The sequence below is a fragment of the Marmota flaviventris genome, chromosome 12 (assembly GCF_047511675.1).
Source record: "Marmota flaviventris isolate mMarFla1 chromosome 12, mMarFla1.hap1, whole genome shotgun sequence".
Taxonomy (NCBI): domain Eukaryota; kingdom Metazoa; phylum Chordata; class Mammalia; order Rodentia; family Sciuridae; genus Marmota; species Marmota flaviventris.
In genome coordinates this window covers 37,917,083-38,042,068 of record NC_092509.1, presented here as the reverse complement: position 1 = coordinate 38,042,068, position 124,986 = coordinate 37,917,083, and the positions used below count along the sequence as shown (strand labels likewise).

General features: G+C 34.6%; 1 protein-coding gene across 5 annotated transcripts; it reads right to left on the bottom strand.

Moving 5' to 3' along the window:
- Nucleotides 1–26,482: 26,482 nt before the first annotated feature.
- On the bottom strand, nt 26,483–105,029 carry Mindy3 (MINDY lysine 48 deubiquitinase 3). Of its 5 annotated transcripts, none has more exons than XM_027928626.2 (15): nt 104,728–105,029; nt 93,847–93,926; nt 89,988–90,048; nt 88,186–88,359; nt 84,954–85,005; nt 83,955–84,069; nt 80,612–80,685; nt 79,445–79,524; nt 60,526–60,596; nt 59,879–59,959; nt 39,037–39,109; nt 34,370–34,442; nt 31,765–31,852; nt 30,229–30,300; nt 26,483–27,380 (listed from the first exon to the last, which is right to left on the bottom strand). In XM_027928626.2, the coding sequence occupies exons 1-15, from the start codon at nt 104,819–104,821 to the stop codon at nt 27,231–27,233; spliced, it is 1,338 nt and encodes a 445-aa protein (XP_027784427.1). In that variant the 5' UTR covers nt 104,822–105,029; the 3' UTR covers nt 26,483–27,230. The 5 variants fall into 5 exon arrangements, with proteins under 5 accessions (XP_027784427.1, XP_071455968.1, XP_071455969.1 ...); XM_071599865.1 differs by lacking the exon at nt 26,483–27,380 and adding an exon at nt 29,017–29,141; XM_071599867.1 differs by lacking the exons at nt 84,954–85,005; nt 88,186–88,359; nt 89,988–90,048; nt 93,847–93,926 and having other exon boundaries at nt 104,728–104,797.
- Nucleotides 105,030–124,986: the final 19,957 nt, after the last annotated feature.

The following is a 124,986-nucleotide window of genomic DNA, read 5'->3' as shown; positions in this document are numbered from 1 at the left end:
ATGGGGGGGGGCATGACAAAGGCAACAGAAGGGTTTACTGAGAATGGCTGAGCTCATATTCTAAAATGAGAACTACATGCAATTTACCATAGATCTTTCCAGATTCTTCCCTCAGAGCTAAAGAAGCATATGGTGGAATGTGATAACTATCTTCAGTCTTCTTCATTTGTGAACTATGATAGTTTTAATCAGAGTGGGCACAAGACTCTTGTCTGGAATCTTCTTTTTCCAGGCTCTGGTCATTGTTCTGTGCTGTGACATCCTTTCTCTCTTTTTCTTTTCTTTTCTTCAAAGTCCAAATAACTAAGCGCAGAAAGTTACTAGCCTTTGCTTATGTAACTGCTCTCAGCATGCTCTTTCAGTGATGATGAAATCTTTATCAGTTTTTTGTTTTGTTTTAGGTTTTGTTTCTCTAGATGTGTCCTGTGAAATGTTGGCTAGAGGCTTCGAAAGTCAATGCTGCATCTCTGACTTCCTCTCGACCTAGATGACTTGTGCTTGAGTGCTCTGCAGGCTTATTCTCTGCAGGCATGGGGCATTTTGTTTTTCCAATTTACTAATTCCATGCAGTTTTAAACAGTACTGGTGGGTGCAGCCACTTCCTGTCTCCGTCTGGGTTGAACATGGATTTTCCTCTGTGCCGCCTTGACACTCCCTGTGGCTCAGAATGAAAGAGCTCAGGGTGTTGTCACTGTCCACTCATTTCAGGCTCAATGGCAGGCCTGGCAGGGCTATGGTAAGGGGGTTGGGGGGATGAGCAGGAGAGCTGCTGCTGCTGTTTGTAATTGAAGTTGAAGGTTGTGGATGCTGGGGGAAAGATTCCAGTAAAGATCTCTGTGACCCATAATTGGTTTGATTTGATGGAAACAACAAATACAATTTAATCACTGTGATAGCCAGTGAGGAACTCTGAGGGTCGCAGGTGTGAGATGACGTAGGAGGAGGCTGATGCAGGAAGATTGGTGAGGGGCTCATTTAGGTCTTGTGGGTGCATAATTCAGGAGAAGGGAAATGCCTAGCTCTGTGTAATGGACTGGAGAGTGAGGAAAGAAAGACTATACCCCTGGAAGCCCCAAAGAATATTGGGCTGCCAACCCCTGGGCAATCTGAGAGAGTGAAATTTAGCTGTAGTTAGTTGGTTAATGAGCTGCATTTATGAAAGTCTTTTAACTCATTGGCTCCTATGTTCCCTGGTCTTGGGTCCCTGGGTTAGCATGAGACACGGCACTTCACAGTGCACAGGTCTTACCGTCTCATTGGTTAGTTCCCTTAGGACTTTCTACCACCAATTTGTAGAGTTCTGCTTGTCACCAATCTGTGCATAGCTTCAAGGTCTTGCATGACTTTCTTACTGCTGAGGTGCTATTAGCATAAGGCGGTATCTTCTTTGGGGTGATAGTCCATATATGCTTCATATAGCTTAGAGAAAAATTCCTATAGAAGACACAAAATTAGTTTTTTTAAAAAAAAAAAATCTTTAAAAAATCAATCAACGTGGTGAAATTCTTTTTCAGTTTGTCTATGCAGAGGACTGGAGGTTGGGTGAGGGAGTGAGTGACAAAGGAGGGACAACTTGAGAGAATATTCTGTGGTGTGCTGCTTGGCTTTTGTTTTGTTTCTTGAAAGCCATAAAGCCCAATGCTCAATTTGTTTTTGATTAGCTGCAATTGCTGAAAAGAGACCCCTTTGTCTCTGGCAAAGCCAGACAGGAGTTTATATAGCAGTAATGCAATACTAGATATTTGATTTGGGCTCCATAATGAAGGCCAATAGTGATAAGCACAGATAATTCTCTAGAGGGGCCCTGGGGTGACAGAGTGTAGAAGGCTGAAGGTTCAAAAAGCGCTAGGCTCCCATGCTGGGGAACTATGGCTAAGTGTGATGGACATGAGTTGTTTAAATGAGAAGGTCTGGATTTCTGAATGGTACCAATAATTATCTCAGTTTTCATGGGGTCCTAGCCAGCCGGCACGCGTGTGTGTGTGTGTGTGTGTGTGTGTGTGTATTTTGATCTTCAACTAAGAAGCAGTTAGGATATGAGAGACTCTCTTGTGTTCTTTCAGTGTCCAAAAATATATGGTTTTACTCTTCACAGCTCAGACGTTCTAAATCTCATGTGGAAGCATTCAAAAGTACAGGGACTGGGAAGAGTGTAGTAAAGCCATTAACAGCTTGCCAGCACACAATAAGAAAAGGCAAGACGATCCCACTGGTATGGGTGAAGCTTTGTGTGGACTGTGAAGTTTTTCTTGTCACAAGACAAGGCAGCCTGCCCCGCCGTCTGTCCTCCGCCACATCTGTCATCCATACAGTGAGCGCTCCCGTGAGAGCTGGGTACTGAAAGAATAATGATCCATCCTGTTTGTTCTCACCAAAGTTCTTATTAGAACCCCTTCCATACCCCACTCCCCCACATCAAAGTATAAATTTAAATTAGGAACACTTCAAACTTTAAGGAAATTAAATAATTAGTTAAAATTCAATTTAAGTATAAACTCACAATCTATCCTTATGCAGCAAGTACCGTCACATAATCCTTGCCATCAATGGACAAATTTGAATACGTAAGTCACAATCTTGGAGATAATGACATCACAAAAGGCATTTTATTAAATGGGTCAGATACTGGAAGAATCTCCAGTTTGTACGGATGCATTACAACTCTTGCATTCTATTATAACAGTAGAACTTACTTTTTATTAAACCACTTTGCATTTCCCATGCTAACAGTCAAGATAGGAAAATAGATAATTCTATAGTGCTGGCAAATTCATACCATCATGTTTTAGGGCCAGATTTTCTCGTACTATATGAATAGCTAAGATTGGACTCAGCCTTTATTTTGGAAAAAAAAAAATCTTACGCAGATATTAGTATTCTAGAGCTGTATGCGGTTTTAAAAAATGCCAAATTAGAATAGATATGTTGGGGCCGGGGATGTGGCTCAAGCGGTAGCGCGCTCGCCTGGCATGCGTGCAGCAAGGGTTCGATCCTCAGCACCACATACAAACAAAGATGTTGTGTCCGCCGAAAACTAAAAAATAAATATTCTCTCTCTCTCTCTGTCTCTCTCTCTTAAAAAAAAGAATAGATATGTTATTTCTCTTAAAATTGAACACACACATTTATTTAAAAAATAGGATATACAACTAAGCATAAAAAAAGAAAATAAAATGACTCTGTAACTCTTCCTTCTTAGAATTAAATAGTATTCAAGTGTTGGGGCACATTTTCCCAAGGCCTTTATTATGTATGTAAATAGCAGAGAGACCACTTGCCCAAGCTTGCCCGGGACAGATGTGTGTTCTGGGGAAGTGAACTTTTGGATCCCAAGCAGGACAGTTCTGTGTAAACCATGAAAGTTGGTTTGCATAAAAGTACTCATGTAAATGTGCACATGCGTGCGCACATGCACGCGCGCACACACACACACAACCACATTAATAAATGAAATTATTCCTATTGAGATTTTTAAGTGCAGGGCCAAGACTAAATCTTTTATTGCATTATTATTATTCCCATTAGGGAAATGTTTTTTCATTAATGAATGTACTGCTAGTCCACAAGTCAATTTTCCTATTGGAGTATAGTGGTGATATAAAATTTTTTGTCATATATATATTTTTTCCTTAGTTTGTCATTTCTTTTTTTACTTATGATTTTCTACATATAGAAATTATAAAGTTTCATCATTTTTCCATGATATTTAATGTTTAGAAAGTCTTTTTCCCTCCTAAGGCCACACAAAGAGTAGCTTACAACCTCACCGGTACTCTTATGTGACACAAAATTAAATAATTTACGCTTTTCCTTTTGATTTGAAATCCAGATATTAAACACACTCTATACGCATGTGTACACAGGCATGAGCTCATTTCTATACCTTCTGTTCTGTTCCCTTGTTCTCTTTGTTTCTGGGACTAGATGTCACTATGCTAATTATTGCAGCTCTAGGATGAAGACAGAATGGACAGAGAAATGTTAATTACTTCTCACCCAATTTTAGGAAATATGAGAGCAAAGATAGTCCTACAAACAATAATGTAGCCATGAAAGGCTTCCTCCAAGTCAACCAAGGTTGTGAGTGGTAAACATGACAGGGGCAGGTGGTGTATAAAGTCATAAGTTCATGTTTTGCAGTTTCCATAGAGATAGGCCAAGGGGACCCATGATGAGATGGAACCTTGTAAATGTCTTAATTGCCATAGCAGACAACTCTGAGCCTCGGCCCCTCGTCTATATTGTTGCTACACAGCACAACACAGAGCTTCTACTGTTCTTTCACATTGAAGATTTCAAGCTCATCACCCTTTTCTTGGAGGAGTGGTTCTTTCTGGAAAAACACAGAAATTTGAAGGGATGCTGAGGGGGTTGATAACAAAACTACAGAAAGCAAATAGCTGCAATTGAAGTGATATCAAAAAATCTGGAATTCTGATTTCATTCTCAAGTGGCTCAATTGAGGATTCCAAGTTTCCTTTTCATCCTTAACTACGATATTAACAAAAATAAAATATAAAAATGAAAATATCATTCGCACTGCTTAATTGTAGTGAAGAATGTGTTTTCCCCTGTTTAATGGTGCTGCTCTAAACTGTAAGCTGGTTTGTTTCCTTAGTCAGTATTATTTAAGCTATTTCACTTTTTTTTTTGAAGGCTTGAGAAAAGCAACAAGTGATTTCCCTTTTTGCTTAGAATGTCTTGGCTGTAGCAAACTGGTATCATACCAAAAAACATGCTTGGCCTGTTTGTAATTTGCTTTGGCTGTAAACTAGTGATAAAAAGTAGTTTGAAAAGTTTATCAAGTTTTGATAAACATGGCAATTATTTTGTAGTAAAGTCCTTGAGAGTGTGTACAGTTTTATATCTTTCCTTTCAGATGTGGTGTCGTAGTGAATGAGCAAAGACATCCAAAAATAGCCAACTGAATGACAAAGACCTTCTACAATTCAGGCTCTGTTGCAGTTTATAATCAATTCCATGTGTGCTAAAATCTTGTTTTAGTTCTTGAAAATTTTATGCATCAAATGAGCTTTAAAAGTCCATCTAAATCAAAAAACATACATCAGGTTGGTCAATCAGTGCCCAATAATCAAAAAAGACAAGGACTTCGTTGATGCATGAAATGATGGAGTATTCCATTTGTTCTAAAAGTTTGTGGCAAAATTGGACCAGGACACAGACAGCAGCCTCAGTCTCTAGTTTTCAATTTCTTTTTCGTGTCCATCTTTAAAAATTTGGAAATTTCTCCTATGAGTGCATTGATCCATCCATTCTGTAACTTTCAAGTGTTTGGGAGTGTGAGAAACACCAGGTGCTGAGGATGTAGCAATGAGCAGGTAACAGTTCCTATCTATTTGAGCCATATTCTAGAGAAGAAAGAGAGGAAAGAAGAAATAAACCAATGTAGACACAGAGTGCTAAATAGCACAGGTAAGGGAGCTAGCAAATGCTTGTCTGGAAGTTGGTGGTAGAGCTCTTGCCATCTTACTTGGGAGAGACTAGGAAGGCCTTGCCAATAAGACATCATTGTGTAACAATCTGGAGAAAAGGAGGAGTGGGCCTGTGGGTATCTTGGAGAAAACCACTACAGGCAGAAAGAGCCAGCAGCCCAAAAGCCATGGCCAGGGAACTGCCGGTGGAGCAGGAGGTTGTGCAGGTAATAGTCAGGTCCAGGAGGTGAGAGAAACTGACAGGGAGAGCTAGTGTGGGGGAGACACATGTGGGGTCTTCTGGCCATGTGAGATGTGGGTTTTATTCTGAGTGAGATGAGAAGGTTGGTGGGGGGCATTGAGAGGAAACATGACATTCAGCAGGACTTGGCTTAGGTTTTAATGGGATCATTCATCTCCTGTATTGAGAAGAGACCCTAGGGACTCAAAGAGTGTTGGAAGTGTCTCAGGAAGCTTCTTTGATTAACTGGGAAAATGAGGGAGTTGAATCATCAAGAAGAGAGCAGTAGTTTCTGATGTATTTTGAAAATATAACCAACAATATTTGCTAATGGATTGGATGAGGGACATGAGAAAGGCAGGAAGACCAAACGCAGAGTCAAGGTTTTGGCCTGGAAAACAGGAAGGATGAGTTTAGGTAATAAATAGCCACAAATATTTTCACTAGCTGATTTCACTAGCTGTAGTCCTCTCTCCTTTGACCTCAGCCCACCGCTCTACTCAACCCGCTGGTTTAAGTTAATAACATCTACCTTTTAGAGCAGTTTTAAGTGCATTGCAAAATTGAGTGGCAAGCACAGAGTTCACATATAATCCCATGCCCCCATCCACTCACAGCCTTCCCCACCATGACATCCTCACCCAGAGTGGTGTGCTTATTATAATTGATGAAGCTACATGGACACGTGGTCATCACCCAGAGTCCTCAGTTAATGTTAATGTTAACTTTCAGTGTTTTATATAAGCTATGGTTTTGGACAAATGTATCATGGCATGTATCTACCACTGGTACCATCTGGAATCGTTTCATTGCTCATGAAGATCTTCCATGTGCCTTTTCATCTGTCTCTCTGACACCACTGATCTTTTTTCCTGCATTGTTTTGCCTTTTCCAGAATGTTATAGAGTTGGCATCATATCATATGTAGCCTTTTCACACACATTTCTTTCACTTAATAATGTGCATTTCGGTTTTCTCCTTGTGTTTTCATGGCTTGTTTCTTTTTAGTGCTCAGTAATTCCACTGTCTGGATGTATCAGAGTTTATTTATCCATTCACCTATGGAAGGACATCTTGATTGAGTTCAAGTTTTGGCAATTGGTGAATAAAGCTGTTATAAACACCAGCGTGCAGTTTTTTGTGTAGATATGAAGCTTCAAATTTATTTGGGTAAACACTAAGAACTATGATGGCTGGATTGTATGATAGGAAGATGTTTAGTTTTGTAAGAAACTATCCAATTATCTCCCCAAAGGGGCTGTGCCACTTTTCATTTCCACCAGCAGTGAGTAGGTAGGTGTTCCTGTTGCTCCATGTCCCAGCCAGCCATTGGTGGTGTCAGTGTTCTGGATGTCTTGTCTGTTCTAATGCTGTGTAGTGGTATCTCATAGTTAATCGATTCCATTTTCAATAGCTTTCAAGACTTCTTTTTTTAAAATTGGCCTCTTCCAAGCCTTCATCCTCCTGCATCACTAAGATCTTTGGAACTTCCTCCCAGTTTTCAGGAATTCTTTGGGGTCTCAGATTAAGCAAAACAACAAATAAGGCCCTACAGTGGGCATTGCTAGTAGATAAAGTCCTCCAAGATCCAAAGTCTGTCTTTACCCATGTTCAGGCCATTTGAATCTCTCCCTCCACCGACCATTAATCTCTGTGAGTGGCCTTCTGGTTTTCATGCATCCTGTCCATGGCTAAAGAGCATTCATTCTCCTTTGCATGACTTACTGTTCCTATTCAATGCTTATCCCTTGTGAAAATTTCAACCACCATATTTAGGCTGATAATTCTCCATATTACAACACCCATCTTAACCTTTCACTTAATTCTAGCTCTACATTTGTAGGTACCTGGAGAATCCTCCCACCTTGAATATCTTGCTATCTTTTCTTTTGCTATCTCTCCAATTCTGTGTCTCTCATTTTTGCTTTCTGGGTTCTGCAAAATAGCTTGCACAATACTCTCCTTTCCTCACATTCTTCCTTGAATCTGGCAGCAGGTGCAGTTGGCTCGTTCATCCAAGTATATTCACTGAATTATTGTTGACTGTTCTGCTGTTAGCACCTAATCCAGCCAACATCTCTTCCCTAGAGTCCTGCAGGAGCCTCTCAGTGGTCTCTGGCCTCCTCTTGTGCTCCTTTGTGATAATCTCACAGAGCAGCCAGAGTGGTAGAGTAGTCTTTCCAATCAAATCCTTACACTTTAAAAAAAAAAAAAAAAACCCAGGGGAGCGGCCCACCGGCGTGGTAGACACATCGCCCCAATTGGAGGAAGGTCCCAGCTGCTGGCCACAAGGTAGGCAGACCACGCGTTCCGGAGAAGGGGCCCGGCGGCATGCCGGCCTAGTTAAAAGATCACCCCAATTAGAGCAGGGGCACAGCCGCTGCCTGCGCCTGCAAGGTAGGCAGACCTGCAACCTGGAGAACAGGCCCAGCGGCCTGCCAGCGTGGTAGACAGATCAACCCTATTGGAGGAGGGGCCCAGCCATTGCCCCCAAGGTAGGCAGACCACACAACCTGGAGAAGGGGCCCAGAGGCCTGCCGGCGAGATAGACAGATCACCCCAATTGGAGGAGGAGCACAGCCGCCACCTGCCCCTGCAAGGGACACTTTGCAACTATACAAGAGCAATATAAATATATAGGGGGAAAATTCAATAACACAACAGTTTCACCAAGCAGAAAGAAACGCAAGCAGTATGAAAAGACAAGGAAAGAAAGGACCACAAGCAATGCAGGTCAACTCAACTTTAGAAGACGTAATAGCTGCAGCAGATGGAATGTCAGATAAAGAATTCAGGATTTACATGCTTCAGATGATCTGGAGTCTCAAGGAAGACATTAGACAGCAAAATCAGACAATGAAAGATCACTTCGACAATGAGTTACATAAACAAATCCAAGAAGCAAAAGATCAACTATACAGGGAGATAGAGGTTATAAAAAACAAACAAACAGAAATCCTAGAAATGCAGGAAGCAATAAACCAACTTAAAAACTCAAATGAGAATACTACCAGCAGAGTAGAACACTTAGAAGATAGAACATCAGGCAATGAAGATAAAGTATTTCAACTTGAAAAGAACATAGACAGCTCAGCAAGACTGTTAAGAAACCATGAGCAGAACATCCAAGAAATTTGGGATAACATAAAGAGACCAAACTTAAGAGTCATTGGGATACAGGAAGGTATAGAGGTCCAAACCAAAGGAATGAGCAATCTGTTCAATGAAATAATATGAGAAAATTTCCCAGACTTGAAGAATGAGACAGAATCCCAAATCCTAGAAGCCTACAGGATGCCGAATGTGCAAAATCATAAGAGATCCACACCTAGACACATTATAATGAAGATGCCCAACATACAGAATAAGGAGAGAATTCTAAAAGGTTCAAGAGAAAGGAAGCAGATTACATTTAGGGGTAAACCAATCAGGATAACAGCAAGAAATAATTAAAATCAGAGCTGAAATTAATGAAATCGAAACAAAAGAAACAATTGAAAAAATTGACAAAACTAAAAGTTGGTTCTTTGAAAAAATAAACAAAATCGACAGACCCTTAGCCATGCTAGCGAAGAGAAGAAGAGAGAGAACTCAAATTACTAGCATACGGAATAAAAAAGGCAATATCACAACAGACACTTCAGATATACAGAAGATAATCAAAAATTATTTTGAATCCTTATACTCCAATAAATTAGAAGATAGTGAAGGCATCGATAAATTTCTTAAGTCATATGATCTGCCCAGATTGAGTCAGGAGGATATAGACAACCTAAACAGACCAATATCAATCGAGGAAATAGAAGAAACCATCAAAAGACTACTAACTAAGAAAAGCCCAGGACCGGATGGGTATACAGCAGAATTTTACAAAACCTTTAAAGAGGAACTAATACCAATACTTTTCAAGCTACTTCAGGAAATAGAAAAAGAGGGAGAACTTCCAAATTCATTCTACGAGGCCAACATCACCCTGATACATAAACCAGACAAAGACACTTCAAAGAAAGAAAACTTCAGACCAATATCTCTAATGAACCTAGATGCAAAAATCCTCAATAAAATTCTGGCGAATCGGATACAAAAACATATCAAAAAAATTGTGCACCATGATCAAGTAGGATTCATCCCTGGGATGCAAGGCTGGTTCAATATACGGAAATCAATAAATGTTATTCACCACATCAATAGACTTAAAAATAAGAACCATATGATCATCTCGATAGATGCGGAAAAAGCATTCGACAAAGTACAGCATCCCGTTATGTTCAAAACTCTAGAAAAACTAGGGATAACAGGAACATACCTCAATATTGTAAAAGCTATCTATGCTAAGCCTCAGGCTAGCATCATTCTGAATGGAGAAAAATCGAAGGCATTCCCTCTAAAATCTGGAACAAGACAGGGATGCCCTCTCTCACCACTTCTGTTCAACATAGTTCTCGAAACACTGGCCAGAGCAATTAGGCAGATGAAAGAAATTAAAGGCATTAAAACAGGAAAAGAAGAACTTAAATTATCACTATTTGCAGGTGACATGATTCTATACCTAGCAGACCCAAAAGGGTCTACAAAGAAACTATTAGAGCTAATAAATGAATTCAGCAAAGTGGCAGGATATAAAATCAACACGCATAAATCAAAGGCATTCCTGTATATCAGTGACAAATCCTCTGAAATGGAAATGAGAAAAACCACTCCATTCACAATATCCTCAAAAAAAAAAAAAATACTTGGGAATCAACCTAACAAAAGAGGTGAAAGACTTATACAATGAAAACTACAGAACCCTAAAGAGAGAAATAGAAGAAGATCTTAGAAGATGGAAAAATATACCCTGTTCATGGATAGGCAGAACTAACATCATCAAAATGGCGATATTACCAAAAGTTCTCTATAGGTTTAATGCAATGCCAATCAAAATCCCAACGGCATTTCTTGTAGAAATAGATAAAGCAATCATGAAATTCATATGGAAAAATAAAAGACCCAGAATAGCAAAAACAACTATAAGCAGGAAGTGTGAATCAGGCGGTATAGTGATACCAGACTGCTAAGAGCCAAGTATATGATGCATGGCATTTTTGGTTAAAAGGTGACTCCAGCTAGCCATTGAGATGATATGATTATGTTAAGATTTGCATTCATATGGATATTGGACTCCTGCTGTTCACCTTGGCCTGCTACAGGACTCCTGGAGAGTTCCCATTGGTTGGGGAAGTACAGTAGGAGGGAGTTCCCGGGGAGGAACTCTCTCTGGCGGTTCCGGGAGGAGGCCGCAGGGGTGGATCGGAAATCTTCCCGGGCGCGTACTGGACATTGGCGGCAGTTTCAAAAAATAAAGTTTGTTCCTGCTTGAGTGGCTCATGATTTTGTGACCAGCCAGACTGTGGCACCAGACTTCAAACTATATTACAAAGCAATAGTAACAAAAACAGCAAGGTATTGGTACCAAAACAGGCGGGTGGACCAATGGTACAGAATAGAGGACACAGAAACCAATCCACAAAATTACAACTATCTTATATTTGATAAAGGGGCTAAAAGCATGCAATGGAGGAAGGATAGCATCTTCAACAAATGGTGCTGGGAAAACTGGAAATCCATATGCAACAAAATGAAACTGAATCCCTTTCTCTTGCCATGCACCAAAGTTAACTCAAAATGGATCAAGGAGCTTGATATCAAATCAGAGACTCTACATCTGATAGAAGAAAAAGTTGGCTACGATCTACATACTGTGGGGTCAGGCTCCAATTTCCTCAATAGGACACCCATAGCACAAGAGTTAATAACTAGAATCAACAAATGGGACTTACTCAAACTAAAAAGTTTTTTCTCAGCAAAAGAAACAATAAGAGAGGTAAATAGGGAGCCTACATCCTGGGAACATATCTTTACTCCTCACACTTCAGATAGAGCCCTAATATCCAGAGTATACAAAGAACTCAAAAAATTAAACAATAGGATAACAAATAACCCAATTAACAAATCGGCCAAGGACCTGAACAGACACTTCTCAGAGGAGGATATACAATCAATCAACAAGTACATGAAAAAATGCTCACCATCTCTAGCAGTCAGAGAAATGCAAATCAAAACCACTCTAAGATACCATCACACTCCAGTAAGATTGGCAGCCATTATGAAGTCAAACAACAACAAGTGCTGGCAAGGATGTGGGGAAAAGGGTACACTTGTACATTGCTGGTGGGACTGTAAATTGGTGCAGCCAATTTGGAAAGCAGTATGGAGATTTCTTGTAAAGCTGAGTATGGAACCACCATTTGACCCAGCTATCCCCCTTCTCGGTCTATTCCCTAAAGACCTAAAAAGAGCATACTACAGGGACACTGCTACATTGATGTTCATAGCAGCACAATTCACAATAGCAAGACTGTGGAACCAACCTAGATGCCCTTCAATAGATGAATGGATAAAAAAAATGTGGCATTTATACACAATGGAGTATTACTCTGCATTAAAAAATGACAAAATCATAGAATTTGCAGGGAAATGGATGGCATTAGAGCAGATTATGCTAAGTGAAGCTAGCCAATCCCTAAAAAACAAATGCTAAATGTCTTCTTTGATATAAGGAGAGTAACTAAGAACAGAGTAGGGAGGAAGAGCATGAGAAGAAGATTAACATTAAACAGGGATAAGAGGTGGGAGGGAAAGGGAGAGAAAAGGGAAATTGCATGGAAATGGAAGGAGACCCTCAGGGTTATACAAAATTACATACAAGAGGAAGTGAGGGGAAAGGGGAAAAAAAACAAGGGGGACAAATAAATTACAGTAGATGGGGTAGAGAGAGAAGAGGGGAGGGGAGGGGAGGGAAGGGGGGATATTAGAGGATAGGAAAGGCAGCAGAACACAACAGACACTAGTATGGCAATATGTAAATCAATGGATGTGTAACCGATGTGATTCTGCAATCTGTATACGGGGTAAAAATGGGAGTTCATAACCCACTTGAATCAAAGGGTGAAATATGATATGTCAAGAACTATGTAATGTTTTGAACAACCAACAATAAAAATTAAAAAAAAAAACAGGGATAGAACCCAGAGCCACTTAACCACTGAACCACACCCCCAGCCTCTTTTTTTTTTTTTTTTTTTATTCTGAGACAGGGTCTCTCTAATTTGCTGAAGTTGGCTTTAAACTTGTGATCCTCCTGCCTCAGCCTCCAGAGCCACTGGGATTACAGTCATGTGCCACTGCACCCTGATTCCTTGCACTTTCTTCTTTCTTTTCTTTTTTTTAAATTAAATTATTTATTTATTCTAATTTGTTACATATGATGGCAGTATGTAATTCATTTCATAGTATACATATAGAGCACAATTTTTCAAATCACTGGTTGTACACAAAGTATTTCACACCGTTCGTGTGTTCATATACCTACTTAGGGTAATGATGTCTAACTCATTCCAACATCATTCCTCCCCCTTTGCCCCCTCCCTCCATCTCCCTCCCCTTTTCCTTACCTAAAGTCCCTCCATTCCTCCCATGCTTCCTCCCATTGCCATTATTAGTCAGCATCCTCATATCAAAGAAAACATTCAGCCTTTGTTTTTTTTGGGGATTGGCTAACTTCACTTAGCATTATATTCTTCAACACCATCCATTTACCTGCAAATGCCATAATTTTATTCTCTTTTAATGCTGAGTAATATTCCATTGTGTATATATTTCCCTATCCATTCATCTACTGAAGGGCATCTAGGTGGGTTCCACAATTCAGCTATTGTGAATTGTGCTACTATAAACATCGATGTGGCTGTGTCCCTGTAGTATGCTGTTTTTAAGTCCTTTGGGTATAGACCAAGGAGTGGGATAGCTGGGTCAAATGTTGGTTCCATTTAATGTTTTCCAAGGAATCTCCATATTGATTTCCAGATTGGCTGCACCAATTTGCAGTCCCCTCAGCAATGTGTGAGTGTGCCTTTCCCCCCACATACTTGCCAACACTTATTGTTGTTTATATTCTTGATAGCTGCCATTCTGACTGAAGTGCGATGAAATCTTAGTTTTGATTTGCTTTTCTCTAATTGCTAGAGATGTTGAAAAATTTTTCATATATTTGTTGATTGATTGTATATCACCTTCTGAGAGATGTCAGTTCAATTTCTTGGCCCATTTATTGATTGGGTTATTTGTTATTTTGGTGTTAAAGTTTTTGAGTGCTTTATATATCCTAGAGATCAGTGCTCTATCTGATATGTGTGTGGTAAACATTTGCTCCAATTCTGTAGGCTCTCTATTAACCTCTCTGATTGTTTCTTTCACTGAGAAGAAGCTTTTTAATTTGAATTCATCCCATTTATTGATTCTTGGTCTTAGTTCTTGCACTAGAGGAGTCTTCTTAAGGAAGTTGGGGCCTGATCTGACATGATGAAGATTTGGGCCTACTTTCTCTTCCAGTAGGCACAAGGTCTCTGGTTTAATTCCTAGGTCCTTGATCCACTTTGAGTTGCATTTTGTGCATGGTGAGAGATAGAGGTTTAATTTCATTTTATTACATGTGGATTTCCAGTTTTCCTAGCACCATTTGTTGAAGAGGCTATCTTTTCTCCAATATATGTTTTTTGTGTCTTTGTCTAATATGAGATAACTGTGATTATGTGGGTTTGTCTCTGTGTCCTCTATTCTGTACCATTGGTCTACCGGTCTATTTTTGTGCCAATACCATGCTGTTTTCATTACTATTGCTCTGTAATATAGTTTAAGTTCTGGTATAGTGATTCCACCAGCTTCACTCTTCTTGCTAAGGATTGCTTTAGCTATTCTGGGTCTCTTATTTTTCCAGATGAATTTCATGATTGCTTTTCCTATTTCTATGAGGAATGTAATTGGGATTTTGATTGGGGTTGCATTGAATCTGTATAGTGCTTTGGGAAGTATGGTCATTTTGACAATATTAATTCTGCTTATCCAAGAGCAAGGGAGATCTTTCCATCTTCTAAGGTCTTCTTTAATTTCTTTCTTTAACATTCTTTTGTTTTCATTGTAGAGGTCCTTCACCTCTTTTGGTAAGGTGATTCCCAAGTATTTTATTTTTCCTGGGGCTATTATAAATGTGGTGGTTTTCCTAGTTTCTCTTTCTTTTTTGGATTTGTCACTGATGTACAGAAATGCCTTTGATTTATGGGTGTTGATTTTATATCCTGCTACTTTGCTGAATTCATTTATTAGTTCTGGATGGGTACACAGCTGAGTTCTACAAGACATTTAAAGAAGAACTAACACCAACACTCCTTAAACTATTTCATGAAATAGAAAAAGAGGAAACACTTCCAAATACATTCTTTGAGGCCAATATCACCCTGATTCCAAAACCAGACAAAGACACATCATCAAAGAAAGAAAACTTCAGACCAATATCTCTAATGAATATAGATGCAAAAATTCTCAGTAAAATTCTGAAAAATTGAATACAAAAACATCAAAAAGATAGTGCACCACAATCAAGTGGGGTTTACCCCTGGGATGCAAAGTTGGTTTAATATATGGAAATCAATAATTTAATTCATCACATCAATAGACTCAAAAATAAAAATCATATGATCATCTCAATAGATGCAGAGAAAGCATTGACAAAATACATTACCCCTTCATGTTCAAAACACTGGAAAAACTAGGGATAACAGGAACATATCTCAACATTGTAAAAGCTATCTATGCTAAGCCCCAGGCCAACATCATTCTAAATAGAGAAAAATTGAAGGCATTCCCTCTAAAAACTGGAGCAAGACAGGGATGCCCTCTTTCACCACTTCTATTTAACATAGTTCTTGAAACACTGGCCAGAGCAATTGGACAGATGAAGGAAATTAAAGGAATACAGATAGGAAAATAAGAATTCAAATTATTATTATAGATATGATTGTATACCTAGAAGATCAAAAAAAAAAAAATTCCACCAGAAATCTCCTTACACTTTCTTGTTTGATGTTTTTCAATGGTGTCCCATCACTATTAGAATAAAATCCAAACTTCCCACCACAGGCTAAAGTTCCTGTATCACCTGGCCTCAGCCTGTCTTCTCCAAACTAACCTCTGTCCCACGTCATTTCCAGGTTTCAAACATGCAAACCTGGTTCTTGCCTCAGTTCTTTCCATTTTCTGTACCTATTGGGGAGCCTGCCCTCAGGATACTCACTGATGTGGCTCATTCTCATGTTAAGGTCTCAGGCTTTCCCTGAGGTCCCCAGGGAACAAAGTTGTGTCACCCACCCCTGTAATTTCCCTTCATTCTATATCCCATTTCTTATTTTTATTCTCTTCATAGCATTTATTTATTATCATTGGAAATTATCTTATTTGCTACCATGATTGCTGTCTGCTTCTCTCCAGTCAAATGTAAGATCCCCCAGGGAAGTAAGAGCCTAAAACATAACCTGTCAGAGGAATAAATATTTTAAAACTTGATACATCCCCCAAATAACTCACCATTCTGTTCCTTCCATTTTATTCCAAATAATTGTCTTTCTTGCATTCCATTTTCTCACCCACCCCCTTAATAAAATTATTTGAATCATCTTTATTTCTTCTCTTTGTATATCGTATCCAACATGTGGCCCTCAAACAAGCCCTCATGCTGCTTTGGATTCCTTCTTCCTTCCAGGGCCCTCATCATTGATTTATTTTTCCATCTTGGTCGTGCATTGTGAAGAGTGATACCAGACGGATGTTTCTAAACATTTGTTTGACAAGGTCATGCTCATAAAGGGTACACTCTTTTTATGTGCAAAAATATTGCTCTCTACAACTGATGCTGGAAAGAAGCCTCCAGAAGTGAGCTGGATTATCTATAAGGGTCCCTAATCAACTATGAGGTATTCTGTATAGATTTAAACCAGAATCCTTGAATTTCATCCGGAATCTACTAATTTAAGTTTAAACTAGCAGAAGATAAGTCTTTGGTACCTCAGTAGCATTTAATTCTGAATTAATGATTGCACAAGTCTATAGTAAGTCTTTAAAGAAGACTTAGAGGGTGGAGCTGGATGCTCTGTCTAGATTTGTACCGAGGTGGGGGTGGGGGGAGTTCTCATGATATGGACTAGAATGGACAGTTCCTGTGATTGAGGTGGAAACCCTCTGTGACTTGGAGAAGGATAATCTATGAGCTGTCATTAGTTTGCTGTAAATGTCCTTTTGAGGATGCAGAGTTTTCTTTTTCTTTTTTTTTTTCCTGATTCTTTGCTGAACAAGTGACTTGCAATTTGGTCTCCTATTGACCCTCCCCACCTCAACAATACACACACACACACACACACACACACACACACACATTGACTTCTCACTGTGTGTTAAACACTGGTGATATAGCAGTAAACAATACAAGTGAAAAATCTTGTGTTAATTGAACCTACATATGACAAATATTTGTGTTTTTTTGCATTTCAATACTTATCGCACATATACAGCACAATTTTTTATATCTCTGATTGTATAAAAGTATGCTCACACCAATTCGTGTATTCACACATGTACTTTAGAATATCTATCTATCTATCTATAAAACATTGAGTTTTGATATAGGTGTATTTCCCAAGAAAATTAAAAGATTTGCATTTTTATTTATACATGGGACTTTTGTGAAGTTGGTTGGTGTGAAATGACCTCTCAGATGAATTCCCCCTTAGATAAGTGATGAGTCTGAGATTTTGGATGCTGGATTCGTATTTGCTGCAGGTGCTTCCTGAGGTGTCTGTAGTGGACTGCGACTTCGCCCACCTCTAACAACCTGACTTCCTGGTGCTAGTGTCCTGGTGTAGCCACCTCTCTTGTTGATCCTGAGCTTGGCAAGGTGTCTGGCCTGGCCAGAGGAACCCAGCAAACATGATCCAAATGGAAACTACTTGGCTATTATACTCTGGGCCATGTTCTCTTGGAACAGCCCTTTCTAGAATTTAGCTCTTGGGCTGGGGCAGGGGTGGAGGGAGTCCACACACTTATGGGAAAGTTCTCGTAGCACAGAGCTGAGGATGGAATGGAACTTCAGCTGAACTCCCAGCCAGCAGCAGAGATCCAGCATCAGCTGCATATCAAGGGTATTTGGAACTTTCTGCCATCCCCAGTGACCAACAGCTTCCATGTTTATGGCACAATTACAATTACAGATATTCTTTATCATACAAATAGTGATGATAAGCATAATAGCAAAATTTGTTTACAGTTGTGTGATCACAAATCTGTGGTGGTATAAATGTGATGTTATGTGTTTTTTTCTCAGTCACTGATTTAAATCACACTCATTACAGTTTCCCATTATTGTTCTTTGACAAGTTCTTGGCTGGAGGGATTCATTCAACAAATACTAAGTTCCCACTGTGTTAAACATGGGTGATACAGAAGTGAACAAGTGAAAAACACAAATGGAAAATCTTGTTTTAATTGGGCCTATGTCATAGGAAAAAAATATAGATAATAAACAAAATAAATAAATGCATCAATTAGCTTAGAATGGATTATATAATGATAGCAACCCAAGAAAGAAATGGCGAAGATGGTAGCATGACCTTTGTAGGTTGTCTGATGTCCTCTGTATCTTCTTCAGAATCAAGGAACAAATCCTTTCCAGGTCATGCTGGTCTCATGGAAGAGGGTAGGAGAATCATGTTATGGTTTTTGCAACTTCTGCCCAGAAATAGCCCACATCACATTCTCTTATACTTTATTGACCAAAGTAAGCCATATGAACTAATCCTTAATGAGTAGAAAGCACGTAATTGGAAATATTAATATGCTCTATCACAGCATCATTAGATGTTGATAAGAGCTGAATCGAAAAATAAAGAAAATGGAGAGAGGGAATACTGGGGATGTGGAGCAGAAATTAAGATTTAAATGTCAAGGTGGTCTTACTTGGAAGATGACATTTGAGAAGGATTTAAAAGAATGGGGTGTATTCTTCCATTTTTCATTGCTATAATAAGATACTTGAGGCTGGAAAATGTGTAAATTAAAGAGGTTCATCTAGCTCATAGTTCTGGAGATTCAAGAGCATGTTACTGACCCTGGCATTGGGTTGGCTCTGATGAGGATCTCATGGTGGATGACATCACAGTGTCAAGACAGTATGCCAGAGAGTGGGGAGGGGCCAGCCTTGCTCTTTATAACAGCTCCCATGAGAACTAACTAAGGTCTTGGGAGCACTACTTTAATTTCTTCTGAGGATGATGCTCCAATGTCTTAATTACCTTGTACAAGGGCCCAGTACCTCGCAACATCACCACACTGAGGATCAGGCTTTCAACACACATCTCAATCAGCAGAGGGTGAGTCTTGATATGTTGGGTAGAATTTCAAGAAGAGGGAAAGCAAGTGCAAAGGCCCTGAGGCAGGAACATGCCTGAAGATCAGAAGAACAACAACAAAGAGGTCAGTTGCATCTAGGAAACCTAGTGCTTTTATGGGTAAGTTACCAAAAGTAAGATCAGAGATGAACAGGATTTGGTAAGTGCAGAACCTTGGGAGTAGTTTGGACACAAGAGTACCTCCATTTGACTTGAATTTTAATAGGATCATTCTACCTGCTTTTCTAAACAGACCAAAGTCGGGGAAGGCTAAAAGCCAGGATACAGGTGGAGAGACATTTTGCAATAATCCAGGAACGTGATAATGCTGGGTTGTACAGAAATGGAAGTAGCATCGTGGTGACAGGGGGTTGGGTTGTGTATATATTTTGAAGGGAGAACTGACAGGCTTTGGGGATGATTTGATTGTGGGATGAAGGGAGGGAGAGGGATTAAGTATGACTTTAAGGTTCCTAAACTTTCAGCGCAATTGTAGTTATTAGAAGCAATTTAGTCTGAAGCTTTGGTTTCGGACTCAATGTCAGAGTTACCTGCCTGCATTCCTCGCTCTTCCTGAGCTTGTGTAGGGACCTCACTTGGATTGGTGGTGTTGGAAGTGCTTGGAATGTGTCTGAGATACCTCCTCCCATGCCCTGCCTCAGATCCTCCCATGTGCTGGGGCAAGGAGGGAGGAGAGGGACAGCAATGCGCCCTTCTTTCTGCAGTCTTGTCTGGGCTGTTACTCCTTTCCTGGATGACATGAGACTACCATTGATGTTCTCTGTTCAGTGGGCTCCTAAATGCCGCTCTCTCAAGTGGGTACCCATCCAAGTGAGCTCTTTGCAATGTGTCAAGGTCCTCTCTTTTTTGCACCATCCCCTCATGCATGAACTTCTGTTGGGTGGCCATCCTCGCTGGGCCACCTGCAGATAACTCAGATATGGCTACTTCCCCAGGGACAACCCTAGGCTGCTGCTGCTGCTTGCCACCTGCTCCAGTTCTCTTCTCGTGCAGCAGGCCATATCTATATGTCATTGTCCCTGCTGCCTGAGGAGGTCTCTCATACTGGCAACAGCTACCACCTCAAAAAGTGTTTCTTTTAGTCTTTTTCTTACCTGGTGGAAGGGGAGACCCTCTACCTACTTCCAAGCCCAGGATGAGGAAGGTGTGGTCTCTCAGCATGAATATTTCACTTGTACAAAGATGACCACCACAGGACTCTGCCCTCCTCTATACCTTCATTTTCTTCTACAAGGCAAGAGGGACAGGAAGTGGGAGACAATGGTTGCTGAACCATAGCAGCAGAGCTGAACTAGATCAGCCAACTGGAATATTTTAGACCTAGGGAACAAGGATCTGATGGCAGAAGGAAGGGTGATAGCCGTTTTTCTTTTTAATATATTTTTAGTTGTAGCTGGACACAATACCTTTCTTTTATTTATTTTTATGTGGAGCTGAGGATCGAACCCAGCACCTCGCTCATGCCTGGCGAGAGCTCTACCGCTGAGCCACAACTCCAGCCCAAGGGTGATAATCTTATTGGCTCCAGTCCCTGAAGACCATGGACTCACTTCCTGTCAGTCTAGCCTCGCCCTAGGGTCAGGGACAAGTAGGTGTTACTTGTGTTGAAGTCCCCATTGTGCAAGACAATGGATCTTAATTTGGTCCAAATTGCACCAGTGAAGATTTCTTTGGGCCACTCAGTATCAACATTTCTTGGTGCACAGGGGTTCTGGTCAGTGGAAGCTTAGTCTGATACCCCATATTCATCTACCTAGGCAGGCATTAGAGCACATATTGAATTTACTGAGACAATAGAGGACAATTCTTAAAACCCCTCAGCTTAAGAGAAAAATTAACTCATGAAATTTCCCTTAATGGTTGAAAATTATAGTAGATGACAAATGAGTACTATGTTCAGTAACAATTCAACACACCACTGCTGGGTCCCAATTTTGTTCCATAATTTCTGCAGGCAGAAGTAAGGTCTGGTTGCTCACTGAAAAGCTTACAAAGGTTATAGTAGTGCTTATTAATACCATCAGGAAGGACACAAATCCCTGTTGAAAGCTTGCTCCATTGATCCTGTTCCCTAAAAGGGTGGATTATTTGGGGGCTTGAGTCTTTTAAACAGTTATTACTATTTGTCTGGTACACAATATATTTGTGTACCATCTCCTTTGGTGAGGTGATATTTTTTTCTCCCATCTATCATAGTTGAGTTAGTAGAATTTTTTGATTGTCCAGAATATTGAGTCATTTGTTGGTGAGTAAATTGATAATGATGATTATAATCCCCACAATTTTTTGAATATTTACCTTGAGTAAGATAATTCACACATAATATTTAGAAAGCTCAGTTACTCATTTCGCAGAATAGAAATAGAGAACAGAATAGAAACCAAGCAAGTTGTTCAAGGTCATGTAACTGGTGATGTTTAGAATCAGAGATGTCCACATGCTAGCTTCTGGGTCCTAATCCTGACTAAGAAATGCTGTGTAATCCAGTCAGAATTTGGGGACTCTGCCAGGTGAGGAAATAATGTATTTGACTTTCTTGGAACTGTAAAAATGAGTAAAATGTGACAGTAAGTAAATAAGACAATATAGGAAATGTAGTAAATAAAATGAAAGATAATTTTGTTTTATTTTCTCAGATTAGCATGATTTTTGACTTGACATATTTCCCCCATTAAAATTTTAACAAGATTATATATGTATTTATAGACAAAATGTTTTAATTTAATTCCCCAAGACAGCAGGAAATTGCTCACATTTGCTTTTTCACTTAGAATACTTGTTTAGAATTAGTGAATTGATTTAATATGCAACATCAGTTAGTGTGAACAAGGAAAGAAGGGTAATTGACAGGGAAGAAAATATTATTGCATAATGTAACCACTGTGTTGATAGAATGAGTTAGTGTTCTCCAGTAGAGATGTTTAGTATTAACTCTGATTCAGAACACAGTGAAAAAAATATTTTCACTGTCAGTCTTACATCAAAATACCTTCATGGAAGAAACTCTTATGCTTAGAAAATTGTTGTAAGACACATAACCTGATATGGTAAATTCTATATTATATGGCAGTGGGCCATTTGTGTATTTTTCTTAATTAAATAGGTACTTACTATAAATTATAATTATAAAATATTATCTTAATTAGATTCAGTCTAGGGTATACTTAAGTGCCAGGAAGAGGACAGCAGAGAGAATAAACATTTGCTGATCATCGTATATGTGCTAGGATGCTTTATGCTGAATAGCTTGCTTAATGCATATAACAGTGTTCAAAAACTTCCTGTGAATGAAGATGAATATTATTTTCAACCCAGATTATATATAAAAGGGACTGGGTACATTGATACATTGGTACGTTGGTACATTGCTCAATACATACTGGGGCAGTTAGTCTGGGGGTAGGTGGGGGGGAGACTAGTCCTTGTCTTTATTGTGCTGTGTGCCAAGTCTCTGGATCTTTGAAGGTGTGGGTGACATTGACTGTTCTTGATGTTTGGCACGACTGTTCATGCGAGTTCAGAGGTCAAATTCAGGTCTCTGGCCCACTTTGAAATATGGCTATCTTTCTCTTTTTGATTGATAGCAGTTCTTTGTAAGTCCTGGATACAGTCCTTTGTGTCATATGTATGTAATGCAGGTATCTTTTTCTGATGTTTGTATTACCTTTGCCTTTCTTAATGCCCGATGAACAGAAGCCCCCAAACAAGGTCCAATTTATCAATCTAAATGAATCTTATATGTTTTCTTTTAAAGATATCTTTGACTCCTGCAAAATCATAAAAAATATTACCCTGTGTTCATCCCTAGAAGTTTAGTTTTATAAATTCACTGTAGGTCCATTTTCCATTTCAAATTAATTTTTGTGTATGAACTGAGGTAGGGATTAAGTATAATTTTCAAATAAACACTAACCAATAAACACTACTTATTAACTAGAACATTTTCTACTTAGCTGTAGAACCATTTTTTTTTAAAGAGAATCCAGCTGTATTGAGTCTGTTTTGAAAGAGATCCAAAATGCTCAAAAGTCTTAAACTTTTTGAGCACCAAATTCCACACCACAAAATTATTAAAAATATTATTTAAAATTACCTTTAGCTATAAGGTATATATGAAATGCAATGAATTTTATTTAGGCTAGGGTTCCATTCCCAAAATATATCATTATGTATATAGAAATATTAAAATATCTGAAAAAATCCCAAATCTGAAACACTTCTTATTCTAAGAATTTCATATAAGGAATACTTAACCTGAATTTTGTTCCAGTGATTTGTTTCACTACCACATCTAATTATTGTAGTTTTATAAAGCATTTTGAAATTTGATAATTAAATCCTCTAAATTAGTTTTTCTACTTTCAGATTATGTTGGCTACTTTCAATCTCCCTTGTTTGCCATATAAAGTAATCAGTTTATAAAATTCTATAAATTAAAAAAAAAACTTGTGAGAGATTTTGATTAGAATTTCACTGAATTTAATCTTAATCTGGGAAGATTTGGCTAATTGTCTTTGAATTTATGAGCATGGTCTGTCTCTCCATTTCTTTATTGCTTCATCTCTTAGCAATGTTTACTAGTTTTCAGCATAGAAATATGCATCTCTTTGACTGGATTTCTTCTTAGGTATGTGGTATTTTTTGATGCTATTGGAAATGATTTTCCAAGCAAAATTTTCTAATTGCCTATGTTATGTCTATAAAAATGCGCTTTTATCTTGTATCCAGCAACTGGCTAAGTTAACTTAAGAATTCTAAATGTTTCTACAGAGTATTTTGTGTATTATCTATGAACCACATTTTATCTTTTTAATTGCTTTTTACTTATTTTATTGCTTTATTACAATGGCTAGGACCTGTATGGGACAATACTATACAGAAGAGGTGAAAGATCATAGTGTCTCTTGAACTTGGGGAGAAAGTGTTTACTATTTCACCATTAAGAATAATTTTTTTGTAAATGTTCTTTATATAAGAAATTCCCCTCTGAGCTTATTATTTTAGTTTTTAATCAAATGCTTTCTATGCTCTATTGAAATAATTTTTCTCCTTTATTCTGTTAATGTGAAAACCACACGTTTTAATTTATTCATGTGTTTCAAATATGTACAGGATTTTTTCCCCCATGATCCTGGGAAATATTTATCTATAATATTTCCTTCTTGTTCATTGGGTTTTAGTATTGAATCAAGGTCATTCTGGAGTCATAAATTGAATGGTGTTGTATTTTTTTCTATTTCTTGGGAGAATTTTTTTTTAAAAATTGATACTTTTTCCTTAAGTGTTGGGAAGCATTTGCCAGTGAAGCCATCTAGGCCAAGAATTTTGTGGGAAGATTCTTACTAAATTTAATGAATATGGGATTTTATTCATGTGTCAATTCTGCTATGTTGTTTTAAAAATAAATAGTCCATTTGATCTAAGTTTTTAAATCCATTGGCATAATACAGCTCATAATTTCCTTCCATAATTTATTAATATCCAGAGAATTTATGTTCCCCCTTTTCCAAATTGTTTTGTTTTTTATCTTGATCTGTCTTCTCAGGTTTAACACTTTTATTTTTTCAGGGAACTATTGGATTTGCTGAGCGCTTTCCCCCTATAGATCTGTTTTCTATTTCACTGGTTTTTCTTTTAGCCTCACAGTTCAGTTGGTTTACAACCATCACCATGGTTTAATATTAGGTTATTTCATTACTCCCAAATAAACTCTGTACACACTAGCAGTCATTCCCCAATCCTGTTATCCCACTCCATCCCCATCCCAGCTCCTGCTAATGCATTTAAGTCTCGGTCTTGCCTAATCTGGAGATTTCACAAAAATGGAATCATAAATGTAGCCCTTTATGACTGACTCCTTTTACTTAGCACGTTTTGAGGTTCACCTACGTTTCGACATGTGTCAAAGATTCATTCCTATTTTCTATTCATTTTAGAGTCTTAGTTCTTAAAATTCAATATGTAATCATTGGAAACTAATTTTTGCATAAGGTGAGGTAGGGGTCCAAATTATTTAAAAACATTTTTTTAAGTTGTAGATGGACACAATATCTTTACTTTTATTTATTTTTATGTAATGCTGAGGATAGAACCCAGGGCCTCACATGTGCTAGGTGAGCACTCTACCACTGAGCTACCCCAGCTCCAAATTCATTCTTCTACTTGTGGATACTTCTTTTACCTTATTTATACCCTTTTATTTTCTTCGTGTATATTGTTGAGATACAAGCTTAGATTTCCAACTTGCAAACTTTCTACTTTTCTAATATATTCATTTTAAAACTATTTTTTTGCGTATGCATTGCTTTAACTAATTTTATTAGGTCATTTTCATTATCATTCAGGGAAAGGGATATTGTAATTCCCATTGCAATTTTTCTTTGGCCTCTGGACTGTTCGGAAGTGTGTTACTTAATTTCTACACAGCATTTTCTAGACTTGCTTAATCTATTTTGGTAAGTGGCCCTCATGTGTTAAAAAAAAAAAATACCTGTAGTTGTTTGACAGTGTGTCTACATCTATCAATAATATCAAGCAAAGGTCCCAGTCATGCCTGTCATATGTGTAAAGACATTGCCACATGATTCTAGCCCCTGGCCACTGAGTGTTTCAGCTGAGCTTCCAGACAGAGAAGCAGGCAAGCCATCCCCCCACTGTGCCATTTGAACTTCTAAATGACAAAATCCGTGAAACTAATACAAAGATTGTCTTATGCCATGAAGTTTTGGAATGATTTGTTGCATAGTACAGTGAGAGCATCCTACTACTTTGTAGGGTAGATGATTATGAGAGAATCTATGTTTTCATAATCCTTACGGAATTTAAAGCTGGAGTTAGAGAAATTAATTCAAACAATGTGTGTGTGAAGTGCACACGCGTGTGTGCGCGCGCATGTGCATATATTACATCTGAGGCAGCCAAGATTCAGCCAAAAATACTTTACAAATATTTTTAGCTGGAATTCTAGTAGCGAGTATTGTGTCATAATTCTGAAACAAAATGTCACCAACTTATACATAGAAATCTCATGCCGCTTTTTTTTTTGTGCTAAAATTTACTTACTATATTGTAACTATTTGTACAAAAACAAAATAAAACCCCAGATTCACACAGGAAGTATGCTGTTGAAGGTAAAGTTCAGCTCCAAAATATATAAGAAAATACTAAATGGTTGACTGCTTCACAAGTGAAGGCAGAACCAGCTCTGGCTGTTCAGGTTTCAAACTTCTGTGGAGCAAACTATTAGAATAAAGCAAGTCTGTCTCAAGTAAACAGGATGAGGCTTCTGCATCTTTGCTCACTGGTTTAGATGGCTGCCACCCAGGCTCTGTGCTTCTAGCTGTGAGAGTTAGCGGAGCTCTTAGGTAAAGTTTGGATCATTAAAAAAGTTTTGGATGTTGTGTTTTTCAGGTTGTCTAGCCAGTAACATTTAAAAGTATTTGTTTATTTGTCACTAATGTAAGAATGCAAGGATAGAGTTAAAGAAAAAAGTTTTTATTTAGGCTATCAACTAGGATCATAATAAATAATGGAATATACTAATGTAGTAACAGATGTTCTCATGCATTTATCACATTTATAAATATACAAGAAAGCTGGCTTACAGGGCTGTTGGAACAAATTTGGAAAAGCATTTGGGAACACAGTGAAAGTTAACAGTGTTAAGACTATCAAACATTCTCTTTTCTATCAGTTTAAAAAATACATCCCCTAGACACCTGTGAATAAGTGGGAAGTTTTCAGATAGTTTCTACATTTTTAAACATGCCAGAGTTAAGCCAATTATCAAAGGATCTGGACTGATAAATTGTTATTTATCAGAATTTCTCATGGAAAAGATTTTTGAAAAGAAAAAATTAACTTCTGCATTTCAGTGTGAAAGCTGATATATTTATTATAAGCCAGAATCAATCAAACAATAAAATGTGCCTGAATGAAATAAACCCAAAAGTTTATACATAGTGATTTTGATACTTATCTGATTGCAAAAGTGATGAACTTTGATTAAAGCTTAATTTTGCTAGTAAATTTCAACACAAAGGGTTAAAATAGGATAAGCTTTAAGGTAAACCTTTAAAACAAATAATAAAACATCTTAAACACAAAAATGTGTTTTTAATTGTTATTTACAGTTAATCAATGATACCAGTGTTTAGCCAATTGCCAGTCATAAATCCCTCTCTCAACATCTGTTATTACAATCTTCCTTACAAATACTTAGGCAAATCAGTTTAGTGAAGGAGAGCGATCTGTGGTCCAGAGTAACTCAATGTATGGCCATTTGGTCTGGAGACAGCGTTTAATAGGCGTGTCATCTGTTTGTAGCATGGGATCTTCAAAACCCATAATGACTGCAGTTCCTTCTACATACATTACCTATTGAAAAAAGAAAACCACCAAGCTCAATCAATATTCTTAGTAAATTCTTCTGTGAGAACGTTTTTATAGGCTAGCAAGTTATTATATAGGGTTTTATGTGGAACTTCTCATCTATTTTGATAGAAATTATGAGTAAGAATATTTGCTTAATTAATGTGAAAATAAATTTGCAAAGAAATAGTGATATAGATTTTAATTGCTAGCTGACCTGATGATGTTTAGAATAAAAGTATATGTGAATCACAAGACACATATAGACTGTTTTTAATAAGAAGAAAATCATCCTTCAAATAATTATTTAAAGAAAATTTCAATTATTATACTCATTTACATCACTTCTATTATTGTAATATTGAGGCACTCAGACACTCATGCCAATCTCATGAAATGGAAAGCCATAACAGAAATATAGCTATCCATTCTAAGGAGGATTCCATTTGCTCCTTTCAATTTAAAGATTGAATTTCCAGAGCTGAAGACAATTTGCATGTTTGGAAATTAAATTTGTTATTAAGTATTGCCAAAATTCAGCTTATGAATGTACTTTGTTCTGACATCTTTTTAAATTTTTTTCTCCATGATTTTTCATGTAGTACAATCAAATAGTAGGAAGAGGCTGATAGATCAAACTAGCCAGCACTTATGTTTTATGTGATCATTGTCACTGCACATAAAAATGGTCACTAAATACTAGAAAATTTTTATTCTTATTTCTTCCATTTCAAATAAAATACATAAAATGTTTTATGCCATATTGCACCAGTGAAAACCCTAACTCTTTACAAAGGGTTCTCTGTGTACATGAAAGAAATGGTCATTAATTTATTTTCTGTACCAACAGAAATTCTAACTATATAATTTAATAAGAATATATAAATTGCCTTCTTCTAAAGTATATACAATGACTCTTACATATTCATTGGTGGATACACACGATTATAGTAATGTTCTTTCAATATAAAAGCCACAACTTATTTGACTAAGGAGTCAAATATCAGCCTTAAATGATAGTTCCCTAAAAGACACATTATTTCTACATCTAAAGTATTGCTAGGCCAGATAAATTTGGTTTCATATATCTAATTTTTTTAGAAAGTTCTAAAGACATTTTCTAGTATGAGAAATTCTTTTAAATACTTTATTTTGGTTAATATATAAGTTTGTTTCTAGTGTTGATGAAATAAACTTACTATTAAAACTACAACTCTCACTTTTCAATTCCCCAAAGCAAAAGAGTCTTTTCCTGAGGAGTTCTCTACAAGGAATATAACTCTCAAGTTATAATACTTGACAAGTAAGACTTATTTTCACAAAGAACTTCACTTGCTCATAACACGGAGAAGAAGGGCCTGGACACAGTACTGTGGCCCACTTCTGGAGACCTCAACTAGTTTTTGTTGCTTGGAGGATCAGGCATAGTAGTCCCCTTCCCTGTTTCCTCCAGGTGTTTTTAATAGCACCTCACTAGCTCCCAAGTAACTGCATAATATTATAGTTCTGTAACTTAATGACATTCATGCTTTGCTTTATAGTTGCTATATACTACTGTCATGTTAATATCCCCTCTGTTTTGATTTCTGATCTTTGTTAGTATGCCAGATACTTCGCACAAGCATAATTTGAAAACTTACTATACACAGGTAGCGTGGCCAAGCAGACCAAGGACAGGATTGGGAATCAGGAACTCAGTTCCAATCCCTGCTCTGTCAATGACTTGCTGTGTGACCCTGGGTGAGTCACTTAATCTCCCTGTCTTATCTGTAAAATATGGATAATATTTGACTACCTTGCAGGAACTGGGTAGGTGAATAACTAGTGACTATAAAGCACCTCTATTTCAAAGCTATGCAAAACTTCAAAGTCCAGATGAAGCACTCATTAACACACATTAAGAAATGACATCCAAGTTTTCTTATTGACAATTTATATTTTGGACCTAATGGAACTTTACTTTTATATTATGAAAATAAAAGTAAATTTTAGTATTTTAGATTTAACCAAAATTATGTATTCACATTATAATCTATTTTCTGTTGCCATTTCCAATTTAAATAGTTATAAAACCAGCATGCATAGATCAAATTAAAAAGGCATGTTAGGGATTATTCTTTCTAATATTAGCTTTATTTACCACAACTGTTTCTTGAATAAATACAAACATAATAGACATTACATGTGTACACAAAGTGGTATTTCATCAAAACAATGAAGTGGTGAGACAAAACTTTTGCTTAGAACACATGAGTCACCTTCATGCCTTTGAGTTACAAAGAAAAACAGAAAACATAATGGGGAAGAGGGCATGTTCTGGGCTAGACTCCTTAAGTTTCAATCCCAGCTCTGCCACTTTCTGGCTGTTTGTCCTCCGACAAGGTTGCTTACCTGTGCTTCAATTCCCTCTTCTATAAAATGGGTATAAACAGAATACTTCATATAATACCTGATAAATGCTCAATAAATGCTAGACATTGTGGTTATTTTAACCCTTTAAAATATTTTTCTTAAATTCTATTGTCACCTCCTTCTGCATTTAAATGCATCTGTAACGTCATTCACTATACTAACCATAATGCCAATTTAGAAATATGTACAAAGCCAAGGGTAAAACTATGCATGTAGATGCAGTTATTTTGTCACAGTGAAACTATTGCTCCAATGTAGATCTTCAATGTACCGTATCATGTTGAACAAATCGATATGACCAATTCTAAAATATGTTTTGATAGTAAAGAGACTCCTGGAATAACCTTAGGTAACCACTTTATGGGAATCTGACGTTGCTATATACATATGTACTTATTTCATCAACCCAGTTGAAGACAAATTGCTATGTGAATTATCTTACCTTTTCATTATAATTTGATTGCTTCAATCCATTGTAGTGGTAGACAGTAAAAGATTCTGGACCACTGGAGCCCTATATAAATAAAGTACTATTAAAACTTTATATCGTTTTATCAAGCAATCTGTAATTAGCAATGAACATAAAATCAAAGTTTCTTAAATGCTGATCCTTTCATTGGGGAATCATTTGACAAAGCAAAGAACTTAAATGGAGTAATTCCCAGAAAACCAAAAAGCTGCAACAGGTGCTTCTGGGGAAGAGATTGGGAAGAAGGAAGTATAAATTTTCACTATAAGTTCTTCTTCACTTATGCTTAGCTATGTGCATGTGATATTTTATAACACAAAAATACTTAACTAAAATATTTCCCTACTTTTACTCTTTTTAATAAGTTTTTCCTTTCAATCAACATGGAAGAACATTGGTATCACTCTTGCATAGACAACAATTATATAATGCACTGATATGCTTCCAACTTAGTCTACAATACTGGGTTATGGGTTTCATTCCAAAAAATATCATTTGAAAGCTTAACTTTTAATTCATAAAAAACACTATGAAAATAACAACTATCTTAAAATTTAATAATTATATCTTACAAATTTCCTTCAACCATTTTTTCATTTTTATAGTTTTTCTACCTGTAGAAAAGGTCTTATTTTTTTCTTTTATGATTAAATTACTGGTACTAATACATTTCTTTTATGATAGAGGTAGAAAAGAAATTGGAATTTCAACTGAAACAATGAATTTCAATTTACAACATGTTGTCTGATAAAATGACCACCATGTAACTATCTAAGTAGTTCAGTTCAGTAGTAAAATTCTTAGATAAGAAGACAACATAGGATATAGAATTAGCTTGCCAGTGACCCAGACAAAACTCAAGGGTTTTGTAACAGGCATATATTCTAAATAACTGAGCTACTATCAACATCCTACAGAAGACATGTCCCAGTATGAAAAAGCACAGCTCCACTGAAACAAAACACCACCTTTTCTTTGATACAACTGAGATTCTCCTGGAATTTAGGTTAACTAGTAGTGGCTCCTATTACCTATAGGCACCTTTACCCTCATTTCTCCATATTTAAAAAATTCTTAGAAGATAAATACTAATCTATTAACAATAGTTACACATGAGAATGAACATGGGGATGAGAGGGAATGGAGGATCTTTTTTTATTCCATATACTTCTGAATTTTATCCTTGTAGAAAAAAACAATATGGTTATGTATAAATATTAGTGTCTGCAGTATCCTTTGCCACCTTCCCTGCTCCAAGCAGCCATCACTACTGGCACGTGTGTATACCCCAGGCACACCAGAACTGCACTGCCAAGCTCTGCATTAATGTATTAGTACACAGGGCTCTGACCTCTCTGCATGGAGAAGTTCTTTACATAACAGAGTATTCTTAGTCTCTCATATACACCTTAGGACATTTTAAAGAAGTAGGAAAAAATACCCAAACCATGACAGATGATGCCCCGCCAACAGAACAAAACAATAAATGTATTTCTTCAACCATGTTACCTGATCAGGAAAAAATTCTTGAAGAAATGGACCCAACAATATGATTCCTAATCCTTCTGGATCTAATTTATTCTTCATGAGATTTATACTATAGGAGAAAAAAGGAAAACAGTGAATACCAAAGGGGGAAGGTCTTATTTTTTTTCTTTTATGATTAAATTACTGGTACTATAACGCATTTGACTGCCAAAAATTCTAAAAGCTGTTCTTTTTAGAATCTTAATGACAAATACACAGGAATGACATTTAATTTGCCAAAACTTGGTTATTTTTAAACCAGAGTAATCTGTTACTATTTAAAATTTAAATTATGATGATGACTTTGGAATATTTTTGTTCCTTATTAGGTAGTTTAAAAACCAAGGCTTAAAAACTCAGTCTTGTTACCTCCCAAAGGCAAATTTTCTTGCTTCACAGGTAAGCCTGAATTTAACAACGAAATGAAGCATTTAACTTAAAAAAAAAAAAAAAAAAGTTCATGTTCAGCCTAAGAAGAAAAACATGTCAAAAGGCAGTGGTACATCAGATAATCAAAAATGTTTTTTAAAAAGGTTATTTTTAAGATCTAAGTGAGACAGTCTTAAAATGCTTACTTGAAGGTTAAAGAGGAAAGACAATCACCAAAGAGCTGAAGTACAGTGAATTAGAGTAAGTGGTAAGTACTTTATTGGTCTAGCAGTAGTCTAAAGAAAATAGAACTCTATATAACCTTTGCCATTTAGGTGAAGTCAAGGTTAGTAAAAAGTGTTATGTATGACTAGAAAGACGATATGTTAAAATGGACTGAAATCTGGAGGGTTTTAAGAAACAAAAATGGTCTTTTCAGAAAAGTTTTATTCTCTCAGCTATCTCAAACTATAATTCCAAGTTAAATTTAGCTCATTATATAACAAGTAAAACACTGTGTTTGGGGTTTCACTGGGCACTTCTCCTCTAAGGTTCAATTCAAGTCAAAATGAATCTGGACATCTTCTGTGGCTCAAACTCTCAAGAGATGGGCAGCAGATGCAGCCCATGACATAGGCCAGATATAGTCAGGGGGTTTGAGGACTTCCTGACTGGGAGTGTGGGTATTTTGTCTGGGTCAATGACTAGGAGTTTATTTCTTAAAGAGAGTTTAAGCTATCCTTGTAAGGGTAAGTTTTGCTTTAAGGTTTAAGAAAGCCATATGTGCACTGCAGTAGCCATGTCTCCTGTAAACTCCAGGGCAGGCTGTATCTTATGTGTGGTATGGTGAGTGGGCTATTTGCATCCTACAGCCATGTATCTCTTCTAGGACACTACACAAAGGACATGATATTTTAGCAGGACTGAGCAAGGCCAGGTTATGGCATGAAACAATGGGCACATTTGTTTATATTTACAATATTTAACTTTTTAATGTATTCTAGATTATGGGCTATCACATTTTATGTGAATAGGCCAAACTACAGAATGAACTTAGTCTAGTCTTTCAGCTACTTCTAAGAAAACAAGCTGATTGAATCATCTATACTAACTATAATTCAAGGCATACTATGTATTCTGATGAAAAAAGGGCAATTACATATGCATGTATCCATGCAAGAATTTGAAAATAACAAAAAAGACCCTTTCTCCTTCATCTTCCCATCTTAAGAACTATCAGTAACCAAAATTGAGTTCAGTTCTCTTTTGTAAATTAGAGCAGGGCAAACAAGATGGTCTCTGTGGAAATCAGTCTGGAAGAAAAACAGTAATTACTCTTTTATCATTTATCAGACCAGTTCAACTCTGAATTTCTTCTAAGCTGAAATAATTTTGTCTAATTATTGAGAATGGGTAAAACAAAGTTTTAAGATGACTGAAACATTAATTCAGATGTGATTAGTTTATAAGTATTCCACATTTCCAAAAAAGCAGACCTGAACTTATTTAAAAATAGGACCAAATTCTAAAAACTGTGTATACTAATGTTTCATGTTGCTTTTGTTTTTACTGTTCTGTAAGCGAAAGTTTATTCACTGTCAGAAAAAACGTGAAGAAAAAATTGTGCAGAAAAAAAGGGAAAAATTGGGAGAGATCTAATACACATAACCACTTTATTACCAATGAGAAAATATTTCTTGTTAAAGATCTTACATCTATAAAGAAAGTTATGTTTTATAGATTGTTAATTTTAGAGGAATAACAAGATAAGACAAAGGTAATACTAAAATTCTGTACCCTAAAATATACTGAAGTCATTCACAAAGGGTTAAGATCAGTTAATCATTTAGAAAAGTGCAATGTATTTAGTCATCTTTATTTAAGATTGAAAATTAGAGGCCTGCTGGTTCTTTTATTATTTCACAGAAACCACAAAAGAAATAAAATCTTTAAATGGAATACCTGTACTTAAAACTTAAAGACATTTTCAGCACTTCAGAAAAAGCAGCAGTACATGGTGGGAAAGGAAGCTCATTTTAAATATGTTAAGTCTCTACTATCATAATGGATTAGTTTGATTTCTTTCTAAATCTTTATTTTATATAAATTGCTAGTTTTTATAATGCAGGCTTAAATTTTTTTAAAAAGATAAATATAATGTTTAAAATATAATGGAATCTTTTTGAGTTTACAAAATGACACTCCCTATTTAGCTTACTATTCAGGATCTGAAACAAGGTCCAATGCTTTCATTACGTCTTCTAGAAGTGAATCAGCTATGAATCCATTATCTGAAAAAAACAAGTATCAGAAAAAACTTCAAATAACAGTTTACCTCAAGAAATACTAGTACTGTTAATCAGATTTCATGGGGGGAAAATCACATAAAAGGAATACAAAAAATTAAGGAATAGCATATTAAGTTTACTTTTTTTTTTTTTATAACAATGCCTATTATTTCCAGATTCTTTTATTTTAGATTTATAAGGCACACGGACAAAAGATTTTTTGGGAGGAGATTTCAAATAAAAAAGTTAACCACATAATTTCTACCTGAAAACTCCAATGAAACCTTAAAGTCAAATTACTTCTTCTTTAAGCAGTCTTACAAATCTGTAAAATGGGTAAACGTTTTTTTCTACTTAAAATTATAACAACTTATTAGGTGTATCTTTCAATAAACAAAGTATTTCCCATTAAGAAAATAATTCCCTTTGTTACAATGTTATAGAACATTTTGAAAGGATGTAGTGACTACTAGGTAATAGACAACTTAGGAAGAGATATCCTATAAGAGGCTTGATGACTGAAATAAGAGCTATAGATTTAATGGAAAAAAAAATTAAAGTTGAAATGTAGAGTAGAATCAAATGTTGATGATGGCTATTCTATGGAAAAAAAATGTTTTTTTGGCTTGATGAGGAAATAGCATTGCCAAATGGCTCAAACTCTGATGATGTAATAGTACATGACACAGAAAAAACCTTGTAGGGTAGTTAGAAATGATGGTAGTTTTAAACAAGCAAACTGTTTATTGCCTTAAATGTACAGTGCTCAAGTTCTCTTAATCATTTACTCATTCCTAAAGACTGTCTCAGCTTTAAATAAGCATCCCACACAATGTCTTTTTTCAGGCTTTAGTTGATTTTTTAAAAATCTTGCCAAGGAGACAAGATGTCCAAAAGCCTTGCTCCTATAATCATACTACAGAATAAAGTGTGTGGTTGCTCATTCAGACAGTGTGCACTGTCTATCAAAAAGGAAATGAAGTTATAACAGCACAAAGGTCTTTTTCTGTTCTTTAACATCATTAAGCACTTGTTTCCCCATCTGAAGACAGATTAGTCTCAACTTGAAAGCTACAAATCATATAGGAAAAAAAGTACAATTTTTAAGGCAAGAGTTTAGAATAATTCTAATTTGTCAAGTTACTGATAATTTGAAGCAGAGAGAATAAATTATTTGTTTGAGGGCACCTGTGAAAACTTGCAAGTTTTGTGGGCATAGCTTTGATGAATTTGAAAGGTAGAGAAAAATTATGTTGCTTAGTTAAGCCACAGTTAAAATCTACAATCTCCAAATGCAAAATTATTTTTTTTTTCAGGAGACAGGAAAAATTATTTGGATAAGTTTATAAGCTATCATGTAGATCTACTTGATATTACAAGGTTCTTTAGGAGGCACTACAAAGTTCCTCTGTCCAATATCTGATCACATTGATCAATCTACCTCCATCACTATTTTTTTATTTTATAAAAACTCCTATAAAACAGACATTTGAGTACAAAGCCACATACAACCCCCCACAAAAGGTGCAATAAATAAATGCAATGTGAACATTCTTAAAAATGCACGCATGATGCTCTGCATTGGCCTGATGACGATTCACTTTACTTTTGATACCCTGAGCACATATACTAGTGTTTATTTTCGTTCCTTGACTTGGGATTGATCAATAAACTGAGCCAAGTAATTAGATGTGAGATATCAAGGTCCTGCTAAAATAAAAATTTCTCATTTGGAATGCTACCAAAATTAACAGTACAAAAATATGATTTTGATCTTCTAAGTTAGCTTCTAAGAAATGGAAGTTACTCAAGTAGAATCCTTATTCCACTAAATTAATAACAACAGTTCAAAGAAAACTTGAGTTAAAAAGTACTACTTGAAGATTTTAGCCTTTAAAAAAAGACATTGGGAATAGTGAGGGGGAGAAAGTATTTGATCTTGTAGAACACTTAGACTGCAGTCTTAGTTCTTACTCCCTGGTATGTAGTTCTGGAGAAGTGTCACAAAGTTGTTTATTTTTGAAGAACAACGATGAGGATAGAATCCCTGCCTATCTCCTGAGTTTATGGCAAAGTTTGATGGGATCATGGATGCAAAAATGTAATATGAACTGTAATGCTCCATGTAAATGCCAGTCACTGTTATTTTTAGACAGGTCCCCACTTATAAGCCAGATTAATGTCCCAGAATCACTTGCTTAAAATATGCAAGATGCCTGCACTAGTCCATTAATTTAACTCCCAATATGCCTATGGCACAGTGTGTGAACAGTGTTCTTACAGGTTAACTCAATTGTCAGATACCTGAGTAGCATCCAACAGTGGGAGACAAAGTGGTATGGCGAGTGAGATAAAGATACAAAAATACTCATGGGTACCAGAACTCCAGTTCCTTTTCATTAGCTCCTCTCTAGATCAATTATTCTTCAAGTATCTAAGGAGAGTGACAAAGGACAATTGTCCCCAAACCAGTCTCTGCTAAATGGAAATTGAAAACTACTTAGAAGCTTGTAAGACAGTATGCTTAATGTTCTGAGCAGGCTTGATTTGCTTATATCGTGAAAGCAAGGTATACTATGTTTAGGAGGAAAAAACATCAAAATTAGTAGAAGAGCAGATTAGTTTGTAAATGACTGTTTGTAAACACTGAAAGTGAAAAATTTCAGTTTTTAAGAAAAGTTTATCTTTATATACATGATTTATCATAAAGATGATCTCTATTCTGAGGTACCTGAAAAAGTTTTCCTTGCTTTTTAATCATTGTTTATAGTCCTGTTAAGCTGACACAAACGAAACTTTGTAGATGAAAGAAATTTTATTTAATCAACAATTGTCTTTAGTAGGAAGAGCAACTTTATTTTCATATTGCATCTCTCATGATTCAATTTGAAAAAAAATTGCCACTGATTATAAATTGTGATTATTGGCAATAAAATACATTTTGATTTTTTTTTGGTAAAAGTGCAAAAAAATGAATAGTTCAAGTACCTCATCTATGATTTTAAAAATTGCAAAAAGTAAACACAAAAATCTATTGCTTATGACAAGGTCTCCTACTTTAAAAACCTTAGTATTAGTGTATGCATTATTGAGTTTCTTTCACTTAGCCTTCTAATGAGCTTTTTTGAATGTTCAGTCTCCTCTGTTTGTGAACACCCCTTGCTGTGAAGGTATTTCTTGTGCCCTTTTTCATTAATGGTTCTTATCTTCAAGATCCTCTAATTTTCTCACTGCATGATCATTTTTTTAAGAAGCTCATTCACCCATAGGTTCAATTCTGATTCAAAAATTTTCACTTGTGAAACAAACATAGCAGTATCCAACACAGCAGACTACGAAGTCATATGTTTGGTTTTAGAATGTGCTGGATAGTTACCTGGTGTAAGAATATGATTCATATTTTGTAAAATCACTTAAAAAATTCTGTACCATAAAGACCTGACTAGAAACTCTGGGAAGATGCCCACTTAATCTGTCATGCCATCCTGCATACCTCAGGCTATAATGTATTCCATGCTACAAGGAATTCTCTTATACTGTAATTAACATCAGTATGGATAGAAACATGCCCCCACAGAAGTCCTGAAACAAAGGCATATATGTGTATGTGCATGACTGTGAAGTGACACTTTCCATTGAGATGTAAGGTATCTAAAAGGAGGTTACAGATGATAGGAAACAAAGTATTTAAATCTACAAGAGGGTATACTCCAGGAAAATGCTCAACTTCTCTGATATATATTTCTTTTTTTTTTTTTTTTTTTTTATGGTGCTGGGAATTGAACCCAGGGCCTTGTGCATGCAAGGCAAGCACTTACCAAATGAGCCATATCTTCAGCCCTGAAATATATTTCTTTAAAATATAAATTCAACACTTAATATAATTAATTTTCTCAGTTATTACACTAACCTTGGGCCTCTAGGAACACTTTGCAATAGTAAACTCTACCTAATTATTTTTCTTACAGCTTTTCTTTCTACTCCGGCCACACAATAGTTACTATCTCAGACCCATCACTTTCTTTTCTGTTAGCCTCCATTTGCCAAAAGTGCTCTTTCCCTCCAAAGTCTTCATGACAGCTCTCTAATTTCAGTTCAATTAATCACAACATTTCTTTGAATCTTATACTATACTTTTTATGTCGATTTTATTTCCATATGAAATTGTTACTATTTTTCAATCCATCTTAAGTTTGATGATTAGCTCAAAATATATTTTAAAACTTTATTAATAGAATTTATTTATTCTTTAACATGATTCAGTAGTAGGAAAAATTTGAGGATATAAATTCCATTCACTTCCTTATCTAAAGAAGTAGAATGAAACATTATCAAAAGATTAAAAGATTATGAATTCTAAGGGAAACTTAGATGTTTCTTAAGTTAGAGAAAAGGTATAATGAAAGAAAGAAAGAAAAGTTAACATTAAAGTTAACATATTGGTAACATATGTTATTTTTTTGGTTTCTCTTTTCATCATTTTCCTTTAAAACTTTTCATAAATTTAATCAATATTTCTTTTCAATAAAACTCAGGTAAATCTCAATATACTTCAAATACATAAAGACATAAAACAGTTCATAATCAGATCTTTTACCTTCTGGATCATAGGTTTGAAAAACTCTCCTGGCTTGTTCTGAAGGAGCTTCAGGAGCAACTAAAGCCATATCCTGAAAAGATAAAACACATGCTATCAACCTGCTATATCATCATCACAATAAAAATTAAACACTAGATCAGGGAGAAGAAATGATAAAAAGTCAGGAGATTTTGATCTACTTATGTATCACAGGTGTGTGACTAGATAAGTTACAAACTCCCTAGGCCTTGATTGTACATGTGAAAATGGCAATAATACTTCAAACACAGAAAAGCATTGAGAAAATACATGTGAAGGTTTATATGAACATTTGAAGAGTAACATTATACAGGTAGTTACTATAAAAATGCAATCTAAAAAAATCAATTCATGAATTTCTTTACATGATTAGATAGGTATTAAGAAGTATAACACCTGTAATCCCAGCTGCTTGGGAGGCTGAAGCAGGAGGATTCCAACTCAAAACCAGCCTCAGCAAAAGCAAGGTGCTAAACAACTCAGTGAGACCCTGTCTCTAAATAAAATACAAAATAGGGCTGGGGATGTGACTCAGTAGTCGGAATGCTCCTGAGTTCAATCCCCGGTAACCCCCCTCCCTCCCAAAAAAGAACTATAACAAATACATTCTAGTTTTCAACACTCAAAACTAAGATTTTTGCAGCAAAGATTTATAGAATTACATATAGTAATGCATTTGAAATTCATCACTTTGGTAAAATCATGACTCAGCAATACCTAACCAAAGAATAATCAATGAAATTCTGCATAAACAAATTTTTAATTTTTCTAACTCATAGGGAACATCTTAAGGCAGAATTATTCCTTTTCCCCATAAAACAAATGATCTATCATAACTAATTTATCACAGTGAGCATTACTATTACAATTCTATAGCACAAAATTTCAGTGTTATCTTTGACTGATTCATAAAAGTTTTCTTCCAAATACCCAAGTCACTGTAAAATTTTACTACTTGGTTGGCATAAATGTAGAATCTAGGCTCCTACTGTCTTCTGGTCATAGCTTTTGGTTAAGCCTTTACCTATAAATATGCTGAGATAAAACTCAAAGAACAAGTTTCCCTTCCCACCATCTCAAATCCTTTTAAAGAAGTTGTGGAACATAATGTTAAATAAAATTTAAAATGCTGTTCTCCTATGGAAACAATTTTTCTAAGAAATGTAATAATTTTTGTTGTAATTCTACATATGTTTTAGTATCAACTTTAGCTTCCTTAACTTTTTGTACCCCTACTTCTTTTTTCAATTTCTCTTCTGGGATGACTAGCGTAACTGAACTCCTGATTGAGGAGAAGCTCAACAGCAGATCAAATTTTATTCTGTTCACAGACAAATGAACAAACTAAGAATTACAGTAATTCTTACCTGACCATGAGGACTAGGTTCCTGAGAATCTTAGTAGCACATTTGGTTTTTATGAAAAATTAGAAATAGAAATCAAAACAAGGCAAATTATGCAAGCTTTGCATATTCTTATGTATTCCAGTAAAAGATTTTTTGGCATTTATAAAATTTGGTAATGTATATTGTTTCCCATTTACCAGCTCTTGATAGAAACTTGTTGCTATCCCCTTTCCTGCATTTTCAATGTTATTTTACTGATAATACACACGTTGAGGGACAAGTTTACTTTTGGTATAACTTTCAATGCCTTTCAGATTTCCTTTATTGCTGGATGCTTCAATTGTGTTTAATCTTCAGCTATTATAAACAATGCACCAAATAAATAAGAACATGTAATTTCATATATTTTGTAGTTGCACTAAAAGGTATCAATAAAGTGAGATTGCTGGGTCAAAGGAAGAATGCTTTTATAATTCTGGTATGTGTCACCATACTCTTGAATTAATGTTTGATTATTAACCTATTTCCAAACAATATTTCTTAAAATCTTCTTTTTTTCTAATGCATCACAAATATAGCCTTTGCTCAGTAACTTTGGGCCACAGCTAGTAGTTTCAACTCTCAGATTTAGGAAGCAATCCTTCTTCAGTTCCCTTATTAATTTCAAACCTTAGTTGTAAAAATTTCTACATCTACTCTAGAATAATTTTTAAGTTACTTGTTATACCCCTATTACTTTCTTTTTCAATATTCCCTTTAGAGAAAACTGTTGAAATTTGAAGATGAACACTACAACTGAACTTCTGGCTCAAAAGCAGACCAAATTTTATGCAAAGGGGAAATTTATAGGGCAGGGGATAAAGATATAGTCATTCTTTCTATTCACAATTGTTCCACTTCAACCTTTTTTTTTTTTCAAATAAATGATGAGAAAAGATCTCAAATGAATTTTAAAATATTATTTAGAATTTATAAGTATTACTTAAAACTACAATGTAAATAGAAGAAAAAAATGTTTTTTCCCCTTAGTTAAAAACAAAACAGTATTAATTCTTCTAATCCATGAATATAGGATATTTTTCCATTTATTTGAATCTTCAATTTCTTTTATCGATGTTTTATAATTTCCAGTGTACAGGTCTTTTTATTATTTCTAAATGTTTTTTTGGGGTAATTATTGTGAATGGAAGCACTCTTGATTTTTTTTTTTTTCAGTTTGTTGTTAGTGTATAGAAATACTGATTTTTGTGTATAGGTTTTTGTATCCTGCAAATTAACTGTATGTATTCACTAATTTTAGCAGTTTTTAATAGAATCTGTAGGGTATTATATATTTTTAAAATTTTTTATTTGTTCTACTTAGTTGTACATGACAGCAGAATGCATTTCCATTCATCATACACAAATGGAGTGCAACATTTCAATTTTCTGGTTGTACATGGGATAGAGACGCAAAATTCGTGCAATCATACGTGTACCTAGAGTAATGATGTCCATCTCATTCCACCATCTTTCCTATTCTTATAACGCCTCCCTACCCAAAGTTCCTCCATTCTTTCCATACACTACCCCCCCGCCCATTGTAGATCAGCATCCACTAATCAGAGAAAACATTCAGACTTTAGTTTTATATATAAAATCACGCTATCAGCACACTGACAATTATAATTTTTCCTTCAGCTGAATGCCTTTTAATTCTTTTCTAGCCAATCTGCTGTGGCAAGGACTCTCAATACCTTGTTGAATAAAACTGAGCATGGATGTCCTTGTCTTCTTCCAAACCTTACAGGAAAGACTTTTTAGTTTTCCCTGTTGAGAAGTCATGGGCTTCTTATATGCAATCTTTACTGAGGTAAATTCCTTCTATGCCTAATTTGGTGAGTTCTATCATGAATTGATGCTGAATAATGTAAAATGCTTTTTTTTTTTCTTCTGCATCTACTGAGATGATTATATAGCTTCTGTCCTTCATTCTGTTAATGTGACATATTTATTAATTTATATATGTTGAACCATCCTTGTGTCTCATGGATAAATCCTACTTGGTCTCAGTGATTTATCCTTCCCATGTGTTTGCTAAATTTTGCTGAAAATTTTTACATGTATATTTATAAGGATAGTGGCCTATAATTTTCATTTCTTGTAATATCCTTGTTTGGTTTTGTATTAGGGTAATGCTGTTCTCATAAAAGAGCTTGGAAGATTTCCTCCTTTTCGATTTTCTGAAAGAATATGAGAAGGAATGGTATTAGTTGTTCTTTAAATGCTTAGTATAATTCAGCTGTGATGCCAACAGGTGTCAAGTTTTCATTTGATGCAAGATTTTTTTACTGATTCAATCTCCTCATGTGTTATTGGTCTGATTTTCTATTTTTTCATGATTCAGTCTTGACAGTTGTATTTATCTAGGAAATCCATTTTTTCTAGATTATTCAATTTGTTGGTGTATAATTGTTCATAATAGTCTCTTAGGACCATGAATTGGAAGAATTAGCACTGTTAAAATGTTCATATCACCCAAAGTGATATACAGATTCAGTGCAATCCTGATTAAAATTGTAACCCCATTTTCATAGAAATAGAAAAATCTTATTCCTAAAATTCATATAGAACATGAGATCCCACATAGCCAATGCAACCATGAACAAAAAGAACAAAGCCAGACACTATCTGTTTTTAAAATGTATTACAAAGCTATTGCAATTAAAGCACCATCTTATTGGCAAAGAAACAAACAACAAAAACAAAACCCATTGACCAATGGAACAGAATGGAGAGCCCAGAAATTAACCCTCCCATGTCAAAAGGGAGGTCTTAATGAATGGGTATTTAGAAAACTGGATTTCCTCATGTAGAAGGACAAAATTAGAAGCTTACCTCATCCCATATACAAAATGAAAGAAAACTTAAATGTAAGACCAAAGACTGTAAAACTACTAGAGGAAAACTAGCAATGACATTGGTCTGGGCAATGATTATTTTGGATTTGATCCTAAAAGCACATGCAACAAAACCAGAAAAATAGAATTACATCAAATTGAAAACCTTCTAAACAGCAAAGGAAACTGTATAAAGACAACCTACAAATCAGGAGAAAATATTTACAAACTATACATCTGCTAAAGGATTACTATCCAAATGTAAGTATATAAGGAGCTCAAAAAACTCAGAAGAAAACGAAAACTCAATTAAAAATGGTAAAGGTATCTGAATAAATATTTCTTAAAAGAAGTCAGACAAATGGACAGCATACATATGAAAAAAAATACTCAATATCACTATTCATTAGGGGAATGCAAATTGTAACCACATGAGATAATATTTCACATCTGTCACAATGGCTTTTGTTTAAAAATATTTGTTTTTTAGTTGTAGTTGTATACAATACCTTTATTTTATTTACTTATTTTTATGTGGTCTGAGGATCGAACCCAGGGCCTTGCACGTGCTAGGCGAGTGCTCTACTGCTGAGCCACAAGCCTAGCCCCACAATGGCTTTTATAAAAAGATGAAAGATAACAAGGGTTGATGAGTAAACAAAGAAAAGGAAACCCCTTTATATTATTGGGAATAAATGTAAATTAGCATAACCATTCTGGAAAACTACACGTAGGTTCCTTGAAAAATTAAAATAGAACAACAGGCTGGGAATATAGCTCAGGTTGACAGAGTGCTTGCCTTGCATGCACAAGAAGGCCCTGGGTTCTATCCCCAGCACCAAAAAAAAAAAAAAAAAAGAGAGAGAATTAACATAAGATCCAGCAATATCACTTCTGGGTACTTACCCAAAAGATCTGAAATCAAAGAGATGTGTGCATTCCCATGTTCTTTGATTCACTATTCATAATAGCCAAGTTATAGAATTAAGATAAATGTTCCTCAACAGATGAATGCATAAATGTATTATATAGAGACAATGGAATACTACTTAGTTTTAAAGAAAATTATTATTTATAACAACATGGAAAGAACTGGAGAACATTATGCTAAGTGAAATAAGTCAGACATAGAAAGAAATATTTTTTGTCCTCACATATACGAACTCTAAAAACTGAATTCACAGAAGCAGAGAGTAGAGTGGTGGTTATAGAAGTGGAAGAAATGGGGGCATAATGTCAAAGGGGATAAACATTACAGGCCTGAGTAATTTTTTTAAAAAAACTTCTATTACATAGCATGGTGAATACAGATAATAAATACTGTTCATTTCACAATTGCTAAGAAGGTTAATTTCAAATGTTTTCACTAAAAAAGTTAAGTATTTGAGGTGACAGATCATTAATTAATGTGATTTAATGATTCCACATTGTAGTCCACATTGCATTACTTTGTATCCCAGGAATTCATATAAGATGTCAACTTATAATAAACAATAAAACACTCTCAGAATATAAGTAAAACAAAACACCTTTTAGGGGGATGAGATGGTGGACAGTATTATCAAAGCATTTCTTCAATATTCCTACAAAGTGATGTTTTGGGAAAAGTTGAGAGAAGCCAGGAAGATTCCACATTTTTAGCCACACATAAAAGTTTATATCAAATACTTTGGCATTAAAGGCTTCAGAAAATGCAGGAGTGGAAGATGGACTTAAGAGAACTGCCTGATACTTTGTGTCTAAGTTCCAAAGGTTACAAATTTAAAAAAATATATATGTTTTGCTAATCTAGAATGGAATTAATTAAAATGAATTCTAATGAAAAGTGCACTATATATCTATTGCCTCTAGTTGTGACTATGTAAAAAAGAAAAAAAAAAACTCAGCAGCAAAAAAAATGACTGTGGCTGTGTTCCAATAAAACATCATTTTACAAAAATAGGTAGTGGATTGATTTGATCTTAGAGCCAAAGTTTGCTGAATTATAACATTTGTTAAGTGTTAAACATGCTTCCTTTTATTCTACAGATATTGGGGTGTAAATATGTCTTAATCATCCTCAAGAGACAAAATATCTTCTTTGTAAAGATGATACTGGCTATTGTCAGAAAGAAGAAACAACGTAGGGAATTCTAGGTAGAAAGAACAGAACTGTGAAAGGTAGGAAGGTGGGGAAACTGGAAGAGAAGAGGACTGATAGGAACTGAAAAGAAAAGGAGCAGCAGCTAGAAAGGGAAATCAGTTCTGATGGAAGAATGAATCAGAGTTTCGAGGTAATGGTTAAACATCCATGTACAACAAATGCAGTTATCTTCGTGCATGGCACACTGTGATATGTGAAACAAGTATCTCAAAATTCCATAAGTGGGTAACAACTATGAAACCATATGTTACCAACCTAACAGAAACTCCCCTTTTCCTTCCAAAACATCCCAATTGTACTGGCCAAATCCCATAAAATAAAAACACCAAATGTAAGTGTTTCAAATAAAGCAAATTTTGTCTTGAAGAATTGAAAAATCATGTTTTGTTCTGTTGACCTCAGTGATAGGCCAATTTGTTAAATTCCTTAGGAATTAACAGGCAATTTGATAAACTCCTTGGGAATTAACTCTCCTTTTTAAAAAAAAAAAAATTATTGGTTGTTCAAAACATTACATAGCTCTTGACATATCATATTTCATACTTTAGATTCAAGTGGGTTATGAACTCTCATTTTTACCCTGTATACAGATTGCAGAATCACATCGGTTATACATCCACATTTTTACATAATGCCATATTAGTAACTGTTGTATTCTGCTACCTTTAAAAAAAAAAAAAAAAAACAAGGGAGAGAATTAACTCTTCTTAATCGTACCACTTATTTTAAGATGTGGTTAATATCCGAAGGGAGAAGAAGGGAGGGTGGAAGGGATAACAGTAAATGCTAACGAAAATATTCCAAAAGTTCTCACCCACAAGTCTTCCAAAGTGAGCCTGGCTTGCTTATTTTGAGTGTTTACAATGCCTTCTAGATTACTATAGAAAATGGTCTCAGTAATAAGTTTGTTTATATAATTAAATGTTTACTGATGAAATCAGAATTTATAAGACCACCCTCTATTCCACTAAAGTGTTTCATACTGAAATTTTAAGTTTTTATTTAATATAAATTGCAGCACTAATTTTTACCAATTTATTTGTAAAAAATTTTTACCAATTAATTTAAACATCTGTGAACAAGCTTCCTAATACAAAGATTTGTAGAATGATCCATGTTGCAAATTTTGTAATACACTAATAATAAATGTAGTGATTTATTGTGCAAGTGTGAACAGAAATACAGAATTTCATTTAATCCAGTGTGTTTTACAATGCTAAAGCAAAATATTTTGGAGAGGTATTTTAGCTCCCATATTTTTCTTATGGTACATAAAAGAATTAATTACAAAGGACAAAGTGAAATAAAACTTTCATGTAATACCTATGTAAATGTGAAGAATATGAAGAATATTCTACTCCTCAGATTTTCCATTTCTAAAACTTAATATAGTAACAGCTTTAGATTTCCTAATCTACCCATGCAGCCTTAAATTTTATTTTTAACAGTCAAGCTTATTAAATGGTAGACTCAGTTGATGCACTTAAGATCACAGTTTAACACATGAAAAAAAAAAAAAAACATGCCGCTATGTTTTCATGAATATTTTTAAAATTATCTTTAAAAAATTTTTAAATTAGATAATTTTCTTATTACCTAATATGAAGTTCAAAAAAATGCACACTAATCCTTTATTCTGCTTAAATTAGCCACTGATTATAATTAAGATTCCAAAACTGTAATTCTAAATTACTAAAGTCAGTAGTAACTTTCATCCCTGGTTCCATTTAGAAGAAAATTTTAATAAGTAAAGCATCTAAACTTTTATTTACAATCAATAGAAAAACATCCAAAACTTAAGAGATAAATATTTAAATACTGCCTGCTCTTAGCTATATAAGCTGACTCACAATCAAAATTATTTTTATCCTAAAAGCAATTCTCTATATTAGTCTGATAAAAATTAGATGCTTTGGTCAGAGGAATGTTAGGGTAAACACTTTCTATATGGCCAGTTTATTGTTCAAAAGGGATTGCTAAAAATTAAGGCTTTACACATTATCTAACCTCACCCACCTTTAATTGGTAAAGTGCCAGAGAAGGAGGGCTAAATCCAAGGCATAATGGGACTATCTTATATCCTACAATTGTGAATGAAGTATCCTTTTTTCATGTAGTTCTCTGTACTATCAAGATAATTATTCACTGATCACCATAAACCTTTGAAAATGTGTAACACTAGCTATCCTTTTGAACATGTAGTGAAACATAAGGACTATGTTAGCTAGATATAAGTAGATTATTAATGAAAAGATCTTTAAAGTTTATTCATTATACTTTTCACTATTATCAAGAACAATTTGCTGTCATGAGTAATTAAAGAACCTCCAAAAGCCTAACCTAACTTCAGGCATATAAAACATATAAATAAATGACATTTTAGCTTGCAGACTTTTTATAGTGCTAAAAGCCTCTTCAAAAAACAAGCGAATTGGTGTATAATTTACCTTTAAGTAAACTTTTACTTTATAATCACTTCTGCTTAATACCAACTTTTTGCCCACCAACTATACTTAGAATTTATTCCCATCATTTTTATAAGCCACTTATCAAATATTCTCAAAATATCATTTGAACGTAGAGGACAGAATTACTTTTTCCATTATTTTCCAAAATGTACAAAAGCCCCAGGCCATCTCCATAGCAGACTACAATTTATGTTGTATCAGTAAAGTCATCAGGGCAGGCGACAATGAAAAACACTTTGAAGATCTTTATCCAGAAAAACACTCTAAATATACAGTGGAAATAAGGCAGTAGAAGGAATGTCTGATGGATATGAGCTACTCTTATATTATACTCATTACAGTTATTAATGAGAGGGCCTTTTCTCCCACTATCGTGACTACACAGCTTACTTTGAAAATCCTTAATCTCTTCTCAACTGATTTCTGCCACAGGACAACTAATGCCTCAAGTGTCTACTTTGTGACTACTCTCCTATGCATCTAGGATGCTATTATGAACATCTCTGGGAAAATAGTCTTTCAAATCACTGTTTACTATCATTTATATAAACACCATTTAAGAGATGTCACCTGTTTTCTTAATGAAATACAGTAGTGAAAAGGCTAATTTGAGCATATGAATATCCAACATAATTAAAGAAAAATGACTTTTACAGATGGCAGAAGTTAGTGTTATACAAACAAAAAGGTAAAAGGCATACTAAATCTGAAAAAGTTTCTCTTTATTTCTAAGTAAAGACTCTTTGGATCATCAGAATTAAACCCTCTTAAGTCACCAGGACACAAAATAATCTACTGTGGTAGATGACATTATTGTTTCCAATTAATTGCTCCTCCCCTTCCTTAAATATCACTGCTTCACTGTTTATTGCTGAGATCCTGAAGTCCCTTTCTATGGGAAGGGTGAACTCTCTTGCTGCAGTGATATCATCTTTGGCCAGGTGACTTGTTTGGGCCAGAGACATGCACCTAGAAGTGCCATTATGTTAGCTCCAACAGAAGCTATAAGAGTTCTGTCAAGTTTTGTGGAAGTCCCATTCTCACCCTTCTGTCAGGAGTGCTGCATGTTCCTTCAAGCCACATCTTACAGTAAAGGAAGCACACAGAGCACACCTCAGTCAATGTGTAGATGAGAGAAATAAACTTCGGGGTATGTGTTTGGGGTGATGTGCAGAGGGAGTTGTAGTTCCAGTTCAGGCAAAAAAAAAAAAAAAAAAAAAAAAAGTGGGGGGGGGGTTATGATGTAGAGAATTTAAATATAAATAAGAGACTTAGTTAAATTCCTTTTATCACCCCCAGTAGGCATTTCTAAACACTGTCCTGTCAGTAGTCAAATATTCCTCCTTCCTGGAGGATAGACAGCTCTTGTTGACCTCTTCTTTAATGCCACTGTGGAAACCACTGAAATTTTAGAGTTGTCTGCTAACTAAAGCAAAAGAATTAAAACCTGATGTTCTGGATGGGCTTTGATACTGCTTGTATCACATAAATGTTTGCTCTTCCTATGCACACCTGATCTGCTTCTTCCTCTTTCTCCTACCTCATGCTATTCAATGACCAATTTTAACAAAAGCTACAAATAAGGGAACCTCAACATATGCAGACTTCATGTGTTACAATATGGAAATGAATGCCTACGGAGATTAATGAAACTGAATCTACTCAATACCAATAATATATCCTAGCTAGGCCTGGATTAGTATGAATGAAAAGAAAGAGATGTTCTCCATCCCTCCCCCAAGCAATTCTTTCCCCCTAATATTTTAAACAAGGTTTCAATGACTGAAAAACAATCACAGTAATCAACATTTCATCATAGTTTGAGAGAAATTTATTGCTTATTAAGAGATCTGCTCTACTTTAATGAATTTGCACTGCATTCATGCTTTGGATATTCATGTTTTTTGTCTTTTATCTCAAGATAAACATTAATATAATGTGAAGATGATTTGGGAATAAATTTGATTATGTAAGCTAGTCTGATATCTGAATCCCCAGTCTCTGACTCCATCCTAATATCTTCTAGCAATAGGATGGCTTAACTATAAAATCAATTGCTACTCTCCAAAAATAGTATGATGTTTCACACACATCTCTTTTTCCAAACCTAGAATACAGCTGACCTTTCATATAATTCTAAAACTTACCATGTCTTTCATTCAAGTGTCAATTCATCTGCATCCACCTCTCTATAGCAAAATGATTTGATTTCGTTTTCCTATAATTTGTTCATGACTTGGAGATGACATTTTTTAATTGGCCACAGATTATAAAATATAGATGAAAATGGTACTTTAGAGCTTGTTTAGATCAAATAGTGAAACACAAATGCAAGTAAGATACTTAGCATAATTCCCAACAGACAACACTCAGTAAATGATTAAAAGATATTATTAATCCTTACATTTCAATAGTATTTAATACAATGCCAAATGTTTGCTATATTAGGTAATGTGGAAAAACAAATCAGGTGCTCTCTGTCACAAGAAGGTACGTCATGGGAAAAATAGGAACAAAGAAGTAGAAGAAATGACAACCATAATGCAAAAGTATTTCCAAGTTAGACCATGAGTGCCAAGCAGGAATTTATAATCACATTCTAGGCAGAGGGTAACAAACAACAACAACAACAACAACAAATCAAACTTATTAAGATTTAGTGATGGTCATACAATGAAATACCTAAGATTTTGCCCTAATCTGCTATCAATTCTATTGGCTACAATTCCACACACCCCCACCCCCCAATTATGGACACAGCTAGAGGTGTTGACTTATGAACACTGATCCATAGTATTGATGAAATCTCATAGAATTTATACATTTTACACAGTTAGGCCCTTCTATTAATAATAGTTTATCTTCTTTAGACAATTACTTGTATTATATTGTAACAAAAATAAACAAATTCTCAGGAGAAGAGCTCTCTTCCAATATCACTGACATGATCAAGAAGTAACTAAAAGGAAATGATGTAGAAAATACCCCAATACCAAATATACAAATGTAGCAGCATGAGGACATTCAGAGTGGAGCAAAGAAATATTACATACAATTAATGTTGACTTTGTTTAAGGAGGCAAGAACATTTATATTTGGAGAGATTTCTGTTCAAAATAATTAAAAATAAAAAATTTTAGTACTAGGATGGTACAGCACATTAACATAACCCCAAATTGCTGATGCCCCAAAGTATGCAAAGCAGGTAGGAAAAAGTTTGATTAAAAATTCATGTTTTTAACAATGAAACAATTAGTCTGTGTAGAGTTCTACCCAAACTTTTCAAGTATTTCAGGGAGAAAATTAACTTTGGTGTCTTTGTTATTTTGACTTTAGACAATAGGTACTAAAAATCACAGGAGTTATTACAAAAAATACTTTAGTCTCTTAAATCCATTTCCTTTCTGTAGTAGTAAGACAGAATCTAAACATATATACAAACTTTAAAATTTACTTACGACAAATGGATGGGATGATGAAATGCATTAAAATATGGAGAAAACTGTTAGAAATGTCTGTGAATTAAGTATTTCAATTCTCATGAATTTTAACCAATATTTTTTTAATGGTGGTAAGCAGTAAAAGCTATAAAAAGCATCATTTTGCTTCTTTTCCTTAGAACTGCTTATTTAGAGAAAACTGTTTAAGTAGAGAAATGCAGAAATGTTAAAGCAGAACTATGCGGTTTTTAAACATCTAGCAAAAAGGGCCCAATATTTAATTGTAATAATCTTCCTAATATACATCAAAGAGTAAAACACAAAGCAGCTTGTTTGGTAGAGAATTCTATTTAGACTCCCATAACAGATACCACTGTGAGAACACTGTCAGCTCCAAGAGAAAGAGGTAAATGTTTTGTTTCTCCTTCACATTAAATTGCTTCTCTATACATTTTGTGTTTAAATGTTAATATGAAAAAAAAGAAAAAAATGTTAATATGTTTTCACATTAATACGTAAATGTTCTCACCTGAAAACTGCTTTATTATAGGAAAAGTCAAAGGTAATGTTATGTATACACAGAGTCCATAAAAGAGAACAAAAAAGGGATGTCAAACTCATCTCCCAACTTCAAAAGAAAGTCTGAAATGGATCATCAAGGGAATTAATCACTGAACTTCTAAAGATAAAACTAGGTGTTATAGGTATGTGTCAACTATTTTTTATATTGGATCAGCAGCTGTCATCCCAGATTGAGATTCAAATGGATAAAAAGACATTTCGTCTACCCCTTTACTCATATCATTCTAATATTAATGTACCTCATCTTGAATTTCATAATTCCAATTTCATAATTATGCCTCACAAATTTCATAATTAGTTCTTGAAGAAAAAACTAAGAAAATGGCCCAAATAATTTATTCTTAAAGCCCAAATACCAAGAAACTCAAAGAATCAAAAGGGAAAATGATGGAAGAAAAAGAAGGCAAATATTCAACAATCCTTTAAAGTATATAAATATGTATTCAAGACCAGACTTGATTCCTAAAAACAGAAATAAAATGTATCAGAAGATGTACATTACACAATCTTCTTATATAAGAACTGGTTTTATCATTTGAAATTTAGGAAAAACAATTCACAAAGAAAAATAAGTACAAGAATAGGTTCTAAATTAAGCACCTCCTTTACAAAATACATTTTTTACCCTTGCAATAGGTTTGCAAGTTCTCAACTAATCTCAGTAAAAATATGATTTCTTAAGACCCATGCCCGGAGTATACATTCCCACTCCATATTATAGATCTAAAGATTTTGTTTTTCCATAGCTCAGATGATCTGCCTGGAAAGTTTTCTATCCTACCTAATAGGAATTAAATTTCCTTCTTTGAAGAGGTCCATTTACTTAACTGCCTTTCACCTTTCCACATCCTCTTATTAGAAGGTTCTGTGGGAACTTTCCAGCTTGATGACTTTACACTCCCTATAAGGTTCCTATAGTTAGATTTCTGTGATATTTCCCCCTCAGTGCTAGCTATAAAACTCCCATTTACAAAGGATAGCTTGTATGCATTACTCATAAGCCAACTCCTTAAGATACTGTGTTGAGGAGTACAGTATCAGTCTTGTTGTTTCACAGAGGCTAATGTTTAGATGATCAAAAGATCTCTTTGTTTATATCACCAAGTAGAAAAGATGATTTATAAATATGGAAGACAATTTAAAAATTTTAGGGAAAAAATTTTCATAAAGATAGAACTAGGTAATAAATGATCAACCAGAAGTTTTATAACCTTTTCATAAAATTTAATTGTTAACTTTTCAAAAAACTGACGTGTGAAAATCTTTTCCAATCTGATAAATGTGTTTAATGATTTTTGATAGGTCAGGAAATGGTTCTAATAAAATTGAAAGCTAAGTTCTGGGCCACTGGACCTCTAACACAGGAAGTGATAACTGTCAAGTAAAGAGTTCAGCACTCAAATTTGAAATCATGAATTAGTGCTTTTTAAATAATTAAAATTCCTAATAGTTTTAAGAGTAAACCATTCATTTCAAAAGGGAAAGCCAAAATAGATGAGAGATTATTTCACTGAAGGGAAACAATTCTTATCCATGTTCAAACCATGAAAGTAAACCTTAAACATAAGAGTAATAGATTTACAATGTTTATTTATAAATATTAAACAAAGCTGGTCTATTCAATTTATATGAGTGTTTAAATTGATCAGGTAAAATAAAAAAAGCTAGTTCTTCAGCTATTTTCCTTCCATATAGGGTATAATAAGTACTAAGTACTATTTCCTGGTTCATTAGCTTAACATAATAGCCTGTTTTTCATTGGTAAAACAAAATACCTGAGTCTGGGTACTTTACAAAGAATGGGAGTTTATTTGGCTTGAAGTTCTGGGGCCAGAGTCCATTTGTCTGGTCTCTAACAAGAGCCCCTTGTCTGCCTCCCAACATAGTAGAGGAGTGCATGCAGAAGGAGCCAAGGAGGCAATATGGCCTTGCTTTGTAACAACTCACTCCTGTCAGAAATAACCCCAGTCTTGCTGACAGTGATGCCCCCAATGACCTAACTACCTCCAACCAGGCTCCTTCTCTTAAAGGTTTCACCTCCTCTCCCCACTGACATACTGGGGACCAAGATTATAGCATGTAAACTTTGGGAGAACTAGCCACTTCTAAACTGTAGCTATGCAGTGTTAATTTCTCATAACCAAAGAGTATTTAGTAATCTTAAAATCCCTCCTACCATGTTCATCACAGCTATATATCACAATTTTTATTAGGATCAATCTTAAGTGTTTGGTAAGATCAATCTGGTGATCCTTGGTCTGCTCATACTTAAAAGTAACCAGAAAATGCTGTCTATGTGGGCAGGACTTGTAAAACCTCACTGTGAGACTATTTGACGGGGCCATTTCAATAAGGTAACCCAAACTGTAGTCTCTTATTTACTCTTAGTCTTCCTAATTGAGATTCCACCAACCAACTCACCATGAATCTTATTCTATTGTCTGGAAATGTCTTAATTGCTTGCCAGGCTGCCCAAAATTCTGTCTATTGCCAAAGGACTCTCTCATTTCTAAATCCTAACCCTTAGTGCGAGGCCTATCTTCGTAAAATTAGTGATAACATTCTAAGAAGTCAATCTTGATTTTTATCTTTTTTTTTAAATTTTTTTATTGGTTATTCAAAACATTACAAAGCTCATGACATATCGTCTGTCATACATTTGATTCAAGTGGGTTATGAACTCCCATTTTTGCCCCAAATACAAGTTGCAGAATCACATCGGTTACACATCCACATTTTTACATAATCTTAAGTTTGTAGTTGCCTTGCCCTATAACCCTGAGCAAATAAGTTTTCTTTTCTTCTTATATGTGAAAGGGCATAGGTAAAAATCAAACATTTATGATGTAATTAAGATGATGACTATTAAGGCAAAAACTCTAAAGCTTGATAATAACATATTAAAGCAATTTTGACCCATATCAAGGTTTTTAAATGGTACACCTACTTTTTATAAAACTACTTAAAAATAAAAACAATTTATTGGCACTAGCTAAGTCATTTTAGGAGAAATGCACCACGGTGTTGGGGGCGTGGCTCAGCAGTAGAATATGTGCAAAGCCCTGGGTTTGGTCCTCAGCATCACATAAATAAATAATTTTAAAAAGGTGTTGTGTCCAACTACAACTAAAAAAAAAAAAAATTAAAAAAAAGATAAATGTACCAAGTAAGAGAATATCAAATAGTTACTTCCACAGAGAATAGTACAAGGGATATTATATCAAGTCTTCAAAAGAAGTAGGGTATTCTAAACCATTCTTTCTCATATTACATTTAAGAGGAAAATTTAAATGTTATTGAAGTTTTAAAATAGTGACAAATTAAATGGTGATAAGTACTAGAATAGGTATTTTCAAAAGGTACCATGATAAATTTAAGGATATCTTGAATGCTTAACACACAGCATTCTAGGGCCTAAAATCTTAGTTTTCCACTATGTACCAGAAAACAATACATCAAACAAAGAACATTTTGTTAAAAGGAAATTTTAACTGTTTGACAAACACCCCTTTGAAATAACTATAATTTGATCAATGGTTTATCTATAAATAAACATAAATGCTCAAAAAAATCAACATCAAGAATTTGAGGTCGAGTTTTGCATTAAAAAAAGATAAACAACAAACAATGGAGAACACTTAACTGGATTCTTTTTTTGGGAGAGAAAAAAGCTGGAGGGAGGGGGAAGAAAATTTGGGATTATTCCGAAAGTTAGAGATTCAACTTCTAAAGGAAAGTAGATTAGAAATGAGAAGGATGGAGAAGGAAATAAGGTAAAAAAGATATTAAACAGATTTAAATAAATATAATTTGCAAAGCAAAACTGAAATTGGAATGTGAGAGATTATCTTTATGGAAAAGAAAATTCTAGAATTTTAAAAGTTGGACAATACACTTTTACTTTCTTCAAATGTAAGAGCTTTCTTCTGCTTGTACATATCAATATACTTGGAAAATATGCAGATTTATCTGCACAATTTGGAAAAATGAGCCAAAGCCATCAACCACTTGACCGTGGAAATATTTTAGTGCTAGCCATGAAACTACCTACATAAGAATATTTGAAAATTTAGAAGTTATATTCTTTGGCACAATATAAATTATTTTCAAATTCCAATTCACATATATTTGAAAGTCATTGACTTGAAGTAAATACTTTTAAATTACCCAAATGAATAGAAACCAAACTGATACTAATTCTTTGATGAAATATCAATTTGAGCTTTATCTTCTAACATGTAGTTAATGTTACTCATTATTTGTCTAAATTTAATTTTCAAGATGAAAATTAACACCTGCCCTTTCTACTTATCAGGGTCTAATACTTAAAGCTTTCATTCTACAAAAATCTATCATGTGAATATAGAACAGTGAAAATAATTATAACCTAAAAATTACACCTCATTGACCAAATCCAATGTATCACCAAATGTTGACATTTTACTTTGGGAATAAGTCTCTCAAATTTATGGACTTTATTCCTCTTTACATAACTACCCTGGACAAATTCTATTCTTCATTAAACTTGAAATATGACAAGTCTTGTTTGCTCTCCCCTATCTTATATGAACAGGGTTTATCCTCTTCATTATGTCTGTTCCACAATTAACCAGAGTGAATTTACCAAAATGTAAATTTAATCCCACTCCCTTCCTTCCTACCTACCACAAAACTAGCCCCCACCCCCAATTTTTTACCAAGTCTAGTGATTGCCATTACTCTTAGGATGTTGAGTAACATGGTTGCCTATTTTTCCAGCCTCACGTCATACCACTAATTCTCAGTGCTCCTGTTCTTCCCAGTTTTTGTTCTCACCACAATCTTTCCTTCTGCAGGCATTTGTTGCTCCAACTATTTCCTCCATTGAGAATGGCTTTCCCTTTTTCCTCAGTTTAATCGTTCTTATGCCTTTAGTGCTAATTTTAAATATCAATTCCTCAAGGAAACATCCCAATCCTCCAAAAGTAAGAGATTCTTACAGCATTGTAGACCTAATTTTGTAAGTGTGAAAATTTGAATGCCTCCTTAATTAGAATGCATACCTTCATAAGAACAAGAGTCACACCTATTTTTGCTCATCACTATATTAACAATACCTGGCATAATGCCAGGTACTTTACATGCTAGTAAAATTTGATAAATGAGTTTCTGAATACCTAAAGACAGTTGAAACTGTGATCACCTGAAGCACATTAAGAATTCCACTGTTTTTCACTGGCATTTCATAATGCTAAAGTACAGATTGCCTTAAAAATTATAAGTATAGAATTTTTTTAACTTAATTTTAACCAGTTCGAACAGTCAACACACAAAATATTTAAATCAAACACATTAACAGAATTTTCAGAAAAAGACATTAATTTCTACAATAAACTGCTGGGGTAGAAACAGATTGTTTAAGGCAATGGAACACAGAATGAATAAATTTACCAAAACCAAATCAAAACTCAAAAATAAAAACAAAACAAATGGGCAAAAGTGATAGCTCAAATATAGAAATATTAAAGAATGACTAAATAATCAGTGGTTATTAATTCCAAGTACAGCAAACTTTCCAGTGTTTTCTATATGGCAAAGAATATATAAACACTAATTTATAGTTAAAAATACCTAAAATTGAACCAAATAAATATATTATCAGTCTCATTCATCACTGAATGAACTTCTAGCTTTGTCAATGTATTTCAAAAGGAAAAAAAAAATCTTTACTTGCAACTCTTTTTAAAATAACACATTTGAACAATCCAAATTTGATGTTTCTAAAATACATTGAAAGGGAAGTACCTATAGTTTTAAGAAGCTTCAAAACAAGTCATGAAAAGATATAGTTAGGGGATACCAATATCACTGGAACTCAAGTGTAGAAAATACATGCAAAAGGTTTATACATTCAACTAATGAATCCTCTATCTGATGAGCCAAACTATGTGCTAGGTGCTGAGACTACAAAGGTAAGTCTTGAAACAAAATTAGTATAAAACTCAAGAGTTCTATATAATAGATGAGGAATTTGATATAACAATATTGAAAATCTAAAAATTTGAAGACTCTAAAACTTAAAAAATTTCTATAATCACCTTATTTTGTATATGTGCACTTTCCTATCATGACTATGGAGTGTCAGGGATGCAAATAAATGAAGACTGATTTAAAATATCCTGTGTGTGACCTTAATGACCGTCATACACTAAGGGTTAGGTTTTGTCAGGCCTAGACCTGTGTTTCTCTTATGAATTACACATCCCTAATAAAATATTTTATTGCATGTGGCTTGGATCTATGGATGAGAAATAGGATAAATGAAAGACCTGTCCTGGATAAGGCTCACTATCCCCCATGGGACATGCAAAAAGACAGTGGGAATTGGAAACTCTATGCTATGTGATAAACCCAATGGGGCACAATAAACCAAGAGTATGGAAACAACAATAAATACAAGGAGTAGTAGGCAAAAAGTGTATGTTTCATCAAGAAGGCATAATTTGTTCTTTTTGCTCTGTCAGCAGTTCTAACTCAGATGCTTAAATACAAGATTCTGCAAACTCATAGAGCTCAGTTGATATATATGTGCATTAACTTTCCACTAAATCTATTTTTGACAAAATCATTCCTTAAATATCAATTGTAAGATTTAAAATAGTTTCATCTCATCTTCTTTTACATTTATAACATACAGCTTGGTATAATTTGTTAATTTTCCTAATGTTGAAGAGTGGGGTTGGAGATAAATACAGTTCATTTGAAAAAAAATTACATATGTAAATTAATTTTTCTTTTCTGGAAATATATTAACAATGAAATCATCACTAATTAGAAGATGTTCTGTTTCTGGAGTTTACATTTTGCTTTCAACTTCTTCTTCCCTGTTTTGGGAGGGAAGTAAAAAGCAAAAATTTTCTGATTAAAAGTAACAAATAAAAAAGGCCTGTACTTTTATTAAGAGTCGCACATGATAACTTTCCCAGTTTAAGAAAACTTAATATGTTTCTTGTTCTAAATTTGCTAACTGAACTTTTGCTAGCACAATAAAAGTAATAAGAGAATAAATAATAAATTATATCTACAAAATTTAACAGTCTATCAATTCTGATTTTGGCACAATTTATACAATTCATAGAAACAAGTAAATTTACATTGATAAATACTTGCTAAAAATTTCAAGGAGGAATCCAAAAAATTCATTAGAACTAAAAACCTTCAAAGGATCAATTTTATATTTTCCCATTCAGTTCAAAAACTAATAATTCGACCTTATGATAACAGAGATGTTTAAATTTTGTTGTGAAAATGACAATAATGAAAACAGCTAAGCTTTACTGAGCATTTAAATTGTAGTAGGCACTGCTAAACGTTTTATATTTGAGCCTGACAATTAAGAGCAAGGTACTTTAATTAATCTCTACATTACAAATAGAAAAAAGGATAAAAAATGTTAGTAAGTGGCAATGGCAAGCTGGAATTTAAACGAAGGTTAAGACCAAAGCTCTTAAACACTCAGTTTTGAAAAGATATTATATGTAGTCAACGATTAAGACTTAAAATAATTTTATATAAGCATTTTGAAACACAAATGCATTTCATTTATTTCAAAACTATAATGAAGCACAAATTAAAACTGTGGAAAATATTCTATTTTAAAGAACACTTGACTTTAATACCATTGAACAGATTTTTAAATTATTTTCTAAGGAGATATAGTTTTTTTAGATCATGTGAGATTTTTTTTATCCTCCCTACCAAAAAAAGCAAACCAAAATGTGACTCTTCCATAACACTAGTGAGTGACAAATTTTATTGAAATGATCCCAATACTGGAACAATGTAATACATTCTGTAGTATTAACTTCTTAACTTCTATTTATTAGTGAAAACAGACTGACATTGCACAAAATACAATTTATGGACTTATAGTACCTGTTTGTCTGATGTCATATTTAAAGAAAAAATCCTGCTAGAAGTATACCTTGGCAAAAAATACGGTGAGGTGAGTTTCACTGCCAACAATCCAAATAGGAAATTTTGGAGATTTCAAGTAAGAACCAACCTGGAAGAAATATAGCAAAGTAAAACAAATAAATGAAAAATTTACAATGCCTGTTAACACATAAATATTCAAGGCATATTTTCTAATTCATAATCAAATGAAATTACATATTTCAACAGAATGACTTATCCCTAGAGATCAAATGTTCCATGTATACATAAAATGTTTTTAAACCTATATTGCACCTCTATATTATAATAATAGTTATGTAAATTTAATACATCTAGAAATAACTAGATTAGCCCCAAGAATCATTCTTAGGCTTTGGCAGAGGTCCTAGATAGAATGATTCCTTCTAAGATTTTGGCACCTCAAATTCAAAGTCATATTGTATATTTTATATATTATTTTATTCTGAGTTCTGTGCCTATTCCTCTCACAGGAATCTCAGGATCAGTCAGCTTAACCATCCTTCACCTTGCCACTTTAGACTGGGAGATCAGAAAGAAAATGAAGAGAATGGCATAGTAATAAGTTAAAATGTACCATCACAGGAACAAAAATATTATCTACAACAGAGAACATGTGAAAAAAACACTTTCAAAATATATTAAAAATCAATTTACCTTACAATATCTTAAAGCTTCCATTAATGTTAAGAATCCTATAGCTGCTTGCTCATGTATACCAAGAAGTTCTGCAAAATAAAAAAGCAAAGCCAAAAACTTAGCATTGTATTTATATATAAACCTGAGAAGTACTTATACATATATATGTGTTTAAATATTTATATTTATACTACACCAAAATACTTTTACCTGGAAATATACTTTGAAACAGCACATATGTATTAAGAGGTAAAATCAAATCATTGTATTATCACTAATTATAAAATACCACTAGATTATCTTTGTGATGAATAAAGGTAATGTATCTTAAATGTATTTATAAAACTTTATATTCAATGTTAACTTGTTTAATAATTTCTTCCCTGAAATCCAAAGAATTACTAGTAAAAGTAAAGACTAATATCCATGTAAAAAGGTTCACTTGAGTTGATTTTGAAAAAAAGTGGACATGCTTATTTAGTAAAATTTATCACTGGGTAGCACAATTAAAACATGGATATTTTATGCTATCCCTCTCTCCTATAAATGGACACAGGTAGTATGCTTAAGATAGGAGAAATAATAAAGGAAAAATAGTCTCTGCCCTATAAAGGCTTAGAGTTTACCAAGAAACAAATGAAAAAAAAAATGTTTGTGCTGTGTATACACATGCACAGGCACACAAACACATTGCAGTATACAAGCACCTGCTTACAGTGTCACGGAAGACTTACAGGAGCAGTATCCTGAAGCATACGCAGGAGTTTTCCAGGCCAAAAAGAGGTAAAAGAAAATTCAAAGCAGAGGAAATGGCAGAGGTATGAAAAACTGAATGTATTTAAGAAGTTAAACGTTTGCCAAAGCTTCCTTAAATGCATCTAGCCTGGGGAACCTGATAAACAGTGATTAACTTAAAAAGGATTATGAAGTATATTCTGGTATTGTATGAATAGAAAAAATAATTTTGCCCTTAGACAAGCTGGGACTCATGTATCTTTAGGACTTCTAAATTGAGACAAACAACCTGAAGGCATAAGATAGGCAAGCCAGAGTTAGATATAGAGATTTGGGAATCATCACCACAGAGGTTAGATTTAAAGTCATGGAGGTAGAAAGAAAGAAGAAAGCATGGAAAGAATGAAGAGGTAACAGATTATTTCACAGAGATGTAACAGTGATGATAAAATCTTTTCAGAGACTGTAGCATTTACCTTGCTTTTATTAAGCAGAAGTATAATAAATACATTTGGTTCCCTATGTCTGTAGAATTTTTTCCTGGTTAAAATTTATGTTCACTGTAAAACTATATATATATTAGTTTAACTTTTTGGATTTGTAAATTTACAATTAATAGGGAAGATCCAAGATGGCGGGCTAGAGGGAGGCTGCATTCTGTGTCTCTCCAGGACCTCTGGGATTCAATAGTGGGAATACTGCTTCTCTGAGAGTGATTAGAGGACCCCCCTGCTGCCCCCCACCCCAGCTGCTCCTGCACAGAAATCACGGCCACCATGGTACAGGTCTCCAGGCCTCAGCATCAGCGCAGGACTCTCGTCCACTCGTCCACGTAGGACCTCCAGATGCCCAAATAGGACCACCGGAATTAGCACCTGTGCAGGATTCCTAGTTGCCCAACTGTGCAAGAATCCTGGCTGCTGCTTCCATGTAGGACACCCACTTGCAGCCCATGTGTAGGAACTCTGGCTGCTACTCCCGTGCGGACTCCCATCTACCAACATCAAGTTCTCCTGGTTGCCTCCATCTTGGGGCACTGCAACCACTGCCATAGTCCTCTACATATGGGAGTTTGCACCTGGGGATACTGCACTGGGTCCAGAGAAAGCTGGCAGCCACAATACTGCATGCCACAGAGCTGCATCTCTGAACACACCATTCAATGTCACCTCTGGCAGCACCTGACCCAACACCCCATTGCTGAAAGCAGCCGCCTCCATCTTGGGACACCTTTGGTGCCATCTTTAGTTGGGGAAACTCCCAGCTTAGAACACCAGCTGGGACTCAGAAGCAATATCAAGGTATGGAAAGTCCCCATTCTTCCCTCACTGGCAGCTGCTAACCCGGCACAGTGCTTGTGGCTATGCACCTAGTCCCTAGCTTGCAATACCAGGTCCTGAACTGCCCAATATAAAACAGCTCTCCTCAACAGGTGCACAACCCCCAGAATGCAGCTCATAAGACCTCTGGATAGAGAGGTTCATGATTGGGATGAGTGAGATACAGTTTAGAGATTAAATTAGAGACCAGGAATTGTGAGGTCTACAGGTGATATAACAAGATAAGACTAGGTGCCCACATCACACGAGCGGGTACCAAAGGAGATACTTGGGGTGCAGTCTCCATTGGAGACTGGAAAGTGCTATACCCCACTTTCAGGAGCTATGCCCCCAAGACCAATCTTCCCATCCTAATAACCTTCACTATCCTGAGGGTGGAGATACCAGCAAACAACAGACAACCCCACCTATTGGATAAGAAGGAAAGCTGGAAAGATACTGATCTCCTACAAAGACAATCCTTGTTTTTTTTTCTTTCTTCCTTCATTGGTATTTATTGTTGTTTCCATACTCTTGGTTTATTGTGCCCCATTGGGTTTATCACATAGCATAGAGTTTCCAATTCCCACTGTCTTTTTGCATGTCCCATGGGAGATAGTGAGCCTTATCCAGGACAGGTCTTTCATTTATCCTATTTCTCATCCATAGATCCAAGCCACATGCAATAAAATATTTTATTAGGGATGTGTAATTCATAAGAGAAACACAGGTCTAGGCCTGACAAAACCTAACCCTTAGTGTGTGACGGTCATTAAGGTCACACACAGGATATTTTAAATCAGTCTTCATTTATTTGCATCCTTGACACTCCATAGTCATGATAGGAAAGTGCACATATACAAAATAAGGTGATTATAGAAATTTTTTAAGTTTTAGAGTCTTCAAATTTTTAGATCTTCAATATTGTTATATCAAATTCCTCATTTATTATATAGAACTCTTGAATTTTATACTAATTTTGTTTCAAGACTTACCTTTGTAGTCTCAGCACCTAGCACATAGTTTGGCTCATCAGATAGAGGATTCATTAGTTGAATGTATAAACCTTTTGCATGTATTTTCTACACTTGAGTTCCAGTGATATTGGTATCCCTAACTATATCTTTTCATGACTTGTTTTGAAGCTTCTTAAAACTATAGGTACTTCCCTTTCAATGTATTTTAGAAACATCAAATTTGGATTGTTCAAATGTGTTATTTTAAAAAGAGTTGCACGTAAAGATTTTTTTTTTCCTTTTGAAATAAATTGACAAAGTAAGTAGTACTAAATGTTTACATGTTCAAGAAAGAATACATGTTGAGAAACATTTTATAATTTCTAAAATCAATTACTACCACCTAGTGTTATGATTTGTTACTACATCATCCATTTCTTTGAGTTTAAACAAATATCTAGAATAGTATATAATATTTTGTTAAATATACCAAATAGCTTTTCATAAATCTTGAGTAGTGATTTTTTCAAAATAGATCAGTAATCCCATGCTTAGGCATCTAGTTCAGATGGTAATGTTTAAAAAATATATTAAGCCTATTTCCTTAAAAAGAGTATATACTTAAAATCAAACAGTATATATTTAAAATTATCTTCTTTTGACAGTTAAAAAGCATCATTAAGGCTTTAATATAATATTCTCACAAATTACAATTTATAGAATTTATTTGTAAAGACTCTCAGAAAGTTTCAAAGATTATTTATTTTATTCTTCACTTGCAGAAAATTCTAATAATTATGTGTTATATATATATTCATATTTTCCCATTATTGGCTTATTATCTTAAAAGAATAAAAAGACAAACCAACCATGAAGACTTACCCAATTTCTAATTGAATTTTTGGGAGTGCTACACATGAGAGTATAAATGGCATCAAAGAAATAAGACTCTTCTTTAGCCTAACTAATATACATGTGTCTTTTATTTTTCATTGACAAATAAAAGTAGTATATATTGATAGTGAACATGTCTCCAAATATGTATACACTGTCAGATGGCTGAATCCAACTAATTAATAAATGTATTAACTCACATATTTATTTTCTATGGTGAGACCACTTAAAATCATAATTAAAGTAGCCTTTAACTACTGTCCCCATATTGTACAACAGACCTTTTAACCTTATTCCAACATTTTAACGAAATTTGGTATCCCTTGACCAACATCTCTCCAACTTACCTCATCTCCTGGTAACCACCATTCTACTTTCTGCTTCTATGAATTCACCTTTTTAAAATTATGAGTATATTTAGAATTTTCTGTCTAACTTGGTTTTCTTACCCTAGCATTAAATTGCATCTTAAAGATTAATCAAGATCAGTCCCCATCTACACATATCTGATTAATTCAATGAGATTAACTATATTTCTATGCAGAGTGTTATATTCCAAGTACTTGAATTTGCTATTTTATAGTCCTCTCTTCCACTATCAATTATGCTGTGAGGGTGTCTATAGGAATCTCTCTTGGAATATTCAAATTATATACTCTTGGAAACCAGTTAACTATCCTACATTTATTTAACAAACATACCCGAGTGCCAAGTATTGAAAAGAACATGCTAAGCATAGTGCAAAATTACAAAGGTATCCCAGAGAGGACAGATGATCAGATTTTCTAAAGGGCAATTTAGTAATAAGCAGTTAAGAGACTAGGTAGGATGTGGTAAGTGTCAGGAAAGCAAAATACTTAGAGGTAGGATCTTTCAGCCATGAGAATCAGAAGCTCTTCCTGGAAGAGCTGGTATATGAAGTGGTCACTGAAGGATAGGACAGGCACAGATAAGAGGCATCTAGTTTAGATGGTAATGTTTAAAAAATGTGACGTGGCTCTTTAGGCACAGCAACAAGCAAGAACAAAGATCTGAATGCAAGTAGCATTATTTTGCCCTAGCACAAGTTAGTGATGAGGAAGAATTAAATTGGGATGAGATTATATAAGGTCTTTGAGTAAATAAAGAATCTGTAGTTAAAAATGAAAAAAAAAGACTTTTTAAAATAAGGATGTTAAGACAGCTAAAATAAAAGAATATAATGAAAAAGGTTTTAGCATTTCACTTATAGGTAAAGGCACCTATAATTTTGAGCCATGTTTGAACTACATATGAGCATGAAGAGCTTTTTAAACTCACTTACTGGTAGTCTGCTGTATTCCTAAGAAGTTAGATTGCTCAACTTGGCATCCAACTAGCACTGTTAAAATTAACAACAAAAAGTAAAATAAAGATACGCAGTTAAACCTAAATTTCAGATAAAAAAACACTATTGAAAAGTATATTAAAATTTGTATGGGGACAAATTTGTATCTTTCACATTTAAAAGATAATCTTTTAAATGTGAAATGTAACCTGGTTCCGATTAAACTTATTTTTGCAAATAAGATTTGAGAAAAATAGCATTTCTGATCTTTCTCCTATTAATTTTTTTTGGGGGAATACCAGGAATTGAACTGGCCCACTGAGCCACATCCCCAGTCCTATTTTGTATTTTATTAGAGAGAGGGTCTCACTGAGTTACTTAGCACCTCAGTTTTGCTGAGGCTGGCTTTGAACTTGCAATCCTCCTGCCTCAGTCTCCTGAACCACTGGAATTTTAGGTATGCACCACTGTGCCCAGCTCTCCTATTTTTATAAACCAAACACTTTTCAAATTTGTATAGCACCTAGCCACTTAGTTGCAACTCATTACTTAATAACAGAATTTCAAAATGATCTTATTCCTTAGAGTTTATATTATTATTTGATATGTATCACGAATTCGTGAACTTGAAATAACTATGCCTCGATAGACTACAATAGTGATTTTAATTTAAAAACAAGACTCTATGTTTCTGATTTATAACAGTTGACACTTCTACACCAATCTCATATGACAAAGATAAATATTTTAAAAAACCATAAAATAAAAATACAAAAATAATAAATGTACAATATAAACAATAAAGAGTGTAAAATACAGAGGGATTCCTTTAAGGTAGAAAAGCGTTCATGGGAAAACTCATCTATAGGAAAACAAAGCAGATCAAAAGACTAGCAGTGGTAAAAAATGACGACAGACAGACAGGAAATAGACCATGAAAAGATATCAGTCTTAGAAAGGAATCTGGATTTTATTTTAATTGAAAGGGGAAGCAGCCAGTAAATGGTTTTAAATGTGAGAGAAACATGATCGAAAAATAACACACTAGGCAATGTGAAAGTCTGAGGGAGTGGGCAAGAATGCAAAGAGGGTAATTAGTTTTATTGCAGTGTATTTCTTTTTTTGTTGGTTCTGGGAATTGGACTCAGGGGAACTCAACCACTGAGCCACATCCCTGGCCCTATTTTTGTATTTAGAGACGGTCTCACTGAGTTGCTAAGCACCCCGCCATTGCTGAAGCTGGCTTTGAACTCTCAATCCTCCTGACTCAGCCTCCTGAGCTGCTGGGATTACAGGCATACACCACCAAGCCCAGCTTGCAGTGTATTTCTATCTATTACAGAAGCAAAAGATAGCTTTAACATTTGGGATAGAATGCGGCATGGGGAATTGGGACCTATATGATCTATGTGATAAACACTAATTTTTTTAAAGGGCATATGGAACAAGAATAGGAAGATTCAATATTGTAAGAGTGTCATTTCTTTAAAATCATTTACAAATTCAATGTGACTTCACTCCAAGTCCTCACAAATTTCTTACAACAAAAACCAGAAAACATGGGGAAAAGTTCATTTGAAAAACCCAGCATAGAAATTACTATAATTTGTGTGTGTGTGCACATGCTGGGTTGAACCCAGGGAAACTAGTGTCTAAGCATGTACTTTATGGATCTATAACCCCCAGAATGGATAATTTTGAAAAGTACAATATCAAGAAACATGTACTAACAAACATCAAAATATAATATTGTGTAATAGCATAGTTTTACATATTACCTCACAAATACATCAGTAGAATAGATGAGCTAGAAGATTGACTTACAAATATGGGCATTTTGTTTTTTGATTATGGAGTTGTTTCCTACCAGCGGGGAACTGAATGGAAGTAGGTCTTTGGGTAATTCTTTGAGAAAAAGTAAAAAGGTAAGTATTTTAGTAGTCTAGTTTATTGCTGTGACTAAGAAATCTGACCAGCACAATTGTAGAGGAGAAAAGGTTTATTTGAAGACTCACAGTTTCAGAGGTCTTATTAGTTCACTGAAGACAGCTCCATTCCTCAGGGCTCAAGGTGAGGCAGAACTGGCAGAAGAGTGTGGCAGAGGGAAGCAGCTCATATGGCGATCAGGAAGCAGAGAGAGATCTCCACTTGCCAGATACAAATATATACCCAAAGCCACACCTCAATTCCCATCTCCTCTAGCCACACCCTACCACTTCAGTTACCACTCAGTTAATCCCTATCAGGGGACTAATTCACTGATTAGGTTAAGGATTAACTCTATATCTACTTCAAACTTTCTTGCATTGTTTCATACATGAGCTTTTAGGGGCACCTCACATCTAGACCATAATAGTAGGATTGAGGGTGTATGTAGTTTAAGGGTAGAATGGTTGCCTAGCATATGCAAGGATATGAGTTTGATCACCAACAAGCAAAACAAGTTAAAAAAAAATAACATAGATCCCTGCCTCATACTACTCATAAGTAATGCAGACAGACTAAAGAGAGGAGGAAGAGGAGGGGGAGGAGGAGGAGGGGGGGGGGGTAGAAACAACAAGGCCCACAAAAGCATTTGAAGACAATATTAGAGAATAGCAGTTTAATCTTGGGGTGGTAGAAATATAAAATTGATACAAAGAGAAAAAAAAGTAAACCAAGCTGTAACAAATCATTTAACCTCAAAAAAATGAAAATCTTGAGTATAATAAGAGATATCATTAACAATGCTAATGAGAGGGGAAAGGTTGGAAGAAAATATTTGCAACACAATTAATATACAAACAATTAAAAGAGAATTTATAAATAGTCCTAGAAAATGAATGAAAGGAAATAACTCCTTACCCAAAAATGCCAATAGAAAGAGGAGCAGAAATTCCCAGAAGAAGAAATTTTAAATGCTGACAAATACATGAAAAAATATAATCAAGCTGAGGCTCAGTAAAATCTGAGAAGTATAAATTAAAAGTCTATCACCGGTAAATAAACTGACCAAACAAATATTCAAGATTGATGATTCTGGCAATTCTAGGGTCAGCCAGGATGCAGAAAATGGGACCTCTCTTTCATAGATGGAAGTTTATTCTTTACTAGTTGGTGTAGCAAATTTCAGAAGGAAATTTGTCATTATCAATATTTAAAATGTTGCTCAAAAGGCTAAATCTTATGAATTATTGTATGATATCAGATTTTAACTCCCAGGGAGAGAGTAAATAATACTAAACCATGTCCTCACAAAAATATGCACATTAATGTTTCTAACAGTATTATACATAAGTGGAAATGCTCCAATTGTCTGTTAATTGATGAAGGAATAAATGTGGTATATCTGTAAGATTAAATGTTACTTATCAATAAAAAGAGAAAAGTACTGGTACATGGAAAACACTATGATATATGAAAAAAATCCGGTCATAAGAGCAGACATTGTATTACTTTTACAAAATGTCCCGAACATGCAAATTTAGTAGAGACAAATAGTAGATTTTAGTAGTCACCAGGCTGGAATGGAAAGAAACATGGTAACGGGAACAAGATTTCTTTTTGGGATGAGGAAAATATTTTAAAATTGATTGTGGTGGTGGCTGCACAACTCTTGAGAACTTACTAAAAAAATCACTGAATTGTACATCTTAAGTATTAAACATATATGTGAATTATATCTTAATAAGGTTGTAAATAAAAATTTTAACAAAAGGCTAAATATGTAATACACATTTAACTTTTAGAAATCAAACTGGTAGTAATATATGAAAAGACCCATATGCAATACTTACTACAGCATTATTTGTAATAGCCAAAATTATAAACAGTCTAAATGTTCACCATGATTCAAGGCAAAAGCCCATATGAGAAAAAATGTTTACTACACATGACAGATGAAACATTGATAAAATAAAGGCGAGAAAATACCCTGTTCATCTTTCACTGAAACTTCTTGGCCTTTCCTGGGCTAAATATAAAATATCCATTTTTTCTCCCACTGCCAGATTGGAGTTTATTGATAGGGGGGGAAAAAAACTAATTATAAACTTTATTGGTCAGATTCACTTTAAAATAATCCTAGTTAATCTCACCTAAACTATTGCTGCTGAATGCACATTGTTAAATTTTTCTCATAATCTCTATATTCTTTACAGCAACTGATTTAAACCCTTTTTCTCTTTTATTCTTCTCTAATTATATCTCTGCATACACACTCTAAGCAATCTTCAAAAATGTCAAGTTTCAATTCTTTCACAGGTCAAAATGCCTTTGTCTTTTCTCAGGATATTATTTCTTCAAAGAACTGTGCACCTCCCCTAGGCTAGTGACACTCTTGATCCCATTTCCTATTATTCTACTAAAAGTGGCTCTTTCCTGGTCTACAATTTAGGAGACTTCTAACTCTTGAAAGTTATGTATAATTCTCCCATTAGGGTTTCTATCTCAATTATTTTTCTAAAGAAAAACCTTGATGATAACTTCATAGTCTCCTTTTCACCTTCATTCTCTTTGACTGAGATATATATGTGCATGGCTCATTTATTAACTTTATCCAAAGAACCTATGGAATAAATATTCAATCTCAGTTGTTTATCAGTGGCACAAACATCTGCCTCTCTGGGTTATCATGAAATTTAAATAAGATAAACTTCTCTCATCCCACATATACATGAGATAATATACATAAAATATACATAGTTAAACAGAGATTACATCATACTGATTAAGGATACTGTTGTACAGAATCTAACTAACTGTGCTTCAAGCCTCAGTTATACTATTTATTAAGCTATGCAAAATTAAAAAGAAGATACTCAGCCACCCAGTGTCTCAGTTTCCTGATCTGTACAATGAGTATGATCATAGGGTAGTTACATTAATGAGGTGAGCAAAAGGAAAAAAAAGATATTCAAATACTTAACAGTTGATGGAATATTCAATGTTTGTCACCACTGTATAATGAACATTCTTATCAACATCAAAGAGTTGCCATTCACTTCAAATGAAACACTTGAAGGTAAAGATTGCTTTTTCCTCCATAAAAACATATAAAGTGCTTTTAAACAACTCGTCATGTTTCTTATGTTAATTTAGTCAACAAGTTTCATTTGAAAACCCACTATTTGTAGTTATTTGTACCTTTCCTTCATATACAGAATGTGCTGAATCCCAGAGATTCTGCAGTTCTGTACTGTCTATCCCAGTGGTAAAGTGGTACCTGGGAACATGTTTTGGTAAATCAGAACAGGCCTTGGGGCAAGAGTCAAAAGTACAGGTAGTTTAGGCCTCTGGTGATTGACTTTGGGAAAATTACTAAAGTATTTTGGCTTTAGTTTTCTTAACTACACTGAGGTTTAAAATATAATATCCAAAACATACTGCTTAACATACTGAAGTACACAAATACTAGCTGCTCTGTATTCCCTCTTTGCTGTATCTTCTGTCATCACATTACCCCTCATCCGACTAGGCTATGTGCTATAACTTTCAATTTGTGAATCCATTCTAGTATATCCTACAAACAGATTTTTTTGTTCTTTTTAGTTATACCTGAGAGTACATTATATTTTGACATATTTATACAAACATGGAGTACATATTATTATAGATAGGATCCCAGTCTTGTGATTGTACACAATTGTAGAGGTTCACTGTGGTGTATTCATATATGTACGTATGAATGTTATGTCAGATTCATTTCACTGTCTTTCCTATTCCTGTCCCCCTCCCTTTCCTTCATTCCTCTTTGTCTAATCCAATGAACTTCTATTCTTCCTCTTGCCCTCTTGTTGTGTGTTAGCATCAGAGAGAACCTATGACCTTTGGGTTTTGGGATTGCTTATTTCACTTAGCACAATAGTCTGAAGGTCCATCCATTTACCGGAAAATATCATAGTCATTCTTCTTTATGGCTGAGTAATATTCTGTGGTGTATACATACCACAATTTCTTTATCCATTCACCTGTTGAAGGACACCTAGGTTGAATTCATACCTTAGCTATTGTGAATTGAACTGCTATAAACATCAAAATGGCTGCATCACTGCAGTGTGCTAATTTTAAGTCCTTTGGGTATATATCAAAGAGTGGGATAACTGGATCATATAGTGGTTCCATTCCAAGGTTTCTGAGGAATCATCATACTGCTTTCCAGAGTACTTTCACCCAGTTGCAGTCCCAACAGCAAGGTATGAGTGTACCTTTTTCCCCACATCCTCGCCAACACTATTGTTACTTGTACTTTTGATAATTGCCTTTCTAACTAGAGTGAGATGAAATCTCAGTATAATTTTAATTTGCATTTCTCTAATTGCTAGAGATGTTGAATATTTTTTCATATATTTGTTGACTGATCCTATTTCTTCTTCCATGAAATGTGCCTGTTCAGTTCCTTTGTCCATTTATTGATTGGGTTATTTGTCTTTTTGGCGTTAAGTTCTTTATATATCCTAGAGATTAACGCTTGAGATGCAGGGCTCAAAGATCTTCTCCATTCTTAGGCTGTCTCTTTACACTCTTGTTTCCTTTGCTGTCAAGAAATTTTTTAATTTGATACCCATCCCATTTATTGATACTTCATTTTACTTCTAGTTCTTTAGGAGTCTTTTTGGGAAATTCGGTTCCTACGCCAACATGATGGAGGGTTGGGCCTACATATTCTTCTAGTAGGTGCAGAGTTTCTGGTCTAATGCCTAGGTCTTCATCCACTTTGAGTTGATTTTTATGCAGGGTAATGGACAGTGATTAAAATTTATTCTGCTACATATGAATTTCCAGTTTTCCCAGCACCATTTGCTGAAAAGACTATCTTTCCTCCAATGTATGTTTATGGCACCTTTGTCTAGTATGAGATAAATATTTACGTGGGTGTGTCTCTGTCTTCTATTCTGTACCACTGGTCTTCATGTCTGTTTTGGTGGCAGTACCATGCTGTTTTGTTACTAGCTCTATAGTATAACTTAAGGTCTGGTACTATCATGCATCCTGCTTCACTTTTTTCACTAAGGATTGCTTTGGCTATTCTGAGACTCTTATTTTTCCAAATGAATTTCATAACTGCTTTTTCTATTTCTATGAAGGATATCATTGGAATGTAAATAGGAATTGTGTTACAACTGTGTAGCACTGCATTACATCTGTATAGCATCTATTGTAATAAGATTAATTCTGCCTGTCCAAGAACACGGGAGATCTTTTCATCCTCTAAAGATGATCTTCAATTTCTTTCTTTACTGGTCTGTAGTTTTCATTGTAGAGGTCTTTCACCTCTTTTGTTAGATTGATTCCCAGGTTTTTTTTTGTTTTTTGTTTTTTGAGGCTATTGTGAATGATATAGTTTTCCTAATTTCTCTTTCTGTTGATTCATCATTGGTGCAACTGATTTAAAGTTGTTAATTTTACATCCTGCTACTTGGCTGAATTTATTTATAAGTTCTAGAAGTTTTCTAATAGAGTATTTGGATCATCTAAATATAGGATCATGTCATCAGCAAACAGAAATAATTTGAGTGATGAAAGAGGGTATCTTTATCTTGTTCATTTTTAGCGGGAATGCTTTCAGTTTTTTTCCCATTCAGAATGACGTTGATCTTAGATTTAATGTACATAGCTTTTACAATGTTGAGGTATGTTGCTACTATACTAGTTTTTCTAGTGTTTTGAACATGAATGGATGCTGTATTTGGTCAAATGCTTTCGTATTGAGATAATCAGGTGAATCTTGTCTCAGGTTAAGGGTTTTGATTTATAAGTTTTATGTTATTTCTCTGTTCAGTGCTTTCAATGGCTTCTTCTAATACTTGTCAACAAAGGCTTAGACTTTATAGCCTTCTAGAAATTTTATGTTCTTACCCTAACCTAGGTTGATAATCCTGCCTCTTACTAGTCTGTCACATAAACAATGCTCTAATTCACATTTTCCTCAAACCTGGATGCATATCAAAAATCATCTAGGATAAATTTTAAATTATATCCCCATGGCCTACCACCTAGAGATTCTAATATAACTGTTCCATGTTGGTCTCTGAGTACTCATATATTTTTATTTTTGGTACCGGGGATTGAGCCCATGGTCATTCAATCACAGAGCCACACATCTCTAGCCCTTTTTTAATATTTATATCACTGAGTTGCTTAGGGCCTCGCTAAATTGCTGAGGCTGGTTTTGAACTTGCAATTCTCCTGCCTCAGCCTCCCAATCTGCTAGGATTATAGGCGTGCAACACCATGCTCAATATTCATATATTTTTAAGCTCCCCAAATGATGATGTGTAGTTAGAATTGAAAATCACACACTGTATTCTAACTGCTCTGCCTCCTCATTCCGAAATATAACTGCACTTTCTCCCAAATGCCTTTCTGCTCATTCTGTATGGCCATTAAAATGTTCACTCCTGAAGTCTACTTTCCCACAAGCTAAATCCAGAAAATTTCTCCTTCTGAATGTCTATGGTACTTAATTTCAAAATGTTTAATTTGACTTTATTCCACAGTTACTTGCTTACATGTTCTAGTCTCCCTAGGACAAGGTGTATAAGCATTTGAGGGAAAATAGTTTTTTCTATTAGCCGGAGAAGACATTTAGAAATCTGATCTTAACTTTTACAACCCTTTGAGGAAGATATTACTTTCATATTATATGAAAAAATAACTAAGAGAAGTAATGTGACGTGTCTAAGCATTTTAAAGTAGTAACTCTAATTTTTCCTACAGTACATATCTCCAACCATGTTATCAGGAAACAAATCTAATAAATGCCAAATGAATGCATTGATTTTGATCTTAAGTTCAGGTAACTGAACTTCAAGTCAATATTCCTAATGATTAAGGAAAAATGTAAAAAATATACTCTGCCTATTTTCTTTTCCAGGATATTTCAAAGTCATTGCTAAACTTTGATTTATTTTATTTTATTTTTATTTATTTTTTTAAAAAATAAGTGACAGCAGAATGCATTACAATTCTATTACAAGTATACAGCACAATTTTTCATATCTGGTTGTATATAAAGTATGTTGACACCAATTCATGTCTTCATACATATACTTTGAATAATGATGACCATCACATTCCACCATCTTTGCTAATCCCCTGCCCTCTCCCTTTCCATCTCACCCCTTTGCCCTATCTATAATTCATCTATTCCTCCCATGTTCCCCTTCCCTACCCCAATATGAGTCAGCCTCCTTATATCACAGAAAACATTTGGCATCTTTTTGGAATTGGCTAACTTCACTTAGCATTATCTTCTCCAACACCATCCATTTACCTGCAAATGCCATGAATTCATTCTCTTTTATTGCTGAGTAATATTCCAATGTGTATATATGTCACATTTTTTTAATCCATTCATCCACTGAAGAGCATCTAGGTTGGCTACACAGTTTAGATAGTGTGAATTGTGCTGCTATAAACGTTGATGTGGCTGTGTCCCTGTAGTATGCTGTTTTTAAGTCTTTTGGGTATAGACCAAGGAAAGTGATAGCTGGGTCAAATGGTGGTTCCATTCCCAGATTTCCAAGGAATCTCCATACTGATTTCCATTTTGGCTGCACCAATTTGCAGTCCAACCAGCAATGTATGAGTGTACCTTTTCCCACACATCCTCGCCAACACTTATTGTTGTTTGTCTTCATAATAGCTGCCATTCTGACCGGAGTGAGATGATATCTTAGAATAGTTTTGATTTGCATTTTTCTAATTGCTAGATGTGATGAACATTTTTTCATATATTTGTTGATTGATTGTATATCCTCTTCTAAGAAGTGTCTGTTCAGGTCCTTGGCCCATTTGTTGATTGGGTTTTTAGTTTTTTTGGTGCTTAGCTTTTTGAGTTCTTTATATACCCTAGAGATTAATGCTTTATCTGGTGTGAGGGGTAAAAATTTGCTCCTAGGACGTAGGCTCTCTGTTCACCTCACAGATTGTTTCTCTTGCTGAGAAGAAACTTTTTAGTTTGTTTCCATCCCATTTATTGATTCTTGGTTTTAATTCTTGCACTATAGGAGTCTTATTAAGGATGTTGGGGCCTAATCCCACATGATGAAGAATAGGGCCTACTTTTTCTTCTATTAGATACAGAGTCTCTGGTTTAATACTTAAAAGTATTCACTGCAAGATGACAGCCTTGAATGGCAATATTTCAAGAATCACAAAAGGATGAATCTGCATATATCAAGAACCAAAACTTACATAATTAACAAACTTATTCTGTAAAGCAAGAAGAAAGTGGGGATGAGCACAAGCCAACATGAGAGGCAGAGAGAGAACAAAGAAACCTGCCTATATAATCAAGAGAGACTGATAGATCTTTAATAGGCAGGATGAAATGCTTTCAGCTATATGTCAGAATAAAGCTCTAAGAGGAGGATAAGCTTAATTACAGATAACAGAGCAACAAAATGACTATTTCCCCTCTATGAATTTCACTCCTTATGCTGTGACACTTGCCAAAAATTAGCAAAACTAGGCTCTCATTCTAACCTTACCTCTAAGTGAATAATTTTGCAGTAATAGTTACGGTTTAGATATTATATGACCCCGAAAGCACATGTGTGAGACAATGAAAGAGGGTTTAGAGGTAAAATGATTAGGTTATGAGTCCTAACCGAATGAGTACATGAACTTCTTAATAAGGATTAACCTGGTGGTAACTGTAGACAGATGGGGTATGCCTGGAAGGTGGGTCATTTGAGTGTGCCTTTAGGATATATTTCTCCTTGGTGAGAAGAGAGCTCTCTCTAGAGCTCAGCTTCCTGGTAGGATGCTCTGAGCCACTTTTCTCCATCATACTCTTCCATAATGATATTCTGCCTTGCCTCAGGCCCAGAGCAATGGAATCAGCCCTCTATAAATTGAGAGCTCTGCAACTGTGAGCCCCCAAAATAAACTTTTCCTCCTTAAAATTGTTCTTAAAGGTCTTTTGGTCATAGTAACTAAAAATATGACTAAAATGGAAATGAAGTTAGTTCTCAAGTTCTTAAGTTTCTGAAATAGAAAAATGACTAGATTCCATTATAGTTTTTTAAAATTCTGACATTCGTTGTTGTTTGACTTCATAATGGCTGCCAATCTTACTGGAGTGAGATGGTATCTTAGGGTGGTTTTGATTTGCATTTCTCTGACTGCTAGAGATGGGGAGCATTTTTTCATGTACTTGTTGATTGATTGTATGTCCTCCTCTGAGAAGTGTCTGTTCAGGTCCTTGGCCCATTTGTTGATTGGGTTGTTTTTTATTTTATTGTCTAATTTTTTGAGTTCTTTGTATACTCTGGATATTAGGGCTCTATCTGAAATGTGAGGAGTAAAGATTTGTTCCCAGGATGTAGGCTCCCTATTTACCTCTCTTATTGTTTCTTTTGCTGAGAAAAAACTTTTTAGTTTGAGTAAGTCCCATTTGTTGATTCTAGTTATTAACTTTTGTGCTATGGGTGTCCTATTGAGGAATTTGGAGCCCGACCCCACAGTATGTAGATCGTAGCCAACTTTTTCTTCTATCAGACGGTGTGTCTCTGATTTGATATCAAGCTCCTTGATCCATTTTGAATTAACTTTTGTGCATGGTGAGAGAAAGGGATTCAGATTCATTTTGTTGCATATGGATTTCCAGTTTTCCCAGCACCATTTGTTGAAGATGCTATCCTTCCTCCATTGCATGCTTTTAGCCCCTTTATCAAATATAAGATAGTGCTGGCGAGGATGTGGGGAAAAGGGTACACTTGTACATTGCTGGTGGGACTGCAAATTGGTGCAGCCAATTTGGAAAGCAGTATGGAGATTTCTTGGAAAGCTGGGAATGCAGCCACCATTTGACCCAGCTATTCCCCTTCTCGGTCTATTCCCTAAAGACCTAAAAAGAGCATGCTACAGGGACACTGCTACATCGATGTTCATAGCAGCACAATTCACAATAGCAAGACTGTGGAACCAACCTAGATGCCCTTCAATAGACGAATGGATAAAAAAAATGTGGCATTTATACACAATGGAGTATTACTCTGCATTAAAAAATGACAAAATCATAGAATTTGCAGGGAAATGGATGGCATTAGAGCAGATTATGCTAAGTGAAGCTAGCCAATCCCTAAAAAACAAATGCCAAATGTCTTCTTTGATTAAGGAGAGTAACTAAGAACAGAGTAGGGTCGAAGAGCATGAGAAGAAGATTAACATTAAACAGGGATGAGAGGTGGGAGGGAAAGGGAGAGAAAAGGGAAATTGCATGGAAATGGAAGGAGACCCTCAGGGTTATACAAAAGTACATACAAGAGGAAGTGAGGGGAAAGGAAAAAATAATACAAGGGGGACAAATGAATGACAGTAGAGGGGGCAGAGAGAGAAGAGGGGAGGGGAGGGGGGATAGTAGAGGATAGGAAAGGCAGCAGAACACAACAGACACTAGTATGGCAATATGTAAATCAATGGATGTGTAACTGATGTGATTCTGCAATCTGTATATGGGGTAAAAATGGGAGTTCATAACCCGCTTGAATCAAAGTGTGAAATATGATATATCAAGAACTATGTAATGTTTTGAACAACCAACAATAAAAAAATAAATAAATAAAAATAAACCTTATATTCTGAATCCTTCCTTTATGTACAAATATATGAATTTACATATATATAAATATGTAAAAGAAGTAGGAAGAGGAACTGCTATTGAACTGACAGTTTCAACATGTCAAAGAAAGTGTCATAATCCTTGTTACATACTTGTCAAAATTCAAGTGATGTTATCTTGCCAAGCAGTTCTCAAATTGCACTCAAATACTTTTCTTTGCATAAAAAATACTGTGGTTAAACTCCAGCCATGGCTCTTGTAAAGTGCTTGCCTAGCACAAGTGAGGCACTGGGTTTAATCCTCAGCACCCCATAAAAATAAATAAATAAAATAAAGTTATGAAAAAAAATAAATAAAATAAAATAAAATTCTGACATTCCACAAATTTTAATTTTCTTAACACTGTATCCTTTCATGCTTCTGTTACCTATACATATTTCTAAAAGTTGAGAAAAACTAAAATTTAAGAATCATTTAAATGGGAACAAAAAGTAGTAACTTATTTTCTCAATCATAACATTTGCTTTGCTGTTTGATGAGTTTTATGTAATTATAAATTAGAAACAATTGTATAATAAATTTGCCTGCGAAATAAAGGAACTATCTGGCTTCACGTCCTACTCTAAACACTTCAATAAGAGGCAAACAGTAGTTATTTAATATAAGGTGAATGGGTAAATTAAAAAATTTATATTGACCAGTAATAAAATGAAATTTGCCCAGCATTTTAAAGGAAACTATGCTTATTAAAAGTAATAGGAATACCCACTAAGCTCTTCAGGCAAATATTTCAAATCACAATAACCTGTAATTTTCCTCCATTTTAAGCAACAATTGCAATATGTCTCCAAATAAATCTGTGCTATCTGTATAGAGTTGTTATTTCTTTTCTAAAGAAGTTAGTCCTACAATCCCAATATCATATTAGAGAATATAAAAGGCCTGAGTAGTTCAACAGCCTGACTAAAGCCATACTTGATTGGAAGTGAACCCCAATATTGCTTGGCTCTGAATTTATATCCTTGATGCCATGGTGTCTTGGCAACTGTAGAGGATTCTTCTATCAGAAAGCACTTACCCTAACTTCTAAATCATGTGCAGCCACTGCATAGATGAATAATAATCAACTGTGTTCTACTGAAGTATTAATAATAAAGCAAACACAAACAAATATACTTACGCATCCCTGAGCATTCTCTATCACCATCCCATACATTAGAAACAGCATGTCCCGTCAGTAGGAGGTTAATTAAACTTTGGCTATTAATAAAAATTAAAAGGCAATTAAAATATGGATAAAGCTAGTCTTCAAGTCAAGTAATTCCTATGGTAAGGGATAAAGTAATTTTTTACATGAAATCATGTTAAGAAATAAAGTTAGGGGGAGTATATTTTCCATTTTATATAATTAGTCTTGTTAAATGCATTGCTACAATGGTAACTATTATTCTATATAATCATATGAATTCAACAAATTTTAAGATATCATATTTCAATGAATAAAAATGATAGATAATTAACTATCATCTTTAAAAATATGTAATTATTAATGTGTTTTGTCTTTGATCGAAGATATGTGAATTTAACCTCTGAGGCAGAATGGTCTAAAAAGAAGGACTCGTGGATTAGGTAAATTAACTATCAGCTGGGTGTGGTAGTACACACCTGTAATCCCAGCAATTTGGAAGGCTGAGGCAGGAAGATTGCAAGTTCAAGGCCAGTTTGGGCAGGCAATTTAGCAAGACCTTCAGCAACTTAGACTCTGAATAGAAAAATAAAAAGGACTAGGGATATAGCTCAATGGTAAAGTATCTCTGAGTTCGTTCCCCATTACAAAAAGAAAAAAGAAAGCAAGGAAGGAAGGAAGGAAGGGAGGGAGGGAGGGAGGGAGGGAAGGAGGGCAGATGATGTATCGATGTTCTATTAATTTTGTTAAAAATGGGCTATTAAAAAACCTTGAGAGGAAGGTGGCCCCAGAGGAAATAGAGATTTTTTTTTTTTCCTCCCAAACAAGAAACCATTTTCAAATAGGTAAGGATGTTGTTTCAAATTCAAAAATAGTAAAATCTTTTTTAAAAATTTCATAAATGAAACAAAGCAGAATTTGTTAAAAATACCTCTTATTATCTTAAAAACTTGACACAATGCATTGTCAACTGGAAGCTAACATCTAATCCATAAAGCAATGCACGAAGGAAAGCAATGCAGAAAGCCCAAGACTGCTCAAACCCACAGACTCCATGCTGTCAACACTACTAACAAGAAATTCATCTACCTCACTCACATTTTACCGTAAGTTCCTAAAAACTAAAGTTCTCAAAGGAGGTCAGAGAGTTTGGTTAATTACCTGCCATGTCCATATACAGGATCTATCAAAGGTTCACTTGCATCTTCAATTTCGTTTTTTATATTTTCAATGCCCTAAAAAAACAAGAATTTGCAGAATTAATTTAAAAACTAAAATGGAAATTATGGTAGTTTAAAAAATGACCAGTTTATAACTTTAATAAAATACATTTACATAATCTTTCTTTCAAAGAATTACCAGCTTTGAAGTGGGGGTACATTTGAGATAACTATAAGCACTAGTTCCTCAAAACCCATTTTCTTTCATGGGCTCTACATAAAGAACACTAATAGACTCGTAGGTAATAAATCCATTGTTCATTAGAGAGGATAGAGAGAATATTTAACTTTCAAGAAGAAGAAAAAATTTATTTAATACAAAAGTTAATATTTACTTTAGGCTAAATTAAATTAAAACCTAGTATACCCACTAAAACAACTCATTTTGTTTTAGGTCATTAAAAAACTTATCAGTACTAAATAAATCCACATATTATTGTCAACAGATATAAATTAAATATACAAAAGATGTAACTGGCACATAAGAAAATGGAAAGTTTATTTCTGATCAGGCTTTTCCCCAAATATTAGCAATTCAAATGTATAGCAACAAAATAAAATATAAATTAGGAGGACACAAAGTTTATTTTCTTGAAAACCAGTTTCCTTACACTTAATCCCCCCAGAAGACACCCAAATTGAAAAAGTTCTAGATGGGAGTATAAGATCTAGGTATTTTAACCTCATCAACTCCAAAATGACACAGATAAACTGATACATATTGTGCTATTCACCTAATTTTAACCACTGGTTCTATCACATTATTGGTTGTAAAAATTATATACATAACTGACTAATCAAATATCAGAACACTTAATGATGTGTAAACATTTAATGATTGTAGGGAAACAAAAATTTGTATGATCTTGCACTTGCCATCCTTGTAAACAACACAAAGCAAGTTATGATAAAGTCAAAATGAATAACAGGAACAAGGGACACAGTCACTGGGGTGGAAGGAGGTATCATTTCAAAGAGTAGCTCAAAGAACAACTAGCATGATAACTTATTGGCTGTAAAAGGTGAGAGAGAGGAAGCACCCAAAGTTTTTATATATATATATATATATATATATATATATATATATATATATACACACACACACACACACACACACACACCAATCATCTTAGACATCACCATTAGTGCCATTCACAACAACTACCCAATTCCCAAGTACTTTGGTTATTTCATTTATATTCAGTAAGTCAAATATTTGGTTTATTTGTATTACTCATCTCTAAATATATTCTTTTTTTCACTCTATGGTCATTGTCCTGATTTAGGCTTCACCTGTTCCAATACCTACTATTATGGTTACTTTTATTCTAGACTTATATTCATACAACAAATCTTTTCATTAAACTCTTATTCCAATTTAAGGGTTCTTGTATCAATAAAAAGGTTTTGTCACTTTCAATTATTTTTCTCTGCCAATTTTGAGCAGATGAAACCTGAAGTATTTTTTGAATGATATACAAGGACCTTCATATTTGGAGACTTCTTTATGTAAGTATTCAGTCTCATCTTTCACATTAGCTATATGGCATATTATGCTGGAGTAATGCTGAGTATTTACAGTTTCCTAAACCTATGTTGTCGCAAACCTATCCTTTGAGACTTGCTGCTCCAACTGCTTGGAAATTATTACAGCTTTTCCTTACACAAAACTTATTTGTTCATAAAATTCCTATATCCATCAGTGATCTCTACTATAAGATGTGTGCCCATTATTCAACTTCATAAACTTGGGCATATCTTCTATTTTCTCACTACGCTTTGCACATGCAAATATACACCAAACCCATTGCCAAAATGAAAATAATTGTTTTTTAAAATTTTTGGTTTTAATTAGTTATACATGACAGTAGAATGCATTTATGCACTTTGATATATCATACCTAGGTGGGATATAATTTCTCATTTTTCTAAGTATACATGTTGCAGAATCATATTGGTCATGTAGTCATAAATATACATACAGTAATAATGTCTGTTTCATTATATTATCTTTCCTATCCTATATCCCCTCCCCTCACCTTCCCTCCCATCACTTTCGTCTGCCTAATCTAAGATAATGCTATTCTTCCCTAGTGCCCGCCACCTTATTGTGAATTGGCATCCGCATATTAGAGAAAATATTTGGCCTTTGGTTTTGTGGGATTGGCTTATTTTGCTTAGCATGATTTTCTCCAACTCCAACTATTTACTGGCAAATGCCATAATTTCACTTTTCTTTAAAGCTGAGTAATATTCTGTTGAGTATATATACCACATTTTCTTTATCCATGCAACTATTGAGGGACATCTAGGTTGCTTCTATAGTCTAGCTATTTTGAATTGAGCTGTTATAAACATTGACATTACTGTAGTACAGTGATTTTTAGTCCTTTGGATATAAACCAAGGAGTGGGATAGCTGGGTCAGATGGTGATTCCATTCCCAGTTTTCTGAGGAATCTCCATACTGCTTTCCATCGTGGTTGCATCAATTTTCAGTCCCGGAAAATAATTATTTACATGTAATTTTTTCACAACATTGAATAGAGCCATTAAAAATATCTCATACTATAATAAGCACAAGTCCCAGCATAAAGTCAATGCTCAATAAACATTTTTCAAATGAAAAAAATTGATTTCAGGCATTATATATCTAGTAGGATATTCAACTGAGACTAACAAGTGACTGGCAATATAAATCTGGCATTTGGGGAAAAAAAGGCAGGACTAGAAGTATAGATATTGGAATGAAACACATAAAGCTGAGAGAGTGAGATATTCACAAAATAAAAAGCATACAGAATCTAGAGAATGAAATATAGGGAATACCAAAATTCAGAAGGAAAGCAGAAAACACCTAAGAAAGAAAGAAGCTATCGAAGAAAATAACAACGGCAACAATAACAAAAAGAATTGTGAGGCATAAGAAGAAAACTAGCACAATGATTGATAAGTTAAGAAAAGAAGTGGGAGTCCCAGAAGGGGATAAGGGGTCAATGCCAAAAACTGCTAAGATCAAAGAAAGCAAAATTCATAAGAACTGACACCATTTCATAAAGATTATCATTGCTAACTTCTGCAGTACAGAAAAGCAGAGGTGAAAGTTTCAAAGTGGTTAAGTAACAAGTGAATGGAGAGAAAATATGAGTTAATTTCTTATTATCAGCCTAAGTGATTTTTATTTTGAGATTTAGAAGCACCAGCAGCAGCAAAAAATTACTTATCACAGCAGGATAAACAGTACTAAACTAATAAAGGGCAGAAGAAGCATCTTCTTAAACAAACCTTTGTCAGTAACACAGAATACAGAAAAAGCAATACTCCAAATTTGTTTCCCCACATTGAATACTGGTCCAAGACAGCATCTTTTAATTCTGATAAACTTCTGAATGATCTTTTTCTGGGGGGGGAAAAATAATTAAGTATTAGTAACATAATGAGATCTACTACATTCACAAATGGGAAAAATTTAAATTGTTTTATACATTAAAACATACATATAAACAGGAGATTTTTGTAAGTATTCGAACTTTCAATTACAAGTTTAGCTATTAAAAGCAAATTCTATTTCTGCCAACTCCCACTCTATACAGTATATACCATTAAAACAAACCATCTACTCGGTAGGGGACCCTCTTCATCTTTTAGGTAAAATGCCTGGCATCAATAAAATTCTTTAATATACATTTTTTTTTTTTTTTAGAGAATAGAGTGGCTCTCTTTAAAGAAGTGTTTAATAATGATGAAAATTTTATCTCTTAAAGCCTGAAAATTATTTAACAATTATCTCAATGCTAAAACTATCGTTTGCATTTGCGGCTTCTTTTCTAATAAATTAATTCCCAATGCTACCTATAATTGTATCAACATAGCCATCCTTACCTTTTATTTTGTAACAAAATTTTAAACACTTTAATGAAATAGGCATTTTGAATATTAAAGAAAAATTTTGGTACACAGGCAATAATTCTAGTGTTTATCCACTAAAAAATTTTATATTAATTCAAGTCAGAAAAACATTAGGCTAACATATTTTTTTCATTGTAATGATGAAAAAGCTTGTAATATTTTTAAGTGTGCTTGGATAGCTAATTCAGGACTTAAAATAATTAAATATACACATAAATTATATTTTTCAGTTAAAAAAATCCTTAAGCAAGGGATTTTTAAATTTGTGTTTAAGTAGCACAGTGCTATATCAATCTAAGAATCCACAGTATGAACAGACTTAGAATGGCAATGTGTCCACAAAGTAAGTATTTTAAATGTTCCAATGTTACTTACTGAATTAATGCATGAAATCGCTCAAAGCCAAGCTCTTCGACAGCCAAGGCAGCTATACATAAAAGACACTTTTCAGCACTACACATGGCAAATAAATGACACAAGATACACACAGCAGGCTGTAAATACTTTCAAGCAATAAAAAAAATGTCCCTATTTCTTTTATTCCCTTAAGGTTCTGTTTAGTGTCTACTATAACATGAATTTATATTTCAACGTCTTAGTTACAATGGTTATAACTAAAATGGATATAATACTGAGAATGTAGAAGGGTAAATAACAGACATTTATTTTCAATTCAGTTACACTAGGACATTTTATAAAAAAGGAGAAACTAATGACAATCAGTGCTTCATACACCATTGTCATGTGCCCTTCACTTTCAAATTATCTTTCAGCTTATGGTTCCACGTAAAATCATCAGCTTCCTCCTTTATAAGATCTTTAAGTTTAATGCTTCATTATTAAAGAAAATTTTATAAAAACGCATAGCATTGAAGTTACACAGGTTCAACAACAGCTTTAAGTTTGTTTCTGTATTCATTCATGTAATTGTTGAGAAGTTTTCAGTAACATAGATTATACTATTAATATAGTACAAGTATAAATTTAAAATATCCAAGAAATCAAAGAAAGAATTTTCACCAAAGGTGATGCTTAAGTGCTTTCCAAGTGCCAGGTCTGGCCTCATTTAATCATTATAAGGACCCTCTGATCTCCATTTTACAGAAGAACATGAGGTACAGAGAAGACTTCTCTCAAGAACACACAGCTGAGATTTAAACTCAGTCTTGGCTCCTGGAAGTTAAAGTCTTTCAAGATAAAGTCTTTCAAAATAACTGAATACAATCACTACTTTTTCACAATAAACAATTTTAGATTTTTATAAAGTGAATCTTAATAGCTTCAAATATACATTCTTGTGAATTTGGGAAATTGATTCATTATAAGTTCAAAATTTTTAAAATTTCCTGACAATTTAAAAATATCACATTATGCTAGCTTAACATAGCACAGTTTTAATTTTCAAATGTTTCAACTAATTTTTAAAAAATCTTTAGAAGGCCAAATGAATTAATTTAAATAATCTTTAGGTTTATATGGGAAACAAACTGAAATTGAACCCAAGTATTCACTACTGCAAACAAGTGTGCATTACCAACAAGCCAAAAATATACACACCACATAAGCCAATGAAATTAATGTTTGTATATGTATAGAATGTAATATTAATGAAGGGGAAAACACTTCACATTTGCAATTTTAGGATAAATTAAAAATTCTAGACTACTTTTTCCAAAGGGCTTGATTATCACAATAATTTTACTAGGTATACTATGCAAGTGGACATAAAGATAGTAATTTAGAGGGAAAAAAAGGCAAGCAAAATAAAAAGCTTAGCAGGCAGGGATGGTGAAAAATAAAACACAAGAAGAAGAGAACTGGGAATAAAGAACAGGTAAAATAGATTGTTATATGGAATAAAAATTTTAATTTAAATTCAGTTCATTATCTAAGGTAAGCTCTCAAATTTTCAGTTAACAAAACGGTTCAAATGTACACAAAATTTAAAATGGAGTTCAAATATGGTTTTATGTCAAGTCAACTTAATGAGGCACAAAGCAAACTGGAAAACTACTGTAGCCTGTCTTTTGAAGGGGAATTCAATATGATAATGCCCACTTAAATTAGTTACTAAAGTAGCAAACCCCGCGAATGATAAGGGCATATAATCAGGGCAGTTTAACCTATCACTACAGGATGCACAGCAGAGTCCATGGTGAGCACACAGCATATTTTTAAGATTCTAATGAAAAATATCACATTAAAAAGTGCTTAACAGTTTCTCATATAATTACAGACTGACTTTAAGTACATATTCCTTAAAATGCCTTTTAAATAGTTTAATTATTCTCTCAAATTTTTAATATCCTAACTGGAACTATTAAACATGTTACATGCAACCTGGTGAAATGTAGAAAATATTCCAAAACAATATTAATTGATATATTTTACTATAATCCTTGTGAATATTTTCAACTTGTCTTCAAATGTCATTATCAGCCGTAAAAATATTGAGTTCTGTTGGAAAGGCCCAAAAAGGTACATCACTCAACTGTCTAAATTTTAAAAATTATTCCTTGCAAATGTACTATTAGAATTTCCCAGGCTTAAGTCATTTTAATTGCACAGGTGAGAGAAAGAAGACAATGACAACACATGGACATTTTAGTCCAGGAGGCAAAGGTGCCTCACAACTAATCCTATATGGAAGATAAGATGTCTCTAGAAGCAATTGAAATTTACTTTCTAAAAATAAAGCCATCAAATTTTATTAAATAATTTCTATAGAGATTATAGTCCAGGAGGCAAAGGTGCCTCACAACTAATCCTATATGGAAGGTAAGATGTCTCTAGAAGCAATTGAAATTTACTTTCTAAAAATAAAGCCATCAAATTTTATTAAATAATTTCTATAGAGAGTATAGTAAATGGAATGCATTACATGTAAAATAAGTCACTTATCCAATAGAAGCACTTATCAAAAATCACCTATTAGTTTATTCCTCAATTGCAAATCAGAAAAGCAACTCTTATGTAATCTAGTTTCCACACCACTAGAGGAATCCACCCATTTCTCTGACAGTTTTTAGGTCAATCACATAAAAAATTTTAAAAGCTAAATGCCACAGAATACATAATTTGTAGGAAAAAGAATAGCTGTATGAAAAACTTCAGCAATAATTAAAATTACCTTAAAATAATCCACATATATAACAATGACCAAAAAGTTCGGGAGCGAAAAAACAGCATGTAATTAAGAAAAAAATGTCCCCATCTTTGCTCTAGAAAGCAACTAAAGAAAAGAAATATACTGATATCAAATGTCTCCTTTACTTTAAATGCTAAAGAAAAACGTTAAAGCGTCTGAAATTAAGGTATACAATTTTTGTTCTTTTAACTTTCTTAATAAGATTTCTGAAGCTCAAGGGAGATTGCTATCAAGCAGAAGTTATCTATAACTTTAAAAGATCATTATGAGATTTTTTTTTGCAAAAATATATCTACTAGTAGTTAAAATCAAAAGATAAATAGAAAATATTAAGATTTATTAATTAAGCTTCGATTAGAAAGATGTTATGAAATTTAAAAAAGATTTTCTTCAAAAAATTCAAGTTTCATTAAAACAAAAGCATAAGAAGTTATTTCAGGAAATAAAAATGTATCTTACAAGAATGTTCCACTTGGCAACTAGACTCTGCAGGACTCCCAGAAATACTAGCAGTTTCCTCAGTTGTCCTTCCTCTTAACCATGAAACCAAGCAGTATGATCCAGAGTTGTCACAACAAGCACTTTCTAAAATATCACATAAGGTATGACAAAGAAGTTCCTTCTGCTCGTCCTCTAAAAATAATCAAAGTATAAGTTATAATAGCTTTTTCAGAAAAAAAATCCCATGATGAACAACAATAGTAAAAATGTTTTGATTTAATATTGAAAATCAAATATTTTAAGAATGTGGAAAACCCAAGAATAACAGATGGTAAATTATTCTATGGTGTGCTTCAGGATCAAAACATCATCACTTTACATACTATCATTGATAGAAAAAGTCCTGGAAAATTCAGAATTAAACATTATGAGAAAGAATATGCCACTTGGAATAATCTGATTTTGATCATGCTTCTAAAGCTACAAACGTAGCATTTAACCTGAAGTTTCCTCTACTGCAGAACCAAGCACAACCATCAAGGCCTGTTGAGACCTCTATTTTTATCCTTTCTTCTGAATTCTAATGTCTTTTCATCCTATCCCACAGGAATAAGAAAAATGAGGTAACACATTGTCAGCAAATATAAGACCACAATTCATTACATTAGTAGAGGCCATTGTGGTTATGCTATATAATACATAAGTTATTGACACTCTATTGTAGTGATTTGAGCATTAGAACACACAGACCATTTTTCTCTGAACCTTAGCCAACACTGCCTTTCTCAAGCTGTGTTACTTTTCAGAAGTAGTACAATTTTCTGAAACCTTCCAATAAAGGGGATAAGCTGTTTACATATTCAATGACTCAGGAGCTTTCTGTTTCTCCTAATGAATTAAACTGTCTTTAAACACAGGAACTATGTCATCTACTTTATAATTATTGAAGCCTTTCTGACCTTTATGACAATGCTTTACGAGTTTGTATCAAAGTGAATATATTTTGGTGCAAGAAGTACAAATTTTATTAATAAAGATTTATTATGAAAATATCTCTTAAATAGTTTTACTAAAATTTTGCATTTCAGAAATGAAAGTACATATGTATATAAGTATGACACCTTAACTCTTAAATTCAAAATCATTAGTACAGTCATGGTTTGGAATGGAAGCTGTTATGTCCTTACATACAAAACTGCGATCATAATATAGCCTACCTTCTTCCAGATGTTATTGTGAGGTTCACATGAAATTGTGTAAATGAAGGAAAGATCTTTATAAACTGTCAAGTGGAATGCAAATGTTTGTTATTATCAGGTAGTACTATAGATCTCTGACTTAATCATGTTGCAGATGCTATGAGAGCCCCATCTGCAATTCAACTGAGAATTATTTGCAGTATTTGCATTGTGTAAGACATTATACCAAAAGATGCAGGGAAGCAAATATAATTCTGAGCTGTCGATCAGAGCTAAATAAGACAAAATATAAAGGCCATAATGATCTTTCTTTATGGTATATTATCATCACAAAGTTCTAGGAAATGTATGTTTCAGCAAAAGGCCAAAGGTTTTTCTCTGTCATACTACCCTGTATTATATCTCTTAGTTATTAGGAAAATCAAATTTGGAAATAAACAGCTTAAAATTTTGAGTTGCTATTCATGAAACATTATAAAAATAAACCTCAGGAAAAAATATCCGACTGATAATTTACTTTTTAAGATAGATAATTTTAATTAAAATATTGATGATGAATGCTGCATAGATCTTTTTTAAAATAGAGGATGGAATAAAAGTTTTAGAAGATGGCTGTTATACCTGAGCAATCCCGCCAAGATGACTTCTCAGAAGAAAACAGGAGCTTCTTCAAAAGAAATGCCTTTATACAATTAAAGCATGAATTAGAATGCATTATAAACATACCTCTTATCAATTTATTTTTAAAATGGGAAAAATTAATTTGCCCTTCCTTCTGATCTTTTGAATAGTTCTATAAAAATTTCAAGTGATTCCCCTTCACATTCAACAGTAAGTGCATGGTTATTTACTAGGAATATACTACTATGAATTTGATTCTAGATATACATTCCTCTCCAATACATATTTTCTCCTATGTAGAATAGACTCAAATAATAGACACATAATTGGAAATTACAAAACTTTCTGTTCCATTTACTAAGTGAGGGCCCTACAAAACAGGAACAAGTCTACATTTCCCTTAGATTTGTTGGGGTAAAAGAAATGTAAACACAAAAGTGGTTCTGTTATCTCTAATGTGTGATAAAAGAAATACTGTTATTAGAGTTATCAATTAATCATAAGGAGCTCTCCTAACTTTCTGGTTTAACTCAAAAAGCTATAAGATTTGAAAGCAAAAACAAACTGGTTTCTGATCTTTCCCTTCAATAAGTCAACTGAATTGGTTAGTTAACAGAAAGCATCTGCTTGCAGTAAAGATTTTCCCTCTCATAGTTCACCTGACTTGGTTAAAATGCATCTATTGAATCTGAATCTCTAAAGGGCAGATCCAAGAAAAATAAGTTACTATGACGATTCTCACTCACATGTGTTTGAAAGCATTAGAAAAACAGACTAAAGACTGCTTTTAGTTAGACAAACCTAGATTTGAATCCTGGTTCTATTACTTTACTAAAAATAACGGTTGTACAATCTTTAGAAGGTTGCAGTGAAGATTCTAGGAGAAAATTTATGTAATACTCTCAGCACAGTACCTGGCACCTAATAAGCTGTTGATTGAAAGACAATTAACAATAAAACTAATATTCAATAACATTCACATAGCAATAAAACCTACAGATACTACAATCAAGTTTTTCTGAATTTTCCCAAAATGACAACCACCATAAAATGGATTAATATAACTACATTACAAAATTTTGGAAGTGAGGTGAAGATTATTTCACCACTAATACAACCATTGTTGCCACTGTGATGCACAGTATTTCTATTATGGTCTTTTTCCCACACTTGTTTTTACAAGTGAGAATCATAATGGGCACATTGCTTTCTATTTTTCCATAGAAATTCATAAATATAATCTAAGTAGTACTTAAGTCTATCAAGCTGCCAAAATTTACTTTAAATCATTTTACATTAGGTTGTTGCAATCTTTTGATACTATAAATATGATCTTATTCTTGAATTCAGATTTTTCCATGATTATTACTTTAACAAAGATTCACAGAAGGTACAACTACTGAAAAAAAAATCTGATTATGATTCCAATTACAGTGTAAAATTCTTTCCCAAAATCAAAGTTCAAATTTGTGTTAAATTTGTATTAGCTGGCAGTGCATGAGTATGCTAGCATCATCCTACCTGCATATGCACTGGCAATTATAATTTCATATAATTTTTAAAAGTAGGTAATAGGCTCTAGTTACAATTTAATTTTCATTCTCTTGGATTCTCAGCAGGGTTTTTTGTTGTTTTGTTTTTTGTGGGGTTTTATTTATTTATTTATTTGTTTGTTTGTTTGTTTATTTATTTATTTTAGTCCAGTATCATCCTACCTGCTACAACTACATATTTATGTCCATTTCAGCACTGAGGTCTTCTATGTTTTTCTAACCAATTTTTACAGGTTCTTTCCATTAGAAAGACAATACCCCCTTATTGCTAATGGTCACTGCAAATATAACTGAGCTTAAAGTAATCCTTCTGTTAAAGCACTGACAATATATTATTTTTTTGGTCTTCCTATGATTAAACAGTTCAAAGTATATTTGGTATATAGTATCAGATCTAAACTAATTTTCCCCCTCAAACTGCTAACAAATCATATCGATGGCATTTATATGAAATTTCATTTTATTTCACCATTGATGTTTAGTTCTTTTTTAAAAATCATCGTATGTAATAAACTCAATAAACTGCTAAATGAGGTAAGATTTATGATGAAGTTGTAGATTTGGTGCTGTTATCATGCTATTATTATGGTGCTAGAAAAACTAGTATCATCATATTCTAAATTTTATAGTCTAACTTAATATCTAGACTTAATCATTTCTGTCACACTCTTTTTTTAATATTTAGTTGTCAATGGACCTTTATTTAATTTATTTGTATGTGGTGCTTAGAATCAAAACCAGTGTCTCACACATGCTAGGCAAATGCTCTACCACCAAGCCACAATCGCAACCCCATCTGTCATTTCTATTCTTAATGATTTAGTTTTGGTGTTTACATTGAAACACTAATAAAAAAAAGTTATATTATTGATTGAAAAGATTTGTGTGCCTCTTAAACTAAATCATTACCTCAAAAGTAGAGTGTATTTTGACATATTACACATACATGGAGTAACAACTTCCCATTCTTGTGGTAGTACATCAGAATTTTTAACATTACATTTATCCTTGTTACATAAAATCACCCCACTTATAAAATTAACTACCTTCTGGATATATACTGAATTTTAAACTCCTGTGCATTTCTCCACATTCATAAACTTTTGCTAAAAATTTAAGGGTAGTATTACTGATCAAGTGGGGCTATGTTCATAAAATCTAATTTATATATAGACTATAAAAGCATCTCCAAATTCAGGTCAGGTAAGATTCTTACTAGTGACCAAAATATGCTTCACTCACTCAATACAACAGCTATAATCACTAACTTATGGTTGAATTCCTTTTTAAATATTCAGTTAATTCTGAGGTAAGAGTCAGACATCACATCTTTCTTAATTTATAACTTTACTAATGCAACTCTACAGTCAACTTCACTCTTCAAAGAAATAATGAGCTATAAGGACACATTTTGGAATCCATCATGAGGGAATTTTTTCCTTTTGAGAAATACATTTTAAATTTAATAATGTAAAATTATATGAAATATAATGTTTGAGATAAAAACTTACTTTGCAGATGACAGGAATATATTCTTTATACCCAGTGAGTAGTAAATATATCACATTAAATATATATTTTAAAATCATGATTAAAAATGTAAGCAATAAATTAGAGCTTCTTTTTAACAATTCTAAAGTTGCAGTACTTTTCAGATATTGTAAGCATTACCAGTAAACTGAAAATTCTTTAACAATGTTAGAATTTATAACAAATCAGTCTTTCAAATTGAAAAACATTCATATTTAAAATCAATGACATTCATATAAGCCCTAGCTTTGGTGCAAAGACAATTTCTGAAACTGTTTGAAATCAGATGCTATGATTATTTAGAAAGGCCAAAGCTATAGCCTAAGTAGTATGTAATGCCAACACATGAATACTTTAAGTTTTAGGCTATGAAAATATTAACATATCTTCAACTTTTTCAGAAAATAATTTTTATACAAAGAACAAATGAAAACAGTATAATTACTGATTGTTCCTATGTAAGGCATAAAATGTTATTATTCAATAGGTTCTTTATATCATAAAAGTGTCATGATCAATGATTCCTACGTTTTTGAAAGTTGGGGAAGTCCTATTATTTTTCTTTGAAAACAGAGAAGAAGCTACTGCTGTACACCATGCTCACCCATGTACTGAATTCATTTTTATTTTGGATATTTATAGAAATCTATATGAGCAAAATAATTAACTGACCATGTCTCGTAATTATATAGAGTACAGACATTAGAAAACAAAATGCCAAATATGAAACGTTTGAATATGTCCCTCTAAGGAGTTGGTAAAGTAGTCTATGTTACCTGAACGGGTGCAATAACAGCACAGGGGCCACCTTCAAACTGTTCTAATGCAGATCCCTCTGATTCACTAAACACAAACCCTAAAAATGAAAGCAAGTAGCAAAGATTAAAAATGTAATTCAAAAAGCAGCTAAACGAATTTTTCATGTACTTTGTTTCAAGAACATTCACTTATAAGAACAGCAAATACCTACATGTCATCAGGTACATTAGTTCTTCACTTTTGGGAGCATCAAAAAGCCCTTTGAAAAAAGCTATGTAATCAATGTTAGCCCTCCCAAGTACACACAAGTGAATTTATACACATGCGTGCACACACATAATTTTGCACCTAGGGACCACTCTAGGAAGATGAAGTGTGCAACTGAGTAAAAGGACACTAAATAAAGTTTTAAAAATTTATTTATTTCTTCTTTTTAGTTATACATGACAGTAGAATCCATTGTGATATAATCCTACAAGTATCGAATATATCTTATTCTAGTTAGGATTCAGTTATTGTGGATGGTCATGATGGTGGGATTCACTGTGATGTTTTCATATATGTAAATTGGAAAATTATATCTGATTCATTCCACTGTCTTTCCTTTTCCTATCTCCACTCCTTTCCTGCCATTTCCCATTGTCTAATCTACTGAACTTCTATTCTTTCCCTCACCCCTACCCCCTTACTGTGGGTTAGCTTTCACATATCAGAAAACATTTGACCTTTGGCTTTTTGGGACTGGCTTCTTTCACTAAGCATGATAGTCTCTAGCTCTACCCATTTACTGGCAAATGTCATAAAGTCACTAAATCTGACTTTAGTTTTTCGTTTATTTTTTTTTGAGGTTGGGGAAGAAACCTAAGCACATGTTCTACCAGTGACCTACACCTTTAGCCCCTGATTTTTAAATTATTTAATTTATTCTAAGGAAGACTAGACAATGTACTGAATTCCAACAGAATTTTTAGGACTCCTTCCAAACATATCTTTCTATTATTTCAATCTTTGAGTCACATTCTGTAAATTAATAATGGCACTATAGATGATAAATGTGATTATATTAGCTCTATCTTTAGGTAAGCATTATCCTACCTGCACTGATTGGTAGTGACTACAGAAGTTCTTCAAAGGGCCCTGAGCTAGAAGTCTGAAGAATCCAGTTATTTTCTAGATAACCTGAAGGAAAGCATTTCAATTCCCTAGGCCTCTGTTTTTATTCTTAAAATTCCACATGCTAGGAATCTATCAAACTTCATTACTGATTACAACTTAGTCATTCACCCACCACATATTTAACAAACATCAGATATTATACCAATCCTCTAGGATATATTCAGAAATGTTACAATCATTAGTCTTGAGAAGACAACAATCCAGTTGAAGACAGACATGCAAATAGAAGATTACTAAAAGGAATAAGTTAATGTTGTAACAAGAGAATGAAGAAAGTGCCTTGGCTAAAGAATGATACAATATATTCTGACTGAATCAAGTCATAACAGATAACTTTGAGACTGATCTTGAATAAGACTCTGGTGGGGGAAAAAGGATGCGCAAATGAAACTCAGGTAAAAACATTTATTAAAAGAAAAAGCATTGTAAGAGCTGGGAAATTTTACGAATCAGAGGGAAATTTAATGTAGCTAAAGGGTAGGATGGGGTAGGCTGGAGGAGATGGCAAATGGGAGGAGCTGAAGATAACAAGAGGTTCGAACTGCAAAGGACCAAACCAGCATTCAACCAGGCAAGACCTTCTAGTAGTCACATGATCACTCAATGTTTTTCATTTTTGCTGAAGAACCAGAACGGGATAAGGTTGTTTCAAGAGCCCTACAGAGATGCCAACCTAATAAAAGCAACATTCATGTGGAGAAGAAAAACTATTTTAGACAATATTTGGGGCAAAATTAAGATTTGGTTGACGTGTGAGATTAAAATTAAGTTTTGATTAGTATGTGTAAGTGGAGCAAAGCCTTGGTATAGAAGAAATTAGAACTGTCTCTGCGGTTTCTAGATTAAGATGGTGATAACAATTGAAACAAGACATACTCATTCCTTTCTACCTTCTCTCTTCCTTCAGTCTCTCTTCTAAGCAGCATTTAAACGTGTATCTCACATTTTACAAACATCTTTAAGATTCCACCAAAAACTCCAGCCAACACTTCCTCATTTTTGTTCTCTCAAAGGCCCCCAACTAGATATAGTATCTCACTTGTCTTATCTCACACATTATTCAACTCACACCAATCTGGTTTTTAACCTATGACTATACCAAAGGCATTCTCACCCAAGTTCATCAATGTGACCAATACAGGCTATTTTCCAAATCTTACTTAACCTCCCAGAGAATCACCTCAAATGCTTACTAGAACTTCTGAAGTATCATTGTTCTTTGAATTTTGGTCCCTCTTACTCTGTGTTTTCCTTTTTCTATTTCTTCTCAGTCTCTCAGATCAGCTCTTTTTAACTGTGGAAGGCCCCCAGGTGCAAGCATTAGGATCTCTGCTCTTTTTATCCTATACATTCTACCTGGGCCATTTCATCTATTCCCTGCATTTCTTTACTGCGAGTAACCAGGAAGTCCCCAAACATAGCCTGGTTTAGAACTCCAGACACAGAGTCTAAATTCCTTAATATGGTGGTGTATACTGGCTTCTGCCCATCTCTCCTCCTTCACCCCAGACAGTTCTCCCTCTTTAGACTCCAGGTACACTGGTCTTCTTTCAGGTCTTCAAATATTCCATTTTTCACCCTCTGTAAGTGATGTTACTTAGCTTGAAACACCTGCTAACATTTTCTCTAAAAAATTCTGATTTCTTTTAGGCTTCATCCTTTCAAGGATCCAGAATAATCTCGAGCATGTACATTTAACTGCCACAATTTCTCACCTAAAATACTGTTAAAAATTTTCAAACAGATCTTCCACTTCCTCCCTATCTCCTTAAATCACATATATTCCATCTATTCACCAGAGTTGACAGAATACTTTAGAAATGAAAATTAGATTTTGTCACAATCTGCTTAAAACATTTCAATGGCTTCTCAATCCAATTAGAATAAAATGGAAACTCCTTTTAATAGTTTAAAGACTCAGGCTGATCTACCAATCCAACCAGCCCTCAGTTCACTCTTTCATTCACTGCAGTGACCTTAGATCCTTAGAACATCCCAAGGTGTTTTTCAGGGGCTTCTACGGTTGCTGTTCTCTCTGCATGAAATGCTCTTTCCCCTACTCTCTTCTCTAAATCATTCTTATTCTTCAGGACCTAAGTTAACTCCTCAGAGAAATATTTCCTAATCCAATCAGTCTCTCCTATAATCCTCCAGCACAATGATTATTTACTGTAATCTGTAATTATATTGTTTATTTATTCATTGTCCACCTTACCTTACAGGTATTTTGACCATTTTATTGAACACTGTTTTTCCACGGTATGGTGTATTGCCATTATTCAACTAATGCTTGCTGAAGTTTTCAAAAGGAAGATAATGGAGTGGGGGTTGTTTCTATGAAGACCACGTTCAGTTTCAAAAAAATTGAGACCTTTTAGCAACATTTAGAAGTAGTCTGGAGCTCAGGACAGAAGTTAGAATTAGAAAGAGCAATTACAATCTTTTGAAACACGTCAGTTTATGTAAATGAGCACACACACAAAGGTAATGAAGTTGGAAACATTAAAGAAGTGATCAGGGGCTGAGTCAGCAATGTAGACTGACAGATTAGAAAAATAAGGGTAAGAGAAAAACATGACAGGTTCTGGGAAGGAAAAAATCAGAAGCAAAGAGTAGTCAACTGTTATAAATGCTGCCAAATAAAGACAACCTACTGGATTAAACCTTTCACTGGGGGGTTGGGGGGGCGGGACTTGCAGTGCTGGAGAAAATAGCCAAACTTTAAAGGATTGAAGTGTGATTCAAATTAGAAGGAAAAATAGTGAAAATGAGCTATTTGTTGAAAAAAATTGGCAGAAGATAAAAAGGATGATCCACTGAAGGGTGGTTGGATAAAGAATTAATATTTACGTAGACTGAGGGTATGTGTTATAAAAAAGGCAGGGAGGCACGAGTATGATTTATATGGGCAAAAGCAAGTTTAAAGACTCCAATTCTTAAAAGAGAGCTGAAAAAATATAATTTGGTAGTGGTGGGCTAAAGACAGATTCTCAAATATGGTTCACAGATCCTCTGGAAGTGATGCTTTCAGGGGGCTCCCTAGAAGTTAAAATAGTTCCTGTAATATAATATTAAGACATTATTTGTCCTTTTAACTTTGTTGACATTCACAGTAATGGTACAAAAGCGAAGTGGGTTAAACTGCTTGTTCATTAGCATATATCAAGGTAGTGCTGTCAAAATGTACTAGTAATTTTGTAGTAGTAAATACAACCATACACATAGTCAAACTAACTTAAGAATGCCCTGAAATAGTAAAAACAGCTAACTTTTTAAAATCAGGCCTTTAATGCAATCTCTTTTTAGTATTATGTGTGACAAAATGGAAACTATCCATAAAGCAATTCTCCTCTCTACAAAGTCTGATGGTTTACAGTTACCTCAAGGAAAAGCACATGTGTAATTTTTAGAATTGCAAACTAACCTTGCTACTTTCTTAAATGAGTGCTGGTTTCAGTTGCTATTGTTTTTTGTTTGTTTGTTTGTTTGTTTTGTTTTTGTGTTTTTAGTATGAAGAACCAGCAATAAAATACAATTACTCAGACTTAGGTTTCTGATATTTTCTCATAAATGAATTAAGTTAGCATGGCAAATTAAGGAAAATAATTGGCAGTATTATTGTAATAAAATTTCAAGTTTTCAAACAATACCTGGGAAACTATCTACAAGTGTGAATCTGACAGTTTCTCAAAGCTTAAAGAATTCTCTGATGAGTGGTGGTATTGTGAAGTAAATACATTCAAAAGGTTGTCATAAGCAATAGGCCAATAATTTCCAAATGAATCCATTGGTACAAATTAGTGCACAGGCAAGAGATCCAGTCAAAGTACAAGACAATCAATGGATTTCAATTTAACTGAGTAGGAAAAGTTCATTGTTGTGGTTTCAGATTCCAGATTGCAGCCAACTTCAAAGACTACTGCCTGTTCAGTTTTGGTGTGGTATCAAATAATATCAATGGTTATTATAACTTATTCAATTATAACTTGTTCAATTACATATCTGTGTGAAGTTGAGTTTTCTGCATAACTTCAATCAAAACAATATATTGGAACAGACTGAACTGGGACAGCAAATATGAGAATGCAGTCATCCAGCAAGCTGGACATTGGAGAGATTTTTTTAAATGCAAAAAATAATCAGGGGCTTATTAATTTTGCATTATTTATATTGAAGCCCTCAATAATTTTTGAATAAGCTCAAAAAACTTGAAAATTGCTAGCTTACAAGATGAATTTCAGAAGGCTTCTAATTTAAATATGGGCAAAGAAGTGAATAGATGTTAATTATTGAAAAGTGAGAGAAATGAGAAGGGTAGAGAATTGAGGGAAATGCTAATTCTGAAAAAGCTAACAAGGATAAAGAACTAAGAAGTAGCAAGGACTAAACTTGGACTTAATTACATTTGTATTAATGCTGGACAATTTTCGCCAGCAATACACAGTTGACTGAGAGTTAGATAAGAGGATAAATGCAGAAGAGGAAATTGGTAAGGAGATGGGAAAATTTAGCAAGGCCAAGTGTAACTAAGGGTGCTAGTTACTGCATTAAGACAATCAAATTCAAGATGCAACTTAGAAACAAGAGGTGAAATCAAGAGGTCTTTGTTATTTGCCCAATGAGAATAAGGAAAGGACCCCTGGTGTTGTACATCTTAAGTGCAGACAAAACAAATAGGCTCTGCTCAACTTTCTGTGTATGTAATAAATGTGAATTACTAATGGACTCTAACCTTCCTTAAAATTCTTAATAATATAATGCAATTTTCTGGATCCATGGGTGGAATTGATAGTTCGAATTACATAGTAATGAATCACTTTTGTACTTTGGCTATTAAAATACCAAGGAGAGAATTTCTAGGTAGATATGCTTTATATAAATTCTGTTTAATTCCAGTATGCATATTTGAGTGTATTAATTGATAATGACAAATACTATTAAAGCCTAAATTGAAATGAAGTTAGCTAAATAGAAATTAAGTATTTTATCCTTCAACGAGACTATATCAAGTAGGCTTTTAAAAGATTTTGAGTTTGAACTTCCTAGGACACTGAGCTACTTTTTTTGTCAAGGGTTTTCATACTGACATTATATCCTAGTTTTAAAAGGAATTAACATATCACAAACTGTCTTTTTTTTCTGATGAGATCTGAAATGACCCATTTAACCACTGATTATAATATACAATTTTATATCACATCACAATATTATAAACCACAAAAAAGTCTGTTCTTTATAATTTAAACCTAAGCCATGAACCTCTGAAGTTTTTCAGTCTCATTTTCATGACTTATTATACATTATACATTTACTCAAAACAGTTGACAACTGCATGGCCTCTATAACTTTTGTATTCTATGTAAACATGACCATAGAAAGACTTGTTGGACTACTACAAGCTTAGATGATCTTGTTTAAGTCATATATCTGAACTGGACTTTACTTTTCTTATCAAAAAATATGAGGGCAACTATACTTGTCTTCTGTTATCTTTCAAGGTTGTAAGGGTTAAATAAATTTTCAAAAACTGTAAAGCATAATATAGAAATATGATGCTATGAGACACTTCAAAGTCTTTTAATAAAAAAGAATACGTTAGGGGCTGGGGCTGTAGCTCAGTGGCAGAGCGCTTGCCTAGCATGTGTGAAGCACTGGATTGGATCCTTAGCATCACATAAAAAATAAAAAAACAAACAAACAAATAAAGGCATGCTGTCTATCTACAACCACAAAAAAAAAAAAATACATTATGTGTTAAAACTATCAAGGAATTAATTTTGTCATATGTGCTTATATATTAATTTTAAAAATCTGTTAGATAAATTATGACTTAGGTGTACTGGAGAAAGGAAAAACTATACTTAAATAAAAGGCTTCCAGCAATAAAATATTTGAAATGATGTGATCCATAGCATTATACTCACTTTGAGGGGAAAAAATGAATGATACTGATATATCATTTTATTACTTTAGAATACTATTGAATCCCTTTGTAATAATTCCCAATCAAATTTGAACCCAAAGGAATTAACTCTTAGTACATTTCATACTTACATTTTCAACTTACCCCTCACTTTTGTTACTTTTTTTTTCATTTTATATAATATTGTCCCCAATATTAAAAACCTAGAACGCTAATTTCAATCAAACACAGCCCCACCTCCCCAACACCTGCACTCTCACCCTCCAAAAAATCCCCAAACATGGAACTGCTATAAATAGCAAAACTGTTTTTCCCTTTCTGGCTAATCTTCACATGAAACAAGGAAACAAAAAAGCTTGGAAGGAGGGAGAAATAGTTTGAGCATTTATAATATAGATTGGCAATTGGAAAATTACAGTCTTCATATGCTTTATAAATGCAGTATGGCTGCTTTTGCTACAAAAATATTGAGGAAAAGGCCATTAACCCTTTATAGAAATCTGCCAAATTTGACAATTAATTTCAAGTCAGATGTTTTTATTTATAACATTAATTCTGCTGTTATTAAATGTAGTTTGTTTTGGTTCTGCTGGAATTTTTCAATATGACCGCTTTCTACCATCTACATTACTATTTTCCTAATCCAAACCACCTTTCCCCCTGAATTACTGCGGTTGTCCCTTTTCTTACTTTATCGCCTAACTTAATCCACTACTGTCTATCTTCAAGTACAGTAACAAACAATTCTTTAAAATCTTTGTAGCTCTAAACTATCTTATAACCTCCATTTCATTCAGAATAAGAGCCAAAGTTCTTATAATGCCCTAGAAAGCTATGACTTGGGCCCTATTATTTCTTTGCTCATCTTTTATTGCCTTCCTTCACCCTCTCCAGCCACACTCACCTCTTTTCTGGTCCTCAAGCAACAGGCAAGGTTTATTATGCATTAAGTCTCTTAGAACAACCATTTCCTCTGCCTGGAACACTTTCTTCCTATGTCTGCATGACTACTAGATCATTGACATCAAATGTTTGTTTGAATCTCATCTTAAAAGTTAGGCCCATTCAGGCCAATCCACCCCCGAATTCTCTATTTTTTTTTTTTTTTTTTTACCATCTATATATGCTTAACTTATGTTTATTTTCCCTCATAATCTATTAAGTCTCAACTGCAAGGCCCTGAAACTCTGGTTTAGTTTGCAGAAAGAAAAGAATGAATGGTGCTAATGAACTAAAGAAATGAAAAATGTTTTTCCTTATAAAGTACTCTAGGCAATTATAGCAGAAATGAAATGGAGTACAGGATACATTTATAAGTGTATGTATGTGTGTGTGTGTGTGTGTGTGTGTGTGTGTGTGTATATATATATATATATATATATATTTTTTTTTTTTTTTTTTTAAAGCCAGCTTCAAGCCTCTAAGTGACTTCTTGTCTTTGAAATAAAAACAAAACCCTACCTATTTTATAAAAATGAGATTTGCAGTAGAGAGTTATCTAAAAATGTAAAAACAACTATGTGTCACTCCCACAGCATATTATTTTTGGCAGACATATGAAAATAATTTAACTCGACCAATAAATATAATCTCATATGGTATAACCAGATGTAACTTTGTATTTATCCTATATATTTTACCCTTATATCATGCTTCCAAAGGACTGAGACTGCAGTTGTCAAATCAAAACACTGTTACTACAAAATAAAGCCAGGGTTGATGTCACATTACTAATGCAGCAGTGTCTTGTGCCTATTCCCACATTTCCAAATGACTTCCACAGCAAGACTTAGCAATGACCTCTAAGAATGACAGAATTAATACAACAGTCGACATACAAAACCAAGAACAGCACCTGACTCAGAGATGATGACTTAAAATATATGTTTGGTTGCCTTAAAATATTGACCAATGGAAGACCTTAAAGAATTAGATATCCACAATACAAATAACCACTTTGGGGGAAAAAGTCCCTGATTTCAAAATAATCTGAATTGAACTAATTTTTAATCTTGTTAAGCAACTTCCACCTAACTAAAAGTTGGCTGGAAGAGCATTCTAATATACCATTATAAATTCCTATTTAAAATAACGATTATACATAAAATAATTTCTTGTAATTGTCAGGGCAAAGTCAGTGTGATCTTGGGCCTAGTTCACAATCAAATGCTTTTTAATTTTATTTAACAATGACTATCATTTACAGAGTATTTACTATACATTAGCTATTGTGCTAAGTGGCCAAATATATTTACATGACCTTTAATCCTCATAACAACCCTTTAAAGTTGACACTGCTATCTGCATTTTTACAGAGAAGGCAACTGAGGCTTAAATAATTTAAATAACATGAACCTAGAACCTAAGCACATGCAAAGACTGTGCTCTTAACTACTAGAATTGCCTCCCTAAAATTTTCTTTGAATTTGCACAATGTAAGCAAGGTTGAAAATTACCTTCTTCTACATTGTAAAATACTTAATAAATGTTGACTGTTACAAAGTAACATTAATCTGCAAATACAGGTGTCCATGAATTTACAAAATATTGGTTAGCTGACATACAGTATAAAAAGAGCTAAACTAAATACATGTGTTTAGAAACTCAAAGCAAAATAATGAAATCAGAACTGTTGGGAATTAGATATGAAATTCATTCCTTCATGACTCATTTTTCTCATTTGGAAAACTAAAGTGTAGGCTAACTAGTCCAATTTACTGTAATAAATCATCTTAACTTTACCAGGTCTAAAACAGGCATATCTAAAAGAAGGGATGACTTCTTCAATTCTGATTTTTTGTTACAAAACATACATTTTAAAGTAGGGATTTTTACTTACTGTACCAAAAATTCACCCAAATCTTTTGAGAAGGTGTTCTCTAAATAATAATAGTGTTTTACATACGTACATACATTACTGGTGACTCCAAAGGCTATACTCTTCACCTCACCATAATTCACATCCCCTTAATAAGGTGTTATTTTACTATCAGGACTTAAGAATTCGGGACAACTACTAGTATAAAGGGCCCAGATCAGAGTCCAGAATAGTGCAGGAATCAAATGGTTATTTTTATTTCATACTCTTTGTATCATTAAGAATTTTTACATAAGCAAAACTCCTGTCTGGATAACATTAGAACTGCACAGGAAGTGCTGTGATCCACAGTCCTTTTCAAGTGTAACAGATACTATCGGATACTAATAGATATTATCTCAAACCCGGGAATACTTTGGGCCAAGAGAAAACTTTGTAGCAAGCAGCCTTTTATTTATATTGGAAGTATCACGCCTAATCACGTAACTAAAATACAAACAACAAAACTGCTTTCTGGTTTAGCCGCCTTAACTTTCCTGTGGACTCCCCGCCCTCCAAAAATAGACCAAACACAGATAACATACACCTCCTTCGGAAGCAAAAACAGACCAAAGACCAATAAAATACATCTACAGGGTAAAGATCCAGAGGACCACAGCACTGAGAAACTGACAAGAGGCAAAGGGCACACTTTCCTTGTCACACACTGCATCCCAGCAAGGGACCACCCGCCCCTTCTCCCCAGCTGAAGGGCATCCCGGTGGGTGGAAGAGGCGCCCCAGCAGGCAGCTGTAACCTCTCTCCTACTCAACCTCTTCCCCACAAAGCAAGAGGGCGTTTTTAGAAAATTCTGTTTCATCGCTGAGCATGGGTAGTGGGATAGGGTGCGGGCTCGCGAGGGTCTGGAAAGAAGGGTGTCACAGCTAGACTCTCACAGGGCAAAGGAAGAGGCGGCTGGAAGTGAGAACCCAGTCAGGGTACCTTGCGTCCAGCGGCAGAAGATGGTATCAGAGAGACCGGGGCTGCTCTTGGTGCCCCACACCAGCTCCATCAGCTCTTTAGTCAGTTCGGACATGATGGGGTACCGGCGGGCGGATCTTTGCTTACAGGACTCCTGCCCCGGAACATAGGGAAGGGGCGACTTCGAAGACAAGGAGCTTCGGGACCGCGAACGAGCTTGAAGGTTAGACAGGAGAGAGGTGAAAGGCGGCAGCGCTACTTGCAAGGACCGCGCCTGTCAAGCCGGGTCAGAGCCGCAGCTGAGAGTTTTCCGTACCGGAAGTGGAGCTGCTTCCGGCTCCTCCCTAACCCCGCCCCTCAAGCCCCAGGGCCTGGGAGTCACCTCCCCGGAAGCGGAAGTGGGGTGGGAAGAGTTTCGGAAGGGCACGGAGCGTGTCGCCGGCTTTTTAAGCTGTCCGGAGCATTTTGGTGGTGAGGCGGCTTTTGTACTGTGAAGTCGTTCCCGCAGAGGGCTGGAGGGAGTGGGCGTCTCTGCCCATTTGGAACACCATCACCACTTGGGCACGGTTTTGGCCTCAGCTGCCGGGTCAGGGGCATGAACTGTAGAGTAGAGAACATTCGCCCATTTCTTAAGATTTGTAATAGTAGTTAGGCAAACCTACCTCACGGTGAGGCAACATCCTTTCCTATAGAGAGAGATTTGCGCACGAGTAAAAGCCTTTCCTATCTGTTCCTAAACCAATTACTACCTGGAAATATCTGAAAAGCTATGGTATGTTGGTGCATTAGAAAAAAACTCTACCAGGTGTAGGGCAGAATTATAAAGTTATTTGGAGGAAACCAAGCAGTCTGTTTGTAAGTGGAATAGCATCTTCACCCTTAATTTTTGAAAATGGAGTGTGGGCAACACCTGGATTTGAAGACCATGTTTTGTTCATTGACCAGCAGAGTTATTTTTAGCTTCTGGGAAAGTTTCTATTTGTGTCATTTAAGAAGAAAACTTAAACATCCCTTGTTCTTTGAATTTTAAACAGAAGGGCAAAATCTTAACTTTTTAAAATTTGTATTTTTGTTTTTGGAAAGTAGAGACATTTAGAAGCTCCTTGGAAGCCATATTACCTTAGAATGCAGTACATAGTTATTAGGAAGCCAGGCTCTGGCTCATACAGACCTAGACCCTTAGCGTCTGCACTTACTAGCATTACCTAATTTCTACTTCTACTTTTTTTTTTTTCTAAAACAGGGAAACATATATTTCGTGTATTGTAAGTAATACATGGAAAAATTAATGCATGCATAATATTTGGCTTACTTCCTGACACATGGAAGATACTCATAAATAAAGGCATTTTCTACCTAAAGAAAGCATTATATAAAAATTTGACACAACACTAAGTTTTCTAACTTTTTCAACTTGAGCAAGTTGAATTAGCCTTTCTGTCAACTAGAAACAACTGGAACACAAACTAGAAACAACTGGAACACAAATGGGAATTAAAGCTGTAGGTCCACTTGGTTCTATGTGTGGAAAGAGGACTTGATAAGTTGGAGTTTAACTTCAGAAGCCTAACATTTACTGAAATCATTGCATGAAAACTGGATTTGAGAAACAGCTACCCGGACCCTGTAAGGAAGCCAGAGATGCTAAAACTACCACATAAAACTATTACCCTATTAATCAAGAAAGCATAGGAAATGTGTAGGTCTAAAGAGTATAAAGGGGAAGTATGTTTGTTTTCCATTGCAGTTAAAACAAAGGATCACAAAATTGGTAGCTTAAACAACATAAACTTATTATCTAAGAGTTCTGTTGGTCAGAGTGAAAGGAATCTTGTCAAATCGAAATCAAGGTATCAGTAGGGATGTGCTCCTTTCTGTGGGCTTTAGAAAGGATTCATTTCCTTGTCTTTTCCAGCTTCAAAAAGTCAGTCTTACCACAATGATGGTATGAAGAAGTGGAGCTTTGGGGAGGTGATTAGGTCATGAAGGTGGAGCTCTAATGGTTGGGATTAGTCCCCTTGTAAGAGGCCCCAGAGAGCTAGTGCTTCATCTCCACTCTGACTGCACAAGAAGAAGGAGGTGTTTATGAATCTTAAAGGGGCCCTCATCAGACACCACATCTGCCTGCACATTAATCTTAGATTTTCCAGTCTCATAAAAACTGAATGTGATGTTTTTGTTGTTTATAAGCTTGACTCAGACAATGAAAGTGAGTTGAAGCCTTCTAACATCAGGTTACTTTGACTTCTTCAGTGTTCCTTTTCTACTTTTAAGAACTTTTGTAATTACATTGAGCACATCTAGCTACTGTGAGATAATCTTACTTTAAGGTCAACTAATAAGCAACCTGCTCCACCATTATGATGGGTGTGCAGACGAGATAACCAGTTTATTTATTTGGTAATGGGGATTGAACCCAAGGGTAATTTACCAATAAGCTACAATCCAATCCTTTTTATTTTTATTTTGAGACAATTTAGTGAAACTAAATTGCTGAGGCTGGAACTGAATTTGTGATACTCTTGCTTCAGCCTCTAGAGTTGCTGGGATTACCATTGCTTGTGCCACCTTGCCTAGCTAACTAGTTTTTTTTTTTCTTGAAAAACCCCACCTAAAGAAGTGCATCCACACTTTTACCTGCTTTAAAGTATAATTAAAGCTAACACTTTAATAATATGAAACTTTTGGGTACCTTAGACAAGGAATAAGTATATTTTGTATTGAGAAGATACTGATAGAGGTCAGAGGAAAACTATGGTTGTCAGCCTATGAGAAAGCAACAAATGTTCCATGCCTCTTCATAGTCATGCCCTTGACTATAACTGAAAAAGGCTGAATTGTGTGATCAATATAATATCATACAAATCATGGTATATAATTTCCAAATGTAGGTCTTTAAAGGAATTGTAGTTTCTGATTGGTATCCTGGCTCTTCTGCTCTATTGGTAAGCCAACTTCCATACTAGAAGGATAGTCAGGTTGTCTGTGACAGGCATACATAGAAAAGAGCTGCATCAAAATATCTCATCCTCCAATCATATCTTCTTACTAATGAAGCCCTAATCCAGCAAAGGATATTAGGCTTTCTCTGAAATTCTTCTACTCTCAAAAGTAAGTTCTGTCTGGCTTTTAAACTCATGTATTTTTCTCATTTCAAGAATTGATTTAAAAATGCTACTGCCAAGGAGGATTTTTGACTCTCCTACTGTTTTAGATTACTGATTAATAAATACGAGAATATGAGCCTGGCATTTTCTTTTCTTCATGTATGTGCATGCAGCTGGGTTACCAGGGGCTCTGTATCACTGAGTTATACTCCCAGCTCTTTTATTTTTTTTCATTTTGCAACAGGATCCTCCCACTAAGTTACTGAGCTGACCTTGAACTTGTGATCCACCTGCCTCAGCCTCACAGATAGAGTATCTTTGATTATAGGTGTTTGCCACTGGGCCCAGTTGTCATTTTCTTTCTTCAACACTTCAATACTATGTTTAAAAACAGTCTTTGTAATGAATATCAGTTATTAGCCACTGGTTGCCCCTGTGACTGTAGTTTGGTCAGGGGAATTCTTTGTAAGAAGAAACAGTTGTAAACTTTAACTGTCCATAATTCACAATAGTTTAGGAATGGATACATTCACTGGATCAATGGGAATCTAGGTGAGAACTCATAGCTCCTGTTACAGGTCCCCCAAATAAAAAAGCCTTTGACAACATACAACAACATAATGAGGAAATTTAGATGATTTCCTTTTGTGTACTGGCAACAGTTAAAGATGCTCACAATAATCACTTCCATACAATATCATAGAGGAGGTCCAACCCATAAGGCCAAAAAATTTTGAAAAAGAAATTAAAGGATTACTAAAGATGAAACAAAGCTGTCATTACCCATAGCCTGTCCCATGTTTTACTCTCAGCCTGTAATGCTCAAGTTTTGTCTCTTGTACTGCTACTTTTGCTTTCTTCTGTGGCTTGTATCTGTGTAAGTCCCTCATAACTTTTATCCCACCTCTCTGAAACAGGTCAAGATTCCAGTAAATGCACATGGAATTGAACTGCTTAATTTTTGCCAAAATAATATCGAACTCTACTTCCCTGTTCTGGAAGAGGCATAGCTATTTCTGTTGAGTGAAGCTTAGACACTGAATGGACTTGAACAGATACAAAAAAATAACAACAAAAAACATTCTGCAAGTATGGAACAAAGTCAGTAAAACTGGATATAAATAAGGTCAGAAAGTTTTCAATTTGATTTCAGACTGTCTCCAAAACTATCTTGGTTCTCCTAAATAGGATTTTAAATGTTCTCCAATGGTCCACATGTTAAAAGCTTGGTCCCCGGGGGTGGTATTATTGGGAGGTGGTGGAACCTTTAAGAGGTGAGGTCTAGTGAGAGGATCTTAGGTCATTGGGAGTGTGCCTTTGAAGGAGTCTCTGGGACCTCAGCCCCCTCCTGGCTTTCTTTTGTTTGTTTCTTATTCCTGAGGTGAACAGTTTTACTCTACTACATGTTTCTACCATAAGGTATTGCTTTGTTAGAAGCCCAAAATCAACAGGGACAATTAATAATGGACTGGAACTTTTTAAAACTGTGAGCTGAAATAAACATTTTTCTCCTTAGTAGATTTATCCCAGGCATTTGTTACAGCAGTGACAAGATGACAAACACAGAGCTGTCCAAATTTGTTTGACTCAAAGTTGGTGTTGTTATATTAAAAGTAAGAGGAGAAAGAGGTGTCTGATAATCATTAACTCATGGTTCAGTTAGTTTCATGGTCACCAGCCTGGATGCTGTCCAGGCAGAATGCCATTCTTGCTGCAGGATGAATGACATCTGTGTCTGGATCTTTCTGCGTCATACATTCTGCAGATTTAGGAAGCAGTCTTTGGTAGAAGCAGAGCCTAGACAGACAGGCAGAGATCTGGCTCACATTAGTACCTTCAAAATCAAATGACAATGAAGTTTTTATTTTTGAAATGTGTTATTTTAACAAATTCCAAACATATGAAAGAATGAAAAGAATGGTAAAATAAACTTGTCACCTAGATTTAATTATTAAATCATGTGTTTCATCTATTTTTGGTAAATTTTAAAACATAAATTACACATATCATAACAATTTACCCCTAACTATTTCAGTATGTACCTCTAAAAATTAAAACACTTATTCTGCATAACCAAACCATGATTATTATTTGTAACCAAATTAATAATAAGTCCCTAAAGTGATTTAATATCAGTCTTTATCAAATGTCTCCATTAGGTCCCACAATGCCTTTGATTGTTTCTTCAGGCTATGATTTAATCAATGATAACATATGGCATTTCTCCAGAGAATATTTCAATATAAAACATTTCTCTCTTTTTTTTAATTACATTAATTTGTTAAAGAGACTAGATTGATTTTCCTTTAGAATACCCAGTTTTTTAAGTGTGTATGATTGATTGTTTCCTTGTGAGGTTGTTTAATTTGCACGTTAGCATTTTGATATTTCCTAAAAATGTCCTGTAAATTGGTAATATAGATATAAAGTTTTGATTATATTTAATTAGGTAGCAAAACACTTCTTTGAAAGTTATTAAAAAATAATGTGCTAGGCATGGTGGCACATGTCTGTAATCCCAGAGGCTTGGGAGGCTGAAGCAGGAGGATCACAAATTCAAGACCAGCCTCAACAACTTAGTGAGACCCTAAGCAACTTAGTGATATCCTGTCTCAAAATAAAAATTAAAAAGCACTAGGGATGTGGCTCAGTGGTAAATTGCCACTGCATTCAATCCCTATTGATGATAATGGTGGTGGTGGTGGTGATGATGATGATGATGATGATGATGATGATATTGCTCCAATGATTTTCCTATTAAATCACATTAAAACTTCCATCTGATCATTAGTGTTGCCACCTTTGATCACTGGTGTAAGAAACCACCAGCAAGTAATCTGTGGGATCTACATTAACTCTGTTTCAATTTAAATCCATTACCTTTTTATTTAATGGTTTAACATCCATTGAAAATTCTTGCCTGAATCAATTATTTCTTTGGGAGTACAAATTGTGCTCTGTTTATTGGTTTCTTTTCCTAACTTCTTGAGTTGAAAGTTTAGTTCGTTATTTTTTAAATTGTCCAATGCTTTTTATAGCATTTAGTGCTTTAAAATTGCTAAGATTCATATAAGTTACGGTATAGAATATTTTATAATTATCATTTGGTTTAATATTTATGGATTCTTTTTATTTTCCTTTTTTAACCCGTTAATTAAAATGTGATTTTAAAATCTTAGAGACCTCTTAGGTGTATCTATTTTTAAATTTATCTTTATTATATTTTATTCAGTGGACACAGATTTTAATCCTTATACTTAGTATTTGGTGAAACTTGTTTTTAGGCTTAGTTCATGGTCAGTTTTTTTCCCTATTCTTTTTTTAAAATTTTTTGTTTGTTCTTTTTAGTTATACATGACAGTAGAATGTATTTTGATATATTATACATATATAGAGTATAACTTCCCTCTCTTGTGGTTGTACATGATGTGGAATCAAGCTCAGTTTTTATAAAAGTTTTGTAAATGATTGAGAAACTATTTGCAATCTGATTTTTTTGTTATTTTTAAATATATTTCTAACAGATTAACAGGTTAACTCATTATTTTATTCATCTGCCATCTTAAAACTATAAAAAATCTAGTTGGTAAGTCATTTAGAGAGGAGAATGTTAGATCTCCCATGGTTAAATTTGACTTATTGATATTTCTTGTTTTGTCAAAGATTGTTTTATATATTTCTATATTGCATATTAAGTGCCTACACATTTAGAATTATTATATCTGAAAATTATTCCTTTTATCTGTAACATATGATGAGAATAAAAATGGTAGTGTCTAATATTTAGTTCCTCCTTATTTTTATAATCCCTAAACTTGTATTCATGTTTTTGCTTTTGTTCTTGCTCTTACAGTTAAGGATGGTTAGGTTTACATAGTAATCCCCCCACTTTTTTTGTTGTTGTTGTTTAACAATTCTACTTTTTGGATTTAATTTCCTGCTTGTTAAGGAATAACTTTATATAAAAATTATTCTAAAAAAAATTTATGGTCACTAAATGTTTGTAAAAGAAGCATTTTTTATTTATATTTTTATGTGGTTCTGAGAATTGAACCCAGTGCCTCACACATGCTAGGTAAGTGCTATACCACTGGCCACAACCCCAGAAGCATTTTTATTTTAACACTATTTTTAAGTGGTAACTTAGTTGGGACAAAACTCTAAGTTCTAAATTTTTTTTAGCTATGTGACTTTGTGGATTTTACTTTATTCCCACTGTTTTCTTCAGTTTCCTCACCAAGAAGATAAGAATTTAAAATTATTCCTTTTGGAGTTATTATGGGGATTAAATCATGTCAACTAAATTAGTGAATGTTTAGAATATCCTTAAACAGTGTGAGTTCACAGTATATACCACATTAATTCCTGTTAAATAAAAATACAATGTGAGAATAAGGTGAGAGTTGTTTTCTCTCATCCCTTAAAACTAACAAGATCTTTGAGTACTTAAGAGTGCTCAAATCAAATGATAGTAACTTAAACTTGTGTGATGCTGCTAGTTAGAACTGAGCCCCTCCAATGGCTGTACCCTTAGTGAACCTGTGGAATAGGAAAAAAAAAGTTGTTCACAACTCAGGAAAATGGCAAGAAAGCTCTCTGATCTTTATTATACCTTCAACTGCATTTTGCTATACTTTTAAAAAGCCTGTGGTAAGTCTAGTTATCATTCCTTTCAGGAAACTTGTCTGTCTTGCTGTTTGTATTTGAAATTGCTTCTTTATCTTTGCTTTTCTTCTGTTCCACTGGATTATCTAGGTGCTTTATTTCTGTTTATCCTCCGTGATGCTAGTGCTATATTGCCATTTGGGGGATTCATGTCTTTATCATTTGGGAAAAAGTGCAGCCATGTCCCTTGTAACATTTTCTGTCAATCATTCTGTCTGCCATCTGTCATTGGGATCTGAGTAGATGTATATTGAACTTCATCATTCCATCTGCCACGCCTAATTTCTCTTTCATATTTTATATTTCTTTACTTCTCTGTGCATTATATTTCTGCATCATAGTCTTCCATTTATCATCTGCTTAGCTCTGTCATACCTGCTTCTAAACAATATGTATAACTTTAAATCTCAATTATTATATTTTTAATTCATGTATGTTCCATTTAATTGTTTTCCAAATTTGCCTGAGATTTTATAATATTTTCTGAATGGTAGATCAAAGGTTTTCTTTTTAGTTTTGTGATTTTTGATTTATGGACTCACTTTCAGTGGAACATTTTTGTGGGAATCCTTTATAACTGAATGGGCATAAGTGAATATGTGTCCGCCAAATATGTTTTTTTTTATGGGAGGGGGTGCCAGGGATTGAACTAAGGAGCACTTGACCACTGAGGCACATCCCTTGGCCTATTTTATATTTTATTTAAAGACAGGGTCTCACTGAGTTACTTAGCACCTTGCTTTTGCTGAGGCTGGCATTGAACTCGTGATTCTCCTGCCTCAGTCTCCTGAGCACTGGGATTACAGGTGTATGCCACTGTACCCAGCTCTCAAATAGGTTTTAAATTTGGTTTATCCAGGTATTTCCAGTGATTCCATGCAGAGATGCATCCTTAAACCAGTTGAATGTTCCTTTACCACTCTTAAATCAGACAATTTATTTATCCATCTAGATCTCAGGTCAAGACAAACAAGATTGCTTGTCATTTTCCTGAGTTGGTGGGACATTTTAATCAATTCACACTTTTGGTGTGGGTACAGCCATTCTAATGGCTCAGTTTTAACTAGGGACATCGCATAAGTTTCAGTTAATATCTTTGATTGGAGCCCTTGAAACCAATCTGGATCCCTTTACTTTTCCCTTGAACAGTGGAGAAAAAATCAGCTTATTGTTTATTGTTCTGCTTTTTTGTGTTCTTGAAAATTTTTGCATACTAGGATTTCCCTTACTTTCTTGCAAGTATAAATATGCATCTGAGAGTATTTTGCTGTGTTTTAAAAGTCATTTTAAAAATGTGTTTACTGGTCATTTATACATTTTACAGCATGTTTCCAAAAAAAAAAAAAGAAAATATGAAGTCTGTGTTTCCAAAAATGTGTTTATAGCAAAGCCCTACTGTTCAATCTGACACAACTGTCTTGAATGGAAAAAGTCAATGTTAGGAATATATTCTTTCTAAAATTTACATTTAAATATATGTGAGAAAATTAATATTAATTATATATTGTATGTTCATGCAGTGATCAACCCTTAAAAAAATTCTGTGTCCTTCTGCAGAATGAAAGAGTCAAAAAAAAGCAATTAATGGAATTAAGTCAAATCTTGTCCAACTATGTCACTCTGTCACATGTTCTGTGGGCAATGGCCTATGTCCTGTTCCTTGATTTTTTATTTCCAATAAATATTTATAATTATGTTGTCATTTAGAATTTCAATTCTGCTGTTCCATCAACAGATGGTGCCATTGTATTATAGTTTGAGAGTGGTGAAAGAAAGAAAACTGTTTTGTAATAGTTGTACCTATAAGCATATCACATTTTAAAGTCATTGGTCAGTAATTTTGCATCTTAAGAAACTTGGATCTTAAGAGTTTAAAAGCTGCCTAGGGTTAAAATTGCATTGCACAACAAAATTGATTATATTATTTTAATGTATAATGCTAGACATTGCATGACATATGTGTCCTATTTTGTCTACAAAGCAATTAATAGCCAAAATAATATTTATAATAGGTAGCTATACATTGTGGTATATAAAGAATATGATGATTCTTTTATTCATTTTATAATTTAAAATATTGTTATATATTGATAAAGAACACATTTTTTAATTACAAGAGAAATAAGATGACACCTAATACCTATTTATGTGTCTTCTTTTACAAATGCTATTAAATATAACACTGCTTACAGCTCTGCCAAGAGATTTCTTTGTAGTTACATATTACATGAAACAGCACTATGAGATGCCTTTCATGTTGTGGCCAAGTCATGCAGGGACAGCCTGGGATGGGTAACCTATATACCATGTCATAAAGGGAATGAAGAGAGAATGACAGCAGGTTTGTCCCATTCCCAGCTCTGGTTTTGATCCACTATGTAAACTGGAAACTTTATTTGCTTAAGGGTGGTTGTCAAAGTCACAGCATGACCACAGAAGGTGGTAATAAGAAGTTGGCACAGCTCACGACAGAGAGATTAGTTTGAGGCTTCTTGTGATTGTCCTTAGGGATTTCAGAAACAGCTAGCTCTTCTAAGCTAATTAGTCCCGTGTTGTTGATGTGGATGATCTTAAAAAAAAAAAAGTAATTGAAAATAACGCACTTCTTTAGCAATACTAAAACTGTAAGCAACACAAATATTAAGAAATAGAACAAACATATTTAGAAACATTTGGATCAATTAGCTGAATTGGTCAGCAGATGGAATATTCAGTTTCAGAGTAGACAAAATATATTTGGGAGCAGAAGCCTAAGTAAAGGAATATGTTAAATGATGTAATTATCAATATACTGTACATACTTTATTTTATAAACGCTAGAAGATTTTCTTAAAATAACTTTTCTCTAGAATAAGTTTGAATATGTAACACTCATTTAATAGTTTATTTCTATGGCTCACAGATACATTTTTAAAAATATTTTATTTTTTTATTTATAGTTGGACACAATACCTTTATATTTATTTATTTCCAAGAGGTGCTGAGGCTTGAACCCAGGGCCTCTTGTGTACTAGGTGAGCGCTCCACCACTGAGCCACATCCCCAGCCCCTCACAGATACACTTAAAAACTTATTCTCAAATTCATTTCTCATTTGTTCTTATTATATAACTCTGTAACAATTCCTATTTCACAACTAAGATGTATTTTCAAGAGTTAGACTGGAAGAAAATATTGGAGCCCAAACTAAAGCCAGATCTCCCTAAATTATATGGCCTTTTTTGTTACACAATGTGGACTTAACACATTAAATTTTAATCATCACTATATTTGCTCATGGTAGAGCAAGTGAAGAAAATTAGAACAAATGGTAGTGTGTAGAATAGTACAATTATTATATTTATTAAATTTTGACATTAGACATTGCATACCTATCTCCTCAATGAATAGTGCTACCATATTGTTCTGTCTTAGGGTTTTTATTGAGCAGTGGGAGTTCTCTGACTTTCAGACCTGGCATTTTTTTCTAGATGAAGAAGTAAGTAAGGAATGGAGAATATACTTTTGCCAGGCACAAAAGGTGAGGGCAAATCCAAGACTTATTTTGTTAATATTCAATTCCCATGTGCCATTATATTCTTTAAAATTGTATATCATCCCTTGTCCACTCTGCAGGAGGCAAAATGTATATTAGCCTTTTATTCTTTATCTCAGAGAAGTGAATAATGATTTTTAAAATGAAGGCAAACTTTTTATTTTCTTTAAGTCTTTTATTTCTTGATAATAGAAAGCATGCTTTTAAAAATTGTTTTATTTCTTCATTTTAGGTACAGTAGAATGTATTTTGATATACATACATAGATTGTAACTTCTCATTTTTGTGGTTGTACACGATGTGGAGGTAGCCTGGTCTTGTATTCATATAAGAACATAGAAAGCTATGTCCAATTCTTTCTACTGTCTTTCCTATTTCCATTCCCCCCTCAATTCCCTTCATTCTCCTTTGTGTAACCCAATGAACTTCTATTCTTGCCTCCCTAGAACTTATTAAGAAGTAGCATCAACATATCAGAGAGAATATTCTGTTTTCTTGGGATTGGTTTATTTCACTTAGCCTGATATCCTCCACTTCCATCCATTTACCAGCAAATGCCATAATTTCATTCTTCTTTATGGCTGGGTAATATTCCATTGTGTATATGCACCACATTTTCTTTACCCATTCATCTGTTGAAGGGCATCTTGGTTGATTTCATAGCTTAACTGTTGTGAATTGAGCTGCTACGAACATTTATGTGTTGTTTCACTATAGTACACTGATTTTAAGTCCTTTGGGTATATACTAAGGAGTGGGACAACTGGATCAAATGGTGGTTCCATTCGAAGTTTTCTGAGGAATCTCCATATAACTTTCCAGAGTGGTTGCATTAACTTGCAGTCCCACCAGCAATGTATGAGTGTACCATTTTCCACATATCCTTGCCAACATTAATTGTTACTTGTGTTCTTGATAATTGCCATTCTGACTAGAGTGAGATGAAATCTCAGTGTAGTTTTAATTTGCATCTCTCTAATTGCTACAGTTGTTGAACATTTTTTTCATATATTGATCGATTGTATTTTTTTCTGTGAAGTGTCTGTTCAGTTCTTTTGCCTATTTATTGACTGAGTTATTTGATTTTTGGTGTTAAGATTTTTCAGCTCTTTATGTCCTGGGGATTAATGCTATATGTGAGATACAGGTAGCAAAGATTTTCTCCCATTGTGTAGGCTCTTTATTCATGTTCTTGACTATTTTCTTTGCTGAGAAGATGCTTTTTAGTTTAAATCCATCCCATTTATTCACTCTTGATTTTACTTCTTGTGCTTTACAAGTCTTGTTGTGGAATTTGGTTCCTAAGCTGACATGATGGAGATTTGGACCTACTTTTTCTTTTAGTAGGTGCAGGGTCTTGAGTCCAATGCCTGGGTCCTTGATCCACTTTGAGTTGACTTTTCTGCAGGGTAAGAGATAAGGGTCTAATTTCATTTGCTACATGTGGATTTCTATTTTCCCGGCACTACTTATTGAAGAGGTATCTTTTCTCCAATGTATGTTTATGGCACCTTTTTTTCTAGTGTGAGATAACTGTATTTAGTGGATGTGTCTCTGTGTCTTCTATTCTGTACCATTTGTCTTCATGTCTATTTTGATGCCAATACCATGCTGTTTTGTTACTATAGCTCTGTAGTATAATTAAAGTCTGGTATTGTAATGCCTCCTGATTAACTCTTCTTGCTGAGGATGAGAGCATGCTTTTGTATTCATTGAAAAAAATGTGGATTGCTGGGCACAGTGACACATGCCTATAATCCCAGTGACTGGGGAGGCTGAGGCAGATGGATCAAAAATCAAGTCCAGCCTTGGCAACTTAATGAGAACTTGTCTCAAAATAAAAATTTTAAAAAAGGAGACTGGGGATGTGGTTCAGTGTCACCTGCCTCTAAGTTCCATGTCCAGTACCCCCGCAAAAGTATACATTTCAAATCATTGTTTGCATCCTTAGTTGGGTACAAGACTACATGCCATTTATTTAGAAAAAAAAATGTAAGGATATAAAACAGAATGTAGAATGTCAATAGATAGGGAAGAAAAGGGAGAGGGAAGATAACAAAGTAGGGTAGACAGGAACAGGATGATGAAGAAATTTTTAAAAACAGAAGAAAGATCTGTAGTATAAACTATTAACAGTATAATTAGTGCTATAGAAGATTAGTTTAGCTCTGAAGTGAGCCAATTTGAATAATCCTTCCAGAATTAAGATGAAAGATTATAGTAAGCCATAAAATGGAGAAATTGAGGTAGGTAAGAGAAACATTGGAAAAGTCAAAATAAAGACGATTAGCCAAAATAAGCTGTACAAAGGGAGAGAAGTTATTTCTGAATTGTTCACTGCATATAGGATAGTACTATGTCAGAATAAGTACTCATTATATATTTCTAGCAAAAATTGTTTGATTTTTTAAAGCTATAAATAATTGACATCAACGCTTTCATCTGTAAGTCATAGAAACTGAACTTGCAGTGACTTAAATTATTAATGAATATGGCTTGCATAACTAGAAGTCCAGGGGACAGCAAGGGTCAGAATGGGATGACAACAGTGTCACCAAGGGGTTCAACAATGTCATCAAGGACCCTCAATCAAGCTATTCCTCTGCTTCTAATGCATCTAGTTTATACTTCACTTTAAGGCTGGTTCCTATCACATTTTTAGCTTGATGGACAAAAAAATCTCCCCCTCCACCTCTGAACAAATGTTTATTTTGGAATACAGTTTATGCATCCACTCCTAACTGTTGTCATAGGGTCCCCGTGCTGAGATTACCTTAGGCTTGAAGTTAGAAAACAATCTTTAAAAAGAATGGGCTTACACAAATTAGGAACTATTCCTTGGCCTTCGGTTCCAGTTTACTCAATCATATTTCTGCTAAAGCATGACAGAAGAGTAGAATTGGATTCTGAGGAGTTAAGCAAAATGTTCTTTAGAAAATACTAAAAGATGAGGTTTGAGACAAATGATGAAACAGAGATGTAATTTTAAAGATTCTCCTGCTGAAGAAAGATTCATGCATATATAACAGAAAGGTAATACCAGTTCTTCTGTTTTCCCTTTGACTCCAAAGACAAAGGCTTCAATTCTTTCTTGTGGTTTTCATGGTCGCATTAGTCTGTTTAAGCTGTTACCCAGCATACCACTCACTGGGAGGCTTAAGCAAGAGACATTTATTGCTGGGTTGCTGGAGACTAAAACACTCAGGGATCACTCCAGGGGAACTGGGTTAATTGGGCTGTGTGAAATAACCACACAAGAGACAGGAATACCTTTTTCTTTGGGAGTGCTGTGACGGCTCCTCTGACCTTAAGGGTCCACAGAAAGAGAGAGAGTGCACATGCTGACCCCTTTTATTGAGGAGAAGCTATTCAAATGAGGCAAGGGGTCAGGTTTCAGGGGGCTGAGTCTAGCTTCATGATGTCTGCTGTCAGCAGCTTGACTGACAACTACATAGGCCACACCCAAGTGCACAGTAAGAGAAGGGGACACACACAAAAGGCATTTCCATGGAACATTCTATCCTAAACAGGGCAAGGGGTAATATTACAAAGGAACAGGTGAGCATAGCTCCACCCATGGGGATGTGGGAAGGCACGCCCAAGCAGGGGACACAGACTGGGTCTATCCAGCAGCAGCATGACCCTGCCAGATACCACATCGCTCAGCAGGGGAGATGGACCCAGTCACCTGCTAGTTCAGCCTCACACAATTTATTTTTCTACACAGTTCTGGAGGCTGGAAGTCCTAGTTAAAGGTGCTGTCAGGGTTGGTTTCTGGTGAGGCCTCTCTTCCTGGTTTGTAGGCAGATAGCTTCTCTCTGAGACCTCACATAGGCTTTCCTCTGTGTGTGCATAGAGAGAGTTCATTTGCTTTCTCTCCATCTTTAAAATAAGGCCAGTAGTTTTATCAGATTAGGGTCCTACCATTATGACCTCATTTAACCTTAATTACCTCCTTGAAGGTCCTATTTTCAGATATATTCAAGTTAGGGGTTAGGAATTCAATGTATGAATTTTGTAGCAGAGAGGGCACACAATATAGTCCATCAACACCAGCTTTGACACATTTGAAGTGATAGGACAGATCTTCTGTAGAATATCACTTCATTTGAGTTTGTTTCCTTGGGATGAGATTTGGGTTATGCTTCTTTGGAGGGAATATCACAAAGGTGATGCTGTGCATCCTCCCCAGTAGCATGTGAGTTCCCCAGTCCCACAATGTTCGCTTGAGGCTTCTCCACTATAAAGTTGCTTTGCATGTTACTATGTACTAGTTAGTAAGCATGTCTCTGAGCTTGGAAAACCTAGTGGCCTACATTAAATAGAGATGCTAGAAAAGTCATGAAGGGGGTGGGAGATAAATAGGATCAAAGAAATGAGAATGCTAGAATGAGTCTTCTATACCAGAAAATGCATTAACTCACTATGCTCAGGGGGGCCTACAAATACTACATTTACCAGATTTATAAGTGATTCCTCAGTGAGCAGGAGGGGTACCAGCTTTTTGAGAACCTCAGTAGTGCCAGTCTTTTGTAGGCTGAGGCTGAAGGTACTTAAGTACCTTCAGCTTAAGAACTGAGTGCTTAAGAGCTGAGCTTTTTAGTGATAATAGGTATGCTAGATCCCAGGAGAGCTAGATACCAGGTATAGATAGGTAGATACCAGGAGGCAGCCTATGAGACTCAGAAGCAAGATTACATACGTAATTACTGTAATGGATAGAAAGATTGGAATTGCTTCTAGGGGAGCCTGCCCTGCAGGGGTCCTGTGAGATGGCACATGGAGTTCCTGAGGGAGAGAGTGATGAGTAGTGTCACAGGTGGGGTTTTCTAGGAAGAAAGTGATATTTAGAGAACAGGTTGTTTATTTAGGTATGCCCTTAACATTGAAACTTGGAGGGCTGGGGTTGTGGCTCAGTGGTAGAGCACTTGCCTGGCGTGTGCGAGGCCCTGGGTTCTATACTCATAAAAATAAATAAATAAAATAAAGGTACTGTATCCAACTACAGATAAAAAATAAATATTAAAAAATTGAAACTTGGATAATTGAGGGGGGAAAGGTAGCATTCTGCAGATGGAGATGAGGTGCATACAGGCTTGTCTGACCCCACTGTGAACTGAGAAACTACAAAGGTCTTTTTGCATAGCCCCAGTTAGGCTGAAATGGATAGAGCTTTGTATCCCACATTGTTGAGTCAGTGGATGTGGACCACCCTTGACAAAAATTAGTCAGGGTTCTCCAGAGACACAGAACCAAAAGGAGATCTAAAAATCTATCTTTTGGAGAGAGATTTATTATTCATTGCATGATTATGAAGCTTTGGAGAATGATTATGAAAGCAGATGTAATTCTAGAGACCTGCAGGCTAGAGGCCCAGGAATCTAGAAATTCTGCCAACTAGAGACCCAGAAAAGCTGGTGTTGTATATACCAGCTCAAGTCTTAAGGCCTTAGAAATTGGCCTTCAGGAATGACTGGAGTCCTACCTCAAGAAACCAGACAGAGGGGAAATTTAAACTCTTCCACATTTTTTTTTCTATCCAGGCCCTTGATGGATTCAATTATGCCCACCTACCCTGGAGGTCATCCAGTTCTGCTTCTAGGAGCTGGAGCAATGAGTCCTTTATTAAATGGGTGATGGCTTTGAATTTTCAGTTCAGTCTACCTCTTGTATCTGCTTCATCATGTATTTTCCAGAAGCTTCTCCTCTAACCAGCATCACTCTCACCCTTTGGGAATATTGGAGGAGGAATGTTATGGGTCCAAATACAGCTCCCACTGGCCAAATAACGTTCTGCTTTCAAGTACAGTCCCTTTCTTCCTCTATCCTGTACCATCATATTCCTGACTAGGAAGCTGTGGTTTCAACTTGGTTATAGGCCTAGAGACCAGGAAAGGAGGTAGATCCTAAGTGGGGCCCATGTTGTATTGCAGGGAAGAGACTTCTTCATGGTCTTCAAATGGGAAATGCTAGCTCTAACAGAGAGGATGAGCCTGAATGCAGGATGAGAGTTCAAAGGAATCTAGTTATTCAAGATGTGGAGGAGACATCAAGCCACATATCCCTTTCATATGTGTCAGGACCCATTCTTTCCAACCCAAATCCTGCTTTCAGCATAGTGGCTCTGACTAGGTTTTTGAGTTCAACTCTCTAGAGCTTTGTTACCCAATAATTTATCTTTGTCACAGTTCTCAGCTTTTGCAGCCTTCCCCATGCTTGGTGGTACAAATGCCATCTGGTTTTCTGACTTATCTTTCAGTTGGCCATCAGTCTCTCTCAGATTTCCTCGTCATCTTTTTCAGAGTTTAATACAGTTTAACTATATCCATCCTATTTTGTTGTCCTTGTAGCTACTACACCCTACACAATTTTTCAAATTCCTGATATATCACACCAGCTAGTACACTTTCTTCTACTGATAAGTCATCCCAGTTCACCACCAGTGAACATTCCTGGGAGCACCTGTGCTCTGCCTAACACCAGTGACGGGTTCCTCATTGACAGTGGCAAGTACCAGCTTTGAACCTCCATATTTTATCTCTTTCTTGCACAGACTACTCTTGCTTCCAATGCTGCAGGTTGGATTTTCTGTGAATTAGGTTCAGAGACAGAGGGTATAGTATGTTCCTTAGTAGTTAACGTGGATTCAACAGCTGTGGAAAGGGGGTTGGGAAGGCAGGATTGGGCAGAGGGAGATCCAGTTGTGTTGCAGACCTCTTACCAGTCCTGGCTGACTTGGGAGTTCTGAAGCCAAAATCACCCTTCAGAATTGTCCCAAGTTGAGCTTGGATGCCTTGCCTTTATAGTCTTGCGTCAAGCAGTTATTGGATGTTGGCTGTTCTGGAAAAGAGCATGAACTTAACTCAACTGATGGTCTTGCTGCAGTTGAAGCAACACCTGAGGGTACTGGCAGCTGAAGATTGTGTACAGATATTACTCCCCACATCTGGGATGTGAAGCCATTCATGGAGAGAGCATCTGAGTCATGCATCACAGTGTCAATAAAGACAGTTCCTACCACATGCAATCAAAAGACATAAAGCATGGATGAGCAGAAACTGAGATTCATGCCCTAATTAGGAAATTAGGAATCTAGGCCTGAGCAGGTTTTCAGACTCTGAACTTATTGCCTGAAAAAGAGGTCTCGTCCCCATGGGAAATTGCTCTGTAATTCTGCAGCAAGTGTGTAAAATACAAATGCTCTTAATCCTTCAACAAAGACACCTAGGGAATATACACTGGGGAGAGAAAATACTCAGATATCCCCCAAATAGTTGGACACAGGACCTAAGTTTGTGACAATTTCTAGGGACCCGAAGTAGTCTAAACTCCACTCCACTCCCCATTCAAGTACATGTACCTGGAGGGAAAGGTAATAAATGAAGTCATTGTGTAGGCCTGTCTCACTCTGAGTCCTCTGGGTCCACTGAAATTATATTTAATGCAATCATCTGTTTGATGAGTTCTAAATCTATCATCTTGCTATTTGTTTTCTATTTGTCCTATCTGTCCTTTGTTCTCCCCTGGCCTTTTTCTTGACTTCTTTTGGAACAACTGAATCTTTGTTTGTTTTTGCACTCCATTTAATCTCCTCAGTTGGTTTTATCTTTTAGTGGCTCTTCTAGGTATACTGTGTTTTTTTTTAACCAACCAAAGTCTGTTTTCATGACTTCATATCTCACAACAGTGTACTTTCATTTTCTCTTTTCTATTCTTTGGGCTATAATTGCTGGACTTTTTACTTCTACACTGTTATAAACCCTCCATAAGTGTAGGAGGTGGGTATATAACTTCTAACTCCTTGAGTAGGGTGAGATATTGTATTGTGTCCCTTCAAATTTTCATAGAACACTTGATCAATAAATCTTAGCCTAAGCTTCTCCTCTGGTTTCCATTGTCCACTCCTCCTATTTTATTTCCTAAGAATTTTCCTTACTTTATTGGAAGCTATCCATTTAAAAGGGTTTTTTTATTTTACCTATAACTTCTAGATGGTTTGAATTGGGAGAATTTTTCAGGATATCCGGTCCATCATATTTTTGGAAATATAAATGTAACTAATGTAACAAAGAATGTCAACTTTAAAATCACATTCATGCATGCATGAATATAATAAACTTTGCTTTTTAAACTAAGTCTATGTACTTTCTTTAACAGTGCCTTAGAATATTTAAAACAGTCATAGGTATATTAGGCCACAAATGTTTTTCTTAGTAAGTGTAAATTTTATAGGAAGCATTTTTGGTCACAAAGCCATAAAATGGAGATTAATAACAAAGGTTAATAAAAACTTACTACTTAAAAATATAGAATACATTTTATACAATTTCTGGGATAAAGTAAAAGTACTAACTTCAGGAAATATTTTTCAAGAAGGCACAAACATAACAAACTAAAAATCTCTTTCAAAAAGTCCTAATAAAAGAATATTAAAATATACCAAAAAGCATAGGGAAAGTACAAACAGAAAAGCATAAAATATTCAACTAAAAGCAGTGAATAGAAAGATTGATTTTTTTGAACAACACATAAAACATATAATTGTAACTGTAAATAGATTAATGATTAGAGAAGAAATGCAAAAAAAGTGTTTGGAGGAGTGATGATCCAAACATGTTTGAGAAATTGTATGAGCAAGTTCTATCAAATGTTCTAGGCACATAATCTGTCCTATCTACAGCAGCTAAGATGTTCTGCTGGAAGCAAATAAACATCCTTGAAACTTAAGTGGCTAAGGTGCTTCCTTGATTCATTTTCATGCATTATTTAGAGATGTATCCTGATTTTTCTTAAAAATAAAAATCAGCTAGAAATTGAGGGGCGATAGATTTAAAAACTATTGTAAAAAGCACTGTCATTTTTGCCATTGGCACTAAGTGAGGTTTCATGGTATTTTAGATTATAATTCCCCCTACTTTTCTGTATGTTTGAAAATTTTCATAACAAAGTAAAACTTCCATAAAGAAAGTAGACA

Bases quoted from the DNA above. Each gene is read 5' to 3' on its own strand.
- Mindy3 (XM_027928626.2), bottom strand. From the start codon at position 104,821: ATGTCCGAACTGACTAAAGAGCTGATGGAGCTGGTGTGGGGCACCAAG. The intron at 80,686-83,954 runs GTTTGTTTAAGA...TTGTTTTTTTAG, and splicing joins ATTCTGTGTTACTGACAAAG to GGCATTGAAAATATAAAAAA. The intron at 79,525-80,611 runs GTAATTAACCAA...TTTTATTAATAG, and splicing joins CCTGTATATGGACATGGCAG to CCAAAGTTTAATTAACCTCC.